The sequence below is a fragment of the Nomascus leucogenys genome, chromosome X (assembly GCF_006542625.1).
Source record: "Nomascus leucogenys isolate Asia chromosome X, Asia_NLE_v1, whole genome shotgun sequence".
Taxonomy (NCBI): Eukaryota; Metazoa; Chordata; class Mammalia; order Primates; family Hylobatidae; genus Nomascus; species Nomascus leucogenys.
The window spans coordinates 105,405,267-105,547,147 of record NC_044406.1 but is presented as its reverse complement, the minus strand read 5'-3'; the positions used below and the strand labels follow the sequence as shown (position 1 = coordinate 105,547,147).

The window sequence follows — 141,881 nt, the reverse complement described above, 5'->3', positions numbered from 1 at the left end:
GTGTTCATTGTTTTTCTGAAATTCCAACTTTACTGTGTCTCCTGTACTTTATCCAGCAACCCTACCTGATGTGGGTGTTCAAACTCTCTTCTTTTTTGAGGTATTCCTCCATTGTGAGCCTGGAAAACAAGGCTGAGGCCTCTTACTGTGGAAACTAAGGGAAACATATATTCCCTTTCCACAAGCCCTGAGTGGTCAGGGAGTCCATAGGGGATCCAGGCTCTTACTGAAGACTTTGGATCTTGAGAGGTTTATACAAAAAGTGGCCATTTTGAATTCATTCATAGAAACTGCATCTAGCAGACCAGAATGTCAGATCAGTGGAGTCCAGATGTAGCAGTGTTTTGTGGTGGTGGTGTGTAGAGGTGGTGAAGGTGCTTGTTGCCAGTAGTGACATACCAACCAAGCTGGTCCTATGGCAAATCTTTACTGGGGTCCTCCCGTGATTCCTGACCATTTCTTTATCCTGGTTTACCTGCCTTTCTGTTGATTCTGTGAAATGCCCAATAATTTGCTAAATTCAGCCAGAGTCAGTTTCTGTCTTTTGCAACCAAGAGCCCTGACATTTATAAATACAGGCCCAGATAGGCTGGAGAAAATTTGAAATCATGATATTTCCAAACTCCTTTTGTATTCCTGAAATTGGAATTTTAAAAATTCTCCTCACCAAATGACTGTTCAAGGGAAAGGGATTTGGCATTTTCCAAAATAAGCGCTAGATGGTGCTATGAGGTAATATGTTCTTGATTGTGTCGTTGCCCAGATAATAAGGATTAAGATGAGTTTGTGTCCTTTGTAGGGACATGGATGAAACTGGAAAACATCATTCTCAGTAAACTATCGCAAGGACAAAAAACCAAACACCGCATGTTCTCTCTCATAGGTGGGAATTGAACAATGAGAACTCATGGACACAGGAAGGGGAACATCACACTCCGGGGACTGTTGTGGGGTGGGGGGAGGGACAGCATTAGGAGATACACCTAATGCTAAATGACGAGTTAATGGGTGCAGGAAATAAACATGGCACATGGATACATATGTAACAAACCTGCACATTGTGCACATGTACCCTAAAACCCTAAAGTATAATAAAAAATAAAAATAAAAAATAAAAAAATAAAAAAATTAAAAAAAAAAAAAAAAAAGATCACCAATAATACCATCACCAAGGATACTGTCAACAAGAATAGCTAAAATTAATTGAGTGCCTCATATATGCCAGAAACTGTTCTACATGTCTGATAGAGTTGTAAACCAAAAATAAAATTCTAACCCCCCAGCCAACTGATGGACCCTCCCCTTGGCTAAGTGAATTCCAAAGTTAACTTGAAAAACTAGTTCAGGCCATGATGGGAAGTGGATGTCAGACATGCTTCATTATAACCTTCTCCCTTTTGGAATTCAGGCACAGCTGACCAGCATTAATATCAACACAGAGACATTAAGACTGATAGAGGCCGGGCGCAGTGGCTCACGCCTATAATCCCAGCACTTTGGGAGGCCAAGGCAGGTGGGTCACCTGAGGTCAGGAGTTCAAGACCAGCCTGACCAACATGGTGAAATCCCATCTCTACTAAATACAAAAAATTAGTTGGGTATGGTGGAGCATGCCTGTAATCCCAGCTACTTGGGAGGCTGAGGCAGGAGAATCACTTGAACCCGGGAGGCGGAGGTTTCAGTGAGCCAAGATTGTGCCACTGCACTTCAGCCTGGGAGACAAGAGCGTAACTCTGTCCAAAAGAAAAAAAAAAAAAAGACTGATAGAACAGACTCTTTAAGTTTGATAAGAAACATTTACACTCTATTCTCTCTGAAGCCTGCTATCTGGAGGCTCCATCCACATGACAAAACCCTGGTCTCCACAATCCCTTATGGTAACCTAGACATTCCTTTCTATTGACTCCAGGTCTTTAGATAATAACTCTTTCAACCAATTGGCAATCAGAAAATCTTTGAATCCATCTATGACTTAGAAGCAACCCCCTCACCTCTGCCCCTGTTTCCAGATGTCCCCACTTTTCCAGATAGAACCAATGTACATCTTACATGTATTAATTGATATGTCTCCTTAAAATGTATAAAACCAAGCTGTAGCCCAACCACCTTGGGCACATGTTCTCAGGATCTCCTGGGGCTTGTGTCATGGGCCATTGGCCACTCATATTTGGCTCAGAATACATCTCTTCAAATATTTTACAGTTTGACTCTTCATTGGCAGAGTGAACTCATTTCTTACAACCAATAAAGCAAGTAATTTTGTTAACACATTTTACAGAAGAAGAAATCAAGGCACATTCAGTTTAGCTAACTTATCCAAGATCAGAAAATCATTTACTGATGAAGATAAGATTTGAACCAAAGAAGCCTGGCTCCAGAGGCTGTACTCTGAACCAAAATGCTCTACTACCTGTCATAATTATGTAATATAGCCAACATTTACTGATGGTCAACTGTGAGCCAGGCATTTTGTACAATGGAGTCATTATTGTCATTTTCCGTGTAAGGGAACTGAGGCTCCAAAAGGCTAAGTAATTCATGTTTCCATAGACACAGAGACAAAGCTGAGAGCATTTGTAAATGTAATTCCATGATGTTAGTAATGAAACAAAAATAAATACATAGATAAAATACTAATGTTTGTCATTTTAGAGAGTAATTCCACTTTGGGCAGAGGGAAGAATATACTTTTAAAATGATTGATTTACATTCCAATTGTTCTGTGATAAAATAAAAAAAATACGATTGGCATGGTAAATGATTCCTTTTCATTTCAGCTCTTCAGTGTGGACAAAATATTTTCCCTCTTTTGATTTTTCCCTTTAGGAGCCAAAGACGGTACGAAAGCCAAAGGTAGAATTAGAGCCTGGCTTATTTGGGCTTTTGCATTTCTCATTATGAGGATGAGTGTGTTTCATGATCAAAGTAGATGAATTAGGCAGCACCAAAACATGTAACTTAGGTAGGCTCTGGGGAGGAACCAGCCCTCCTAACAAAATGATTGTAATATTTGTCTGGAAATGTGAACTAACTTAAATAGCTAAGAAAAGTTTGAGGCAGAAGAGTAATGCTATCAAAATGTATTATAAAACTGCAACATTTAAAACAGTGATAGTGATGCAAGAAGAGACAGATCAATGGGTCAGAATAGACAGCCTACAAACAAAATAAGGCAAAAATATGTGTGTATATGTACAAGTGTATGCATACATATATATGAATATATAAGGTAAAGGAAATATCACAGTTCAATGGGAAAGGGAAGGATTATTCAGTAAGTGGTACAGGGATGATTTGCAATCTGGGAAAAAACAATCACATCATTTACTGAAATAAGTTACCATTTATTTCTCCCAACTGAAACCTCCTTTGCGAAAAATATATCAGTAAGAAAATTATGGCAACGTGGTGGGGGACTGGAGATCTGATCTGGCCAACCTCCCTTTTGCCTTTAGCCTTCAAGCTGCTTTTAATTAATCCCAGGCTTAAGCCAAGCTAACTTTTTGGAGGCATTTAGTTTATAGCTTAAATGATAATAGTCTTTCACCATAACTCAACCGCCTTTGTAAAGCTAAGGAGAGACCACCAGGCTAAGAGGATAAGAGGAGCCTGAATTCTGCTAAGGTGCAGACATAAACAATTACCCACCATTATTCCCGGGGTCACAAGATATGCGACTTTCCCAATTACTGCTGCAGATGACATCCCTATTGCAGAACTTAAGATTGGCCTTTTGAAATGCCTTTTCAGGTTCGTTGCATGTCTGACACCGATGGTTCCACCTGGACCTGTCAACCACTCCTGTGGCCCTACCCAGAAGCAACTCAGAGCAAGAAGACAGCTTCCATTCCCTATGATTTAATCTCTGATCCAACCAAACTGCACTCCCCAACCCTAGCCCCCTGCCCACCAAATTATCTTTGAAAAACCCCTAACCTCCAACACTTCCGCCTCTGGTCAATTAAACTCTTTCTTTACTGTAATGTCTTGAATTTATTTTGTTTTTGCACTGGGCAGGAAGAAGCCTTAGGTCAGTTACATAACTGCAACTTTGTATCTTTTGACAAACATCTCCCCATTCTCAACCCCCACCGCCACCCCCAGCCTCTGGTAACCACCATTCTATTCTTGCCTCTTATGAGTTAGATTGTTTTAGATTCCACACATAAGTGAGAACATGTGGTATTTGTCTTTCTGTGCCTGGCAGCAAAGATGTTTTAAAAATCATGACCCTCAACATTATAAAGCTCTTTCATGTACTGGTGAGGAGGAAAAATTGCTCTGGCCTTTCTGGGTGGCAGTTTGGCAAGATGAAAGAACCTTAAGAAATTTTGGGTCTTTTGTCCTAAAAATGTCATGTCTAGCAATTTTTATTAAGGAAATAGTGGTAGTACAGATAAAGATTTTGGTACAAAGATATTATTCATGTCAGCCTTGTGAATAACTAGAGGAGAACCATTAAGAGAATAGTTACATTATGGGACAACCATATGATAGAATGTCACGCAGCCATCAGAAATGATGTTTACAAATATTTTTTTAATGACACAGGAAACCATAGATAATAAATTAGATAATCAAGATAAACAAATTTCAAACACTCATCAGACCTATAAACAGGTAACAGATTTATTCAGTGATTAAAAACCTCCATAGCACCCATACTCCCTTCCTACACCTTTTATAAATAAGAGTCATTTTGTGATGAAACAAACTATAGAAAGTTTGAGGTTCAGGTTCTGGACCATCACAACCCTGGAGATAAGTAAGGCTTGTCTTCCCCTTCCCCTTTATATGCTTTTGATTATCTCGGGGCACTATTTTCTCTTTCCAGTGGCCTCCTGCTATCGCTTTCCCCTCTGGCAAATTTTTTTCTAAGGCAATGAGCAAGTAAACTAATTCATACGCAATTATGCTTGGCTGATAATATATACTTTTTCCCAGGAATATTTGCATGCTAATAGAGGCCAAGGCCTAAGCTAATAGAATTGAATCCCTGATAGCCTGGCATTCAAAGCCATTCACTACAACCCCCTACCAGTCTTCTCACTACTCCCCTATGTAAACTACGCTACAGAAACAGTCTCTTGCTCTTCCAGACCAAGGGATCTACTTATTGCACCTTGTTCGCTGCATCTTCCACCACCAAGTGCTGGAGTTTCCCAGGATTTCCTTCCATTTAGAAGCTTTCTTGCCTACCAACTCAACTCTTACTCATCCTTCAGGCCCACCTACATCCCACATCACTCCTGAATTCTTCTTTCATTTATTCTTTAACTCAGTTTCATTTATTTTTTAATTCTTTAATTGAGCACCTACCATCTTCCTGGCACTGTTCTAGGTACAGGAGACATGGTGGTGGTTAAAACATACATGGACCCTGGCGTCATGAAACTTAGTTTATTGGGAAACATCAACATCAAATAAGTAATCAAAAACATGTAATAATTGTACATTGTGATAAATGCAGTGAAGGAAAAAACAGGGTGCAGTGAGAGAATAATGAGGTCAGGAGAAAACAGCTTCCTTGAGTAGCCCAACTGCCCCTGACCTCTCCCTAGGTTAATCCCCTAAAGACTTACTGTGTTCAGATACCGACTCAAATATGTATTTGCCATCCTCTATGCACAAAGCTCTGTGCAATAATAATACTGGGCACCACTGATGGAGCAGTTGCTATATGTCAGACACTGTGCTGTGCACTTCATATATTTCATCTCATTTAGTCCTTAAAATGACTCTTTGAGAGGAGTATTATTATTATCTCCATTTTACAGTTGAGATGACTGAGTCACAGAGTGGTTCAGGCACTTTCCCAAGGGTCATTCATTTAGTTAGTGACAAAGCTTGGACTTAAACCTAGGTTGTCCGGATCCCGAGTTCACTCACTTAACTGCAATACTCTACTGTACGCTGTAAGATGTGTACATGTGGTATATGTGTGTGTTGGAGAGGATACATAGTTGAAGAGAGTAGCCTAATTGCTGGTTTGCCATGCATGCACTGCCCATATCATGCCACACCCGAATGCTTTCCTTGGTGCCCAAGGAAAGGGAAAGAAATCCACTTTTCTGGAAGTCGGGGGATGGGGTGCGTGGGCAGTGGGGTTCACAAGATGGATCTTGGCTGAATTCGTATTTGTTTGACAGAGAAGGGAAAGAGATTGAGAGGCTTTGAGAACAGCCTGTCCAAAGGCACAGAGATGGAAAGAACATGGTACGTTTGAAGAATGAGCAATCTGCTGTGACCATGCTTGGGGCTAGGGCTAGGGCAGTGGAGGCGGGAGGCCGGGGGGTGCAGAGTTAGATTCTTCCTTCCATTTTTGGAAATAGATGTCCTCTTCCCCCAGGGAAGGTGTCCATTTTTTTTCATGTTGAAGGCAAAGCCGGGCATTTGAGGAAGGTACAGAGACAGAAGGTCACATACCACCCCTCTGCTTCCCAGAGAGTGAAAGATGGTAATCGTAGGAAACACGATAAAACTGTTAAAGGCACACAACATAAATTGTGAGATAAGTCATGGCTGTGTTTTTTAGGGGACAGTCTAAAAACTGAAAATTCGTCCTTAAGCTAGAAAATTAAAACTTTCCACTAGCAAGCAATCTGTGCTCTCCCTTGGCTCCTGCAAATCCTTTCAATGACTTTATCCTGGGTAACTGACATGATTTTTGTTAATGGAACTATTCCAGATTTTAGGGAATGTACTGTCCCATGCCTCTACTTTCTGGTATCCCCCTTAGTTTCCACAAATGCACTGAGCACAGACTGGTGCCTCAATTTCCTCAACTGCAGAAAAAGCGCAGTAATAGTCCCTATCTCAGAGTTGTTGGGAGGATTAAATGAGATATTGGAAGGAAATAAAGTTCTTAGCACAGAGCCTGGCCCATAGTAGGCATACCCCATCAGTGTTAATATAATTACTGAGATATGTTGGTTGAGTGTGGGTTTTTTTGTTTTTTTGGTTTGGTTTGCAAATAGTAAGCTGGAAAAAGAGGCATTTGATGAGGGACAAAGGAATCTCTTTGTTCTTAATAGTCCTAAACGCAGACAACTTCTAAGGTCAACCTCATTGGGGTTATTGTAATCATTATGAACTTAAGAAAGGTTCTTAATCAGTCACTAAAACAATTCCCATCTCCACTGGCTTTCTTCTTTATCAAGGGCTAGCACAAAATCCAAGAGATCACCCGCCTGTTTCTCCATGGAAATCAGCCCATATAAACTTCAAACTGAACAGGCCATACCTTCTTGCTTCCTGCCTCTTTTTTCTTGGCCTTGGGAAGTATCCCACTGATTCTCAATCCTGGTCTCAGCATTAACCTCCTCCTATCTCTGCTCTTCTAAGTTGATACACTTCATTACCTATGGTTACATAAACTATAAGATGGCCAAACTGGAAAGAACCTTTGATAAAAATTAGTCACACTCCTTTCCCTCATTTTAGAAAGGAGAATGCACTAGAAATGGGGGATGGCTGATTTAGCCAAGGTCACACATTGAGTTTGTGGCAGAGCCCTGTTTAGGGCCTGGAGGCTTTGCAAATACAGCACTGCATTAGTTCTCTAGGTTCATGAGGCAGACAGCCCTCAGTGTTGACAGCAGTGTCAAAATGATTTACCAGACACGTCTCATGGGTATAAATTAATATCAATTCATGAGAGTGTCCAAGCACGACTGTGAACTATTATCCCACTATGACTACCCCACAGAAGTGTCTCAGGACTCCCAGCCTGACCCAGAAGCAGAGCTAGCCTTAGACAGGAGTGAAGCCTGATTTTGGTGTGTGCTCATCACACCTTTCTCTTTCCCTGGAGTAATTTGGCACCCACTCTGGAGAGCAATTACACAGCCAGGAGGAGAAGAGAGCTGTTTTGTTCTTCTATGGTGCCTTGTGCATGGTAAGCACTAGATAAACAATTGTTGAACTGAATTTCATTTAGCTCTGAGGGGACGTATTCACCACAGTGTACATGAAGATGTGTGCTGGATTGCACATTGAGGACACCCTTGATAGCTCATTCAAAATGGGGAGGTGAATTAAATGTCTGCCAGATGTTAAGGAAAGACATGCTCATGCCTAGACTCTCAGGAAAATAAGGGGAACACAGTTCATCCTTATGTCAATGCTCCTCAGAAGTACTGCCAAGGTCAGTGAAAAACCTTAGTTTCTCTGAAATGTGTGTACCAACCACTTTCATGGAGTTTGTTGGGCTTTTGGTTTTGTTTTGGTAGATTTAGTTGGAACCTTCTTTTCTTCACCCTATAGCCTTATCATCAGAGAAAATAGCCCTCCATCCACATTCCTTTACCCCATCTCAGGCTTTCTTAGTTTGAGCAAAAGAGGATTTAGAAAACTTAAAAGCTATTGCTAAATATCAGTATAGTAATATCAACTCTCAAGAGCAATTTGACAGTGAAAATGCAGCTACCCCCAGTGTGTATACATATTTAAGGGCTTTGTATGAGACATGGATACAGAAATCTACCTGATTTTTTATATAACAGCTTTATTGAGCTATAATTCACATATCATAAAATTCACTCCTTTAAAGTGCATAATTTATTTGTTTTTTTGTATATTCACAGAGTTGGCCAACCACCACCATCACTATCCAATTTCAGAATGTTTTCATCACCCCAAAAGAAGAGCCTGTACCTATTAGTTGTTACTCTTCATTTCCTCCTCTCCTAGACCCTGGCAACCACTAATCTGCTTTCCATCTCTATGAATTTGCCTATTCTGGAAAATATGTAGTCTTTTTTTATCTGAATGTCATGCTCCAGTAATGAGCTCTCTATGTTGTCCTCTGAGCAGTTTTGTCTACATCATCATCTAGGCAACAAGCACAAGAGAAGAGGCCACCAGGGCAGGGGAGTTAGGAATGTACCCAGAATAATGAGCACTTGAAAAGTTGGTATCACAAAGGTTATCACTCTGTCACCCAGTCTAGGCTTCAGTGACCAGGCAGATCTGAGTTGATGCAATCATGGGACAGACCTCAGGGTTAGTGCAGTGCGGGGTAGCTGAGGCCTTCGAATCTATCTCCACAGCCTGTCAGGGTGCAGCCCCAGGTCTGTTCCTTGCCCATTTCAGACTACTGGGCAAACAGGTTGCTCAGAACCTTCGTTAGCAGGAAGTATAAAGGAATACAGCCGGAAGATATGCTTGATGGTAAAAGCATCACGTTTCTTGTCCTGGTCACCATGGCAATCTAGACAGTCCCTGATCTCAAGTCAACATGGTCACATTCTGCTTCTCCCTCTCTCCTTTAAGGCAGATTTCTTCTGTTGAGAATGCTTGAGGGATAAGGAAATTGGGGAGGTGGCCAATCTGAGGATCCCCCTAAGATATGAAACCTTTCCAGTTGCATTCCTCCTATTTGCAGGGATCAGTCTCAAGCTACCTGCTCCAGCAGAGTGTTGTGTTTCATTTAGTTGCCTTGCTGTCCCCAGGACACATACTGCCCTTTCTTTCCCCTCCCAACTGAGCTCCCCTCTCTTGTTCTTTCTCTTAAAGGCAGTGTCATAGATCCAGTTCCTCTGGCTGGAAACTCTTTGGTCACCTTTAACTCATCCATTTCCTTCATACCCAACAAAGCATCAGTTTTGAGAATCTATCACCTTGATGATAGTCCTTACTGGACTCCCTGCCTCTATTTCTGCTTCTTAACATATCAGCCTCCACACCACTCCCAGATGAATCCTGTCAGACATTACTTTTGGCATGTCATGATCATGCTCAGAAGCTGTTAAAGATACCCCATCCCATTCCTGCCTTAGCAGTCAACTGGGAAGCTCAACCCCATGGATTCAGCATCAGCTACCATGCATCAGCAGAGCTTCCATCTGGTCCTTCTCCCTGCCTCTGTCTTGCTCATGTGCCTTAGAGCTCATAGACTTCATTGTCAATACCCCTCCTCCCCTCGCCCACACACAAATGGACACAAATGCACATGCATGCATGGTGTCCTAATGGCCCCAAATTTCATGTAGTTTCTCCAGCAAAAAGCACAATCAACCCACTTATTGAGTACCCTTTTTATGCCAGGTGCTGCATCTTCATCATCTCCTCCAATCCATGGTAGTAAATGATACTCTTATATATTACAGAGGAAAAAGCTGGGGCTCAGAGAGCTTAAGAGAATTGATTAAGCACCAGAGCTGGCATTGGAGCCAAGATTTACTCTGACTCCAAAAACATTTAACCACCAGGTTAAAAGACCAACAGTATCAAAGCCAAACTTCTTCCTGGCATTTAAAGTTTTCAAAAAACCAGTCCCATGAATCACCAATGCACTCCATCTGCTCCTGTCATTTGTTTCAGATGGGTAGTCTTGTCTCCCCAACTCACAAAGAAGTTCCTTAGGGCAGTGATAAAGGCTTTACTCGTCCTGGGGTCCCTCACAGAGATTAGAGAAGGATGCAAAGCATTAGTTCTAGTGGGATGGAATAAAAATGCTTAAAATGCAGTCCATGAGATGGTAAGCCTTGCAGAGCAGGCTGTGACCTGTTCTGTGACCTATTATTACAAGTGAAGCACAAACACTTCTATGTTTGCAGAAACAAACTAGAAATGCTGCCCCCAAATCCCAATCCAAACTTTGAGAGGAGGTAATAAAACAGAAAAATACAGAGACTATCAATGGAAGGATATAGAAGGAACTAATAATAGTGCTTGCCTCTGGTAAGGGAACTTGGGTGGGAAAAGACATAGGAAGGAGATTTTTCCCTGAATGTCTTTTGTACTTTTTGAGTTTTGAAATGTAGAAATACCCTAATAATTTAAAAAGTAAAAAAATAAAAATAAAAAATTTTAAAAGGAAAATTGCATAGCTGAATGAGATATAGGATGGTATGGTTTTCACTTTTGTCCTGAAATGGCTTTATTTACTGTACTACTCTATAAAACAGATCCCATTGCATTTTATCTGGCTCTAGGATCTGAGGTCAGTACCCTAAGATGCAAGAAATATGTTTCAAGCATTTCAGGGCATCACAATATTTAACTGCTCCCCTCAACTTGACCACAGTCTTTGTTTATCCTTTAGAGTCACCAGAGCACAGACGTCTGCATGTGGTGGAAATAGATGGGAAGGAAGCTGACACCGTATTCAATAAATCTGCAGGAAGATGGATTCCTCTGTTACCTTCAGAAGTACCTCCCACCCTCGGGAGCTGGAGTTACTTGCATACAACTATTTGGGAGTCTGGGCCTGAGCGGTAGCCTCATGTCTAGGACGACAGTGCTGAATGATTTGGACATGGCAATGGGAAGAAATAAGTACAAATCAAGTTGACTTAGCCACAGTCCTTGGGATCTCCCAGAAAAAACGCTTACCAGACTGACAGATGAGATAGAGGAGGATGGCCAAGTCAATTTTTTTTTTGCCTAATAAAATAATCAAAATAATTTTGTTGGTTGAGAGAGCCTGAGATTGAGCAGTTTAAAAGTACAAAGTAAGTAACATCATAAAATGATGCAAGATGCGTTTTGATCTTGGGCTGTACTATATAAATAATTTTTATTTACTTTTTGGGATAAATAAAAATTAACAGGGATTCAGACACCCCACCAATGCTTCCAAGCCCAATATTCATGTAAGTTTTTAAAGTTCCCTTGGTGCTGCAACAAAGTTCAAGTGTGTGGCACCCTTTTCACCCTTTACTCCTTATATCTCACTTTGCATAAATCTGCAGTCACCCAAGATACCCTAGTCATCACACTCTGCCTGTAGACATAATGATATCCAGAAAAATCAACCCCCACAAACAGCCCAAATGGCTAGGGACTGGAAGCACAAATCAATGAGATCAAATGTGGGCTAAAGGACATGAAACTAAGAGAATCATTCTTTGGTGATTAAGTTCTAGGTTAATAGGTAGTGCTACAGCCTTACTATCTGGCTATTGTCTTTTGCCTTTGAATATAACAATAAGAAGTAATCTTGGTCATTCAAGAAGATAGAGGGGATGCTTTGTGAGTTAGAGAGAAAGGAGGCTTTCTTCCATCTGAAGGGGAAGAGGGACAGATAGGTTGCCACTTCTTCTAATCCAGAGGTTCTTAAAGTGGGCCCCAAGGACTGCTCCTCAAGAGGTTACAAACACTCCTAAAACTGCGGGCATAACTGTGGGTCCATCCCAAGGGCATTGTTTTCTAGGAAGAAAGTCCAAAACTATTTTATCAAATTTCCCAAAGGCTCTGGGATCCATTGATCATTAAGAACTACTCTCTTTGACTACTTTTTCTTCTGCACCTAACCCCACCCACACAGTCCCCTTGGAAGTCCCTACCTGTGTTCCAGCCATAATTTGGGAGGAAGGAAGAGAGAGGAAGAGTGGGAAGATATAGCCAAGAGAATATAGAATTCTCCACACAACCCCCTACCCAATTTCTTACGCCTTCACTCCCACCCCACTGCTCAGAGGGAAAACTGTGACTGGAGGTGCATGTTTGGGGGTGTACAAGGCCCATGTGTAGGTGCTGGTGGTAGGAGAGGGCAGTATGCTCCTTGGTGCTGGAGCAAATACATGTGAGTAGGGAATGGTGGCTCTTACTGACACTGCCCCAGAGAAGAAAGAAAGGAAGATGCCATCTTTCGGATGGATTATCTTCTGGTCTGCCCAACCCACAGGAACTGTGCTCAAATGAGCATGGGCATGGGGCTGGGCAGGACCAACCCTGGGCAATCCCCTGGACCACATCAGTCAAGGAATATCAAGGTTTCCTTTACTCTCATGTGTCCTATGGGAGTTGCCAGCATTCTGAGGTCTTTCATGCCAGGCTCCTACAGGCTCACAGAGCCAGGGGCTGGCTCAAGGCAAAGCTGTGATAGAGACAAATGTAATAGAAACTCCAATGTAGTGCTTCCCTTGCTTGTGCCCCACCTCCCATCAAAACTCTCTTGCAGGCTGGGCGTGGTGGCTCACGCCTGTAATCCCAGCACTTTGGGAGGCCAAGGAGGGTGGATCACCTGAGGTCAGGAGTTCAAGACCAGCCTGGCCAACATGGTGAAACCCCATCTCTACAAAAATACAAAAATTAGCCGGGTATGATGGTGTGCGCCTGTAATCCCAGCTACTTGGGAGACTGAGGCAGGAGAATCCCTTGAACCTGGGAGGCGGAGGTTGCAGGGAGCTGATATTGCACCACTGCGCTCCAGCCTGGGGGACAGAGCGAGACTTTGTCTCAAAAACAAAAAACAAACAACAACAATAACAAAAAAAACTCTCTTGCAGGCCAACCTATCTAAATATCCTGCTGTGTGGATGGGAAAGACTTAATCAGAGAAATGTATCTAATCTCAGGGGCCTCCTGCTGGAGAAGAAGCTGTAGGCTGGTGAACATCATCAAATTTTGCACCTGTGTGTAAGAGAAACTTCAAGTCAGGGAGACCTTTTGTACTGGCACCCCTTAAATCAGATTTTCACCATCCCCCATTCAATCCCCGGAGCAGCAGGTATCAAGTGAGGGCTGCCCTTTATTTCCCTAAATCTGGGTAAAAATGTAGATGACTAAGACAAAGTCAGCAAGGGTTTTTATAGATGAACTCAACATCATCAACCAAGTAAGATCTAATTGGCATTGAAACGACACTACTCACTACAGCAAAATATACATTCTTTTCAAGTGCACATGGGACATTCACCAAGATAAGTCATAGCCTGAGTCATCGTTGTAGGCTGTTCTGTGCTGTTCTAACAGAATATCTGAGACTGGGTAATTTATAAAGAACAGAAGTTTATTTCTCAGAGTTCTGGATACTAGGAAGTCCAAGATCAAGGCACTGGCAGGTTTGGTGTCTGGCAAGGACCTGATTCCGCAATAGTGCCTTGAATGCTGCACCCTCTGGAGGGGAGGAATGCTATTACTTACACAGCAGAAGAACAAAGAGGAAGGAGGCAAGAGGAGGCCAAACCTTCCCTTTCATAAGGGCATTAATTCTGTCATGAGAGGAGAGCCCTTGTGATCTCATTACCTCTTAAAAGTTTTACCTTTTAATATTGTTACAATGGCAATTAAATTTCAACATGAATTTTGGAAGGGACAAACATCCAAACCATAGCAGTGATAAACTAAGTCTCAGCAAATGTAAAAGAGTTAAGAACCAGGTGTGATGACACATGCATGCCTATAGTCCCAGCTACTTGTCCCAGCTACTTGGGAGGCTGAGGCAGGAGAATCACTTGAACCCAGGAGGCAGAGGTTGCAGCGAGCCGAGATCGTGCCAATGCACTACAGCCTGGGCAACAGAGCAAGACTCTGTTTCAGCAACAACAACATAAAAATAAAATAAAAATAAAAAAATTTAAATAAATTTTTTTTAAAGAATTGAAATTACAAAATATGTTCTTTGACTGCAATGGAATCAAGCTAGAAATCAATAACAGAGAGATAAAAAGAAAATCTCCAAATACTTGGAAAGTAAACCACATAATTCTAAGTAACCCATGGGTCAAAGAGAAAGATTCAAGGAAAATTAGAAGATATTTTGAATGAAGATGAAAATACAGCATATCAATTTTGTGGGTTGTGGTTAATGCAAAGCTGAGATGGAAATATATAGTGTTGGGGTGCAGAAAAAATCCCGCAAAGCATAGCTCTTTGGCATGCTGAGTGCTTTGAAAATTGAAAGGCCTCAGAAATAAGCCTCATAGCCAAGGTCTCTCTCTAAACAACCCCCGCTCGCCACCCCCCACTTCTTGTTTCTCTGATCCGTTTCCCCCACGCACAGGGAAGGACTCTCTCTCTCTCTGGAATTTCCTTATCTGCCTAAGAAAGATTTTTTTCCAAAAGAAATGCAATTGTCTTAAGACCTCCACCCTAGGGATCTCATGAAATAACTAGGAAAGATCAGCCACAGGAGAAGAGAAGAGACTGGGAGTCATCACCATGCCCAGACAAGCCTTCATGGATTCTTCTAAGGACAGCTCCCAGAGATTACCTGGGAGACTTTATTTGCATAATAAGACAACTTTGGTTCCTGTGCAGTTCTGCCCCTCATCTTCCCAAGGAGAATCATTTACAAACCGTTGTCTGAGCATTGGGCCTATTTGTTCATCCATTTCCCATTCCCCTATGAAGACAGCATTTAAGCCTCAACCATCTGGTCCCTCTTTGAGTTCATGTTTTGTATGACTTCCATGCACACATGTGCACGTAATAAATTTGTTATGCTTTTCTCTTGTTAGCATGTTTTTTGTTATGGGGTGTTGGCAATGACCTTTTATAAATGGGGAGAAAAGGAATCACCCCCTTTCTGCCCCTACAATGGCATTAAAGGCTTATATAAGAAGAAAGATCTCAAATCAATAATCTAAGTTTCTACCTGAAAAACCTACAGAGTAAAATAAACCCAAAGCAAACCAAAAGAAGGAAATAATAAGGAGCAGACATCAATGAAATCGAAAATAGAAAAACAACAGAAAAAACAATGAAACCAAAAACAGGTTCTTCGAAAAGATCAATGAAAATAACAAATCTCTAGCAACACTGACAAAGAAAAAAAGAAAGACACAAATGATCAGTACCAAGAATGAAACAGAGGATGCCAACACAGGCACTGAAGACCTTAAAGGAATAATAAGGACGTGCTTCCAACAACTGTACACATAAATTTGACAATTAAGATGAAATGGGGGTGCCTGGCGTGGTGGCTGTCGCCTGTAATCCCAACACTTTGGGAGGCCGACGCAGGTGGATCATTTGAGGCCAGGAGTTCGAGACCAGTCTGGCCAACATGGTGAAACCCTGTCTCTACTAAAAATACAAAAACTAGCCGGGCGTGGTGGTGCACATCTGCAATCCCAGCTACTCCAGAGGCGGAGGCACGAGGATTGCTTGAACCCAGGAGGTGGAGTTTGCAGTGAGCCAAGATCACGCTGCTGCACTCCAGCCTGGGCAACAGAGACAGACTGTCTCAAAACAAAACAAAACAAAACACAAAAAAAAAGATGAAATGGATCAATTCCTTGAAAACCACAAACTGCTAAAGCTACCCAAGATGAATTAGATAGCCTGAATAGCTCTATAATTATTAAAGAAATTGGATTAGTTATTTAAGACATTCCACAAAGAAAAGCCCAAGCCCAGATGGCTTCATTGGTAAATTTTAACAAATATTTAAATAGAAAATAACAGCAGTTCCACATAATTTCTTTCAGAAAATAGAACTCACCTTATGAGGCCAGCATTACCCTGATACCAAAAACAGACAAAGCTAGTCCAAAAATCAATCAATCAAGCAGTCAATCAGTTGGTCAATTAATCAAACTACAGACCAATATCTCTAATGAATATAGACTCAGAAATCCTCAACAATATATTATCAGATGGGATTCAGCAACTTATAAAAAGAATAATGCACTATCACCAAGTGGAGTTTATCCAGTAATGTTTCTAGGAGTTCTTCAAGACCTGCAACTCTTCAGGATAAAGAATGTCCTTCTGACCTTGGCATACAAGGCTTTTTTTGAACAAGCCCCTGCCTATCACTCTGCTCCATCTCTCATTGCTCCTGTTCAAGCTAGGGCAGTACCCAACAACTTGGAGTTACCACTGCCCTCCACACACAGACAATGCTATCCCATCCATCTGTTCTAAACCCCTCTCTGGCCCTATCCCAGACCAGCTCAGCCCAGTGCAGTCTTTGCCTTGCTCATTCTCATTCTTCTTTCCTAACTTGGCTTAAATGTCACCTCCTCCAGGTCCCCTTCCCTGACTTTCCAGGCTAGGCCAGGCCTCCTTCTTGGGGATCCCACAGTCTCCTAGGGCTTTTCTCTCTCTCAGATCCCTGGCCAAACTGTATTGGGATTGTCTGCCTTACCTATCTCTTTAACCTATCTCTTTAACCCAGGGCCAGCACAGAGTAGGTTTCTAGCACTGAGCACTTAAACAGTCGGGAGGCAAGGGGTCCCTCCTATAATTGTAGAAAGGAAAAGTGGTTAAACAAGGGGAACCACTGGAGTACCCTCAAAGGCAAAGGGGCCAGTGACAGACAGACACCTGGAAATCCTCCTTTATTCCAGGAGGCTGATTAGGGGGTTATCTGAGCGTCATCTCTCCAACTGTGCCCTGGTTGTATGCTGCCCTTGCATCTGTGTGGAGGCAGCAATAAGCCTAGGGTCAAGACTCCAGATGACTCTCTGTTATCTATTTTAAATAAATGTGTGTGTGTGTGTATGTGTGTGTGTGTGTGTGGGTGGGTGGGGCGTGGGTTGTATTAGTCCTTTCTCATGCTGCTAATAAAGACATACCTGAGACTGGGTAATTTATAAAGGAAAAAGAATTTAATGGACTCACAGTTCCACATGGCTGGGGAGGCCTCACAATAATGTTGGAAGGCGAATGAGGAGCAAAGTCATGTGTTACATAGTGGTAGGCAAGAGAGAGCTTGTGCAAGGGAATTCCCATTTATAAAACCACCACATCTTGTGAGACTTATTCACTAGCACGAGAACAGTATAGGGGAAACCACGCCCATGATTCAATTATCTCCACCTGGCCCCGCCCTTGACATGTAAGGATAATTACAATTGATTCAAGGTGCGATTTGGGTGGGGATACAGACAAACCATATGGGGGATTGCTGTTTTGGGGGCGGTCAAAAGAGATTAGAAGTGCAAGCCACTCAGCAAAAATGGGGGATTCTAACAGTGATTCTCAACTGGGTTATTTTGCCCCCGAGGGACATTTGGCAAAATCTGGGGGCTATTTTAATTATTGTGACTAGGAGAGGGTTGTGCTACTAGTATCTAATGGGTAGAGGGCTAGGGATGCTGCTAAACATCCTATAATGAATATTAATGTTGTGGGGACAGCCCTTTAGATAAATGAAAACCTGGCACTGAAAAAATGATGAAAAAGAAGAACATTAAGTTAACTGTAATTGACTCAGGGTTATGGGAATATGGATGTATATATACACAAACATATATGTAAATGTGTGTGTATATATGAATATAATATAGTACAGTAAAATATATATCTTATGTTCTGTGATTTTGGGAGGGTTTAAGGAAACTAGGCTTTGCTGTAGATTGGATGCTATCAGGAAGCAGGGTCAATTCTATGACCAGGTATTTGAACAAATCTTATCTAGAGAGAGGGCAAGCTAGTGAGGCTAAAGCTATAATTGGCAGAAAAGCAATCCTCCACAACAAAGAATTATCTGCCCCAAAATAATAATGCCGAAGTTGAGAAATCATGGATTAGGGAGGAGTGAAGAATGTGGCCCCAAAATGCCCTGAATGGTGAAGAGATGTGTGCAATGGTCTGAATGTGACCCCCAAAATTTATGCATTGAAACTTAATCCCCAATGTGATAATATTATGAGGTGGGGTCTTTGGGAGGTGAATGGGATTAGGGACCTTATAAAAGATGTTGAAGGGTCTGGGTGAGTGTGGTGACTCACACCTCTAATTCTAGTGCTTTGGGAGTGTGAGGCAGGAGGATCACTTGAGGCCAGAAATTCAAGACCAGCCTGGGCAACATAGTGAGACACCATTTCTACAAAAAATAAAATAAAACAAATTAGCCATACATGGTGCCTCATGCCTATAGTTCCAGCTACTTGGGAGGGCTGAGTTGTGAGGATTGCTTGAGCCCAGGATGCAGTGAGCTATGATCACGCCACACTCCAGCCTGGGTGACAAGGTGAGACCCCATCTTTAAAAATAAAAAAAAAAAGGTTTAAGGGAGAGCCCTAGCTGCCTTTTGCCCCTTTTACCCTTCTGCCATGTGAGGACACGGTGTTTGCCTTTTCCACATTGTGAGGACACCATGGGAAGATGCCCTTACCAGACACCACGCTGGTGTCATGATCTTGGACTTACCAGCCTCCAGAACTGTGAGAAAATACATTTCTGTTCTTTATAAATTACCAGGTCTGAAGTATTTTGTTATAGCAGCACAAATAGACTGAGACAAGATGGCAAATTACTTTGCTGAAATGGCCGGAATAACTGTATTCACTCAATGTGACTTTGCTCCATGAATTAACTGGAGACCCCTGATGGTATGTGATGGGTAGTTGGCCTTGCTGTTTCAAAATAATTTAGTAGGTAAAGGCCCCCTGCAATAGGGGGTCTGATTTAATAAGAAGTCTGATTTATAGACTTTTTGTTTTCAAGTAAAAAGGTAACCTCAACTAACACCTAACAGGATGTAACTAAGTAGAGGTTCCCTTAACCTTTGTTAATGAATAAAGTAATTAGCACATAATTAGCATGCAAATTGATTCTACTTTTAAACTAGCTGAACTGTCTCACAGTCACTTTTATTCAGATGATTAATTTTCATAGCTTGCTGCTCATTTTTTATAGTGGGGCAAAGGTAAACCTCAGCTGCCTGTTACAGTACTCATCAAGTATTGTGAGTTATGGCTCTTTCAATTAATGAGACTTCACTCTTTTTTTTTTTTCAACTTTTATTTTAGATTCAAGGGGTACATGTGCAGGTTTGTTACAAAGGTATATTGTAAGATGTTAAGGTTTGGAGTACAATTGAACCTGTCATCCAGATAGTGAGCATAGTACCCAATATGTAGTTTTTCAACCCTTACCCACCTCCCTTCCCTGCTCCTTTTATTCCCCAGTGTCTGTTGTTCCCATCTTTATATCCATGTGTACCCAATGCTTACCTCCCACTTGTAAGTGAGAATATGTGGTATTTGGTTTTCTATTTCTGTGTTGGTTTCCTTAGGATAATGGTCTTCAGCTCCATCCATGTTGCTGCAAAGGACAGGATTTCATTATTTTTATGGCTGCACAGTATTCCATAGTGTATATGTACCACATTTTCTTTATCCAATCCACCATTGATGGGAACCTGGGTTGATCCCTTGTCTTTGCTAATGACTTCATTCTGTTTTTCAGAAGTCAAACCAGGGCTCCATTTTAATGCTAAATTAAGAGTTTAAAGCTAAGACCAAATCATGTAGAAAAAAAAATATGCATGTGTGAAATACATCTATCTATTCACCTGTCTATCTCTCTATCTAATCTATCTATCTGTCTATCAAGCACACATACTCTATACTCTCCAGCAGCAAGGAATAATACACACTATGGGAAACCATGGCTATCTCAAGAGGAGAGTGTTAGAAAGCACTTATAGGACTTGGGCTTGTGTTCTGTGATTTTGGGAGGATTTAAGGAAGCTGGGGTTGGCTCTAGATTGGATGCTATCAGGAAGCGGGGCCAATTCTGTGACTAGGTATTCTTATTTAGAGAGTATCCAGAGAGAGGGAAAGCTAGTGAGGCTAAAGCTGCAATTGGCAAAGCAGCAGCAAAGAAGCAGCAATCACTCTTATTAGCCAGGAGAGGGGGACATTTGATTCTTTATGTGGCTTGGACAATGTTCATGTTTAGTCTTTGTTAAGACATAATTATGGTGTGGTCTGGTTTTTGCCTTGGTTGATCATTGTCACAGAGTGGCCTTGTCTGATGTTGCTGTTCTGTGAGATTGTTCATGCTCAATAGGAGATCACCATGGTCCAGCTGTAAGTGCAAGGACAGCTACCACCAACACCAAGACCTAGCTGATGGTACCAGGGCAGCTCCTGGATGCCAGGGAACGCCTCTCTTTCTTTATGTACATATTACTGTACTATATTATATTAATGTGTGTACACACACACATATATATGCATATACATAGATATATATATCCATATTCCCATAACCCAGAGTCAACTACAATTAACTTAATGTTCTTCTTTCTTGTCCTTTTCTCAGTGCCAGGTTTCATTTATTGGTTTTCTTCGCATCCAGACTTTAAGCCTGTTGTTTGGCTACCTTAGGAGACACCAGTTTTCTCTTCCGAAACATTCACAAAGGTAGTATATTCAATTTCACTCCTTCCCCAACATCATTCTTCAGTTCTCCCCTCATTCTATTATGGTCTTTCTCCCTTCTAACTTACTCATCTCTCTTTATCTCCACATCCATCAGAAGCTTCTATCCTACTTGGGATTCACTTGGAATTCACTGTGAGGCCACCATGGCCTCTCCTGGAAAGGTTTGCATGTTGACAGCTTAGAGGACCTAGTGGGTCCCTACCCCACATGGGAGAAAAGAGGGCTATGCTAAAGGAAGGCTGCAAGTTCAGGTATAGCAAATGAGAAGACGGGTAGGCACTCTGAAATTACACTGTGCAGATTTTAGGCCTCCTCGGTTTTTGGGTGGGGTGGGGGGTGCCCAACTTGATGGAACAGAAGATTTGAATCCAAACACGTGACCACATTGGGGTTCTGATCATCCTCTGGCTCTTTATCTGATCTTCATCTTACTGCCTGTCACCAGGGAAATGGGAGCCTAACAGCCATGTGTGAGCAAGTGCTGGCTGACTCCTAAGGAAGGAGAGGGTCTCCGGAGAAGAGGCCTTTGGACATTTCTTCGGGAAGGCCTTTCCTGACTCCTCCATCAGATGAAGTCCTCCCTATTATGGTCTCCTTCAAAGTGGACATCTGGGACAAGACTAGACCTGGGTTCTTAACCTGGCTCTGCCAAACTTTTTGACCTATCTGAAGCTGTTTCTACATCTTTTAAAAGGTGCTAACAGTACTACCTTCTTTGTAAGATTTGTTGTGAAAATTAGAGAAAATGCATGCATAGTTTCTGGCACATGGTGGGTACCTGAAACATGGTAGCTCATGTCATCTTTCTTTTCCTCCTCCTCCTCATCATCATGGGCCTGCTTGCTCTGTACTACTGGACTGAGCTCTCAGCAATGAATAAGAAGGGTGAAGGATGCACCCTGACGTGATAAGTTGTCCACACAGGCCCTGGCAGACTTATACAGGAAAGAGAAGACTTCCCCCTCTTCTTACCCATATTCCCTGTTCCCTTCTTCTGTCACCTGAGAGATGTAGTCTCCCCCTATGAAAATCTACTCTTTGGTAAGATTAGAATTGTAAAGAGAGTCTGGCCTTAAGCTAAAGGACAGAAAATCTATGGGGAAACTATTCTATAGTTATATGTATTATTCCTATATATTACTTTATACCTAAAACTATTCTATATATCTAAAAATTGTCTATTTTTTTAAAGATGAGTTTTGGTCAGGAAGGAATTATTAAAGAAGTAACATGTCCCTAGTAGGACACAGTTATTTCCACTGACATGCCATTAAGGGGGCTCCCAATGCTGAAGTTTCCCTGACGTTTACTCCTCAGACTTTCAGTTAAAGAGTTAATAACCTGTGAACACATTAATAAATGCAGGCTGGTCTTTCAAAGACTTTTAAGGTATTCCTTCTGTAACGTCAACTTCTAATTTGCCTAAGTACTCTTAGTTTTTTCTTTAAAATGTCCTCATGGTTTCCCTTACCCTCTCCGTTCTTTTCCCACCCCCTCTATTTAACACAATATAAGTCTCCCGGACTCATGAATGTCACCCTAGGCACAGGTTCCCTTATTTCCCTGTCCACAGGGCTGAATTGGAGGCTTCCTGAAAACAGGGGGCAGTACCTGGTTTTAATAGTAGCTTCATTTTATTGAATGCTTTCTTTTATTTTCCTCTTTTTTTTTTTTTCTTCGAGACGGGGTCTCACTCTGTCACCCAGGCTGGAGTGCAGTGGCGTGATCACATTCACTTAATTCCCTTCACCTGGTAGGAATACCACTTATCTGATAACCACTAATCTGTTCTCCATCTCTATAATTTTATCACTTCAAGAGTGTTATATAAATGGAATCATATAGTATGCAACCTTTGGAGGTCAGCTTTTTTTTTTTTTTTCTTTTTTTACGGAGTCTTACTCTGTTGCCCAGTCGCCCAGGCTGGAGTGCAGTGGCATGATCTCGGCTCACTATAACCTCTATCTCCCAGGTTCAAGCGATTCTCCTGCCTCAGCCTCCCGAGTAGCTGGGACTACTATGCATGTCACCATGCCCAGCTAATTTTTTGTATTTTTAGTAGAGATGGGGTTTCACTGTGTTAGCCAGGGTGGTCTTGGTCTCCTGACCTCATGATCCACCTGCCTCGGCCTCCCAAAGTGCTGGGATTACAGTTATGAGCCACTGCGCCCAGCCTGGAGGTCAGCTTTTTTCACTCAGCATAATGCCCGTGACATCCATCCAAGTCTTTACCAAGCCCTTGGTTTTGAAGATTTTCTCCTATGTGTCCTCAGCCCCAATCTAGAGAATGGGAATGAAGCCTCCCTTCACTGAAGCTCCATAGGCAATCCATCACAATGTCCTGTTGATTCCGTTTCCTAAATACGTCTGGACTCTGTCCATTGCTCTCCATTTTTACCACGCCACACGAATCAAAGCTCCTGTCATCATCTCCCAGCTGGATGACCGTGGCAGCCTTCCAGCTGTCTCTGCACTTTGACTATGGCTGTCTCCCCTCCCCCCAGTGCAAACTTGATTTGGCCTCTTGCCCAAAGCCCTTCACTGGCTCCCCAAATTTCTTATGATGAAATCCAAATCCTTATCAAGGCATGTGAAGCTCTGCCTGTCTGGCCCCTCCTTGCCTATTTCCCAGAACTCATCTCAAGCCTCTCTTCCTACCTCACTGAGCCTCGACCTGTGTGTTCTTTCAAAGTACCACACTATCTGGCTTCTGGGATTCCACATTCCTCCACATGTCTGTAAGACAACACTTCCTCCTCTCCTACCTCCTCACCTGGCCTAATCCCGCTTATCCCTCAGGCCTCAGCTGCAGAAGTCACCTCCTCAGGTACACCTTCCCTGATTCCTCCGTCGAATGAGGTTCTCCCTATTATAGTCTCTTTTAAAGCACTTAGCACAATTGTTATTAATTATTCTTGCAATTAATTAATCTCTGTCTCTCCCATGGACTAGGCTGTAAGCTCCCAGAGAGGCCATGGCTATCTAGTTCACCCCTGAATCTCCAGACTCCAGAGAAGTGTCAGCTCTTTGTGGATGTTTAGTAGATTCTTCTTGAACACATGAATGAAGGAAAGTAAAGCTGACTGGTTCTAAGTTACTGTGCCTTTAAGACAGGGAGGAACTTTTTGGAGCTATAGGGAGTAAGCCAGTACTAAATGACACACTGACCAAACAGCTGGATGTTCAAGAGCCTCATTCCAGCGCCCTTTCTCCTTCCCTACTCAAACCTCCCTGTATGCTGGTGAGAGGCCTTGTAAGGGGGAAGGTTTTTACGAGGTGCTAGGGACCCATTTTTGAGCCTTGTATGTCTGCAAAATGTTGGCAGGTTCTTCAGGATGCTGTTTGATTTCAGGTTTGGCAGCGCTCACTGGAAAGCATCTGTGGATCTTTAAGGGGTAACTCTTAAAGTGTGACTTCATGGTAATGAGAGGTCTCTTTTAACACCCTTTCTAAAGGAGCTCCACCTCCTTCCCACTCCCTTCCTTTGTCTTTTCCCCCATTAGGCTGTAAGCTCCAGAAGGGCACCGCTGTATCTCCAGTGCCCAGCACATAATAAGCACTCCATGAGTACTTATTCAGAGAAGGAATGGTTAATGTGAATGAATGCATGAACAAATGAATGGTTAGGCCAGTTGCTGAAGGTCCCACAAGATGACTGGAAGCCAAAACTGACTGGCCTGAGCATATGCTCTTGTCTTCATACCTCTTGCCTCATGTTTCCTCTGGGAGTTCTGTCCCTTCATTCTAAATTGAGGGCAATAGGAGGGCAGAAACAGTGGTCCCTGGGACACAGCACAGGGCCAGAAACAGGGCAGGCACTCAGTAAGGGATTGCTGAATGGCTTGCTGACTGAAAGGCTGGAAGCTCAGGAGCCCTCACTGCAACCTCAAACCCCGCTCCTCTGCCATTCATCTCGTCCTGACCTCAGCGCTCCTCTCTGCTTTCCAAGTTGGCAACCTACAAATGGATGAACTAATCCAAGCAAATGGCTTCTGACACTTCCCTTCCCAAGCAGCATTTGCATTTTCACATTTCCTTTTCAGTTTCATCCTGGAGCTTCGGTGGAGGCAGCAGTGGAGAGATAGGACCCCTGGGAAAAGCATCCAGACCCTGGCCAGGGCACAGGGAGGGGAGCTGTTACCTTTCCTTAGCCTGCCTTCCAGGGAGGCCCTGACTTGGTTCTCTTTAGACCCTGGGGAGCCTCTTGGGACATTCTGGGCCTTGAGGGACAGATGAGAAGTGAGCTTCCCTGCCTACCCCACCCCCAGCTGTCATCACCGAGGAGAAGTTGGAAGAAGTGCCTGGGAAGGTTCTAGAGAGCCATCTGTGAGAGGCACCGCCTGCTCGGGAGAGGCCCAAACCCCAGACTGATTTCTCTGCCTTTAAATAGGTCACTGAAAGCTCAGAGCTTGGAAAGAGGGAAGCCGTCTCAGGCAGCATCCCAACACTGCCAGGCCTGCAGCAACAGCAGCTTCTTTAGATGGGAGGTTGTGTGGAGAGGCCTGGGAAGCCTAGCCACAATTCTCAGGGACAATTTTACTTCCTCTTTTCCTAATTGAATGCCCTTTATTTACTTCTCCTGCCTGATTGCCCTGTCCAGAACTTCCAACACTAAGTTGAATAGGAGTGGTGAGAGAGGGCATCCCTGTCTTGTGCCAGTTTTCAAAGGGAATGCTTCCAGTTTTTGCCCATTCAGTATGATATTGGCTGTGGGTTTGTCATAGATAGCTCTTATTATTTTGAGATACGTCCCACCAATACCTAATTTATTGAGAGTTTTTAGCATGAAGGGTTGTTGAATTTTGTCAAAGGCCTTTTCTGCATCTATTGAGATAATCATGTGGTTTTTGTCATTCGTTCTGTTTATATGGTGGATTACATTTATTGATTTGCATATGTTGAACCAGCCTTGCATCCCAGGGATGAAGCCCACTTGACCATGGTGGATAAGCTTTTTGATGTGCTGCTGGATTCGTTTTGCCAGTGTTTTATTGAGGATTTTTGCATCAATGTTCATCAAGGATATTGGTCTAAAATTCTCTTTTTTGGTTGTGTCTCTGCCAGGCTTTGGTATCAGAATGATGCTGGCCTCATAAAATGAGTTAGGGAGGTTTCCCTCTTTTTCTATTAATTGGAATAGTTTCAGAAGGAATGGTACCAGCTCCTCTTTGTACCTCTGGCAGAATTTGGCTGTGAATTCATCTGGTCCTGGACTTTCTTTGGTTGGTAAGCTATTGATTATTGCCTCAATTTCAGAGCCTGTTATTGGTCTATTCAGAGATTCAACTTCTTCCTGGTTTAGTCTTGGGAGGATGTATGTGTCAAGGAATTTATCCATTTCTTCTAGATTTTCTAGTTTGTTTGCATAGAGGTGTTTATAGTATTCTCTGATGGTAGTTTGTATTTCTGTGGGATCGGTGGTGATATCCCCTTTATCATTTTTTATTGCATCTATTTGATTCTTCTCTCTTTTCTTCTTTATTAGTCTTGCTAGCGGTCTATCAATTTTGTTGATCTTTTCAAAAAACCAGCTCCTGGATTCATTAATTTTTTGAAGGGTTTTTTGTGTCTCTATTTCCTTCAGTTCTGCTCTGATCTTAGCTATTTCTTGCCTTCTGCTAGCTTTTGAATGTGCTTGCTCTTGCTTTTCTAGTTCTTTTAATTGTGATGTTAGGGTGTCAATTTCAGATCTTTCCTGCTTTCTCTTGTGGGCATTTAGTGCCATAAATTTCCCTCTAAACACTGCCTTGAATGTGTCCCAGAGATTCTGGTATGTTGTGTCTTTGTTCTTGTTGGTTTCAAAGAACATCTTTATTTCTGCCTTCATTTCATTATGTACCCAGTAGTCATTCAGGAGCAGGTTGTTCAGTTTCCATGTAGTTGAGTGGTTTTGAGTTAGTTTCTTAATCCTGAGTTCTAGTTTGATTGCACTGTGGTCTGAGAGACAGTTTGTTATAATTTCTGATCTTTTACATTTGCTGAGGAGTGCTTTACTGCCAACTATGTGGTCAGTTTTGGAGTAGGTGTGGTGTGGTGCTGAAAAGAATGTATATTCTGTTGATTTGGGGTGGAGAGTTCTGTAGATGTCTATTAGGTCTGCTTGGTGCAGAGCTGAGTTCAATTCCTGGGTATCCTTGTGAACTTTCTGTCTCGTTGATCTGTCTAATGTTGACAGTGGGATGTTAAAGCCTCCCATTATTATTGTGTGGAAGTCTAAGTCTCTTTGTAGGTCACTGAGGACTTGCTTTATGAATCTGGGTGTTCCTGTATTGGGTGCATATATATTTAGGATAGTTAGCTCTTCTTGTTGAATTGATCCCTTTACCATTATGTAATGGCCTTCTTTGTCTCTTTTGATCTTTGTTGGTTTAAAGTCTATTTTATCAGAGACTAGGATTGCAACCCCTGCCTTTTTTTGTTTTCCATTTGCTTGGTAGATCTTCCTCCATCCTTTTATTTTGAGCCTATGTGTGTCTATGCATGTGAGATGGGTTTCCTGAATACAGCACACTGATGGGTCCTGACTCCTTATCCAGTTTGCCAGTATGTGTCTTTTAATTGGAGCATTTAGCCCATTTACATTTAAAGTTAATATTGTTATGTGTGAATCGGATCCTGTCATTATGATGTTAGTTGCTTATTTTGCTCGTTAGTTGATGCAGTTTCTTCCTAGCCTCGATGGTCTTTACAATTTGGCATGTTTTTGCAGGGGCTGGTACCGGTTGTTCCTTTCCATGTTTAGTGCTTCCTTCAGGAGCTCTTTTAGGGCAGGCCTGGTGGTGACAAAATCTCTCAGCATTTGCTTGGCTGTAAAGTATTTTGTTTCTCCTTCACTTATGAAGCTTAGTTTGGCTGGATATGAGATTCTGGGTTGAAAATTCTTTTCTTTAAGAATGTTGAATATCGGTCCCCACTCTCCTCTGGCTTGTAGAGTTTCTGCCGACAGATCAGCTGTTAGTCTGATGGGCTTCCCTTTGTGGGTAACCCGACCTTTCTCTCTGGCTGCCCTTAACATTTTTTCCTTCATTTCAACTTTGGTGAATCTGACAATTATGTGTCTTGGAGTTGCTCTTCTCGAGGAGTATCTTTGTGGCATTCTCTGTATTTCCTGAATCTGAATGTTGGCCTGTCTTGCTAGATTGGGGAAGTTCTCCTGGATAATATCCTGCAGAGTGTTTTCCAACTTGGTTCCATTCTCCCTGTCACTTTCAGGTACACCAATCAGACGTAGATTTGGTCTTTTCACATAGTCTCATATTTCTTGGAGGCTTTGTTCATTTCTTTTTATTCTTTTTTTCTCTAAACTTCTCTTCTCGCTTCATTTCATTCATTTCGTCTTCCATCACTGATACCCTTTCTTCCAGTTGATCACATCGGCTACTGAGGCTTCTGCATTCTTCACGTAGCTCTTGTGCCTTGGTTTTCAGCTCCATTAGGTCCTTTAAGGACTTCACTGCATTGGTTATTCTAGGTATCCATTCGTCTAATTTTTTTTCAAAGCTTTTAACTTCTTTGCGATGGGTTTGAATTTCCTCCCGTAGCTCAGAGTAGTTTGATCATCTGAAGCCTTCTTCTCTCAACTCGTCAAAGGCATTCTCCGTCCAGCTTTGTTCTGTCGCTGGTGAGGAGCTGCGTTCCTTTGGAGGAGGAGAGGCGCTCTGATTTTTAGAGTTTCCAGTTTTTCTGCTCTGTTTTTTTCCCATCTTTGTGGTTTTATGTACCTTTGGTCTTTGATGATGGTGACGTACAGATGGGTTTTTGGTATGGATGTCCTTTCTGTTTATTAGTTTTCTTTCTACCAGACAGGACCCTCAGCCGCAGGTCTGTTGGAGTTTGCTAGAGTCCACTCCAGACCCTGTTTGCCTGGGTATCTGCAGTGGTGGCTGCAGAACAGTGGATATTGGTGAACCGCAGATGCTGTTTCCTGATCGTTCCTCTGGAAGTTTTGTCTCAGAGGAGTACCAGGCCGTGTGAGGTGTCAGTCCGCCCCTACTGGGGGTTGCCTCCCAGTTAGGCTACTCGGGGGTCAGGGACCCACTTGAGGAGGCAGTCTGCCCGATCTCAGATCTTAAGCTGCGTGCTGGGAGAACCACTACTCTCTTCAAAGCTGTCAGAGAGGGACATTTAAGTCTGCAGAGGTTACTGCTGTCTTTTTGTTTGACTGTGCCCTGCCCCCAGAGGTGGAGCCTACAGAGGCAGGCAGGCCTCCTTGAGCTGTGGTGGGCTCCACCCAGTTCGAGCTTCCTGGCTGCTTTGTTTACCTAATCAAACAACTAACTCGGCAATGGTGGGTGCCCCTCCCCCAGCCTCGCTGCCCCCTTGCAGTTTGATGTTGGACTGCTGTGCTAGCAATGAGCGAGACTCCATGGGCATAGGACCCTCTGAGCCAGGTGCAGGATATAATCTCCTGGTGTGCCTTTTTTTTAAGCCCGTTGGAAAAGTGCAGTATTAGGGGGGAGTGACCCAATTTTCCAGGTGCCATCTGTCACTGCTTTCTTTGACTAGGAAAGGGAATTCCCTGATCTCTTGCACTTCCCGGGTGAGGCGATGCCTTGCCCTGCTTTGGCTTGTGCACGGTGTGCTGCACCCACTGTCCTGCACCTACTGTCTGGCACTCCCCAGTGAGATGAACCCAGTACCTCAGTTGGAAATGCAGAAATCACCTGTCTTCTGGGTCACTCAGGCTGGAACTGTAGACCGGAGGTGTTCCTATTTGGCCATCTTGGCTCCTCCCAAAGTTGCACTTTTAAGCAAACAAAGACTTGGCAGCAAAAAGCAACCAATCAGAGGCTAAAGTGAAGTTACAAAGTTGCACTTCTATGCAAACAAAGACTTGGCCGCAAAAAGCAAACAGAGGTACTTTCAATTTCCCGTCTGCCGGTGGGGGTTTGCAAAGGGAGTAGCCTCTGGTCCTTTTTTACTTACATATGGAAAGTTAGGGCTTTCCTTTCAATTTTGTTATAGGAATTCAGGGTGAAACGGCCTTAGGTTCCCTGCCTCCAGACCTTATTTTCTTGTCTCATTCTGAGCTATTATGAATAAAGCTGCTATGAACATTAGTGTGCAGGTTTGTATGTGAACATAAGTTTTCATTTTTCTGGGAGAGATGTCCAAGAAGTGTAATTGCTGGATCATATAGTAGTTGTATGATTTAGGAAGAATGTTGAACTTTGTAAAGAAATGGCCTACGTTGAGCTACCCAGAGCACCTTGGGGAGGATGAGGGCCCTCGAGGCTCATGGCTTACAACAAGATGGCTACATCCTTGAGCCAGGAGAGGAGGAGACCCAGCAGCAGAGGCGGAGACTCTGGCGCAGCTCTCTCCTCCCACTCAGCCTGAGACGGGGGCAGTCAGGCAGTCCAGGGGGATTGGAGGGGGGTTTGCTGCCCGAGAGTGGGAATTCACCAAACATGGAGACTGTTTAGTCACCAGGAGCACAAAGTTACTATAGTGGAACTGTATAACGCACGGAAAACTATCATTCTTTTCAAATTTTCTGTGAGTGAAGTTGTGCATAACTCCCGTACAATAGGAAGTAATGTAAAGGAGATAGTGATTAATAATACACGTTTCTTACTGTGGAATATTGGTGGTCAAGAGTCTCTTCTTTCTTTCTGGAATGTTTACTCTACTAACATGGAGTTTCTAATAGTTGTGTGGATGGTACAGACAGGATTTCTGTAACTAGAGAAGAACTCTATAAAATGTTAGCACATGAGGACTTAAGAAAAACTGGATTGCTGATTTTTGCTAATTAACAAGATGTTAAAGAATGCATGACTGTAGCGGAAATCTCCCAGTTTTTTGAAGCTAACTTCTATTAAAGGTAGGATTTGAATGGATGATGTCACCATTTAAGATCAAATGATTTTTGCTGACTTCTTCTCATAGACTTGGTATATACGAAGTGCTGACCTTTATGAAAGCTGCAAAAATTAATGGTTTAAATATATTTAATAATAAACCTATTTAAGCTTTTTCTATAAGAAGAAAAATTAAGACTACTTACTTGAAAGCAGATGAAGTCTCACCTTCCAGTTTGCTTTCTCATTAGTTCCCTCAAAAGTAAGTTATTAAAGCTGTGATTGACATTTTTCTCATAATGAATCCTCTCAGGACATTGTGTAGCCTGTGGTAAATACAAAGGGAGACGAAGACATTTTGAATTTTAAGAGCTTTATTATCAGTATAGCCTTCTTTAGTTGAATGTTGTTCTCTTCTTGTTCTATTAAGTCAAAATATGAATCAGCACAGATAGCATTTCCAATATTTTAAAATGTAATGCTACTTATGAAAAGTATTTTGCTCATTATCACTGGTCATTAGAGAAATGCAAATCAAAACTACAATGAGATACCATCTCACGCCAGATAGAATGGTTATCATTAAAACGTCAGGGAACAACAGAAGCTGGAGAGGATGTGGAGAAATAGGAACACTTTTACACTGTTGGTGGGAGTGTAAATTAGTTCAATCATTGTGGAAGACAGTATGGCGATTCCTCAAGGATCTAGAACTAGAAATACCATTTGACCAAGTCATCCCATTACTGGGTATATACCCAAAGGATTAAAAATCATGCTACTATAAAGACATATGCACACGTATGTTTATTGTGGCACTATTAACAATAGCAAAGACGTGAAACCAACTCAAATGTCCATCAGTGATAGACTGGATGAAGAAAACGTGGCACATATACACCATGGAATGCTATGCAGCCATAAAAAAGGATGAGTTCATGTCCTTTGTAGCGACATGGATGAAGCTGGAAACCATCATTCTCAGCAAACTAACACAGGAACAGAACACCAAACACCGCATGTTCTCACTCATAAGTGGGAGTTGAACATTGAGAACACATGGACACAGGGAGAGGAACATCACACACCAGGGCCTCTTGGGGGGTGGGGGGCTAGGGGAGGGATAGCCTTAGGAGAAATACCTAATGTAGGTGACGGGTTGATGGGTGCAGCAAACCACCATGGCACATGTATACCTATGTAACAAAACTGCACGTTCTGCACATGTACGCCAGAACTTAAAGTATAATAATTAAAAAAAAAAGAAAAATATTTTGCATACAATTGCATATGTATTGTGTATATACCTCAAATTCAAGTTAATGGCTTTGTTTTATGTTTTAAAGAAGAAAACAACATAAAAATGAATAATATCCTTATTTAAAACCATAATGGGACAAGTACTGGCATTGGTGTTATGTGACATTTTGTACTTTTCTGCTATGTTCGCAGATTGTACTAACCAACTCCCTAAATCATTGACCTGCTGTTAAAACAAAAAAAGAAAAAGGAAAAAGCTTAACATTGTGTACCTATTTTTTTTTTGTTGATCAATCTCTCACATAGAAACACGTAATTCAACTGAGTGAAGTATCTATCAAATTCTCAGCTCAGTATTAATGGGCAGAATTGCACAATGAGCAATTACTGGATTATTCCTTTTATTGGTGTTTATTGCATCTAAATTACTGAATAAATTAATTCCTTAATCAATCTTAAATTATGATTAAAATTATCAAGTGAATTCCTCTTAGCAGTTGAAAACTGTTGTATGAAACATGTTTGTCCAGAGAAGTAATAATCTATGAATATTATTAAATAGCTTAGATACAGTCTTCTTAAGTATTAAATTGTATGTCAAGCAGTTAATGTAGGTAAAGCAGTTAATGGTATGTCAAGCAGTTAATTGTACGTCAAGCAGTTGAGAGTAAAAGTAAGGCATATTTTCCAACAAATCAGTACTTTCTTAATTTGCAAATTTCTTATCTTGGAACTTGGAAAAGTTTGAGAGTTTTTGATTTTATAAGCTTTACTTGTATCTTCTTCCACTACATAAATGCATTGTTTGACAATTATAAAATACAAATATTTTCTAAATGCTTTTGATAATTTGATTTAAAAATTGATTGACACGATGTATTATTTGTATTAAAAAGTAACTTGACCCAAATACTTTTATATTTGCTTAGGGTATTTTTTTCATATCTAAAAGTTGAAGGTATTTTTGTCACAACTGTAAGCAAACTTACCCTAAATGTCTTAAAACCCATTCTGGGGTTCTCTATTTGCATATCAATCATGCCCTGAAAATCTGAAGGTTAATCCAAACTGGTTTTAAAATATTTAAAAAAAAACTTTTAATGCCAGTCTTTTAAATTTCATGAAATTTTGGTGAGGAATAATGATATATACTATAAGTACATACATTAACAAAACTTTGAAAGTTCCTTTCTATAAAATACAAAATACTCAATATCTAAATCCAAGTCAGGCAGGGGAGATCAGTGTTTAACATTGGATGTTTTGTGTTTCATGTTCATATTACAGCGTTCAAAATGCAAGCATAACATTTGATCAGGCATGGTGACTCACACCTGTAATCCCAGCACTTTGGGAGGCTGAGGCAGGAGGATTTCTTGAGGCCACAGGTTTGAAACCATCCTGGGCAACATAGCGAGACCCTATCTCTACAGATATATAGATGTTTATTATCTATGTATCTCTATGTATGTAGAGCTATGTATGTATCTCTATGTATGTAGAGATATGTATATATCTCTACAGATATATAGATGTTTATATATATATGCATGTTGCAAGTATAACATTTAATATTTGTCAGCATGCTTTTACAAAGTAAATCTGAAATTACTAAACTTTCTTCATATGGTCTCATACTTTTTCAAATCACTGTGAGGAACTACTTGTATATTAAAAATTCCCTTAAACTCTCCCCTCCCCTCCAAAAGCACAAATGGCCAAGCTGTTTTCCAGAATGGCTGTATCATTTGTCATCCCCACCAGCAATGTATGAATGATCCAGTTTCTCCAAATCCTCACCAGCATTTGTGTTGTCACTATTTTTTTTCATTTTAACCTTTCTGATAGTATCTCATTGTGGTTTTATTTTTTATTTCCCTAATGTCTAGCAATATTGAACTTGTTTTCATATACTAATTTGCCATCTGTATATGTGTATATGTTCGTGTCATTTGGTCATTTTCTAATTGGATTGTTTTTCTACTGTTAAGTTTGAGAATTCTTTATATATTCTAGATACTAGTCCTTTATTGGATATTTTCTCCTAGTCTTTTCATCCTCTTAACAGGGTCTTTCACAGAGAAAAAGGTTTTATTTTGATAAAGTCCAACTTACCAATTTTTCCTTTCATGGATTGTGCTTTTGGTGTCACATCTGAGAACTTTTGCCTACACCTGGATCCTGAAAATTTTCTTCTATGTTTTTTTCTAAAAGTGTTCTAGTATTACATGTTGTATTTAAATCCATCATCCATTTTGCGTTATTTTATATTTTTTGGCCTATTGATGCCCATTTGTTCCAACGCCATTTGTTGAAAAGGCCATCTTTTCTACATTGAAGATCTTTTGCGCCTTTGTCAACAATCAATTGGGCACATTTGTGTGGGTCCAGTTCTGGATTCTCTATTTTATTCATTAATCAATGTGTCCACCCCCCTGCTAATACCACATTGTATTGATTACTGTAGCTATGTAGCAAGTCCTGAAATCAGATAGAATGATTCCTCCCAGTTTGTTCTTTATCGAAATTGTTTTGTGTATTCTAGTTCCTCTGGCTCTTCATATACATTTTGAATAAGCTTGTTGGGATTCTGCATCAGGAGATTTTTGGTGCTGGCTGCCATTCATTCATCAGATATTACTGTGTACCAGTCATAATTCTGGGAAATCTTTTCCTTTTTGGTAAATAGCATCTAGCACAGGTTTGCTGATTGGGGTGATGTTTCAAGCCTCAGGGTCAGGGTTCTGAATAACTGTCTATTCTAGGAATTTTCAACCGGGCCTGTACCTCAGAATCACCTGGAAGAGGAGGGCACTTGTTGAAAATGCAGCTTCTTGGACCTCTCTGGGCTTTCTGTCTCTGTTTTATTTTATTTTATTTCATTTCATTATTTTATTTTATTTTATTTGTGTATGGAGACAGGGTCTCCCTTTGTTTCTCAAGCTGGTCTGGAACTCCTGGGCTCAAGGGATTCTCCTGCCTTGGCCTCCCATAATGCTAGGATTACAGGTGTGACCCCACATGTCTGGGCCCTGTCTCCACCTTTGAATCTTCTTCTTTTTCTTTCTCTTTTAAAAAGTATATAATGTACTTAATGTATATACAGTCTAGCATTCTTATTTGTACTTAGTGGGAGGAATGGGGAAAAGTAGTACATTTATTCCATCTTCCCAGAAGTAGAAGCCTTCACAGGAAGGCTTCGTCTGGGAAAGGAAGCAGGAGGGAGAGGAAGAGATCTGGAGTGTAGATTTTATAACCCTGCCTAGGTATGGCACCAGGTACCACCACTGGTCCAGGTTAAAGTTGCCCCACGTGGTCCTGGCTGCCTGAGGTAAGAGGTGTTGGGAGAGATGCATAAAGGGACAGGGGAGAGGCCCCAAAACATGACCCAGACCCTCGTTACTCAATTGGATCATGCAGAGATTCCAGGAGGCTTGGGCAGGCCCGATAGCAACCCTGGCCGGGATTTCTGAGTGAATAGGCCAGGCTCCCAGCAGCCTGTAGGTGGCACCTGGCATCAACAAATTCTGATGTGGGCCTTCCAAGGAGCCCAGTTGGCTGTGGCCACAGCTGGTTGATCCCAACTGTGAGCTCAGCTGATTCAATCAGTTCTTATTCTTGTAAGCCCACAGGGCTCCACGGTGAGACTGAGCTCCTACCTCAGAACGCAGTGACTACCCTGGACATGGCTGCTCAGAAAGTGGGAGATTCTCACAATGCTTTCTTGGGTAACTAGTGGGCAAGAAGCAACAGTTTTTTATTTTTATTTTTTATTATACTTTAAGTTCTAGGGTACATGTGCACAACGTGCAGGTTTGTTACATATGTATATGTGTGCTGTGTTGGTGTGCTGCACCCATTAACTCGTCATTTACATTAGGTATATCTCCTAATGCTATCCCTCCCCCCTCCCTCCACCCCACGACAGACCCCAGTGTGTGATGTTCCCCACCCTGTGTCCAAGTGTTCTCATTGTTCAATTCCCACCTATGAGTGAGAACATGCAGTGTTTGGTTTTTTGTCCTTGCGATAGTTTGCTCAGAATGATGGTTTCCAGCTTCATCCATGTCCCTACAAAGGACATGAACTCATCATTTTTTATGGCTGCATAGTATTCCATGGTGTATATGTGCCACATTTTCTTAATCCAGTCTATCATTGATGGACATTTGGGTTGGTTCCAAGTCTTTGCTATTGTGAATAGTGCCGCAATAAACATAAGTGTGCATGTGTCTTTATAGCAGCATGACTTATAATCCTTTGGGTATATACCCAGTAATGGGATGGCTGGGTGAAATGGTATTTCTAGCTCTAGATCCTTGAGGAATCGCCACACTGTCTTCCACAATGGTTGAACTAGTTTACACTCCCACCAACAGTGTAAAAGTGTTCCTATTTCTCTACATCCTCTCCAGCACCTGTTGTTTCCTGACTTTTTAATGATCACCATTTTAACTGATGTGAGATGGTATCTCATTGTGGTTTTGATGTGCATTTCTCTGATGGCCAGTGATGATGAGCATTCTTTCATGTGTCTGTTGGCTGCATAAATGTCTTCTTTTGAGAAGTGTCTGTTCATATCCTTTGCCCACTTTTTGATGGGGTTGTTTGATTTTTTCTTGTAAATTTGTTTAAGTTCTTTGTAGATTCTGGATATTGGCCCTTTGTCAGATGGGTAGATTGTAAAAATTTTCTCCCATTTTGTAGGTTGCCTGTTCACTCTGATGGTAGTTTCTTTTGCTGTGCAGAAGCTCTTTAGTTTAGTTAGATCCCATTTGTCAATTTTGGCTTTTGAGAAAGTTTTTTATCTCACTTCTTATGAAGGTTTGTTTGAGAAAAATTCTGGTTCTTTGAAAATGAACTCATCGAGCATCAGGAGATTTTTGGTGCTGGCTGCCATTCATTCATCAGATATTACTGTGTACCAGTCATAATTCTAGGAAATCTTTTCCTTTTCGGTAAATAGCACTTAGCACAGGTTTGCTGAGTGGGGTGATGTTTCAAGCCTCAGGGTCAGGGTTCTGAATGACTGTCTATTCTAGGAATTTTCAACTGGGCCTGTATCTCAGAATCACTTGGAGGAGGAGGGCAGTTGCTCAATATTTAGCTTCTTGGACCTCTCTCGGCTTTCTTTCTCTGTTTTTTATTTTTATTTTTCATTTATTTATTTTTTTTTAGACAGGGTCTCCCTCTGTCACTCTGTTGTCCAGGCTGGAGCCCTCCCTGGGCTCAAGCGATTCTCCCACCTCAGTCTACCAAGTAGAAGGGACTAGAAGCATGCACCACCATGCCCGGTTAATTTTGCTCATATTTTTTGGAGATGAGTTCTCACTTTGTTGCCCAGGCTGGTCTCAAACTCTTGGGATCAAGTGATTCTTCCGCCTCGGCCTCCCGAAGTGCTAAGATTACAGGAGTGAGTCACTGCACCTGGCCCTGTCTGTCCTTCTGCACTTGAATGGACCAAACACATTTTTATCACAGCAAGATCTCTGCACTTGCTTGTCCTTCTGATATAATGCCTTTTCCATGGCTGGCTCCTTCTATCCATTCAGGCCTCAGCAGAATGTCACCTCCTCAAAGAAGCCTGTCCTGATCACCCTATCTAAAACCATAACCCCACCCTAGTCTCTCCTTATCACCTCCATGTTTTATCTACTTCATAGCACTCATAGATGCCTGCTATTACCTTCTTTCTTTCTTGCCTGTTTTTTTTTTTTCACTTAATTGTAAGCTTCTTGTGGACAGGGACTCTTTCTTCTTCAGTGTTGGATCCCTGGTGCCTACCATGGTGCCTGACATATAACAGGTATTTTCTGGATATTAGTTGATGTTCCAGTTGAATGACTGAAGGTGAGCTTGAGACTCTTTTTGTTAAGCAAGCACTCCAGATGATTCTGGTCCCCACTCAAATTTGACAACAAATGACCAAGTGCCACAGATAGAGAAATAGATACTGGGCTGAATGTGATGTGCTCAAAATATTCCCCACTTCAATTTTTTTTTCCACTCTCTTGTGATATAACAAGAGATAGCTCATTTTCCTATAAGGGGTTGAGGCAAGCCAGGAGAAAATTGCTGGTTATTTGAAGTCACTGGTCAAGAAGGTTCTAGTTCATTGAGGTTCAGGTCCGGCTCCAAGGGAATTAAAATATTTTTGTATTTCAGTCTGAGAGTTTATTACAGCACATCTATGACTTTTCAATCCATTCCTGACTTACACTCATAACGAAAACCAGTGTGATCTCCCTGTGTGCACAGCAGTTAGCAGTAGAGATTTGGCAATCAGAGTGAACCCAATCTAAAATTGTTTTAAAAATTCATCACAGCAGGCTAGGTGCGGTGGCTCACTCCTGTAATCCCAGCATTTTGGGAGGCTGAGGGGAGTGGATTATTTGAGGTCAGGAGTTTAAGAGCAGCCTGGCTAACATGGTGAAACCCCATCTCTACTAAAAATACAAAAAATTGGCCGGGCGACAGTGGCACACACCTGTAATCCCAGGCTACTCGTTAGGCTGAGGCAGGAGAATCGCTTGAGCCTGGGAGGCAGAGGTTGTGGTGAGCTGAGATCTGCACTCCAGTCTGGGTGACAGAGTGAGACCCTGTCTCAAAAGAAAAAAAATTGTCACAGCAATCAGCAAAGAATATGATTTCCACATGCCTAAGGAAAAGTGGATTTGCTGCATTGCTTCACCAGCTCTGTGCCCTTCCTCATGACTGCCATATTTACAGCTGGATCCAGATTGCATGGAAAAACCAGCTGCTTTGCTAACACATGGGTTCCTGGTTTGGCCCCACAAGCGTAGCTATTGCCTTGGCATCTGGCACCAGGCTGGGGATGGAGAGGCAGTGATATAAGAAGAGATCCAGGCCGGGGGTGGTGGCTCACACCTGTAATCCCAGTTCTTAGGTAGGCCGAGGTGGGCGGATCACGAAGTCAGGAGATCGAGACCATCCTGGCTAACACGGTGAAACCCCGTCTCTACTAAAAATGCAAAAAATTAGCCAGGCGAGGTAGCGGGCGCCTGTAGTCCCAGCTACTCGGGAGGCTGAGGCAGGAGAACGGCTTGAACCCAGGAGATGGAGCTTGCAGTGAGCCGAGATCGTGCCACTGCACTCCAGCCTGGGCGACAGAGGGAGACTCCGTCTCAGAAAAAAAAAAAAAAAAAAAGAAAGGGGTGGGAATTGAACAATGAGAACACATGGACACAGGAAGGGGAACATGACACACCGGGGCCTGTTGTGGGGTGGAGGGAGGGGGAGGGATAGCATTAGGAGATATACCTAAGGCTAAATGACGAGTTAATGGGTGCAGCACACCAACATGGCACATGTATACATATGTAACAAACCTGCACGTTGTGCACATGTACCCTAAAACTTAAAGTATAAAAAAAAGAAAGAAGAGATCCAGAGGATCACAGGACTGCACGGTAAGTTGGTGACAGAGGGGCTTCTTGGAGAGTTGTTCAAAAGGTAGGGTCCTGCTCTGCTCCTGCAGTGGCCAGATGGCTGGGTGCTGAATATCCCTGCTGTAATGGCCTCTATAAGTGTGGCCCAGAGTGCATATGCCACCATTTCCCATCTGTGGTTTCTCACAACTGAGTCTTGTCATGAAAGGCAGCTGGAGCCTGCCTGGAAACCCTGGGTCCTGGGCAGAACAATGGGACCAAGAGAAAAATGGGGCCAGTGTCCTCCAGAAGGGCCATTGTTGGAGAGATATTAACTGGCTCTTTGGGCTCTGGGCCCCACACAATTTGTCATCTGTTGACCCTTGCTCACCAGGCCCCAAAAACCTGTGGCTCTTTGCAGATATAGTCTCCAGGGTCCCAGAGGAAAGTGGCTGTGATCAATGGCAGTGGAGTCTGTTTTGTGGGGGTAGTTGGACTTGTTCTGAGCATGCTGGTTACTCTCTCCTTATGGTTTTTGTTATATCCACTAAATAAAGATTCACTTTTATTTTTTATTTTAAAAATTTCATCCAAGAGACACTCAAGATTCGATTTAGGTAAAATCGGATGTTCTGTGTTGCTTATTTACCAGGAGTTGTGGAGGTTTCTTTTGGTCTTATTTGTTTGGTGCTACTCAGTTGGCATCCTTATTAAGTACCACTTACAGAATATCAAAATAAGAATCAGGGTATATTCTGAAAAGCAGATTACAGGGCTCCCCTCACAGTGTTGTAGACTGGCTGGACTTCGGAGAGCATCCTTTAGAGGGCTGGGCTGGTTAAAATGCCTTCATGGCCTTCTGCATAGAAAAACTGTTTAAAGAAATAACCAGAGTTATTGTAAACAAAACTAATTGAAACAAGAGAATAGAGAAGGAGTAGGTTTTGGGAAGGATGGCTACCACTTCTCCATTTGCTGCTAACATGGTGCTAAAGTAGGACTTCCATTTGGAGAATCTGAGAGAGGGAACAATTACCATTTGAATGGTGAAGCACTGATTCAGTGCACTCAATTAGGGGTAACATCATCACACTTGTGGGATTGGCAAATTGATGGCCAGCCCTGGGTGAAGATTAGAGGCGGGTATCACACTCTGTGGTCATTTCCTTCTGGCCTAGTGCACATCCAGATGAAATTTGGGGAAAATGCACATCAAGGACAGTCATAAAGGGAAAAAAGAAGGCATGGAGATATCACTAATGCAGGTTAAAGAAAAGAAAGAGGATGCGCAACCTACACCAGTGTGTGCGACTGGACAGAGCAGATTTCTAGGTCTTTTTAAGCCCAGCGGAGACTCCACTGTCTTCTTATCTCCTCCTCCCTTCAACTTCCTCCTCCCAACCTACTGCCCCCTGGATAGTTTTAGCAGCCTGGTCCTATGTAAGTCCACTAGAGAGGAAGGGGCCAGATGGATGCTATTGGCTATCACTCTGCTATATCTAAGGAATGGCTTGGCTTGTACTGCAGTGAGCCAAAGAAAACAAAACGAATAAGAATAACTAACGTTTACTGAGAGTTTGTGGTGTGCCCAGGCTTCATTCTGAGGTATTCACCCAGAAAATCTCATTTAAACCTCACATCAACCCTCTGAGACAGGGACCATTGTCATCCCCGTTTTATAAAGAAGTTGCAGTGGTAGAGGAACATATGCTATAAAAAAATGGAGGTGTGGTTAAGCCAACTCTGCAGATGGCTATAGGTTTATTTACCTCCCAAGCAAGAACCACAGTTTTGTTTTGTTTTTTGATTGGGGAGCTTATGGGAGGAAGGTCCCTTCAGCATTTCAGAACAAGAAGGGAGAGGAGGGAGCCTCTTTGCAGATGTTTGCACACAGGTAGGGATGTCACTCTTCACCCTCCACCCCCATATCCTCCTGCATAGAAAACCTGTTTGATTATTATGGGACCTTGTTAAGGAACCTCACAAATTGCTACCTTAAAGAACTTTGAAATCCACTCAGGAAACATCTTTTATATTCCAAGCTTTAAACAGCAGAGAATTAGGCCTGTTAATGGGATCTCTGCTATTTTTTTTTTTCTTCTGGAGAGGGTATTGGTAGCTCTCAGTTTCATGTCTCTTCATAAAGTGCTCTGACCTTGGAATGTAAATGATGATTATCATTATTGTGCTATTAGCAGAGTAATGTCTATTATTAGAGGGAAGTAGTCCTTGTACGTGTAGTCCTTCATATACAGCAACTGGTCTTCTCAATTCCCTAATGAGGCCTGCTTGGTGTGGTTCTGCCATCTTAGCAAGATCAAGAAGTTTTGATTAACTGTTATGACTTTAAAGAACAGCAAGCAGGAAATTAAATAGTTCTCTCTTGGCCTTTAGTACATGTCCACTGGCAGATTTAGGTGGATCAGATAAGGAGGTTAATTTTTTTAAAAGCAGTCTTATGAAGATGCTAAATAAAATTTATAGGAGCCCATTGATTTGGACTGAGCTCCTGCGCTAGACCCAACAGACCAAACCAAAACAGAGTCACTCATGCCAAGGTTGCATTTCACCAAGCTGAAACAAAGTTGTTTATCTGATCGTCTGAGAAATCAAAAGAGTGAGAGAGAATAGCCAAATACCACAAGCCAGTTTTAGCCAGCATGAAAAGTCCCCTCTGCTTTAACCTTTACAAGGAAAGTAACTTTGGAATTTGCTTTTTGTTCTCTGTTTCTGCTCTCCTCGGCCCTTTTCTGTCTATAAAACCAACCTCCTCTGCTCAGTTCATGTGAACACTTATTCTATTTTATAGAATGAGGTGCTGCTAGATTCTAGAATCACAATTAAAGCCAATTCATATCTTTAAACTGTATTTGTTGCAATTTTGTCTTTTGACAGAGATATAATTCACATTTCACATACCAAGTCAGTCACCCTAATTTTTTTATATAACTTTTGATTATGGACATTGCTAAGCATACACAAACAACAGTAGAGAGACCAGTGGAATGAATTCCCATGTACCCATCTCCCAGCATCGACAATGAGCAACTTATGGGCATTCTTGCTGGAGCTATCTTGCTGCTCCCCATGCCCGTCATCCCCTCATAGCTGGGTGTATTTGCAAACAAATCTCAGACAACAGATCATATCATCTATAATACTCCAGTATGCATCTCTAACATAGAAAGGATTTAAAAACAACATACCCACTGGACTCAGTCTGTGTTCACATTTCTAGGTCAGAGGTCTCTGTGATGTGGGGTCCTTGAGCTGCAGAGTGGCTCATGAAGGGGCCTCAGAAGATATATATATGTACTCCCTGAAAATATATGCAAAGGGTTATGTGTGTATTTTGTCAGGGGAGGCCACCGAAGGAGTGTGGGCCTCTGTGTGTATGTGCCTGTGTGGGAAAGAGGAGAGACCCAGAGCTTTCAACAAACTCCCAAAGAAGTATATGATCCCATAAGGGCTAAGAGTCCCTGTTCTACATGAAGGGGCTCGGCTGTCCTGGTCCTGCTAAAAGATTTTCAGTGACCATTCCCAGGTGGCAGATTTGCTGGGAAAATTGCTGAGCAACGTCAGGCCTGGCATGGAAGCTTTACCCATTCTTGCCTGTACTGTATGGCAAACGCAGGAGGCCATATAGTGTCACCAGGGCCCTAAAACTTCTGAATGTAGAAGAGCCCCTGGTGTGGTGTTAAACATGTGGATTCCCAGGCCCCACCTTTCAGGATTCTGAGTCAACAGATCTGGGGTGTGGCCTGGGAATCTGCTCATGTTTACCAAAATCCTGCTTTGAGAAACACAGGTGCAGTGATTAAGAGCATGGGCTTTAAGATTCAATAGATCTGAGTTTGAATCTGGGTTCTGCCTCAGATTAGCTGTGTGACCTTGGGCAAGTCATTAAACCTTTCTGTGAAGTGGACCTACTTATAGCACCTCTGCCCTAGGGCTGTTGTAAGAATTAGTTCAGGTAATGTAGGTAAAGCACTTCTACATACTGCCTTGCATGAAGAATAACGCTCCATTGGAAGGAAATTCTTTATTTATGTATTTATTTCTAGAGACGGGGTCTTGCTCTGCTGTCCAGGGCTGGAGTACAGTGATGCAATCATAGCTCACTGCAGCCTTTAACTCCTCAGCTCAAGCGATCCTCCTCCCTCAGCTTCCTGAGTAGCTGAGATTACAGGTGTGAGCCACCAAGCCTAGCTCAGTAGTTCTTATTCTTGTTAAAAATATCCCAGAGTGAAAGACGATGGAATGGCTCCCCTTCCTTCCCCCAGGATTATAAGGGTTTATTGTCCTTTTCATGGAATTGTAGAGATTCAAAAGGTTTCAGAAAGTCAGAAAGTTCATATGATTCATGGGCCCTTGGGCCTCCACTGATTTCAGCTAACAAGAATAAAGCCCAGAAAACTGTAGAGCTTAGTGCTTATCAAGCTACATAGGCCAGGGTGAAACTGGAATGTTTCTTTCCTTAGGTGCCTTCAGGGATTGGCGGTCAAGTTATATCAGTTTTTAGGAACATAGTGCATCAATCAGGAAACCCTTGATAACGAAGCGAGCCTGATTTGGCAAATATATTTCTTTAGCTACACTGCAAACTCCATGAGAGAATGTGGCCAAGTCAGGGCCAGTCCATCTCACATGTAGCAAAACAATTCAAAACCAATGCAGAAGTGTGAGTAGTGACACCTTCCTACACAGAGGAGGGCCTACCATCATGCCAATGACTTCTTCTAGCTTCAACATTTTGGTGGCCTTTGGGGACCCAAGGCTGGGAGGTACTGCAGTTTCTTCTTTAAGTACAGAAAGGCCCTGCTACACTTCAGACTCCCTGAGGGCAAGGTCCTGTTGTGGCCCAACAAGAAAAACTTAGTATCCATCCAGGACCTGGGGCTTTAACTCAGAATAATCTCCTCATGTCCTTGAGACCGATAGTTATGCCTCAGTTTCCTACCCCTACTCCCACTTCTGCCATCCCTAATGTAATTGGGCTTTCTCACTTTGCCCACACCCTTGTTTTTCAATCCTGCCTCCACTGTAGTGTCTACCTGGTGCCTGACATTTCAGGTCTTATCTCTTGTTTCTCGCTCTGCACTTGCCCTTGGAAATTAACAACCGAACATAACCTTCCCCACACTGACCCTCTGGCGTCCCAGGAAACATCTTGTACGTTTTTGGAGACTTGAGGTAATTGTCTTGCCTGAGTATATTCAACTCCTAGGCATCCTTCTCAGGGGAGCTTGCCTGGTCACCCCTCTACTCCCAGAGGGGTGACCAGAGAAGCTCTGGATGCACATGGGTGTTAATGGACTCTAGAGAGGACTTGCTGGCCAAGTCTCTGTGCATGGGATGACTAGTGACAAAAGTGAATGAGTGAGCTCCCTTTCTTCCTCTCACCAGGGTTCCTGCCTATCCAACTGTGCCCAAAGGCCCAGGGACAGGGCAATGGCTTTTTAGTATGAGAAAGAACATTTGGGGTCAGGCTGGGGCTGATCCTGTGTCTATTTTCTGATGGGTGACAAGCATGTAGGCCACTTTTCTTCCCAGAGGCAGGGCCAGTGGAGTCGGTGGGGACCTAGGCCTGAGGTCTAGGTAACTCTGGCCTTCTCAGCCAAGTAGAACCTTAACTGGTCAGAATCCTGGGGAAGGGGCTCAGTGGGAATTTCTGAGAAACTGAGGCTCAAACAGAAAGCCTGTTTTGTCACCCTCCTTGTCAGAAGAGTTACCACAATGTCTGAGGCTACCTTCCTGCCTTAATGAGCTCAGCCTAGTGACTGTAATGGACCTTTGTGAGGTGGTTCATCTTCTTGATTAAACTGTGGCCTCAAGCCGGGCACCGTGGCTCATGCCTGTAATTCCAGAACTTTGAGAGGCCAAGGTGGGAGGATCGCGTGAGCTTAGAAGTCAGAGACACGACTGGGAAACATGGCGAAATTCTGTGTCTACAAAAAAATACAAAAATTAGCCAGGCATGGTGGCACATGCCTGTAGTTCCAGCTACTCAGGAGGCTGAGGCATGAGAATCGCTTGAGCTCTGGGGAGTTTGAGGCTGCAGTGAGCCGCGATTGCGCCCCTGCACCTTACGGTTACAGCGAGACCTTGTCTCAAAAAAAAAAAAAAAAAAAAAGACTGTGATCTCAGTGTATGTCCAGGTATTCATGCATTGGTGTGTTCATTTGTTTGTTTTGGAATGTTTATTTTTCTTCCCAAAAGAGAGTTGAGAAAAATGTCCGAGGGGGTCTAAGTAAGTGACACTTTATCATCCTAAGAAATAGAATGTTCCAACGTGGAATAATTTTGATTAAGGATAACCTTGGCACTTAGAAAATCAGACAGAAAGCAGCATCTGAGGAAGGCTGCCACTACCAAGGCCAGCTTTTTCTTGGTGCCCTCAGACTAACTTTAAGTTGGGTTTCTTTATTCATTTTAATTTTCTCATGGGGAAGCAGCCCAGGGGTTAGTCAATGAAAAAACCTTTGTAGTTTGGGGCTATGGAGGACACAGATAACTAAGAAGGACACAGATATGTCCTTGTGGAGGACACAAGTATGAGGCCATGGAGGACACAGAGAACTAAGAAGAAAGAGCCTCTGCCATCAGCCCCTGGTAAGTCAGTTGAGGAGACACAACATAGATGTAGCATGAGATAGTTTAGTGCTTTTCAAGAGATGTCCCCCAGATCCTTATTCTGATTTCATAGGTTTAGGGTCTGGCACAGGAATCTATTTTGATCACATTCCCCAGGAGACTTGGGGTCTATGGCAAGTCACTTCTCTTTCTGAGCCTCAATGTCTCAGACTTGCCCAGGCAATGAACTTTACAGGAATTCGGAGGAGAAGGAATCCCTTCCTGGGCTCAGGTGAGAACGTTCTTTCTTCATGGAAAAGGTCCAAACTAGACCTTGAGGGATGGAGGGAGGATTTGAAGAGGGCAGAGGAATTATGTGACCAGAGGATCAAGACTATGATAGTGCCACTGCCCTGTTTCTCTTTGTGCTTTCTCCACTCTGGGGAGTGGAGATGGAACAGTTGGGCCTGGGGCAGAAAGTCATTCACATTGAGTACCAGCCAAGGCCAGAACTCAAGTCCCTTGAAATTTCTCAGATTCCATCCCTGCCAAAAGTCTGGGAGCTCTCATTAGACACTGACCTGTTGTTATTGGGAATAGAGACTTAGTGAGGCCATGAATTCATTCCACAAACCTTTCAAATGCCTTCTTTGGTCTCAGTCTTGTGTTGAGTGCTAAAGATAGAGATCAATAAAATATGGTCCCTGCCCAGGAGGGGCCTCAGTTTGAGCAGACAATTACAGTACGAGGAGCGTGTTCAAGGCCTTATATGGAACATTAACATGCAAAGGAGAGGCTGTAGTGAAGGGAGGACATACAAAGAGGAGGTGAGGTTTGAGTAAAATTTGAAAAGTGAGTAAGATTCACCAGGTCAAAGGAGGGGAAGGGGAGCACTTTTTGGATAGAGGTGGTATACAAGAGTAAAATAGCATGGCATACCAATAATGAATTAGGGCAGCTCATAGACCTATAATCTGTCCCTCCTCTTGTTGATGTAAACTGTCTGAGGCCCCCATGAGAAGAAAGAGTGTTGGAGACAATTTAGCTGGGGCCAGGGCTTGTGTCTCTCCAAGTATTTTCATTTCACTGCAAAGGCTCTGGGAAGACAGGGAGGTGTTTTGAAAGCAATAAATTGACCTGGGCAGATTTGACTTTTACAATGTTCCCTCTGGTGGTTTTGTAGATGGCAGGGGGATGGAATTAGCTGAGTAATAGCAAAGGAGATATTGAAAAGAATATTGTTCCAGTCCAAGGAGAGTTGATAAATTGGGGGCAGTGCAGTGGCGGAAGACAAGCCATAAGTGCATTAGAGAGCTATTTAGGAATTCAGATCCACACAGCTTGTGGATTAGTTGACAGTAGTGTGCTGAGACAGAAGGCAGTGCTGAGGATGACCTTCCATTTCTTAATTTGGCAAATTGGGTGGTAAGGAGAGGCTTAGGAGATTATGAATAAAGGAGAGAGAAGGAGCTCAACTTTGGACAAGTTGAGTTTGAAATGCCCATGGGACATCCAGGTGGAGATGTCCAATAGGCAGCTTGATAACAAGAGAGAGGCCCAGCTTTGAGGTGTTTCTGAGGAGGGATTTCTGGATTCTGTGTGAATTCCCTCCTTATGTGTCCTTTTGCACTCTTATTACACTTCTAAGAATAGAGTTTGCTGATATCCCCGAATCTATATTTTCCCCTCCCTAATTCTCCTATGTCTGCCATTTGTAACAGGTCACATATGTACCCTTGAATTTCCATGATTCCTAAAGACATTTCCTTAAATTGTGAGGACAAGTAAAAGAGGACCTTGGATGACCACTTCCTGACTCCTTGAAGTCAAGTGTGGATATTCCAAAGGCAACCGAGCATTTATTCAAGATTCTGGAAATCGCATCGACATTTTAGGAGTGGGGAGGAAGAAACAGTGGGCCAATCCTGTGGACATTCTGCCTTGAGATCGGCCCTCCTGGGATGGGTTCACATCACCATCATCAACATAAAAGAGTTAACATTCTTGGAGCATTTCTTATATGCCAGGCACTACGCTGCAGACTTTTCATGCATGATCTCACTGAAACTTGGTAACAGCCCTAAGGTAGGACTATTATTATCCCTGTTTTTATAGATGAGAAAACTAAGGCACATGGAGTGTGAGTGACTTGCTCAAGAACCCAGAGTTAGTACTCAGTAAAGCTGGGTTTTAAGCCTGCAGCTGACTGACTCTAGAATCCCTGTTCTCAACCATACTTGATGCCATTTAACCTCATTTTTATTGCTTTTCTTTCAAAAATTCTTCTAATTTTCTTTTATCTTCGGTAAGTAACCACCTGATTACTCAGCTAGTCAGTCGGAAGCCTGGATTGCATACTAGTTTTACAAAGAAAACTCCACTACATGTTGAAGATGGGGTGTGAGACAAAAGAACTAGAAAGCATGGTTCCTGTATCCAAAGACCTATCTAGCTTTTGCACCCATGAAATGACTTGAATGTGATTATGCAGTGTAGGGCCAGGTAGAATTTATAAGGTGGCAAGGCTTCCTGGAGGAGATGTTAGCTGTTTACCCACCTAGAAGGAAGAGAGACAGATGGGGTGAGGAATTGGAGGCACCAGAGAGAATATCTGGTTACTAGATTCTGGTCCAAACTTCTCATTTCCTAGATGAAGAAACATAGCAAAAGAAAAGTGGGGACCTGCCCGGGTTAGGGTCCCTGACATCCCAGTTAGTGGGACAGGAGAGGCTGAAGACCAGCATGAGCAAAGTCCTAGAGGTGCTGACTGAGAGGTCAAGCACAGAGAAGAATCAGGCCAGGCACAGTCACAAAGCCACCTTGTCCAAGGCACACTTCAGCGAAGTTTGGGAAGTTTTGTTTTGATTTCCACCTACTCTGTGGGCTTCCTTTGACTCTGGCAACAATGTGCAGCTTGCTCTTGCCATGTGCCTCTGCAGCCCAGGCTGACAGTGTACATTTCATTAGCCTGCCCATGTTGAAGTCATATCGTCAGTGGAACATGCTTCTGGCTTCTATTTACCCAACACAGAATATTTCCAATAAAGAACTAAAGCTGCTTTATTCCAACAACAACTTGCATATTTTCAAACAAAGGAACCATAGAGTCTTCATTTATAAACTTCTGGCTGCCCTGGTGTTGGGTCAGGAAATACCAGTTTTTTACATGGTGTCAAAAATTAATTGACTTTGCATTTCCTCCCACAAAAATGTGGCTCTCCAGACATAAGGACGTGGGGGTTGGAATCCCACCTCTCCTGGCTCCCAGACTACCTTGTCATAGAGTCCTCATAAATCAGGAGGCAATCCTTTCTGCTAGTCTGTATTAATCTCTGCAGATGAACAGAAGTGCCAGGTTCTGGAGGAAAAATGTCTTTCTGATTCCCATCTGGAATCTGTTGACAGTTCCTTCCTGGCTCCAGTTAGACGGGGCTTAGGGGATAGGTGGATAGCAGCAGGTATGTATTCTTTGACTCGACTCCAGAGTGGGTAACTGGGTGCTTCTTTCCCTCCTCCTCAGCCCTGAGGCTTTGCCCGTCACCCTGAGCTTTTTGCATTCCAGGTACCCAGGACATCACCATCCATCCCTGGCCTCTAGCCTTGTTAGCCCTTAGCGGGGAGCTCAAAGGAACTGCCATCCTCTGGCTGTAGCTACACTGATTCTGGATCATGCCTTATGCCTACTGGGTTAAGGGGGTGGTGAACAGGGCTGGATGGGCATCAGCAGAATATGCCTCTGATGCATGGAGCTGGTGCACTCGAGAGCTATAAAATTGGCAGGTAAGTTGGGATATGGAGGGAGGGAAATAGATACAGTTCCTATGAACCTGTCCCATTTAATCAGAATATAATCATTTCAAGAGAAGGGGCTTTGAGGAGCTTCAAGACCCAGAGAAACACCCCAATACTTTTATTAGGGATTTTTAAGATCAGACATCTCTGTACTTTGGAAACTTGACTGTCAGTTTCATTTTAAAAATTATTTCCTTTTGTTTGCCATTAATTCTTTAATTCATTCAACAAATATTTATTAAGCACTCTACTATGGCCAGGCACTGTGCTGGCCCTAGTGATGAACGAAACCACACATGGTCCCGGCCCCCATGTAACGTATAGACTAGTTGGTGGGTAAGACATTAAGTACATTATCAAGAAATGAATGTTAAAATACAATTGTGAAAAATTCTAGAAAGGAGAGGTAAATGCTATGAGAACACATAATAGGGATGTTCTGACTTTTCAGGAGATCAGGGAGGGTTTCCTCGAGGCAGTGAAGATTTTGCTGAGACCTGAGGGATGAGTAGACTTTAACTAGGCAAAGGGTGGAAGGAAGGGTATTTCTGGCAGAGGGAACTGTATGTGCAAAAGCTCCATGGAGGGCCTGCAAGAAGACCAATGTGGTAGAACAGAGGATCAAGGAAAAGCAGGGTGATAGCTGAGGCTGGCAAAGTCACCAGGCTTCCAAGGCCAGATCATGACAGACCTTTAAGGAGTCTGCTAAGAAGTTTGGTCTTAACCTTAAAAGATATGGGAAGTTCTTGATCAAGTTCCTTTTGAAAATATCATACTGTTTGAAGAGTAATTACTACTTAGGAAAGAAAAGAGTTGTTTTCCTTCTTTGAACATATGTGGTGTATTAACATATAAGTAAACCTCATTTCCTACTTTCTTGGATTCCAAAGGGAAAAGTCCTTCTGAAATTGAGCAGAAATCATTAGGCTGGAAAGAGCCTAACAAGATAATGAGAACTGTGGCATGCAGGAAAGGGTCTGGTACTGTTCCTCTAATAGCATTTTCCCAATTCTGATCTTCCTTTTATACCATGTCTCTATATCCTCTCCAGCCACTGTACTAATTTTAAAATTTAAACAAATTTAAGCCTGTGGTAAAATACATATAACATAATGTTTACCATCTTAACCATTTAAAAGTGTACAATTTATTGGCATTAACTACATTCACGTTGTTGGGCTACCATCATTGCCATCCATCTATGGAACTCATTTCATCTTACAAAACTGAAACTCTGTAACATTAAATGGTAACTCCACGTTCCCCCTGACCCCTACAACCCCTGGCAACCACCATTCTACTTGCTGTGTCTATGAATTTGAGCACTCTAGGTACCTCAAACAAGTGGATTCATACAATATTTGTCTTTTTGTGACTGGCTTATTTCACTTAGCATGCTTTCAACGTTCATTGATTTTGTAGTATGTGTCAGAATTTCCTTCCCAAGACTGAATAATATTCTATCATGTGTATATACCACATTTGTTTATCCGTTTATCCATTGATGAACATTTCAGTTGCTATTGTGAATAACGCTGTGAACATGGGTGCACAAATATCTCTTCAAGTCCCTGCTTTCCATTCTGTTTTTTGTTTTTGTTTTTGTTTTTTTTTTGAGACAGAGTCTCTCTGTCGCCCAGGCTGTAGTGCAGTGGCACGATCTCGGCTCACTGTAAGTTCTGCCTCCCAGGTTCATGCCATTCTCCTGCCTCAGCCTCCCAAGTAGCTGGGACTACAGGTGCCCACCACCATGCCCGGCTATTTTTTTTTTTAAAATTTTTAGTAGAGACAGGGTTTCACCATGTTAGCCAGGATGGTCTCAATCTCCTGACATTGTGATCTGCCCGCCTCGGCCTCCCAAAGTGGCTGGGACCACAGGCGTGAGCCACCACGCCTGGCCTCAATTCTTTAGAGTATATGCCCAGAATTAGAATTCTGAATTGTGAAGTAATTCTATATTTAATTTTTTGAGGAATCACTGTATTGCTCTTGATAGTGGTTGCACCATTTTACATTCCCACTAACAGTGTACAAGGGTTCCAATTTTTCCACATCCTCACCAATACTTAATATTTTCCATTTTTAAAACAGTATCCAGGGCTGGGCGCAGTGGCTCATGCCTGTAATCCCAGCACTTTGGGAGGCCGAGGCAGGCGGATCACGAGGTCAGGAGATCGAGACCATCCTGGCTAACACGGTGAAACCCCGTCTCTACTAAAAATACAAAAAATTAGCTGGGTGTGGTGGCGGGCGCCTGTAGTCCCAGCTACTCGGGAGGCTGAGGCAGGAGAATGGTGTGAACCTATGAGGCGGAGCTTGCAGTGAGCCGAGATAATGCCACTGCAGTCTGGCCTGGGCGAAAGAGCGAGACTCCGTCTCAAAAAAAAAAAAAGTATCCATCTTAATGGGTCTGAGTAATATCTCATTGTGGTTTTCATTTGCATTTCCCTGATGATTAGTGATTGTTATCTTTTCATTTTTATATTCTTTGGGGAAATGACTATTCAGGTTTTTTGCCCGTTTTTTAGTTGAGTTGTTTTGTTGTTGATGTTTTCTTCATATATTCTAATATGAATCCCTTATCTGATACATGGTTTGCAAATATTAATATTTTCTTGTATTCCTTGAGTGCCCTCAGTTTTATAGAATGACTTTTCTTAAGGCTGGGCACAGTGACTCAAGCCTCTAATCCCAGCACTTTGGGAAGTCAAGGTGGGTGGATTGCCTGAGCCTAGGAGTTCAAGACTAGCCTGGACAACATGATGAAACCCCGTCTCTACAAAAAATTAGCCTGATATGGTGGCATGTGTCTGTGATCCCAGCTACTTGAGGGGCTGAGGTGGAGGGATTGCTTGAGTCCAGGAGGTCAAGGATGCAGTGAGCTGTGATTGCACCACTGCACTCCAGCCTGGGCGATAGAGTGACAAAAAAAAAAAAAAAAAAAAGACTTTTCTTAGAATAAGAGTCCCAGTTTTGATCCTAGTTCTACAGTTGACTAAAATGGGGATAGCATACCCTGCCCTGCCCCAAAATAACAGTAACTAACATTTATCAAGCACCTACTAAGTGCCAGGCACTGTTAAGTGTTTACACATATTAGCTCACTTAATCTTCCCAACAATACCATGAAGTAGGTACTATTTTATTTTCATGTTTATTTTACAAATGGGGAAACTGGGTTACAGAGAGTACATAATTTGCCTAAGGCCATACAGGCAGCATGTGCCAGAACAGAGATGTTACCAAACAACCCAGCTTTAAAACCTGGCTTCTGTGAGGAGCCAGGTTAGGAGGAAGGCCTGTAGACTGTTACGTGCTGTGTATGAGAGAGGCAAGAGAGGGTTTTCATTTCTGAGCATACTCTGAAAAGAATGAGGGCTCATTGACATGGAAAAGCCACTTCTGGGGCACTCGAGGATCATGAGGACTCAGGGGGATTCCTTTGCGAGGGGCAGGGCCCTTGGGGTTGAACTTGGAGCCCAGCTCCAAAACGTGAAGAACCTTCACCTTCCTCATTTGGCCTCTATTTGCCAAGACTTCCATTGTAAATATATGTCCCCTAAGAATCGTTACTTGCAACTGTATAACACTTGAAAAAATTAAACATACCGTCACATACATTATTCCATCACATCTTCATAATGATCTAGTCATTCAGGAAGGGTGGAGGTTATTTTACTATTTTACAGATGGGGAAACTGAGACTCAGGAAGATTAAGTGGCTTTCCAAAAGCCCCGATGTGTGGCTAAATAGGAAGAAAACAAAGACTCTTGGACCTTTTCATTCATTCCTCAATAAATCTTTTTGCAAGCCCATCACAAGAACAGGTATTCTATTCCCTGGCCGTGGGCCAGAAGAGCAGGAAAAGCCAGGTATGATAACCTCTCAGTGACCTGGGCCAGAGCCTGATCCATACTTCCCACATGAAGGCTTTGAGGATTGTTAAGTTTTTCCTTCTTATCCTACTGCTTAGCAGTGAGCGCTTGGCTAAAACCATTGCTTTGAGGGACAGGGACCCAAACATTTAGGTACCTCTCTAGGTCAAGGCTGCCTCCCTCCAAGATGCAGCAACAGTTCTACAGAAGAGATCCAGAGGACATTATTCCCTCCACCTGACAGATGTGGTAATGAGGGTAAGTAACATGCCTGAAGTCATGCAGCTAATAAGTGCTGGAGTTTCTGGCTTCAACATTAATATTTTTTATCACTACACCAAGCTACCAAGTTGCCAAAAGGCGGTAGCAACTATGGGGACAGTACTTAACCATGAAAGTGCTCGATTTCAATGCGGTTGCAACAGTTCAAGTGTGCCAGTGCAGACATTGTGGGCAGCGCTGGCCAGCGGCAGGTAGCAGGCTGGAGCAAGTACCCAGCTATGTGGTAGGACATTGCAGAATAAATAAAGATCACCCAAACAAGAACAAAAGAGGGTATTTATCCAGAGCTTGCTATAGCAAAGGGGTCAGCCACCACGATTTGGGTTGGCAGAAACTCAAAGGCAGGCAGGGGGTGGCAAAGCTTTGTAGTGAGAAAAGGGAAGGCTAAACATATGCCCTGATTGGAGGCTGTTGGCAAAGGAAAGTTGGACCGGTTTAACTAGAAGCAAGGCATCCTATGTGATTGGTGTGTGGGACCTATTTCACTTTCTCTGGCTATTCCTGAGTTGGAAGTGGAAGGGACAGTGGCAAAGACAGTGAATCTGGGATGTGAGATTGACCATGTCCTGACTGCTCTGGAGTGATTGCTGAGAGACTGTGGTTTGGTTTCTTGGCTGGTGGCTGTAGAGGTTGTGGGTCAGAATCTTACTGTCATAGATGGTCCTGGCCATTGTCCAGTCAAACTGTCCTAACTGAGAAATCTACTGCTGTGGCTGAAATATTCATTATCAGCATTAGAAAAAAGTGAAAGGATTTCCTGAGGTCCTTGTGTCTTTCCCCACGGGTTGATGGTACTGTGTTTCTGGAGATTTTTCGCATTGGCTCCAACAGGGTTTTCATAATCTGACTGATTCTGATTGACCCATATATGCTTTTCATCATCATGCATCAGAAAGCAGTTTCCTGCATGTGGAAGCAGAGTCCAGATAAAACATTGTGTTTGGAGGGGACGGGTGGCACGGTGTCTGAGGTCCTGAGGCTATGTTCAGTCTACTGAGACTAAGCTGGGGGTCGGAGGAGGGCATTAAAGAGTGGGTGCCCCCAAAATTAAATGGGGTGGGGCTGCACATGGTGGTTCAAATTGTAACACTAGCAATTTGGGAAGCTTAGGCGTGAAGATTGCTTGAGGCCAGGAGCTCGAGACCAGCCTGGGCACCATCACAAGACCTTGTCTCTACAAAACATTTCAAAAAAGAAAATTAGCTGGATGTGGTGGCGTGCACCTGTAGTCCTAGCTACTCTGGAGGCTGAGGTGGGAGGATTGCTTCAACCTAGGAGGTTGGGGCTGCAGTGAGCTAAGGTCGCACCACTACACTGTAGCCTGGGAAACAGACCAAGACCTTGTTTCTAAAATAAATAAATAACTAGATAGATAGATAGATAGATAGATAGATAGATGAATAGATAAATCACACGTTCCCACTTATTTGTGGGATCTAAATATCAAAACGAAGTCAGGGACATAGAGAGTAGAAGGATGGTTACCAGATGTTGGGAAGAGTAGTGAGGAGCTGGGGGAGAGGTCGGGGTGGTTAATGAGTACCAAAAAAACAGAAAGAATGAATAAGACCTGGTATTTGATAGCACAACAGGGCAACTATAGTCAATAATAATTTAATTGACATTTTAAAATAACAAGAATATAATTGGATTGTTAGTAACACAAAGGATAAATGCTTGAGGGAATGGATACCCCATTCTCCATGATGTGATGGTATTGCCTGCCTGTATCAAAATACGTCATGTACCCTATGAATATATACACCTACTAAGTACCCCCAAGACTTAAAAATAAAATTAAAATTTTAAAAAATAAAAAATTAAATGTAAAATAACCATTTTAAAGACGTGTGAGAAAATGAAAATGCAAAATATCTCATTAAAAAGTTTTATTTTAATCACAAAAAAGTAAAAAGTAAGTAAAAAGTAAAATAAATAAATAAATAAATAAAAGTAGGAGTGAAGGAATGCCCAAGACACTTTTCAACTGGGACCCCCCATTCAGAACACCTTTGCAGCCAATCAGTTGTTTTCATTCCTCCATGCCACACCCTACCATGACTTTTTAAAATTAGTTGTTTCTATGATGACAAAAGTAGAATATATACTCATTGTGGGAAAAAAGATCTGGTTCAGAAGCACATTAATTTAAAAAGGAAAGATCCTGCCCACCCCGAATTCTCATTCCAGATGTAACCACTGTTGAAAGAAACCATATATCTCCCTATAGGCCCTATAGGAAGTCATTTAGGAGTGAATCCTCCTCCCCCATCTTGCCCAAAAGGTCAGAAAAAAAATATGCAAGAGATTTCAGATTTGGCAGAAGTTCTGCTCCCCCACTCCCCTGGGATATGGTTGCCATTTCATTTCTTTAGTTGGTTTGAAGTCCAGATTCAAGTTTCTGAATAAGACGCCTGCCTCCCTCCCATACCCCTTTATCAAAGCACCCATTAGCCTCAGTGCCCTGCTGGGCAGAAGCAGGGCCCAGAGCTTTGGGTGAACTGTCAGGTTTTGAGCCTCAGCAGTCTGTGGGCACATAGCTGCTATGTGTGCTCTTGGGCTCTGCTTTCACCTTGGATACCGGGAGGTTTGACATTCTTTTCATGAATTTTCAAGGAAATGTATCTCCCATCTGGATGGAAACTGGCTGTAAAGAACTCAGCTGTGCCCCATTGGTGAATGGTTAAGCACATTGTGATACATCCATACCATGGACACTCAATGACAAAATAAGAATGAAATATTGATACACAGAATGATGTGGATTAATCTCCAGAGAATTATGTTAAGTTAAAAAAAGCCAATCCCAAAAGTTTACATATTACATGATTCCATTATATAACATGTCGAATGAAAATGAAAAAAATAATAGAAATGAAGATAAGTGACTTCCAGGGGTTAAAGAAAAGGAAGGAGGGAAATAGGTGTGGCTATAAAAGGGCAACATGAGGGATCCCTGTAGTGATGGAACTTTCTGCATCTTGACTGTATTGATGTTAATATTCTGGTTTTAATATTTTACTAAGTTTTATATTAATGATATGTCACCATTGGGGGAAACTGGGTAAAGGGTATGTGGCATCTCTCTTACAACTTGTGATAACTTACAATTTACATGTGAACTAACTGCATGTGAACCTAACTCAAAATAAAAAGTTTAAAAAGAAAAGCCCTTTCTGTTCCTCTGTTTATCCCCTTTTCTTGGGTCCCTTGTGTAGGTGAACATTGAAGTATAAATGCTAAGTCATCTTGAGGATGACAGTAATTCAGCAGGGCAGTTCAATTCAGTAGCTGAGTAGGTGGCATGTAGGAGGTAGCCTGAAAATCTACACCTTTCTTTACCCCACCCCACTTCAACTCAAATAGCCTCTGCACTGTACTCAGCATGATACTCGAACCTCCTGCCATTAACACCACTTTTGGGGACCTTCTCCGCAGGCCTACGCTCTTTGTGTTTTGAGACAAGTAATGCATCAATTCGTTGGCTTGATTACTATTACCAGCTGTTGTCACCAGGCACACAGCAAGGCTCTGAGATGCTAAGAAAACAGGACAGAGACTTTGGGGCTGAGTATAAGAGAGAAGCCAGTGTATCTGTTCTCAAATTTTCCTTCCCAAGGATCATTCGAGAGCCCGCAGTTATCAAAGTATGAGGAACACCTTGGCCTATGAGGAAGAGATTGCTAAGATAGCAAAGAAATATATATATATATATATATATATAGTGATGATAACTTATATATATATAAGTGATAACTTATATATATAGTGATAACATATATATAGTGATAACTTATATATACAGTGATAACATATATAGTGATCACTTATATATACACATACACTTAACATATATATACATTTACATGCACACATATGTATATGTATGTACATACATATGTATATATACATATGTGTGTGTATATATATGTACATATAGGTACACACACACACACACACACACACACACACGGCTCTTTTGTTTCCTGGAAGGAAACCAAGAAGTAGGTAGGGACATGGTGGTGGTGAAGGGTAGAGATGAGTTTTCATGTTTCATCATTTTATACCTTATCTACCATTAGAATTTTCCAGCCATTTTTTTTCTGTCTTTTGGGGAAGTTCTTGGAGGCCAGCTACCCTGGCTACATGCCTCTGCTTGTCCCATTGACCAGTCACTCAGCTCAGGATGTCAGCAGCCCAGGAGGAAGAAATGAAAACTCCTTCTCCAGGATATTAAGGAAGGAAGGAAGGAAAGAAAATGACAGCAGGAGGCTGTTTGGGTAGGCCAGTGTGAATCACTGATTCCAGACCCAGGGGGTTGCTTTCCTCTCAGCTGCCTGGCCAAGGAAGCCAGAACAATTCTCTGCCTGGATAGGTGGTAAAAATGCCATTTACTATGCCAAGCAAGTGTCCCTCCTCCAATGGGGGTGGCATACCTGGCTGGGTCCTTGCTCCGTTGGCTGATAGTTGTGGGGAGGGGACGCGTGCAGGTTTTGGATAAGGCTGCCTGTGGGGGCAGTGCCTCACCCCTCCAAGCTCTGGGCTAAGTGAAGTGTGAGTGATAAATGTTTGTGTTTTCTCCCTGCTGGGGATTTTCAGGTTGGAGACTGTGACTTTGGCCATGGCTGGAGGTGAGTGAAAAAAAATTGGGTTCCTCCTCCTTCCTGAGCACTGTTCCATTATCAGGCTCCTGAGGACCAGAGAGCTGGAGGGAGTGGAGGGAATTATTTTAGAGTTTTGTGCAGCCAGGAGAAAGGAGATGAAGGCATCCAGCAAGAAACTGGCAAGGGCCTTCCACATCCTTGCACCTTCACTCATAGCATCGTTGACCCCATCTGAGTTCCAGTTTCCACTCCTGAAGGGGACAATCTGAAATACAGGCAAACAAGCGGGCAGGTGGATGGACAGGTGTGTTTAGAAACATTGCACAATGTCTAGTTACAAACTCCACTCATCTCTGCTCAGTCAGGCAGATCCCCTAGGACCATACCTAGAGCCAAGTTTGTGTTGTGTTATTGGATATGTAGCCCGAAAGTAATAAAACTGTACTGTAGACATTCTATACTATACAGACTTCCTCTAAATCTCCTCCACTACAAGAACGAGCCAGGAGTGTGGTGAGTCATGGCGACTTTTCTGGTTGTCCTCCCCCACTACTCCAACCCCAGCCAAGAGATGTCCAATGACTCTGAATACTGCCTGATGGGAGAGGAGGAGGAATGGGAAGAGGGGGAGGAAGAAGTAGTCAGGACTGATAACTGCCATTAGAAAATGCCTATATAAGCATCATTATGTAAGCATTCCTCCCTAGGAGGCATCCTCTCCTCCCCCTAACCCACCATAGTATCTTGTTGGCTCTCCTCCACCCTACTTTTTTTCCCATAATGTGAATTTATGTCAGACTTGGCCTATTTACAAATGTTGGGGGAGGGCTGGGGGAGGTCCCTGCCCTACCAAGTGTACTTTCCTCCAGTCTAGCTCCCTTAAGGACAACTCTGGATCTGGTGGTCCACTTGCCCCCAGCCTCCCTAGAGCGTTGTGAGGGCAGATATTCTGAAGGCACTCTGAGAAGCCTGGTGAAATGGCTCCATAGAAGCCATAACTCAGATCTCTAGCTCATCCTCCTGGGCTTCGTGAGATGTCACTCCATCTGAGATGCTCTAATCAGCAGGGTCACATGGATTTAAACACTAAACCGCTTTGTCTCTCTCATTTCTCACCCTTAAACCCACCCACATCTTCGCCAGCCTTTAGTGGGAGCTCATTCAGTGAGCCTCAGGAGGTGGGCTGAGGGGATTGGGAAAGAGAAAGCAGGGAGACATGAGCCAAAGGAAGGGGAGGAGAGACAGAGACTGAGAGCGACCTTCTGGAATGGTTTGCACCTGTTTGGAAGTAAGGACGTTTCACTATTCTCCATTTCTGGATCTACTGATTATAGAGATTTTTCTTTTCTTTTTTTTTTTTTTTTGCCAGACAGAGTCTTGCTCTGTCACCAGGCTGGAGTGCAGGGGTGCAATCTCTGCTCACTGCAACCTCCGCCTCCCAGGTTTAAGCGATTCTCATGCCTCAGCCTCCCAAGCACCTGGGACTACAGGTGCCAGCCACCATGCCTGGCTAATTTTTTGTACTTTTAGTAGAGAGCGGGTTTCACCATGTTGGCCAGTCTGGTCTCGAACTCCTGACCTCAAGTGATCCACCTGCCTCAGCCTCCCAAAGTGCTGGGGTTACAGGCATGAGATGCTGCACCCGGCCGATTATAGAGATTTTTTCAGAGCCGCATGTTTAAAAAGCCTGGTAGAGTTTTTGAATCAGCCCTGAAGGTTTCAGTTAAATTTATCCTGCATGTTTTAGACTCACTGGAATCATTCGTTAGAGCCAGGAAGATCAGATTCCCCCCAAAGCAATGGAGGCATTTATCTAGGAACTGGGGTTCGGGGGGATTCACTCATGGTGTTTGTACTTTATCTTTTGCTGGAAGCAAGTGGCTGAGCTATGCTGCACCTGGAAATCTACATTACTGGCCCGACATCTTAAGAATGTGCCCAACTTTCTTAGTAGAGGTTATACCCATCCGGAATGCCAAGTAATGGAATGTATGCCCTCTTGGGATTTACAAAGGATGAACACTTTCCAAAACCCAGAGCTTAAAAAAAAAAAAAACTATTCCCCAAATAGTTGTTTTTGTAGTCCTATCTTCTTATCCAGCCTTATCCAGCTCCCACCATGTTATTCTAACATTTTCTTCTACTGGTCTGTCCTAATGACTGGCTTTTGGGCATGTGGTCATTTTCAAGTCAATGCTATGACCACAGATCCCACAGAACAGTAACCACAAAGTCCCTCAACAAGGTATTTTATTCACTGCCTATGATTCACTCAGCACTGTACCATGGCAGATATAAGAAAAAAAATGGGCAGTTTGGGAGGCTGAGGCAGGTGGATCACTTGAGGCCAGGAGATCGAGACCAGCCTGGCCCACATGGTGAAACTCCCTCCCAACAAAAAATACAAAAATTAGCCGGGTGTGGTGGTGCACACCTGTAATCCCAGTTACTTGGGAGGCTGAGGCAGGTGGATCACTTGAGGCCAGGAGTTCGAGACCAGCCTGGCCAACATGGTCAAACTCCATCCCAACAAAAAATACAAAAATTAGCCGGGTGTGGTGGTGCATGCCTGTAATCCCAGTTACTTGGGAGGCTGAGGCACAAGAATCACTTGAACCCTGGAGGCAGAGGTTGCAGTGAGTGGAGATCACACCACTGCACTCCACCTGGGTGACAGAGTGAAACTCCATCTCAAAAAAAAAAAAAAAAAAAAAGAAAGAAAGAAAGAAAAGAAAATGTAAGAAATGTGTTTTTTTTCCTCTGGAGACTTCTAATCTAAGTTAAGGAGAAAAGTTATATGCATTTGAAACACCACGAGGACAACAAAAGACAGTGTATAATAAAATGTGGAATGGAATGGTATGATAATAGCAATTCCTATCAGTTATTGAGGCCTTCCTAAGGGACAGGCACCATGCTAAAGGCATCACACTTATTATCTCATTTTAATCCTCATAACAACCCTTTGAGATGGGTTCTATTAATATCTCCACTTTTGAGCCAAGGGAACTCAGGTTTACAAAGAGTAAATAATTTGCTGTAAGGCAGTTGGTAAAGGCAGGCAGAGCTAACATCTAATTCCCAACTTTTTATTTTGAAAACACTTCAGAATTACAGGTAAGTTGAAGAACACTGTAATGAAGACCCATATATGCCTCACCTACATTCACCAACTATTAACATTTTACTACATTTGCTTCATCATTCTCTCTCTCTCTCACTACACACACACACACAAACACACTCCTATGCATTCTTTCTGACCTAATTGAGCATAAATTGCAGACATCATTACACTTCCTTTCTAAATACTTCAGCATGTATCTCCTAAGAACAAAGACATTTTCCTACACAATCACAATGCAGTTACCCCACCTCAGAAACTTAACCAGAGTCAGAATTTGAACACGACTCTGACCCCAGAGCCTTGACCACAGGTGCTATGAGATTTCAGTAGAAGGAGCCATCAATGCAGTTTGGGGATTATAAGATGGATTTTCTGTGGACTCTCTACTTCTGATTATTTGAAGTAATGGAAGGAAGGAGTTAGGCAGAGAATCACAAAGCATGCATTATCCGAACACTAAAGCTCATGGTTTTCAGAGTGTGTTCTATTTGGGTGGGAAGGGAATGATACAGATTTGCCTTTCTAATTAGCTTCTTTTCTGGCCAATATTAAAAATTGGTCTTTCTTAACAGCCTGCTGACATTACAACCAGGGTAGGTATTCCAGAAGTTATTCTTTGATTAAAAACACAATTACAGGAAATGTACTAAGTGGGTAAGCAAAGCCACATATGAATAATGGAGAACTAAACACAAATTTGAGTTAGAAAGGAATTCTAGCTAGAAATTCTAGCCACAGGTCAGACTTTAGCATCTACAACATAAATCTAGTTCTTGCTCAGTTATGTTCCTTTTCTCCAAAGTTAACAAGAGAGGGTCGAATGTACTGCCCTGTCCAGAGACCCCAGCCTACCCACCCAGTGAAATTCCAGAAGCAGGGTGTTGCCTATTTCAGACTGAAAGGAAAAACAGGCCTCTGCTACCAGACTTGCCAAGACCCCCTGAAGGGACCCCAGCCTAAATTTCGTCTTTTTTCTTATTCTTATTTGGACAAACCCAATTTGGAAAGCCTGTCAGATTAGGCCCAGCTGGACAGCATTTAATGCCCCTCATGAATACATGCACAGGAGAAATCACAATCTTTTGAAACTCTTGATTCCTCAAAAGTCATTTTAAAAAGCCAAAAGCCTGCATCTGCATTTGTTTTGCGTGTCGCACTCCCACTAGGCACTTTTAAAAAATCAAAATATTTCAGATCTGTGCATCTCAGAGGCCAAGGTAGGGACACACACCTCTTTATGGGACTGAGATTGGGAAAGGTGCCCTACTGGGTCTTCCAGGCAGTCAACATTAGCTCACGCTTTTGCTCGCTGTCTCTCTGTCTCCAGTTCTTTTGGTTTTCTGTGGACACAATCCGATCTGCAACATCTCTGAATCCATGTAATGTAAGCCATGTTATAATTGGGGTTCCCCGTGTACACACAACCTTTGGTAGGGACTTTCACCTCAAGGGCAGAAGAGATTTCACGAATTTAAGGAAATTCTTGCTTTTTTGGTTCATGGCCCCAGACTGGCTTAGGGAGTAAATAGTTTTCCTTAGGACCAAACAAGAACAGCTTAGAACACCTCAAAAACAGTGTTCACATCTAGATGGGAATGCTTGCAGCCTTGCTATTTAAATTTTCTTTCTTCCCTGGCCTCTCTCTTCTCCCCTCTGCTCCCCTCTCCCTCCAGCCCACACCATCTAAAATGCCAGAAAGCGATTTATTTACATCGCCTTCGCAAAGCCTTTGAGTGCCCTTTACCGCTCGGATAAAAGCCTCTACTCTTTCCTTAGGGTTTCATCTCCAAATTACTTCTCACGCTCAGCTCTGCAGGAATACAGAGAGGCTAAGAAAGAGCATCTGGTATTTTGCTCTAAGGATGCTGTTGTGGCGGGAAGATGGAGACAGGGGAAAAAGGGGAGTTAACGGTTCCTAACCATGTAAGGAACAAGCCCAGCCCTTTTTGGACCGAGATCAGAAGACAGCGAGAGGCCTTAGAGAAGAAACTTTATCTGGCTGGTTATTGCTTCGGCCTGTGGGTCCGGGGCTGCGTGCGTGTGGGCGCTTGAAGTGCGGAGCTGCCCCCACGTGGCAGCCTCTAAGGGCATGCCCGCAGCGCGGACTCCCAAGCACCCCAGCAGGCAAGGCACGTAACCGGCCAGCGGCTCCCTCAGCAGCACCGTGGCTAGCTTTCATGCTTGCCTCAAGATTTCAGAGTAAGTGGCGGGCGCAGCCGACCTACTCCCCCTAGACACCACGGAGTGGAGGGTGGCAGAACGCCAGCCGGCCTTGCAGGGACTCCTACCCGCCCAAGTGGTGCGCTCGCCGCAAAGACGGGCGGCGAGGAATGACCCGGGGGTGGGCGGCGGGCAGTGAGACATCTCTGGGCTCCAACTTGCAGCATCATTCCCCTGTGCACCCCGCCGGTTGGGGGCGGTGCTCTCCTGGGAGAGCTCGCGCAGGTGTGCGTGTGCGTGGGAAAGCTCAGCAGTGGGAGAGCCCTCGACCCAGCTTCTGGGACTCGGCAGGTCGGGGGACACAGAGACAGGTCAACTCTACGTGGGGAAATGAGGGCCGGCTGGACGTCTCGAGGCTTCTCTGCCTTTCAGGCTTCCTCTCCTTCCTGCCCGGCACCCCTACCTGGCTCACCTGGGCCCCAGGGACCGAGGGGCCAGGACCGGAAGTCGAGCGTATTCCCAAGGCTGTTGCAGTTGTCTTTGGTTGACTTGCAAAGGCAAGAAGGAGGGAAGCACCAAGGGGGAGCTTGGCCCAGCTGCAGTGACTGACCTGGAAATACCTAGTTATTCCCAGGGCTTCCTGTCCTGCACACCGCGATTCCCTACCACTTGGTGCAGGGGTACTTTGTGGCACTCCTACAGCCTTGGCTTTGCGAGAGTTTGTAAGAAATGACTCAAGTCTGAGAAGGGAGATCTGCACAAGGGTGATGTTTATATAACAGACAGACCAGGGAGACAGACTGGACAAAGCTCTAGATTCTCTATGTGTCAAGAAACCCAGCCAACATCATCTCAAAGTAAAGCACCCCACAAACCTGGATTTTACAAGGCTCATTTCATTGATTAGTAACACCATTCAAATAACTGACAGCAATAATTCCATCAAATAATGTGGTTCAATTACATCGGAACATGACGTTTTGGCACTAGTAAGCAGCCAGCAAGCAGCTAGCATGACTGACAATAAATGATCTTGTAGGGAGATAAGGGAGATGGGGGACTGGGGCCAAGAAGTGGAAGAGAGACGAGAGGAAGGCCGAGAGAGGGGTGGAAAGAGAGAGGGAAACATGGATGAGTAGAGAAGAATCACCTTAAATTTTCTGAGTTGTCTTAATTTTCTAAATTTATTCCAAGCTGTACAATGTGCAGTCTCCCAGTTACTTGATGGGGTATTATATTCAAGCAGTATATTCTTATTATGTGTCCACAGTGTTGTTTTTGGATGTTGTGTGTGCATATGTTTACATATTGCAAGCAATTCCAAAAGGAAGAAGATATTAACCAAAATGGATTTAGTCATATGGTTAATTAGTGGGTATGTGAGTGTACATGATTATTGCCAATTTTCAATCGTGGAGTGAACACTCATCTTTTCCCTTAACTATTCCAACTTGGAGTCACAGCCAGAAACCCACCTCACTCATTGCAAGTCTCCAATCATTGAGCGTTGCATGGGTTCATCTGGCCCTGCAATTCTCTCCCTCCATGGAAACACACTGTATGGACAAGAACTGGCAGCCTCTAGCCTGCAGGCCCAAAGTGGAATTCCATGTGATTTCTAATGGTGCTGCACCTGGAATGCTAAAGTGAAGTGGTTCAGGTATGGAGGCATGGGTAGATTGGCTGCCCATTTCTGCTTCTTCCCCAAGATCAGTACCATAACATGCTCCCATTTTTCTGCTGGTGAGTGGGCCTGGACTCTTGAAATGCTGCTGATCCCCATAAAAAAGTGTCCTTGGCAACTATTTTAAACCCTGTCTCCAGGACTATCATCTTACTGTTGTGCCCTCAATCTATGGCCTTGAATGGATGCTGTGGATGTTACAAGGCTTTCTCTGTATAATTCATGGTAGCACCAGATGACAGAGACATTGTCAGTGAGTGCTTTGGGAGGGCCAAGGGAGATGATAACAGCGAGCACTTTACTCCCAGGTGAGCTTCCAAGCCCTTTCTCCCTGGGGCTCAGTGCTAGCTTATGTCAGATTTTCCTACTTGCAGATGAGCAAGGGCCCTTTCTTGGGGCCCCTTCACCCTAACGTCTGCTTTCTATGGATGGAATCTGGAGCAGCCTGAGGTCTTTGGGTTGGAAAAGGAAACTCAGTGGACCAAATGGCTTGCTCTTATGGCCTCAGGTGAAGAAGTCTCAGTTTGAGCTCATGTTTACTGAATCTGGGCTGAAGGTACAGGAGAAATGATAAGAGGGCATTTGAGATTAAGGAGCCAGGGCCTTTACAAATAAGTGGCGTAGAGTGTTTCACAGGACCTAAAAGGTAAAGGAAACTTGGTATACATTTAAAAACAGTGTGTACCTACACTGTAGCTAGCTTTGTGCCGAGCCCTCTGGGAGAAACTTTTCCTTTCCCCTCCTGGAGCCAAGCAAGCACAGTGTCTGGCACAAGTATTTGTTGAAGGAATCTTGTTGACTGAACGAAGATGCACTTAAGGAGCTTGCTTTCTTAGTGGGTGACCAGGCCAGTAAACAGCAGTTTGCAAGAGGTGGAGGATGGGGACATAAGCTCAGTAGGAGAGAATGTAAATGAGAGTAGGAGCACTTGGAAGCGAGCAGATGGAGGAACTGTGGGGTCCTCTTCTTTGAGCTTTTTCCTAGGCTCAAGGTGTTGTGGGAGAGGAAGACTGGGAGGGAAATGGTGCTGGCTCAAACACTCACTGCTCCCCCGTAAACCTTGGGCACTCTTGCACCCTCCATCCTCCTAGCACCCCCACCTCTCCCCAACACAAGGAGGTTTCCTAGGATCGCAGCTTGGCCAAATCAGCAGTGTTGCACTTTCTCAAGGAAGCCCAATAAGCCTTGAAATTCAAATTTGGGCAGAAACATAGGATTGGTTCAGTCTCCTCTCCCGCATACAATTGCAGTCTAGATTTTATGTATAAATATATATATTTCTCATCGTGGAGATGTTTGAAATGTCTGGCCAGTGGTGGAAATGGGTATGTTCAGAGCAGCCATCCATATTCTTGTGGGCCTTGACTCCATGCGAAGAGCCTCGTTGGCACTTTGCTCTAATCAAATGAGTCTCTAGTTTAAAAACCCAGTCTGCGTTTTTAAATTCCAAACTAGTTACTGTAGATATAGATCTTGCTCAAGATAACTAGTTATTAAGTTCTGTTGCTGTTTTCATAGAGATAGAAGGACAGCAGGTTACAGGAGAATTATCAAGAGATTGGTGAATACGCTTATTGGAAGAAGGGAGAAAATAGCAGTAGGCTTGAATTATGTGACACCATATTGCACAAATATAGGAGATGAAGGCAAAGCAAAAGAACTTTTTAAATCTGACAAGACCCTGTAATTGTGGGGTGGGTGACAATGTCTTCACTTTAAGGGTAAACAAAGTGGGCCCCAGAGGTTTTTAGCTATTCTCTTTGGGTCATACAGTCAGTGGCAATACAAAGATTAGACTCCTGAGTACCCTGACTCCCAGCATAGAGCTGTCTGGCTCAGATAGAGGAAAGATTGTCATCTGAGTAGTAGACCAAAAGCATACATTGTGGGATACTGTGGCCTCTCTCTGGGACTGCTGCAGAGATCAATTCAACCTAAGGCAAAATGGTGAGCTCAGGCAACTTTTTGTTGTTGTTTTTGAACAGGGTCTCTCACTCTGTCACCCAGGCGGGAGTGCAGTGGAACAATCATAGCTCCCTGCAGCCTTGAACTCCTGGGCTCAAGTGATCCTCCTGCCTCTGCCTCCCAAGTAGATGGGACTACAGGTGTCTACCACCATGCCTGGCTAATTAAAAAAAATTCTTTTTATAGAGACAAGGTCTTGCTATGTTGCCCAGACTGGTCTCAGACTCCTGGGCTCAAGTGATCCTCTCACTTTGGCCTGGGATTACAGGCATGAACCACCGTGCCTAGCCCAGGGCAACTTTGTTTTTAGCAACCCCAGTCTCTCCTGTTACAACCCATTTCCGATTTCAGTACCCCTTCCACCTCAGGTGTTCTGGGACTGAACTTTGCCCTTCTCTCCAAGCCTGTCTTCTCCAGGCCTCTGGCCTTCTAGGCTGTGGACTTCCTCTTGGCTAACACATTGCCATCTTGTGGCCCAGGGGCTAGCTCTTAGCCAACTGACCTGTGATGATAGGTTAGTAGACATTAATGATTAACTCTTGATAATGTGTATTTCAACAGGACCTGGATGCTTTTGTGTCACTCCAGTGATTGCTGGTAATCTTGGGGATCTGGCCAGGATAGTGGGCCCCTCACATCATGCTAGTCAGCTTCTCCTACTCCAAGAACAGGATTCAGGAAAGTGAGGCTGAGAGTTTCTGCAACAGGTACTTGACACCTGACCAGGGAATTGCTATTGTAAATTATGTGTCAGCCTGCTCCCCTTGGCTGCAAAACTTCCATAATGCCCCTGAAAGCAGTGTGGGCTGCAATTTGAGATTAGAAGCCACAAATATTGACTTGTAATGAGGTCCAGTTGCTGGTATTCTGGGGATCCATGCATTCTTTCTTGGCCCTGAGTAGCCCCCTGGAATCCAGATGCTAGAGGACAGCCAACCCTGAAGTGCCCTCTACCAACCTGGGCCCATCTCCCCATAGCGTCTGCAACCAGTTCTCCGGAACCCGAGACCTTGCGGCATACCTAGCTGCATGGAGAGAGCAATGATGAACATGAAATTTGGCTCTATGTGACCTTCCAGTTAGGGAAGGCAAATTTAGGCCATTTGAAAGCACCAGAAATGTGTAACTGCAGCTTAGCCTGCCAGATCAGACCCAACTTCCACTCCTCACTGTAATTAGAAGTGTTTAATGTGGTCATTAGAGATCCCTGTGGCACTTCACTTCCTTCTCTCCCTCCCTTCTTTCCTGTTTTTTTTTTCTTTCCCCTAGTTTTAGAAGAAAGATTGTTAACTCTAATTCCCTGGCAAGGGGCTCAGTCTGGGTGTCGCATTTTGCTAACTTGCATTCACTCAGTTGCACTTTTCATTCATGAGAGCGGTAGGAGAATTGATGGGTGCCAATGGAGTGGCAGGTATCAGTGTAGGGGTCAGAGGGAGGAGGTACTGTCCCAGGCCCCCAGCCTCACCCTCTGTAGGGAGTTAGGGGGAAACTGGCTCTTGGGCAATTTCTTGAATAAATTATTTGCCGTATTTACCAGTTTACCTGAAGTTTTCTCTTTCAGTTATTTACAACATAAAGTACTTAAGTCTTTGCAAAAATTCCTTTAGGAGAAAATGGTTTTAAAGCTTTTGGAGATGTCTCTAAAGAGATGTAGTTGACAGGTTTCATTTGGTCTTTAGCAGCATTCTAAGGGTTGTTCCATTTGTTGTAGGGAGGTTTGGTTTCCTTGGGGAATATATGAACAATCTGGAAAAGTATATTATTTCATCAGGAGCCAAAATTTCAGCATATTATATGGGAATGCTTACATTTGTTTCTTTAAAGAAATTTATGTATTTTCTTGATTGACAATGGAATATTTGTGTATATTTATGGTGTACAACCTGATGTTTTGATATATGTATACACTGTGGAATGATTAAATCAAGGTAACTAACATACCCATCACCTCATATACTTATTTTTTGTGCACTAGCTTCTTTTGAATCCTTTGAAAGTGCATTTTCAGTTGTGTCAACTTTAGCATTTTTAGAATTCTTTCATCAGTTTCTCATATAGCACAATTTTTTGTTGTGTGTTATTTCTGGAAATTAGTAACCAAAATGTAAAATGCGATGTGATTGCCCCTGTCATTTCCTAATTGGTTTTCTACTTTAGCATTCTTTTAGCTTTTTAAACCAATCTGCTTCTTATCCTTCCTTCACAATTTCATAGTTATGGTCAGTGGATAGCAAATTTGAGGAATGAATCCTACAATGTATTATAGTAATCCCTTCTTGGCATCTTTACTCTCCTTCTACTGCTTTAAACGGTTTTACTCTTTCATGAAATCTTCAATAGCCATTAAAACTGCCCATTCAATTCAAATTGCTCTAAACTTTATAATTCGCTGGAAGAAATTAGTTTTAGTGAATTGGCTTGCTTTCAGAAGGCCAAGTAAAGTTAGTGAAGGCTTGCCATTTGATTACTTCAAATGCATATACAGTACTTACCTTGACCCAGTACTTCTGGGTCAAGGTAATTACTTGTTCTCCTAACAGCTGGATGAGCTCACCTCACCTGCCACTCACCTCCTGCTGTGTGGCTTGGTTCCTAACACTACAGACCGGTAGTGGTCTGTGGCTTGGGGGTTGCAGGCCCCTGTTGTATGCTGTTACTTCAAATGCATGTATAGTACTTACCTTGACCCTCAACTGGAGGGTGGCAGGGGCATGTGGGGGATAATTTTGCTCCCCAGGGGACATTTGGCAATGCCTGGAGACATTTTTGGCTGTCAAAACCGGGGCCAAGGTATGCTACTGACATCTAGTGGTTAGAGGCCCAGGGATGCTGCTAAACATCCAAGGATGAGCAGGAAGAGCCACTCCCTACCTCCTACCAAAGAATTTTGCAGCCCCAAATGTCAATCATGCCAAGATTATGAAACTCTACCTTAAACTAATAACAGTTTCCTAAAGTAGAAGTCTGAGGAGGACCCACCTTAAAAGCGTTTAGATCAGCACTATCCACTCGAAGTTTCTGTGATAATGGAAATGACCTCTATCTGTGCTGTCCAATAAGATAGCCACTAGCCACGTGTGGCTACTGAGCCCTTGCAGGGTGGCTAGCATAACTGAAGAACTGAGTATTTAATTTTATTTTATTTCAAGTAATTTAAAATTAAACAACCACATATGGCTAGTGGCTTTCATATTGGATTCAGTGTTAGAGGCATCATGGTCTAGCGGAGCATAGTCCATGGTTCATGTCCACAGTCTACCACTTTCTAGCTTTATGGTCTTGAGTATGTCATCTAGGCCTTCTGAGCCTCAGTTTTCTCATCTGTAAAACAAGAAGTAACAATGGTACCTACTTTTCAGGATGGTGAGTACCAAATTAAATTATGCATGAGAAATAAAACATCTAGCAGTATCCAGCACAGTAAGAATTTGAGAGGTGTTAGCAATTATTGCTAGAGATTTGTGATAAGTATAGTAATTATCATCATGTACGTGGAGCTTGTGCAGGGCTTAAAAACAAGACCTCCCTGGAATATTATTTAAAGGCCATTTCAGAGGCAGAGCTCCAACTCTCAGCCCTCACAGGATTCCTCTAGTCACGTTCCCATGCCTCTTTGGCCACATCCGTAAAGTGGGAATAATAAAATGATAGTCATAGTAGTGCTTCTCCCCTAGCTGTCTACGCTACAGCATTGTTGGGATGTGCTCTGAAGAGTACAAAGCCCTCTGGAAGTATAAGGTTTGTGCCAAAAGTTTGCACATTACACAGCTGTGCTTTCATCCAGATTCAGTACAAAAGTCCTGCCTTGGTAAAACTGTCTTAAATTTGGAATGTAAGTGTCTGAATTGGGAAGGTTGTACTGGAGAGCAGCAGGAAACCGGGAGTTCCTCACGATGTTAGGCCCTGCTCTGTTGGTCACCTGACCAGTGTATGGCAGGACAGCCCAGGCACCATTTTAAGGATGCATTGAAGCTTGGCATTTGGGGCTGGGAAGCCAGAGCACTATATGGGCAAACCTGTCTCCCAGGCTCCTAATGAAGGAGCAAGGCATCTGGTCCAAGGGGAAAGAAGAGCAGCTTATAGTGTGCCATCAAAGGCCATACTGCCCAAGGGTTCAGCCACTTAGGCAGTGTCTGGACTGACAGATACATATGTACACATGTGGAAAATATTTTGGTACCATATAGTAGAAAGTGCATGGAGCTTTGGAGTCAAATATGGGTTTGAATCCTCACAATGCTACTTACTAGCCATGTGGCCATGGGTGAATGCCTTAACCTTTCTGAGCCTTAATTTTCTCATCTGTAAAATGGAGATGATTCCTACCTCATGGTGTTGTCACAAAGATTAAATCAGGTAACTGGCAGGCACACATAAGTTGCCCTCAGTAAATATGAGTTCCCTTGTCACCTTATGTTGACAAACAAAGAGTGACCATTAACCAATTAGGTAGTCATGATCCCATTTCTCTTCTTCCAGGATAGCCAAAGGAAATGAAAGTTTCTGCTGTTGGCATAGGAAAGCCATTTAGTCCTTTCTGGAGAAGAGGAAAGGGGAGGATTTTCCTTGCTGTGCCACTACAGTGTCCAAAAGAGCAGTCTGAACTGTTTAAGAACAGCCTCGGGTGAAATATAAAAAGCACAGGGCCTGGGTGCTCACAAATACAGTTAATGAGGAGCCTGAGCAGCCTCGCCTGGGCTTGATACTTGCCCCCAAAGAAGTCTCTCCATTCTGTGAACCCAGAGAGAGGCTTTCTGGGGACAGCCAGTTTCCCAGGAGTCTGGGGTTGAAACTCAAGCCATATCTGTGGCCTATTGATCCAATGGTGGCTAATGGGCCAAGGGCACAGGTTGGATCCAGTTGGCTTTGCCCTCACACACCCATGGGCCCCAGCCCCCGATACAGGTAACCATTGGACAAACCTGCTGGTTACTGGGGGGCTGATGGAGAGAGTACGGGTAACTGCAGAAAGTCTCATCCCCTACTTTCGGGAAACTGATGAAGAGCAGGGAACACAGGTTATTAACACCATGGGGAGGAAAGCCTTCTGGTGGAGAAGAGAGAGTAATACCAATAATAGTGAACATGTATTGAGTGCTTACTGTGTGTTATGCCTCATGCCAAGAGCTTTATATGAGTGATATAGTTTAGATACTTGTCCCCTCCAAGTCCCGTGTCGAAACCTGATCCCCATTGTTGGAGGTGAAGCCTAGTGGGAGGTGTGTGGGTCATGGGAATGGATCCCGCATGAATGGTTTGGTGCCCTACCAGTGGTAATGAGTGAGTTCTCACTCTATTGCTTCACATGAGATCTGATTGTTAAAAAGAGCCTGGCACCTCTTCCCTTCTCTTTCCCTTTTTTTTTTTTTTTTTGAGATGGAGTCTCACTTTGCTGCCCAGGCTGGAGTGCAGTGGCGTGATCTCGGCTCGCTGCAACCTCTGCCTCCTGGGTTCAAGTGATTCTCCTGCCTCAGCCTCCTGTGGTTGGGATTACAGGCATGCACCACCACGCCCAGTTAATTTTGTATTTTTAGTAGAGATGGGGTTTCACCATGTTGGCCAGGCTGGTCTTGAACTCCTGACCTCAGGTGATTCACCCACCTCGGCCTCCCAAGGTGCTGGGATTACAGGTGTGAGGCACCATGCCCACCTCCTTCCTTTCTTTCACCATGCAATCTCCACAAACCAGCTCCACTTGTGCCATGATTAGAAGCTTCCTGAGGCCCTCACCAGAAGCAGATGCTGGTAGTCTTGTATAGGCTGCAGAACGATAAGCCGAATCAAAGTCTTTTCTTTATAAATTACCCAGCCTCAGGTATTCCCTTATAGCAATTCAAAATGGACTAATACAGTGAGTTAGTTCACCAAGCTGTCTGTGAGAGCAGGGCCCTTCTCTTTATTGGGCACTGCTCTGGGCCCTTCTTAGCACATATCAGGAGCTCAATGAACAATTATTAAATGAATGAATCTTCACAGTTAGCCTATGATGAAAGTACTAAGCCCCACTTACCAGCTAAGGAAATTTAGGTTTTCAGCAGTTCAGTGTCTTGCCCAAGATCACACACCTAGTAATTGACAAGAGCTAGGATTCAAACCTAGATTTGTCCAGCTTCATAGCCTAACCCTTTCACAATTATGTTATGCTTCCTACTCAGAAGGTCAATGTGCCAGATTTTTCTTTCTGTGACAAAAGCACATCTGCTTAGAAACTACTGGATCAGAGAGTCAAGAGCACTACACAAAGACGATTTATGATGTTCATACTTCTTTCATTCCACCTACTCCCTTCATCTCCTAACTTCTGTCCCCAGACCCTTCTATTATCATGTTCATTTTATAAATCAGGAAACTGAGGCATGAAGGGATTACATGACTTACCTTAGGCCACACAGCTTGTCAAGATCTGCATTAGTCTGAGGTTCTGGTCCTCAAAAATTCCCCAGCCTGATAGGAAGAGGGAGAGTTTCATCTAATGAGGCCAAGGCCCCAGGGGAAAAAATTAACAATGGGCCCCATATTGTTAAATCAACTTGCTTGAACTTTTAAAAGTAGAAACAAAATATTTTACCTGTCTAATTTGAACATTTTGAACCATATTTCTTGCTACAAACACAAAAACTTAGAACAATATAATTCAGTTATCTACTATAACATATAAGGGTGATGTTCAAAATGAGAAATAGAAACAAGAGAACAGGAAAAGAAGAGATATGGACCTGGGAAAGTCCAGATATGAGTACAAAAAGAGCAACAGCACAGGAGGCAGTGTATTTCAGAAAAATATTGCTACAGAAGGTTGATAAAGTCATGTTGCATTTTTACATTAACAAGGTCTTTATTTCTTATTTCCTGGCCTGTGAACTTCATGAGCTAAGTACTAACTAGCCCATCCTGTGAACTAAGGATCATGATACTTCTTCCTTACTGCATTTAGATCTTCCCTTTCCATAAGCCCAACTGTCCTGGGAAAATGGAGAGGAAAGTAAGTCAAATGGAGAGTCTTCTGAGCCCACAGGAGAAAGGAAAGGGTCCTGGGAGCACAGGCGCGTCTGCCTCCTCAGATTTGCAACAGAACCCAGTAGATAGGGAAAGCTTCCTCTCTAGAGTTTGCCATCAAGCATATAAACAGAGGTTTCTGCATTAGTTCACTGTTCATTTGTGATAGTTGGAGGGGTATCCAGAAACCTGTTAAGGGAAAGAGGAGGGGAAAATCCCCACTAAACCTCCAAAACCTTTTTTTAAAATGGGGTCTTGCTGTGTTGTCCAAGCTGGCCTTGAACTCCTGGGCTCAAGTGATCCTCTTGCCTTAGCATCTCCAGTAGCAGGGACTACAGGCATGTGCCACCATGCCCAGCCATGCCCTATTTTTGAAGGACATAATTTTAACTTCACATGTGAAGAATGTTTGTTTCTTTTGTCCTTGTGGCCCCAGAAGCCAAACATCAATGATCTTGAGACTTATTTTATACAGAAACGGTTTATGTTTGCTTCTTCAGCGTTAGAGGAAGGAGGAAACTCTTTGGGATGAGGTAGTTCTCTTTAGACGTGGAGGAAATAATGAGTGGGGAATTTTTAGTTAAATCTGCAACCTGTGCCTTTTTTTTTTTTTTTTTTTTTTTTTAAGAAAGAGTCTTGCTGTGTCGCTCAGGCTGGAGTGCAATGGTGCAATCTCAGCTCACTGCAATCTCTGCCTCCTGAGTTCAAGCAATTCTCCTGCCTCAACCTCCTGAATAGCTGGGATTACAGGCACATGCCAACACGCCCAGCTAAGTTTTGTATTTTTAGTAGAGATGGGGTTTCACCATGTCGGCCAGGCTGATCTCGAACTCCTGACCTCAGTTAATCCACCCGCCTCGGCCTCCCAAGGTGCTGGGATTACAGGTGTGAGCCACCACACCCGGCCTGTGCATTTTTTAAATGGGAAATATAGCTTAGGTTTCTAAACAATCTGAAAGTAAGACAGTTTTCTGCAATATTGACAAGCTTCTGAAAGGCTTGCTGTGAAGGCTGGGCCACCATTGGCCAACTCAGGGAGGGCTTATAGTGAGCTTCTGCAAAATCTGGCTACTCTAGGATGAACTGGGAACTTTGAAAGATCATCTCAGGAAATAATAGAATCCAAGAATGCCTGGGCTAATAATAACCCTAGACTTCAAGTCTAGTTCAACTCCTTGTCCTTAGGGGAGTAAACGGAGGCTCCAAGAAAGGACTCCGTGTGCCCCAGGCCTCACAGCTAGTTAATCTCAGAGCTGGGGTTTGAACTGTCCAAAAATTGCTAGAGGCCTCATCGGAGGCTCACATCTTAGAGGTGTTTATTAGAAGAAACATACCTTCATCTGTGGTCATGATTCTCTCTAGATATTATTCAAATTGCGTTTTCTTCACCACGCTTGCGCTACCCTACCATCCATTTCTTTTTATTATTTATTATTTTTATAGATGTAGGAGGTACAAGTGCAGTTGTGTTACATGGATATATTGTGGGTAACTGCAGAACATCTCATCCCCTACTTTAGGGAAACTGATGAAGATCAGGGAACACAGGTCATTACCACCATGGGGAGGACAGCCTTCTCGTGCAGAAGGGACAGTAATACCAATAACAGTGAACATGTATCAAGTGCTTACTGTGTGTTATGCCTCTTGCCAAGAACTTCATATGAGTGATATAGTGTGGATACTTGGTGAAGTTTAGGCTTCTAGTGCACCCATCACCCGAATGGTATACATTGTACCCAATAGGTAATTTCTCACCATCCACTCCCCTCCCACCTTCCCACTTTCCTGAGGCTCCAGTGTCTATTAATCCACTCTCTAGCTGCCATCCATTTCTTATGGCTTCCCAATTCAGGTTTTCTGTTTCAGCCATGCCTTGTACCCAAGGTGATTTACAGCAGGATTTCCTTAAAGCTAGGTATTTGGAGCCCTCACTTCCCAGGAGTCACCTGGAAGGTTCTGGACTTGCAGGTTCCTGGGCCCCACTCCCACTGAAGAAGCAGCATCCCTGTGAGTGCCAAGGAATCAGTGATTGTTACACATGCTCTTGACTTACAGCCTTCCTCCTTGAACCCTGTGCTCACAGTTTGCCTTTATCTGTCATGGGAGTTTTGAAAACCTCACTATTTATTGAGCACTTTCTTTGTGCCAGGCACTGTGCTACTTTCTATGCATCTCATTTATTCCTCACATGCTGGGGTATGCTTTTCTCTCATGCTCAAGTGGACAACAGGGCAGTGTCCAGCTGGGTCAGGGGCCAGCCACCTGCCACCCCCCATTTAGGAGCTTCTCCTGGGCACTGGGAGGACAGATGCTACTCCAGTGTGGCTTTTTCTTTTTCCTAGGTCATTCTGACTAGAGATTCTTGTGCCTGAAGTTTAGAGAAGCCCAACAGATTTCTGCTTTCCTGGGGTTCACTGCCACTTTTCATTTCCTTCCAGGTAGTATACTCTAGGAGGAAGAGCTTGGGCACATCATTTACTCCTTCCTGGTCACTAGGGTTTGTGGATGTCACCTGCCCTCTCTGTCCTCATCCATAACTCATCTGTGCTGACTCTCAGTGCCTCAGTGCTCAAGCTGTCAGCAAACTTTTCTGCCCAGCACCTGGCGCATGTTAAGTTCTGCCTTCTCGGCCTGGCGTGGTGGCTCATGCCTGTAATCCTAGCAGTTTTGGAGGCCAAGGCAGATAGATCACCTGAGGTCAGGAGTTCGAGACCAGCCTGGCCAACATGGTGAAACCCCATCTGTACTAAAAATACAAAAATTAGCTGGGCATGGAGGTGGTCACCTGTAATCCCAGCTACTCGGGAAGCTGAGGCATGAGAATTGCTTGAACCGGGAGGCGGAGGTTGCAGTGAGCCGAGATTGCACCATTGCACTCCAGCCTAGGTGATAGAGCAAGACACCGTCTCCAAAAAAAAAAACAAAAAAACAAAAAAACAACCAAACCAAACCAAACTTCTGCCTTCTCTATTGAGCCTTTCATGGTGACTTCAGCCTGCATGGAGAGGTCCCTTTTTGTCCTTTCTGCTGTAGATGGAGCCACCCATAAGAGCATCTTCTGTCCCTTCTGTAGCTTGACGGCCTCCTATGTTGTTCCCCTTCAGTCTCACCTTTCCTTGTTCTTTGACCTCATTTACATCTAAATCTCAGCATACTAGCCTTGCTTTGCTGTTCCTTGCCATTCTCAGCTTTGCCACGTGTTTTGGACACCCTTTTCTGGCTTGATCTTACTCCTCTGCCTCATTTCTGGCATCTAGCCCCCTTTACCACACATGTAAGCAAAGTACACTCCAGCTTTCTGTTCCACAACTCTTGGGGCCTGCAGACTCCTTCTGTATGTAGCCAGTGCCCTAGAGCAGGGGTGGCCAATATTTTGGCTTCCCTGGGCCACATTGGAAGAAGAATTGTCTTGGGCCGCACATAAAATACACTAACTACAGCTGATGAGCTTAAAAAAATCGTAAAAAAAATCTCATAATGTTTTAAGAAAGTTGACAAATTTGTGTTGGGCCACATTCAAAGCCATCCTGGGCCACATGCGGCACAGGAGCCGTGGGTTGGACAAGCTTGCCCTAGAGTTTAACCCTGAGAATCCTTGTCCTAACACATGATAATTTTGCCTCATCTTATTTTACAAATGTGAGAACTGAGGTCCAAAGAGGGGCTATGACTCGGGCAAGGCTGCAAGGACAACTTTTTGGAACAGCAGATTTCAGGACACAGGCTTTGTGATTCCTAATGTAGTTCTATTCTCAATTGTTTCATGTGTATTCTTCCTCTTTGTCATCAGGGAATTGGTCATTTTCTGTAGCACTTATTGGCTCTGGAGTCAAATTGCCTAGATTCAAATCCTATCTTCAGAATTCGAACTTGTCATGTGCCCCTGGGCAGTTACTAGCCTTTCTGTTTCCTCATCTACAAAATGGGGGAGAAGTGAAGATAACTAGTACCTACCTCATAGGATTGCTGAGGATTAAATGAGATGATGTATTCAAAGCAGTTCAAACAGCATTTGCACATATTCATTGTCAAGTAAATGTTAACGATTTTATTTTGTCATTGTCTACATAGCACCTGAAACAGGTCTAAGCACATAGTAGCTGTGCATAAAGACCTTGGGGTTACTGATGAGACAGGCTCTGGGAAATAATGTTCTGACTTTGTTGTCTGGTTCAAGGTGAATGATTCTGATGGTGGATATTTTAGGCCAGGTAGAAAGAGAGGGTGATGCCATGGCTGGGGTAAAAGGAAAGATTTGGGGCTAGAGAACCTTCGGATAACTCTTCCCACAACTCCAGGTAGGGAGCTGCCTCTGCTGAGCTGCAGGGCTGTACATGGGATTAGGGTTAAAGAAATCTGAGGTCCTAAAGGCTCAGATGTCACGTTGACTGAGAATGTCCAGTGATCTCAGATTCTTGGAGGCATTATTTCTTTTCTAAAATTTTTTTAGAAATTTTCTAAAGTTTTAGAAATTTTTTTTTTTGTAGAGATGGGGTCTTGCCATGTTGTCCAGGCTGCTCTTGAACTCCTGGGCTCAAGTGATCCTCTGGTCTCGGCCTCCCAAAGTGCTGGGATTGCAGGCATGAGCCACTGCACCTGGCCATGGCATTTTTATTTCTGTGGATATGTGCCCTCTGGGGACAACGGCATCAGCATCACCCCTCCTTATGCCCATTCCCTTCCTGCTAAGATGAAATTCACTTAGAGACTTCTATATCCCTCCAGAACTGGGAGACCAAAAGGCTATTTCTCATAACCATGGGGTGATGCTGAGATTGCTTTCCCCAACCTCCACCCCGTGGGCCAAAAGGCTGCAAGATGAAACCAGAAAGTTACAATGTGCCTGCACAAAGGACACAGATAGTTCAGCTTGGGCTGGGGACACATTCCAGAGGACTGGTTGTTCTTTCTCCCTTATCTCCCCTACCTCCCCTGGCCAGAAAATGACTCCTGGTGTCTCCACTCCTTGACGGTTTTTGAATTCTAAGAGCAGGATATATCTATATCAAATCCCACAGAATCCAATGAGCTATGTAAAATTCACATCCTCCACTAGCAACCCCCTTTTCTTCTAATTTTTTTTTTTTTTTTTTTTTTTTAGATGGAATCTTGCTCTGTCACCAGGCTGGAGTGCAGTGGCGCAATCTCTGCTCATTGCAACCTCTGCCTCCCAGGTTCAAGCGATTCTCTGCCTCAGCCTCCCGAGTAGCTGGGACTACAGGCACCCACCACCATGCCCAGCTAATTTTTGTATTTTTAGTAGAGACGGGGTTTCACCATGTTGGCCAGGATGGTTTCAATCTCTTGACCTCAGGTGATCCACCCGCCTCGGCCTCCCAAAGTGCTGGGATTACAGGCGTGAGCCACCACACCCAGCCTTCTTCTACTTTTACTTTTTTTCCTCTTTGGAGATTTTTACCTCCTCCCTCAACTGGTGTATTATTGACCACTAGAAGCAGTAATAACAGCTACTGCAGTAACTCAACAATAAGATCAAAAGCCTTAGACACATTCTGCTGGGATGGGCTTGAGAACTGGCAGAGCATTTGGGGGCAGAGCTCTTGGCACCCAACACACACTCAAAGCTGTGAAGTCCATCGTTAGGGCCCCTCAATTCTGACTTTTCTCTTGAGTCTCCCAGTGTTCTCATGCTTTCCTGCCCCTCCTCCCCAGTGCTGGAACAGCACTTCAATCTGACCACCCAAGGGTCCGGATGCTGCAGACCTATCTCCTTTAAGATCCCTCATCACAATATACGTATCTAGTGGGTCATTTTTGGCAGGACTCTGTGCATTGTTAAAATGTCAACAAATATCTGCAAAGGTGTTAGGGGCTGCTAATGGCCTAGTGAACTATTCTATTTTCGGGTCATGTAATAGACCAGTAAGGAAAATTCTCTAAGGCAGCAGTGAGTGGCCATTTCAAATTGACCAGATTTTGCCAAGTGAGGAAGGAGAAGAGTGTAGTGGTCGAATCATGGGCTTTAAAATCCAGAACTGGGTTTGAGTCCTAACTCTATTACTCACAATGTGTATGACCTTGCACAGACTGCCTAATTTCTGCAAGACTCAGTTTCCTCATCTGGGAAATGGGTGTGAAAAGAATAAAAACAAAATAACAATGCCTACTACATAGGACTCTTGTGAGGACCCAATTAGATAATGCACATAAAATAATTTTTCACAGTGCCTGCCTGGCACAGACTGAGGACTCAGCAATTTCATTAGTTGGATGGATTAATTGCATAATATTAATTGCCCCTCACTGCACAAGAACAGAGCCTTTGATCACAGGATTTGTGAATTGTAAGACGGAATAGGACTCCCTGTCTGCTAGGCTTTTAGGCCACTAGAGAGATCTCAGAAAGGACCTTTTAGGCCAAGTTCTTTGCATGTTTGCTGGACGACAATCAGGGTGCTCAGAGGTATTTCTGAAATGGGCTTCCTCGTGATGGTAAGGTAGAGAGGGTGGATTCCATTATTCTCTGCCTCCTAGTGTGTAAGAAAGGCCTCAGCGACAATTGCGCTGCAGCAAGTATCTGAGGCAGGCATCCCCTAGAGCCTATTTGGGCATCTGTTTGATGATCCAGATGTTCAAATACCCACAGGTGAGGGTGTGGAATGTAGAGAGGTGACCTTCTCTCCCTGGTATGTCTTGCTACTGACATCCATGGATATTTGGAGGGTTGACTTTGCGGAATTTGCTGAAGATGTCATTTTAAGTAGTGTGCCATCGCAGTAGTGAAGATAGGAAATCAATCTAACTGTCCATCAATAGATGAATGGATAAAGGAAATGCAGTATATATACACAATGGAGTACTACTTGGCTATGTAAAAGAATTAAATCCTGTCATTCACAGCAATGTAAATGAGCCTGGAGGACGTTATGTTAAGTGAAATAAGGCAGGAACAGAAAGGCAAATAATACATGTTCTCGTTCATATGTGGAAGGTGAAAAAGTTGATCTCATGGCGGTAGAGAGTAGAATGATAGTTACCAGAGACTGGGAAGGGTGTATGGATGGCAGGGGTGAATGAAGAGAGGTTGGTTAATGCAAACATACAGTTAGATAGAAAGAATCAGTTCTAATGTTCCATAGCAGAGTAGAATGACTATAATTAATAATATATTGTATATTTCAAAATAGCCACAAAAGAGGTCTTGAAATGTTCCCAACACAAATGATAAATATTTGAGGTGATGAATATCTACTAAATACCCTGACTTGATGATTATACATTCTATGCATGTAACAAAATATGACATGTACCCCATAAATATGTACAAATATAATGTATCAATACAAAATTTCCAAATTAAAAAATATAATAATGTGCCACCAAAGCCATGCATCAGTTTCTGCTTTGGGTAGATACCCACCCAGGGCTCTCAGAGCCAGCATAAATGGCCATCAAGATTGTTCTCCTCCACCACTGCACTCCAGCCTGGCGACAGAGCAAGACACAGTATTAAAAAAAAAAAAAGAAAGAAAGAAAAGAAAAAGAAAAAAAGATTGTTCTCCTCCTCTACCCAGGTTCCCATGAGGGTGCTCACACCTGCTCCTAGGAGCACAGACAAAGTTCAAGGCTAGCTAGCTGGCCCTGGGCTTGCTGAGAACTGCTGCTGCTCTTGGCCCCTGCTGGGCAAATGCCAGTCATTCCGTCTATATCCCACAGCCCTGATTTGTGCATGGACGTAGTTGTATCCTGGGTGGAACTTGGTATCAAACCCCTACCCCACCAAATGAACTCTGCCAATCAGTGGGGTGACTTTCCACAATGGAATCATCCTGACTACTGGTGGACTCGTGGAGTAGGACCTCTGGGGCTCATTGTGTGATCTGAAGGGCAGCCATCTTCATTACGACGTGTCCAAGGGCTGCATTTCAGGAGCTGGCTGGACCTCTGATGCCCTCCTGCCAACCTCCTGCAAGAAAAGAGGAAGCTGTGGGGTGATCATAGCCTCCTTTCCCCTGGAGGATACTTTATTTTGCAATTAAGGGGTATAGGGGCCCTTCCTGATACTTTCATTTCAGGTGGTTCCTGGTTCCTTAATGAGTTGGCATACTGACATCAGACACTCCCTCTAGAAGAATCCAATCACCACCACTCTCTCCCCTTGCCATGCTTCAGAATGTTCAACTCCAGGGCTCTTTAGCCACTGCTTGGTGGATGCACATACTCTTGGTTGAGGGCACAAAGTACAGCAATAGTTTGAAAGGGTGGCTCATGCCTGTAATCCCAGCACTTTGGGAGGCAGAGGCAGGAGGATTGCTTGAGCCCAGTAGCTTGAGACAAGCCTGGGCAACATAGCAAGACCCCCCCAACAAGAAAAGTTTTTTAAAAAATTAGCTGGGTATGGTGGCACATGCCTGTAAGTCCTAGCTACTCAAGAGGCTCAGGCAGGAGGCTTGCTTGAGCTCAGGAGTTCAAGGTTACAGTGAACTATGATTATGCCATTCCACTCTAGCCTGGGCAACAGAGTGAAACCCTGTCTCAAATAAAATAGTTTGAAAGGGGTTAAAGACATTGTCCTGGGGGTAGGGAAAGCCATCTCAAACAAGCTGAGCCTTTAAGGGGATTTTGCATGTTCTAACATTTTGGCAGAGTCTAATCAGTCCAGCTGACAATTCACTTGAGAGAGTAGCAACTTAAGTTCTTCGTAATGAAGTGTTTGCAGTGGGCTGTGCTGGGGGAAGGGAGCATATAATCCCCTCGTGTGCTTCTATACCAGGTCTGTGTTGCAGCTTACATGGCTCCAAACCTACCGCAGTTTTGGCTTCATCTGCAATTAGAGCTAGAGCCTCTAGGACTCTATTAGTCTTCTATTGCTATGTTACAAATTACAAAAAAAATACTGTCTTATGACAACACAAATATACTATCTCCCAGTTTCTATGAGTCAAGAGTCCAGACTGGGCTTAGCTGAGTCCTCTGCTCGGGGTCTCACAAGGCTCAATCGCTGTCAGGGCTGAGGTCTCCTCTGAGGTACAGGGTTATCTTTTAAACTGAATGGTTGTTGGCAGAATTCAGTTTTTTGAGGCTATAGGGCTGAGGTTCCTGATTTCCTTTTGTTCCCCCTCTGAGGCAGGGTCTCACTCTGTCACCCAGGCTAGAGTGGAGCAATCATAGCTCACTGCAGCCTCGACCTCATGGGCTCAATCAATCCTCCCACCTCAGCCTTAACTGGGACTACAGGCTTGCACCACCATACCTGGCTACGTTTTGTGTTTTTAGTAGAGACGGGTCTTTCTGTGTTGCCCAGGCTGGTGTCAAACTCCTGAGCTCAAGTGATCCTTCGCCTCGGCCTCCCAAAGTGCTGGGATTATAGGTGTGAGCCACTGTGCCCTGCCTGAGGTCCCTGGTTTCTTGATGGCTGTTAGCTAAGGGGTTCTCTCAGCTACTAGAGGCCACATGTCATGTCCCGCCATGCCCTGCCATGTGGCCCTCGACAACATGGCAGTTGGTTACTCCAAGGCCAACAGGACAGCATCTGCTGCAGCTTTGACTCTCTCTGGCTTCTATTATCTGATCTCTAAACCCTCCTTTTATTTACTTATGTTCAAATGTGTGTTTTGTTTATTTTTTCAACTTTTATTTTAGGTTCGGGGGTACATGGGCAGGTTTGTTACATGGGTGAATTGCATGTTACTGAGGTTTTGGGTATGATTGATTCCATCACCGAGGAAGTGAGCATAGTACCCTATAGGTAGTTTTTCAACTCTACTCCCTCCCACCCTCTCCCCTCTAGTACTCTCTAGTGCCCAGTGTCTGTCGTTCCCATCTTTATGTCCATACGCACGCAATGTTTAGCTCCCACGTATAAGTGAGAGCATGTGGTGTTTGTAAACCCTCCTTTTTAGAGGCCCACCTGATTAGGTTAGGTCCACCCACACTGAAGGAGAGGGGATTTACAGGACATGCATACCAGGGAGTGGGAATCTTGTGGGTCATCTTAGAATTCTGTTTACCACAGACTCCATGAAATACATTTCATCCTATTACATTGTTTAAAGAAAACCAACAACATGAGGCCAGCTGCTTTCCATTAGCATTCTCCATTCCGGGAGGGCAACAGAGCTGTCAGGAAAAGTCTTCTGAATCCCTGAAGCCAAATCAGGCTGTGGTTAAAAAAAATCCAACAACCTTGGAAGAACGGCCTTTTCCCCTTTTTTTCCCCTCTTTTTCCCCCAGAGCCCTTGTTCAACCCTCAAATGAGTCAGTTTGAAAAGGAAAAGGCAGCTCTGGGGCCTAAGCATCTGGGGTTGGCCTAGAGAAGCAAACAAAGCACTTTAATAATGACTTGATAACGAGACTCGATACCTCTGCTCTGACAGGTTTCCTGATAACCATTATTACATGACTATGTTTGGTCCTTGGAAGTGGTTCTGAAAGCCTCTCATAATTTACTGTATAAAAACATATAGTTCCTCTTCCCTTATTCAGTTTGCCAGCTTTTTTGTGGGACTTCATGCAGAAGGGTCTCTTACTGAAAGTGTGTCTCAATGTGTCCCCATATGTTTAGAAAAGACCACTTTTCCCACTGACTTCTGTTTGCCACTGCAAGACCGTCTCCACCCCCTGCATTCATGCAACATAAAAACATATAGTGAGCACCTCCTGCATGCCTGGTATTGCGCTAGGTGCTGGTAATACTCAGATAATCAAAACATGGTCACTGTTCTCAAGGTGATATCAACTATGACAAGAGGTATGCGCAAAGGGCTGAGAGCATGGGGCATGGGTGGCCGATACCTTTGAGCTGGGTCTTGAAGCATATGTGTAATTTCAAGGATGTGGGAATTAGAGGGATGATGTTCCAAGCCAAGTGCACAACCTGTGCAGAACACAGAGAAAACAAAAGAACATGGTGATTCTGGGAGGTCAGAGCATGGGGCTGTGAGTCAGGGGTGGGCTGCTGGGAGACTGGACCTCCTCCAGCGGGCAGAGAACACCAGATTGCAGAGGGCCTTGAGTGTTAAGAACTTGGCTTTTATCTTGCAGGCAGCAGGAAGCTAGTGGACAAGTTTAAGCAGGGGAGGCTCATGGTTATATTTCAGAGAGAACACTGTGCCTTTTTTGAGATCGTGAGGTGACTGTAGCTTTTTCTAAATATCATAAATAAAAGTATAGCTCAGAGGAGGCAGCCCCAAGGTCACTACCAATGAATCGTGGTATGATTAAGGAACAAATTTATTTTAAATTTATATTAGCCATAATGAGGCATGTGAAAGAAATATACAGTGATGCCTCTAAAAGGAGATACTTGGGAAGGAATGCTTTGTTTAATAAGATCAGCTTGTGGGGGCAAAAGGACAGAAAAGGTGGTGGCTGGAAAGCAGGAAGAGGCTGCGTTTCTTTTACTGAAACCTCTTTCTCCATGAGGGTCCAGACCTAGCCCAGCTGAATGGGGCGCTGAATGGGGCTCCACACTCACGGTTCACGTGGCTAGGATATCTAGGAATGGGCTCTGTGTATCAAGGGAAAGAGGGGTCCAAGAGAGCTTGATTCTGTACAGGTGAATAACCCAGGGCTAGGAGGGAAGACAGGTCTTGCTAAACTGGAAAACAAGGGGGTTCTTCTGCTAGGACAAGTCTTCCTCTGCCCCCTAGAGCATGCCTCTGTGTCTGAAGAAATTTCTGACCACAAAGGTGGTTCTTTGATAGGAACCACTTTTTATTTTAATAATATATTTTACTGAACCCAATGTAACCACCATATTATGATTATTTCAACATATAATCACTATAAAAATAATATTAATGATATATTTTACATTATTTTTGTTCACACTAAGCTGCCACATCAGCCGCGTCAGCCCCCTGCTCCAAACCCCCCAGTGACTTGCCATCAAGCTCAGAGTAAAATCCACAAAGGTGGATTTTATTGAAATTTTCAATAAAAAATTGAAGAATTTTTTTCTTTTATTGAATTTATGCATTCATTCAACAAACGTTTATTGAGTGCCTGCTATTCCCCTGACACACCACATCTGATCCAACAGTAAATCTTTTGCCTCTTTCATTCTAGGCACCATTCTGGGTCCTGGGAGATTCAATGATGATCAAAATAGACAAGGCCCCTGACCTTATGGAATTTACATTCTAGTTGAGGAGATAGACAAGAAACTAGTAATTAACATAGAATATAATTTTAGGCAGCAGTGAGGGCTATGAAGATGTTAATAAAGAATAATTGGCCTGGCACAGCAGCTCATGCCAGTAATCCCAGCACTTTGGGGGGCCGAGGTGGGCGGATCACCTGAGGTCGGGAGTTCGAGACCAGCCTGACTAACATGGAGAAACCCAGTCTCTACTAAAAATACACAATTAGCAGGGCATGGTGGTTCATGTCTGTAATCCCAGCTACTCAGGAGGCTGAGGCAGGAGAGTTACTTGAACCCGGGGGGCGGAGGTTGCAGTGAGCCGAGATCGCGCCATTGCACTCCAGCCTGGGCAAAAAGAGTGAAACTCTGTCTCAAAAAATAAATAAAAAATGAAAAATAAATAAAAAAGAGAATAATGGGATGGAGAGAGAGTGGGAGCATTTTAACTAGGATGATCATGGACGTGCTGTCTGGGGGAAGTAACATTGGATGCTTGAATGCTGCAAGAAAGCCAGCCATGCAACTATCTGGGGAAAGAGTCCTCCAGGCTGAGAAAGCAGCAAATGCAAAGATCCTGAGATTGAAAGGGGGCATTACCAGGAGGGCCAGTGAGGCTAGGTGAAGGGATGAAGAAGGGGGGTAGCGGGTTTGGTGATCAGTGGAGCATGGGGGTGGGCTTGCATCACATAAGGCCCATGGGAAGGGGCTGGGATTTTACTCTCAGCTTGATGGCAAGCCACTGGGGGTTTGGAGAATGAGGCTGATGCAGCTGATGTGGCAGCTTACTGTGAACAAAAATAATGTAAAATATACCATTAATATCATTTTATAGTGACTATATGTTGAAATAATCATAATATGGTGGTTATATTGGGTTAAATACAATATATTATTAAAAGCAGTCTCACCTGTTTCTTTTTTCTTGTTAAAAATGTAGCTACTAGAAAATTGAAAATACGTGGCTTGCAATTCTGCTCAGGTTAACTTTTCTATTTAATGGTGAGGTTCTAGGAAGTGATTGTAGACAAAGAAGAGAGCCAAGGACAGAGCCCTGCAGTGCTACATTTCAAAATCAGGGAGAGGAGAGACATCCAGCAAAGGCGACCCAGAAGGAACAGCCAATAAGGTAGGAGGAAAATTAAGGGAGTGTGGCGTTCCGGAAGACAAGTGATAAAATTATTCAAAAAGAAGGGCGTGGCCAATCACGTCAGATGCTGCTGAAAGTTAAAGGAACTGGTGGATTCAGCAAGCGCAGTGTTGGTGGACTGGCTTGGAAGCAGTTCAGTTTGGAAGCCTGATTGGAGAGCTCATGAGAATAGAAAGTGAGGACACAAAGGCAGTAAGTATAGATAACTCTTTAAAGAGTTTTACTTTAAAGAGATGCAGAGGAATGGGATGGTAACAGCAAGAGAATTTGAACTCAAGGGGAGATTTGTGTTTTGCTGGAGTTGCTGGGTTGTTTAGGAGAGGAGACAGTTCCACATGTCCAGTTGGATTGGCTGATGGTGGCGTTGTCAACAGAGTGCCTGCTAAAAGCCTCAGGGCTTTTAGGATTTGGTTGGGGAAATAAGGCAAGTATGCTACAAAGAATTTCAGACAGGACAGTCTAAGCTCAAGGGTTAAATGCAATGATTCTATTAGTGCTCTAAAAGTTCAGATGCAGCCAAGATGCCGTCTTTCTTTGTTCTCCCTCATCTTTCATATTTTTCTCTTTCTATCTTCTACACTTGACAGCGGTAGGTCAATGACAATGTTAGCCTACCATGGCCCCACATTTTGGTTAATGGGCTTTTTTTTCCCACAGTCTTCTCTAAGATAGTTTATTACCCCAATGTCTAAAAAGGCTTCTAAAGTGGCAGGGGTGGGGGTGCTGCTGTGTTTATTAAGATGGCCAGGAACTTACCAGTGACACAAACTCCTCCTGTTCTCCCTCTGAATTTCCTAAGAGCTTTTGATTTTTTTTTTTTTTTTTTTGTGAGACAGGTTCTCACCCTGTCACCCTGGCTGGAGTGCAGTGGTGCAGTGGCATGATCTTGGCTCACTGTAGCCTCGACCTCCCAGGCTCAAGCGATCCTCTCACCTCAGCTTCCTGAGTAGCTGGGACTGCAGGCATGCACCACCACATTCAGCTAATTTGTTTTGTATTTTTTCTAGAGATGGGGTTTTGCCATGTTGCCCAGGCTGGTCTCAAAGCCCTGGGCTCAAGCAATCCACCCACCGTGGCCTTCCAAATTGTTGGGATTACAGGTGTGAGCCACTGTGTCCAGTCAGATGTTGAATTTTCCTTCCTCTTTGCTCTTGCCAGATCTCCAGATCTTGGAAAACTAGCAGAGACAGGAATGCCAAGGGTAAAGCCATTCATTCTAGGACAATGCATTGGTGTGTAAATCCACTGATGTGGGCTCTCCTGATGGTCTGCATATGATAAGAAAGGCGGTGTGGTTATGGAGTGGAGAGGGTGTGTGTGTGCATGTGTCCCCGTGTGTGTGTGTGTTGAGGGGGGTAATTATTGATCACTGTGAAGGCTTGGGACTCAGTCATCTTTAGGCAGAATTGTAATATTAACTCATAAAAGTTGAGTGACTTAAAATATCAATACCTTTCAGCCAGGAACATATCTGTCGTTGAACAAATTGGGTTTATTACTTGTGGCAGTGAGGGGGAATTGTGGGGGAACCACAGGGCATCTCAGTAAGTGGGTCTGAAGCAATCTTGACACCACAGCCCTGTCAGTTCTCATGGTGATTTGGAACCTTTTTCTCTCCAAGACTTCCGTCACTATGTGAACTCTTAAGTTCTCCTTAGCCTTAGAGCCTGTGGTCACCACCCCCGCCCCCTGGCCCCCCCACCTCTGGAGATGCATCAGGGGTTTACAGCTAGAAAGCAGGACAGGATGGGCCTGAAGCCCACCCATGAAACAGCAATGGCAGCATAGCTATGTCTGGGAACAGAGCAGATCTGGAGTGGCAAGGGGATTCTAGAATCTACTTAACCCCACTTTACAATAGTTCGTTCAGTTACATCAAGACCTCAAGGAGAGTTATCATAGGGGCAAAGTCTCTGCTTGCCTTTCTATGGCCTTCTGGCACAGATGAATATAGCACCCTGTCTCTGGGTTATGGTGCTCCTCAGATCTCCCTCCCACCCCCGCCCCTCTCCACACACAAACTTTCATCAAGAATGAAAGCATTGGGGCAGGCACAGTGGCTCATGCCTGTAATCCCAGCACTTTGGGAGGCCAAGGCAGGGGAATTACTTGAGTTCAAGACTAGCCTGGGCACATAGTGAGACCCCATCTCTCCAAAAATATATCTATATATATTAGCTGGGCATGGTGGAGCACGCCTGTAGTCCCAGCTGCTATGAAGGCTGAGGTGGGAGGATCTCTTCAGCCAAGGAGGTTGAGGCTGCAGTGAGCTATGACTGCACTACTGCACTACAGCCTGGGCAACAGAGCAAGGCTCTGTCTCTAAAAATAATGCCAGCATTGATTTCTAAAAGTTTGATTATCAACTGGCATGCTTCCTTAGAAGTGTGACATGGAGTGAGTCATGGGAGAATTATCCTTTTCATGATCACTTTGGTTGTTTCCCATTTTTAACTATTTGAAACAATGCTGTGATACACATTCTTTTATGTACATTGTTGTGTGCAAGTGTGACTGTTTATCTATAAGGTAATGTTTGAGAAGTGATGTTCCTGGATCAAAAGGTATGTGCATTTTAAATTTTGATAGGTATTGCCAAATTGTTCTTTAGAGAGTTAGAACTACTTACTCCAGAGTGCATGAGAGTCCCTATTTTTTCCCACCTTCGTCAGCAATGCAATATCATCCAAATTAAGGATTTTGACAGTCTGATAGATGACAATACTCATTTGATATGTTTATTTCTAGCTCTTTACTTATTAGTAGGACGGAGCCTCTTCATATGTGATTATTTGTATTTCTTTTTCTGCTAACTGCTTTGTAGTCTTTGTCCCTTTTAGACCAAGTTGTTTATCTTTTATTGATTTATATGAGCTTTTTATAAATAAAGAAATGTGGCCCCTGTATCTGTCATATTTGTTGCTAGTATTGTTTTCTAGTTTGTCATTCTTTTATTGACTTATTTTTTTTCATAAGTTTTACTTTTTTTTTTTTTTGAGACAGGGTCCTGCTCTGTCACTCAGGCTAGAGTGCAGTGGCGTGATCATGGCTGATGACAGCCTCAATCTCCTGGGTTCAAGTGATCCTCCTGCCTTTGCCTCCCAAAGTGCTGGGATTACAGGCATGAGCCACTGTACCCGGCCTGAAATTTTCATGTAGTCAGATGTTTCAGTCTTTTCTTTATGGCTCTGTGTATTTATCAAAACAACTTTGTCTCCCTAGGCATACCCTTGAATAGTAACAGGCATCCAAAGTTAATGGGCCCCAACCCACAAAACAATAGATCAGGGTTTTTTGCATTTGTCTTTTTTTGGTAACAGCTTTATTGAGCTATAATTCACATACTATACAAGTCACCTACTTAAAGTATACAATTCAATGGTTTTAAATACAGTCACAGATTTGTGCAACCATCACCACAATCAGTTTTAGAACATTTTCATCATCTCAGAAAGAAACCCTACCTGGGCACAGTGGCTCATGCCTGTAATCCCAGGACTTTGGGATGCCAAGGCAAGAGAATTGCTTGAGCTCAGGAGTTCTGGTTCAACATAGCAAGACCCCGTCCATACTAAAAATTCAAAAATTAGTTGGGTGTTGTGGCATGTGCCTGTAGTCCCAACTACTTGGGAGACTGAGGTGAAAGTTTTGCCTGAGCCTGGGAGGTTGAGGCTGCAGTAAGCTGTGATCGCACCACTGCACTCCAGCCTGAGTAACAGAGCCAGATCCTGTAAAAAAAAAAAACAAAAAAACCCAAAAAACAAAAAAACGAAACAAAACAAAACAAAAAGAAATCTTGTACTCTTTACCACCCCCCCCACCAAAACAAAACAAAACAAAACAAAGCAAAACAAAAAACATGCTCTAAGAGGATGTCTAAGCAAGACATTCTCTGTGTCTATGTATTTGCCTATTCTGGACATTTTATGTAAATGGAATCTTTTGGAATCATTGTCTTTTTTAAAGGAAGGATAATTCTCTGTAAAGGCAATTCCATTTGTATATGTTTTCTAGGCTATTTTAAGAATATAACTGAAGGATAAGGGGTAGGGTGAAAGGATTGCATTACGCCCTGAATATCAAATGATGGTCTTTTGCTTTTTTGCTTTGTATTTTATTTTAGTCATCCTACAATGGCTGAATCACTAAGTGAAATTTCTGACAGTCCGGATGTTCTGGAGGCCGGTGATGAGGGTAAGTAACCCAATAAAACTTTGATAACCAGAATTAGATTTGTTTACTGTGTTTATTTAGCTCCTAGAACAAAGAAGCAAGGCACGAGAAAACAAGTTCAGATCATTAGACTCAGTTACTTTTACTTTTCAGTTTTCTAATTTCTTCTTTGGCACCTCCAACTCTGATAGTCAAAGATTTGCCTGAGGTCCTGCAATCTTCTTTGAAAATGGTTACCAGGTTTTACTTACTAAGGCTTTTTCTGCTTCATCAGAAAAAACCGATCAGAACAGACCATGATCTGGCAAATTCAGCTGGGGTTTTGCTGTAGATAGTAATTCAGATCTAAGCAAGGGATTAATTTGTTGAGGAGTAAAAGGAGGTAGAAACAAAAGATGCCTTCACAGGCTTCTGTTAAATAGGATTAAATTTACAAAAATTCTCTTTGGCAAAACTTACTCGTGTGTCCATTGCCTAAATTGTGGCACAATCTACGAGTGATAGGTGATCATGCATGGAATAATTAGAAAGGGAGGCAAATGTCACTAAACAATGATAAGCTTTACACACACACACACACACACACAATAAAAAGGAAATCATAAGATGCAATGTGAGACATTGAGTGTAAAGACAGAATTGAATCGAACAGTTCTTTGGGTTGTTCTTCCATTCTTTTGCTGAGTTTTCTTTAGTGGTGTATGGTATAGAAAACTTTGCCTGGAAGAACAGGGGGAACCTCCTTGTGGCTTCCTGGGGGCCTGGCTTCACACATGATGTGGGGCAGGGGATGCTGAGAGCCTGATCACAGATTCTTAATGGCAGTGCTTGGGTCTTCTTCATCTTTGTGTTATCACTGTTTAGTATTGTGTCTCAGAAAGAGAGAGAGACAGAGAGAAAAAGAGAGAAAGAGATTAGGCACTCCAAAATATTTAATGAATGAATAAATGAATAAATGAGTGAAAGGCCTTCTCACCAAAGCAAACCCAACTACCAAACCAATTGACTTTTTGGGTATGAACTAAACAGATGCCTATAAAAGAAGGTGGCAGCACAGTACATCTTGATGAAGAGTGGTAGCAACGAAATGCCTTTTCTCTGTTCTCAAGTTTGTTTTTTGTTTGTTTGTTTTTTTGTAAGACCAAATATTTGAGTACAGTTTTAGAAGTTTTAGAACTAGTCAGGGCTGGCCAGAGAATAAGGTGGCTGTTGGGAGGTTAAAGGGAAGAAAGTTTAGTTAGAAATGTTTTCTTTCCAGCTGGGCGTGGTGGCTCACACCTGTAATCTCAGCACTTTGGGAAGCCGAGGTGGGTGGATCACTTGAGGTCAGGAGTTCAAGACCAGCCTGACCAACATGGTGAAACCCTGTTTCTACTAAAAATATTTTTAAAAATTACCCAGGTGTGGTTGCAGGCGTCTGTAGTTCCAGCTACTTGGGAGGCTGAGGCAAAAGAATCACTTGAAACTGGGAGCTGGAAGTTGCAGCGAGCCGAGATTGCGCCACTGTACTCCAACCTGGGCTACAGAGCAAGATTTCATCTCAAAAAAAAAAAAAAAAAAAAAAAGCCGGGCGCGGCGGCTTACGCCTGTAATCCCAGCACGTTGGGAGGCCGAGGCAGGCAGATCACGAGGTCAGGAGATTCAGACCATCCTGTCTAACACGGTGAAACCCCGTCTCTACTAAAAATAAAAATTAGCTGGGCGTGGTGGTGGGCGCCTGTAGTCCTAGCTTCTTGGGATGCTGAGGCAGGAGAATGGCGTGAACCCGGGAGGTGGAGGTTGCGGTGAGCCGAGATTGCGCCACTGCACTCCAGCCTGGGTGACAGCGCAAGACTCCATCTCAAAAAAATAAATAAATAAATAAAAATAAAAAAAATAAATTTCTTTCCAAGCAGCAATGCAAGAGAACAAAGTCATCATTATGTGATGTATTTTAAAAGCTCATTCAGTTCAATTCAGATGGGCTGCCTGTATGCATAGTGGATAAGCAAATATACAACTTAGAGGCAACCATTTCTCATTAGATTTAGCTGTGTTTTCTTCTCTGGAGAAAACACAGCCTTCAATGAGCTGTTTTCTGGCATGTGACACACTGCAGACTCTGACTGGATGAGTATGTTGAAAGCTACTTGCTGTTTGGGAATGCATAGTCTTTGGGCTTAGACAGGGAAATCAGTGGCTTTGTTATAGAAGTCCAGACAGCTGTCAGTTCTCAGCTGTCAGCTCACTGACTGCAACTGCTGTACCCTGTGATGGCCTGTTACCCAGTGTATAGGTGACCTATATAAACGTTGCTGGGTACAAATGTGAGTTTTTACCCATACCCGCTGTCTAGATCTCTCTACCCTTTGTGCTTTTCATAGGTTTTGAAAAACAGCCTGTGGAGGGCTCAGCTGCTGGTGATTTAAAGGTGCCCCCACCACACTTTAAAAAAGAAAGCTTCAAAGGCCAAATTTATAGACTTGAATGTATGGTAACCATCTCAGATTCCATTAGGGTTTCAAAAGCAACATAGCACATGGACAGTACCCAGCTTTGTATCTCATTCCCAGGGCTGAGACCAGGGCTTGTCTCCATTCATGGGATAGCAGGGGTGGGGAGTGTTGGGTGCAGTTAGGGGTAGGGTGGTCTCCTAATGGAAAGCAGGCTGAAGACATAGCCCCTTGCTACTGACACTGTATGTCTGGCAGTGGGTTGTCACAAAGGCCGTATCCAGCTTTCAAGCCACTGACCTAGAGCAACAGCAGCCAACCTACCATGTTTGGCAGTTACCATCTCTCCGTGTCTCCCCAGCTCCCTGCTAACAAAGCTATACCACCACCACACTCAGAGCCACACTACAGGATGGAATGGAAACATTCTTTTCCTTCTAGGGTCCATGGTTAAAAGAGACACCCATTGCTTTAGCTATTTTTGAATCTTTGCGGGAAAATAAGTTGTTTCTGCCCAGAAAAGAATGGAAAATTGGGGGGAAATTGGACTATATGCATACTTAACTTTCAGCACCTGTTACAGTTCCAAAGTCACTAGTCATTTTGTTAATTTAGGAACATAAAAATGTGTTAATGTACAATTTTGCTGTTCATACAATGATTATGTTTGTTGAATTCATTATTACGGCCTAAATAGTTTATTAGACATGTTTTTATCCGGTTATTCAGTGTTTATAGATTGTGTCACAAATGGAGCTATTAGCTGCTGACTCTCTTCTCCCTGTCTTTGCTGGATTATTAGAAGCAGGTTTGCAACTCAGATTCCCTAGCTTTGCTTTCCTCCCTTCCACTATGGGATTTTGAAGCAAGAGGGGCAACAATTGCTGTGTTTCTAAATCTTCTGAGCATAAAGTTGTTCCCCTTTCAGAAGGCCCGAATGAGATCCACCTGTCAAGAATCAATAAATTGTCTGGGCACAGTAGCTCATATCTGCAATCCCGGCATCTCGGGAGGCAGAGGTAGAAGGATCTCACTTTCTTGCCCAGGCGAGAGTACAGTGGCATTGTCATAGCTCACTGCAGCTTCAACCTCCTGGGCTCAGTCAAGCCCCCTGTTTCAGCCTCCTGAGTAGCTGGGAATACAGGCACTAACCACTACCCCCAGCTAATTTTCTTTTTCTTTTCTTTTTTTTTTTTGAGATGGAGTCTTGCTCTGTCACCTAGGCTGGAGTGTAATGGCTCGATCTGGGCTCACTGCAAGCTCCACCTCCTGGGTTTGCGCCATTCTCCTGCCTCAGCCTCCTGAGTAGCTAGGACTACAGGCACCTGCCACAGCGCCCGGCTAATTTTTTGTATTTTTAGTAGAGACAGGGTTTCACCGTGTTAGCCAGGATGGTCTCTACCTCCCGACCTTGTGATCCGCCCGCCTCAGCCTCCCAAAGTGCTAGGATTACAGGCATGAGCCACCACGCCCAGCCTCTTTTATTTTCAATACAGAGGAGGTCTGGCTATGTTGATCAGGCTGGTCTCGAACTCCTGAGCTCAAGCAATCCTCCTGCCTTGGCTTCCCAAAGTGCTGGGATTACAGATGTGAGCCACCATGCCCAGCCTTAAATATTTTCTTATTGTAGAAATTATTTTTTTCTGAAAACATTTTTAAAAGGGATCTTGGAGAAAATATACGTTTCCTATTTCATTTTCATTTTTTATTCTTTCTCTCTTTAGGTAGAATTGCCAAGTTTTCCCAACCATGCCCCTATATAGGCAAATTCTAGTAGATAAGAAATTGCCCAAGTCATCCAAAACAGAAATTACTTAAGCAGCAATTATCAAGCAAACAGTTCTATAATCTTTCGTTGCTCTTTTCCATGCTGGCTTCTGCCTCCAATTATGCATATTGTACAGTTCACTATTCAGTTATAGATATGGGGCTGCTTCTAATGAGATAGAATTGAATCCAGCCCTGATAAACAAGTAATTACTGAGTCCCTAACACTAGCTCACATTTATTGAGCACTTACTACATGCCAGATCATATGCTAACCTCTTTACCTATGTCATCTATAATTTGCATCAACTCCTTATAAGGGCCAGTGTTTTTTTTTTTATTATTATACTTTAAGTTTTAGGGTACACGTGCACAATATGCAGGTTTGTTACATATGTATACATGTGCCATGTTGGTGTGCTGCACCCATTAACTCATCATTTAGCATTAGGTGTATCTCCTAATGCTATCCCTCCCCCCTCCCCCACCTCCCCCCTCCCCCACCCCACAACAGTCCCCAGAGTGTGATGTTCCCCTTCCTGTGTCCACGTGTTCTCATTGTTCAATTCCCACCTATGAGTGAGAACATGCAGTGTTTGGTTTTTTGTCGTTGTGATAGTTTGCTGAGAATGATGGTTTCCAGTTTCATCCATGTCTCTACAAAGGACATGAACTCATCACTTTTTATGGCTGCATAGTATTCCATGGTGTATATGTGCCACAATTTCTTAATCCAGTCTATCGTTGTTGGACATTTGGGTTGGTTCCAACTCTTTGCTATTGTGAATAGCGCTGCAATAAACATATGTGTGCATGTGTCTTTATAGCAGCATGATTTATAATCCTTTGGGTATATACCCAGTAATGGGATGGCTGGGTCAATTGGTATTTCTAGTTCTAGATCCCTGAGGAATCGCCACACTGACTTCCACAATGGTTGAACTAGTTTACAGTCCCACCAACAGTGTAAAAGTGTTCCTATTTCTCCACATCCTCTCCCGCACCTGTTGTTTCCTGACTTTTTAATGATCGCCATTCTAACTGGTGTGAGATGGTATCTCATTGTGGTTTTGATTTGCATTTCTCTGATGGCCAGTGATGATGAGCATTTTTTCATGCTTTTTGGCTGCATAAATGTCTTCTTTTGAGAAGTGTCTGTTCATGTCCTTTGCCCACTTTTTGATTGGGTTGTTTGTTTTTTTCTTGTAAATTTGTTTGAGTTCATTGTAGATTCTGGATATTAGCCCTTTGTCAGATGAGTAGGTTGCGAAAATTTTCTCCCATTTTGTAGGTTGCCTGTTCACTCTGATGGTAGTTTCTTTTGCTGTGCAGAAGCTCTTTAGTTTAATTAGATCCCATTTGTCAATTTTGGCTTTTGTTGCCATTGCTTTTGGTGTTTTAGACATGAAGTCTATAAGGGCCAGTGTTTAAATTATAGCATGCTGAAGGATGACTCTGTTCAGTGGTCTCAAGTCAAAGAAGTGACAAGCTGTGTTGGTATTCTGCGCCCCCCAGTGGACATAGCTGTCACTGCATTCCTTTCACTGTGCTAGTTGCTAAGGGGGATGCTGAGGAGGGCTTGCCTACAGCCTTGATGCAGGGGCAGTAGCTAAGACATAGGGAGCTATAACTTTTTTCTTTCTTGCGGATACCCAGAACATGGTAAGTACTTGACCTTAATAAATATTTGTTGAATAGATGAATGAACGAATGAATGAGTGAGCAGGCTAAGAACATTCAGATGCAAAACTTTTGATGCTAACAGCCAAGTTTTAGGTGTTCAGAAGATAGAGAGAAGCATGAGTTTCACTGATTGGTGGGAAACTGGACTTAAGGCAGGCCTTGAAGTTTAGGAACCTTTACCCTGACAGGCTCAGGAGTAATCGGTGCACAAATAGGTCATAGCATTTCAGAGCTAAAGGAACTCTAGTTCAGCATTTCTCAAAGTGTTTTTTGCCAGACATTCTACTTACACACATTGGGAGATAATATTGTTGCCTGGTTTCTTGGAACTTCACCATATACATAACCATTTTGAAGTTTCAGAAAAGTTTTGTTGAAAAGCAGGCTACTGAACTTTGTCTAATCCAGAATTTTCCAGATTGACTGGACTATGGATCCCTTTCTCATACAACAAACCTTATGAGCATCCCTCTGAACACACTTTGGAAGATGCTGATCAGGTGCAATCCTTTAATTTTCCTGCTGAGTCCCAGAGAGGCTGAGTGACCTACTCCAGGTCACAGAGCTAATTGATAGTGAATTCAAGCCTGGGATTCCAGAATTTTCTGACTCTTGGATGGTGCTTTCCATTACACCATTAAGCCTTTCATGATGGCTGCTGCATTGGCAACTTCCTTGTCTAGACCCTTCATTACCAGCACAGAATTGCTGTGCTGATGAGACCTTCTGGAAACCAGACAGTTGAGACTTGGAATGAGACAACTTAGTTGGCACTTGTTGCTTGTGAAATCAATAAGAACTAATTCCTTGCCTCTGAAGAATGCAGCACGAGCCCTCTCCCCCTTCTCCCCTTTAGTTTCTTAATAAGCACAATAAAGACATAAGTGCTTATTAAGAAACTAAAGAGGCCCAGCGTGGTAGCTCATGCCTGTAATTGTAGCACTTTGGGAGGCCGAGGCGGGTGGATCACTTGAGCCCAAGAGTTCACGTTTGAGACTAGAACTCAACTCTAGTTTCTAGAGCGTCGTCTCTACAAAAAATCCAAAAATTAGCCAGGTGTGGTGGTGCGTTCCTATAGTCCCAGCTACTGGGGACGCTGAGGTGCGAGGATCGCTTGAGCCCAGGAGGTGGAAGTTGCAGTGGGCCGTGATCACGCCATCGCACTCCAGCCTGGGTGATAGAGTGAGGCTCTGTCTCAAAAAAAAAAAAAAAAAAAGTAAAGCCCAAACAGACAGCACCTTAAGGGCATTTAAACCTCACGCTCCTCACTGCTGCCCTGGTAATTATTATAGATAGAGCAAACTCTCATTTATCTGCATGTGCAAAGGGCAGCAGCCCTGTAGATAACCCAAACCAATTGGCAAGAATTGAAGAACACACACAATGATCATCACACACACACACACACAACTCCTTGAAAAACTCTTTGGTATCTGATTTTGACATGCCTTTTACACAGGCGGCTTCTTCGCCTGGGCAGCCCTTTCTTGTTTCTGATTCCTGGCCATCTACCTTGCTCATAAATTCCTTCCTCAAGGAAGTGTTCCTGGACTGCACTAACCAACCACACTCACTCTTTGGGTCTGCATCCTTTGAGCACGCAGGCTGGGAAGTATCAACTGCCACTTAGACTTGGATTTCTAAGGGTTCTGAAGTCTTTTTCACATGTGGGAGCTTGGCTCTCCTATTGGATTGCAATGACTCTAGCCACTGGGGTAGAGTCAGGGGAGTACTAAGTGCTTTCATTGGCTCAATCATTGCTTCACATGAATGAACTTCTTAGGACAAAGAAAGAGGTATATATGTTAATAGCTGAAATTGAGAGGCAAGTGAATTCCTAGTGAGTTTGGCCTGAATAGCGGCTGCCCAGAGATCACAAGCTGTGGCCTGGGCTTCTGCTTTTACCAGTAACTCAGATACTTTGTTACTGAGTTATTAAGGGGACGACTAATCAAATGAATGTTGAAGGGTGCTGTCAGCATTGGGGTTGAGTCCAAGCTCTGCAGGCCACCTGGGTGGGATCATGGTCCTCATTCCTCTCATGAAGGCCCTATTTCCTCTCCTGTCTTCCCTTCTACCATCACACTCTGCCTCATTTTCATTTTTCACTTCCAGGAAAGAAGAAATTCAAATTTAAAGGCCTTAAGAGCCTTTTTGGTAAGAAGAAGAAAACAGAAGCCGAAGATACCCAGGAAGAAGAAATGCTAGAACTGAGCTTGTCCAGCAGCAACATTAACATCTCTTCTCGGGAGCCTGTTCGGGAAAACCAACCAACTAAGGCCAGGTCAGCTCAGATGCGGTGGAGAGTGATGGGGACAGGGGAAGAGGCAGGCAGTTGGATCTAGGTCACCTTTCAGCAGCCAAATCACCAGGGACACCAACAGTCCCCACCTGTGGGGCCAGGCTTGCAGCCATTGCCAGTGCAGTCATGTCCGGGGGAGAGGGGTGGTGCTTTTCTCTGTGTGCATATGCATGTTTGTTGTCTGAGCTGCACAGCTCAGTGGGTTGGAGCATGGCAAATGCATACCCCACTTCCCAAGAGCACTGAATAAGAGGGTGCAGATATTCAGGGAAGCCCTGCCTGTCGCAACTAAAATAACTTGAGATGTGGGGCCTGCAGCCAATGAGGAGCTGAAGGCCTGTTTGATCTGGTAAGAAGGGCCTACGTCATTCAGGAGGCTTGGTCTGGTTTGCTTGCCCCGCTCTCAGACTACAGATCTAGCCAAGATCTCATGACAAGTGATGAAAGCCTCATATAGTAAAGCTATCTAGATGGGAGTGGGGTGGGTCATGAGCATGAAATCACTGTGTTGCTGTAAAAACACACATGCAAGCAAACAACCCAGATCCCTTTCTCCCTCCATCTCAGGAGACTAGGGGAAATGCTATAGTCACAGGGGGCATGGGGAAGAGTGTTTCCAGCTACCACTGCCACCGCTATTCAGATATTCATCTGCAGTGCCCAAATTTCCACATCCTATTGTGCTATCTGGACACCTAGGATCCCCAGCTGTCTCTGGATCAATCAGATCCCCCTCTATGAAGTTCTACTTAGGCCTGTTCTCCTGGCCTTAAATGCCAGACTTATCTGGACTCCCCACAGAGCTCACCGGTCCTGCTGCCCATTCCAACCAGGCAAAGCCTTGAGGGAATGAGGCAGTTAGCTGACATGTTATACTGTCCCCAGTACCTCCCCCAATACATTCTATAACATAATGGCCTGATAGTTATCATATATGGCTCCTTAAGAACAACCGTCATGAGTACATCCAGTGTGAGGAATTTCAGGTAGTCTTACTGGGAGTAGGGGAGACGGTTTTGAAAGAGGGGCTCATGTAGTACCTCACAAGTAATACTACTATAGCCCATTGCCTTGCAGTGTTCAGTAAGACTAAGACTAGCCCTGCTAAAACCCAGGGGGTGGTCGATGAGGGGCATTCGGGTTTATTATCTCTGCTAAAGTTCTACATTTCTCCCTCTTACTTGTTCCTTCCTTTCCAGAAGTGTGTGCGCACGTGAACCTGAGAGAGAGAGAGAGAGAGAGAGAGAGAGAAGGGGGGATTTTTTTGTGTGCAAGGAAATTCAAAGAATTTAACTTAGGGGGCCTGAAGATCACCCCTGATCTCAGTCTTTTGCTTAATGTGCTAGGGGAAGACACCCTGGAAAATGTCACTCCGGAGAAGGAAGATCAGCTTTTTTCATTCACTGAAGCAATCAATCATAACGAAACTTATGACCAGCCTTCCCCTGGCCTGTACCATAGGACCAGCATCTATTTCCAAGACTGTATTAAGCCGTATCTGATGGAATGGACAAATCCCGTTCCTTCATTTGATTTCTTAATCAGTGCTGTTGTAATAATATACTTCACTGCCCTTAATTAAGGCTGAGATTTTGTTTGGGAGTTTTTATTTTTATTTTTATTTTTGCCTCCAGGGAACAGATCAATGAGCACTAGATATGTTAAGTGGACAAGAGTTTTCATTTCTGACAAACTTGGCCACAACTGGTGCTAATTTAATCTTTTGATCAGGGAGGGCTTGGCACTATAGAGCCAATTCAACAGTTTCACTCTGGTTAATGCACAGCATGGAAATGAGAGACATTTCTAAGCCCACTCATAGACCAAGATTTCCTCTCAGTTTTTCTGTAAAAAGCAGAGGAGGCAAGGTAGTCACAGATGCTACACTGGTTCTGAACCTGATTTGAGCCAGTAGATCATAGAGCAGCAGTGAATGAAAGCGTGTTATGTGTGCATACTGAGCATATGCGTGTATATAGCGATGTCTGGAAACATTACTCTCTCAATGCTGGGTCAATCATATATATGCCCATTAAGTGTTTATCTAGAGAGTCACAGTAATTTTCTGCTATACTGCTGTTTTATAAAGCAGACTACGTTGCTTCCAACACCAGGGCCACCTGGATAGCAGAGTTTTATAGGGAAAAGGTAAGTAGGAGTTTAGTAAAAAGTAGCAGACATCTCTCTCCTCTCCTGTCTTGTTGGCTCACAAGCCATCTTAGAGCGGGTTCTGTTTTAATCCCCATAACATGAGATTGTCCTTATAGTGTGTCATTATCAAATATACCCATATGAAGGCCCCACAGGCTCATAATGACAGGGCGGGTGCTAGCCCCACAATGCCCAAGCTGCTACTCTAGTTACCATTTGAAGATTTTTTTTTAAGTGCCAACATATATGTATTGTTTCGTAATAAAGATAATAAGTACAAAAAAGGGCATTTAAACATTTTAAAGTTTATTTTATCTGTTTTTAAACATTGCTATCCCTTCCTAAAAGAAACCCTGTACCAATTAACAGTTTCCCCCCTAAATAACCACTAATCTACTTTCTGCCTCTATAAATTTGCTTATTCTGGATATTTCACGTAAGTAGAATCATACAAAGGTTGTTTCACTTAGCATGTTTTCACTTAGCATGTTTTCAAGAGTCAGTCATGTTGTAGCATGTATCAGCTTACTTGCTTATTTTCTTCTGTTCTTCCTTTATTTTTTCGTGTCTAGTCTCATCTTTTATATAAACATACACATTTTCTCTTACCTAACAGGAATAACTTTATCATTTAAAATTTTTATGTTTCTATATAACAGCTTTCTTGAAATATAATTCACATACTACAAAGTTCTACCTTTTAGCGTGTGCAGCTTCACTATTACCCAATTTTAGGATATTTCATCACCCTAAAAAGAAACCCTGCACCCAGTAGCAGTCATTCTCTATTCCCCTCTCCTCTTTCAAACCACTGATCTACTTTCTGCCTCTATGGATTTGCCTATTGTGAACATTTCACATGAATGGAATTATACAATATGTATGTGGCTATTTTTGACTGGCTTCCTTTCACTTAGTATGTTTTCAAGGGTCATTTATTTAAAATCATGCATCAAGAACTTGATTTCTTTTTTGATAGCAGTTTTATTGAGATATAATTAATATATTATACAATAAACCACTCAAATGGTAAAATTCAACATTTTTTGTAAATCCACAGAGTTGTACAATCATCATCATAATAAATTTTAGAACTTTTTCATCACCTCAAAAATAAACTCCTGTACCCATTGACTGGTCCTCCCTATTCAACCTTCCCCCAACGCCTGCCAGGCCCTAGAAATCATTAATCTCCTTTCTGTCTCTGTGGATTTACTTATTCTGGACATTTCACATGAGTGGAATATGGTCTTTTCTTACTGACTTCTTGTACTTATTATAATGTTTTCAAGATTCATTCATGTTGTAGCATGTATCAGAATTTCATCCTTTTTGCCACTGACTGTCCATTGCATGACTGTACCACATGACTGTCCATTGCATGACTATACCACATTTTATCCATTCATCAGTTAATGGATATTTGGGTTGTTTCCACCTTTTGGCTATTGTGAATAATACTGCTATGAACATTTGTGTATAAGTTTTGGGGCATATATATGTTTTTACTTCTCTGGGTATATACCTAGGAGTGGAATTGTTGGGTCAAATGGCCGTTATATATTTAACCTTTTGAGGCACTGATAGACGGTTTTCCAAAGTGGCTGGACCATTTTAACACCAGCAATGTATGGGGGCACAACCAGCAGTGTATGGGTGTTCCAATTTCTCCACAACTTTGCCAATGCTTGTTATTATCTGAATTGAATTTTTGATTCTAGCCATTCTAGTGGGTGTGAAATGGCATGTCATTATGGTTTTGATTTGTATTTCCGTGCCAACTGGTGATGTTGAGCATCTTTTCATGTACTTGTTGGCCATTTGTATATCTTTGGAAAATATATTTGTATATCTTTCTTGTTTGGAGAAATGTCTATTCACATCATTTTTTTATTTTCTAATTGGGTTATTTAAATTTTTATTATTGAATTCCTTAAGAATTCAATAAAAAGAATTCCTATTAGTAAGAAAGAGTTCTTTATATGTTTCAGGTCCAAGACTTATCAGATATATAATTTGCAAATATATTCTTCCATTATGTAGATCATCTTTTCATTTTCTTGCTAGTAACCTTTGATGCATGAACATTTTTAATTTTGATGAAATCCGTTTGTCTTAGTCCGTTCTCACTGCTATAAAGAACTACCTGAGACTGGGTAATTTATAAAGAAAAGAGGTTTAATTGACTCACAGTCCAATCATGGCAGAGGATAAAGGGGAAGCAAGGCACGTCTTACACGGTGGCAGTAGAGACAGGGTGCAAGCAGGGAACTGCCACACACTTTTCAGCCATCAGCTCTCATGAGAACTCACTCACTATCACGAGAACAGCATGGGGGAAACTGCCCCCATGATCCAATCACCTTCCACCAAGTCCCTCCCTCGACATGTGGGGATTACAATTTGACATGAAATTTGGGTGGGGACACAGAGCGAAACCATATCACTATTTATCTATTTATTTTTTCTTTTGTTACTTGAGCTTTTGGTGTCATATCTAAAAATCCATTGCCAAATCCAAAATCACAAAGATTTACTCCTATGTTTTTTCTAAGAATTTTATAGTTTTAGCTCTCATATTTAGGCCTTTAATCCATTTTGAGTTAATTTTTAAAATTACACTTTAAGTTCTGGGATACATGTGCACAACGTGCAGGTTTGTTACATAGGTACACATGTGCCATGGTGGTTTGCTGGGCACATCAATCCATCATCTACATTAAGTATTTCTCGTAATGCTATCCCTTCCCTAGCCCCCCACCCGCCAACAGGCCCCAGTGTGTGATATACCCCTCCCTGTGTCCATGTGTTCTCATTGTTCAGCTCCCACTTATGAGTGATAACATGCAGTGTTTGGTTTTCTATTCCTGTGTTAGTTTGCTTAGAATGATGGTTTCCAGCTTCATCCATGTCCCTGCAAAGGACATGAGCTCATCCTTTTTTATGGCTGCATAGTATTCCATGGTGTATATGTGCCACATTTCTTTATCCAGTCTATCACTGATAGGCACTTGGGTTGGTTCCAAGTCTTTGCTATTGTGAATGGTGCTGCAATAAACATACATGTGCATGTGTCTTTATAGTATTTTTATATATGGTGTGAGATAAAGGTCCAACTTAATTCTTTTGCATGTGGATACCCAGTTGCTCCAGCATCATATGTTGAAGAGACTATTCTTTTTTCGTTGAATAGTCTTGGCACCCTTGCTGAAAATCAACCATAGATGTATAGGTTCATTTCTGAACTCTCAACTCTATTTCATTGATCTATATGTCTATCTTTATGCTAGTGCTACACTGTCTTGATTACTGTAGTTTTATAGTAAGCTTTGAAATTGAAGTATAAGTTATCCAACTTTGTTCTTCTTGTTCAAGATTATTTTGGTTATTTGTGGTAACTTGCATTTCACTATGAATTTTAAGATCAATTTTCTGGAAAAAAAAAAGCCAGCATGAAATTCAATAGGGATTGCATTGAATCTGTAGATCATTTTGTGAAGTACTGCCGTCTTAACAAGTTTAAGTCTTCCAATGAATGAACATGGGATTTCCTTTCATTTATTCAGGACTTTGGCATTTTTCTCATCAGTGTCTTATAGTTTTCAGATTATGAGTTTTGCACATCTTTTGTTAAATTTACTTTTAAGTTTTTATTCTTTTGTTGCTATTGTAAATGGAAGTGTTTTCTTAATTTCATTTTCAGATTGTTCATTGCAAGTGTATAGAAATACACTTGCATCCTTCAACTTTGATGAATTCATATATTAGTTCTAGTCATTTTTAGTGTATTTATTAAGAGTTTTATATACAAAATTATGTCATCTATGAATAGAGATAATTTCACTTCTTCCTTTCCATTCTGGATGGCATTAATTTCATTTTCTTACCTAACTTCCCTGTCTATAATCTCCCATACACTGTTGAATAGAAATGATAAAAGCAGTCATCCTTGTTTTGTTCCTGATCTTAGGGGGAATACATCCAGCCTTCACCATGATATTAGCCGTGGTTTGTCACAGATATCTTCTATCAAGATTGAGTGCATTTATCATGGAAGGGTGTTGAATTTTACAAATGTTTTTTCTGCATCTATTGAAATGGTCATATAGTTTTTGTTTTTATTCTATTGATACAGTGTTTGGCATTCACTGATTTTCATACATTAAGCCAATCATTCTTTGTAAATCCTACTTTGCCATGGTATATAATTCTTTTTATAAGCTGTTGGATTCAGTTCGTGAGTGTTTTATTGAGGATTTTTGCATCTATATTTATAAGAGATATTGGTCTGTAGTTTGCTCTTCCTGTGATGTCTTTGGTTGAAATTTTTTAAAGGTAAAATATATTACCACACTCCAAAAAGGAGTCTTTCATGTCTTTAGCCTTTCATTTGTTTTTATCTTTCCTCTGATTTTTCTTAACACGTAATTATCATCAACTTGGCACCATTCCCAATCAGAAGGCATTTTCATCTGGATTTAGCAAGCTTGGGGAAGGGAGGGGCAGGTGGTACATAGGATGACTTTGAAAATAGGATAGATATATTATAGAGCTCTTGTGTGAAAGAGGAAAGTATCTGATGAATTAAAGCCTCCTGTATCTGTGAAGATCTTTGATATTTTTTTAAATCAAAACAAAAACACGAGAGAAATTTGGATGTGAAAGATCTTTTATAATTCTCCCTGTAATAATAGCAAAACTCATGGCCTTTCCTCCCATTCCCCGGAATTGCCACTATTGAATTATATACTTTAAATGGGCAAGATGTATGGCGTGTAAACCATATCTCAGTAAGACTGTTATGTAAAAAGGATATATGCTCATAATGTAAAAATTAAAATTATACAGAAGGACATGAAGTAGAAAATGAAAATTTCATTCCTGTCCCTAGTGTGCCATTCCTCAGACGGAACCACCTCTAACAATCTGTGGATATCCTTCTAGACTTTTTTCTTTGAATATGAACTATATATGTGTGTATATATTAAATGGGACCATACTATTATCTTTTTCACTTACTATCTCATGAGCCACTTTCTATGTCAGCACATATGCATCCCTGCTCTCCTTCTGAGGTATCTATGGTAGGCCATATTGTGAATATACATTTGTCTTCAGTTCCCATGGCCCTTGAGTTGCTTTTACAAGACCTTTCCTTTCTGTCCAGGGCCAAGAGCAGCATGAGGAGCAAAGCCCTATCCCATGATAGCATCTTCATGTTGGGTCCTGAGCCTGAAAGATCAGCAAGTAAAATGTTTCCTTCTATGGATCCCCAGAGAGGCAGACCTCAGCAGGTAATAGTGGACTCGAGCATCAGTGTCTAATTGGACTACTTCTCTTCTGTTCCCTACTCTAACCCTGCCAAAATTAAAAGGAGTGGGAACTTGGTTCTGCTTCTCAGCTGATCCTACCCCCACAGGGCTGTTGTAAGCCTTGAGCGACAGAATGTATAAATATATAATGTGCCTATTACCTGGCACACAGTGTTGATTAGTATTGCCATATTCACTTCTTTTTTTTTTTTTTGAGACAGGTCTCACTCTGTCATCTAGGCTGGAGTGCAGTGGCATGATCATGGCTCACTGCAGCCTCAACTTCCCAGGCTCAGGTGATCCTCGCACCTCAGCTTCTCGAGTAGCTGGGACTACAGGCCTATAATGCTTGGATGATTTTTTGGTACTTTTTGTGGAGACAGGGTTTCACCATGTTGCCCAGGCTGGTCTCAAACTCCTGGGCCCAAGCAACCCTCCTGCCTTGGCCTCTCAAAGTGCTGGGATTACATGCGTGAGCCACCGTGCCTGGCCTATGTTCACTTCTCTTAACTTACCATAGGAATAATTATTTTGGCAGCGACATTCCACTGTTTATGTGCTGGCATACCAATCCTCAAGTTTTTTTCTCTCTCTCTTACACAGAGATCCTATATTTCCAGAACTCTGCCTAAACCTAGGAGTAATGTGCCTGGAGTTGTGTCTGGAGCCATGTCAGGAGCTGTGCTTCAAAATGTGCCTACAAGTGCAGTCTGGGTTGCTGGCCCCAAGATCACTGAGGTAACAAAGTGGAATTGTTCAGAGCATGGGCAGCTGAGTCAGAAAGACAGATCTATGCTTGAATTCCTACTCTGCTACTTACTGGCTGTGTGACTCCTGGGCTAGTTGATTAACTTCTCTGAGCCTTCTTTTCCTCATCTATAGTGGGTATAATATTAACATCTACCTCAAAGGGTTGCTTGTAAGGATTGAATGAAGACTCAGAGAAGTTAAAGATATTGCTCAAGCCCACCCTGGTAGTAAATTGTAGACTTGGAAATCTGACCCAGGTGTATTAAACTCAAACCCCATGATCTTTCCATTACCCCAAGATGCTCAACTTCTTTATACCTGCCTGGACAGAAAGAAGGGTACACCTTAGCGCCTACGTAATGTAGCATGTATGTAGCATCTTGCCTCCAGATAATCCTAAACTTATGGTAGGGATCCATTGCTCAGTCAGACTATAGCTCTGATCCAGAAATTCTTCAGGGGGAGCTGAAGATATTGTAAAGGAGACAACCCTTAACAGCTGCCTTCCCCATCTCAGCCTGTGGGTGGAATTATGCCCAAAGGTCCCCGTGTAAGTGGGAAGAGAACAAGGCGGAGACCCTTCTCCACTGAAGAGATGATTATTTTCCATTTGGCAAAAGGTAAGTGGGGCTTATTTCTGACATGTCTGCTAAGACCCCACATCTCTCACTCTGGTTTCCTTTCTTCTGGATCCATTAGCTATAGAGGAGAAAACACTGAGCTAGACACTGATGGTGTTGACCCTAAAGTTGTTAAGCAGCCCCTAGGGTCAGAAGACTATTTCCCTCTTGTACTACAGCAGAAAAAGTCACTTCCATGAACTATTCAATCTTCAGTTTTAAACATCAACACTAGCTTTCACTCACCTCCATAGTTACACTCCCTGCAGCCTCACGACCATGACCAAGTGGCACAGGGTTCTCACATTCAGAAAGAGGAAACTGGTTTCTTGGACTCCTCCTTCTTTCCCCTCCTCTCTTAGTCCCAGCAACAGAGAGACTCATATAGCAGAGATACTCCATTTTTTAAAAAAATTATTTTTTGTGAAAATTAAAGGAAAATATTCTAGGGGCATTACTTCTCATGAGGAAGTGGTTGGGGAAGGCCACAATAGCCTAAAGACAAGCTTTCTTAAATGTTTGGCTTGGGCCTACACCTCACACTTTTGGCCTGATCCCTTAGTTGATACCCTGGGAAACAAGGCTGAAGACAGCATAGGGTATTAATAGGACCTAAGTCATCAACAACCAACCTGACCTTTGAATGGGAAATTTCCCTTAAGTACCAAAATGACAACCCCAACGGAAGGATGGTTGATAGCATTAAGTCAAGGGTCCTGACACCCAGTGCTACATAAAAGCTGGGGCAAGCATGGAATTGGCCAGTGAGGTCAATTCTCTTGAAGGGGCAGGATTCTAATGGATTAAGTGACATTCAGAACAACGAGGAGATTGTGAAAGAACAAATCCAGGTATACGGTTATGTCAGAAATACTGACACTGAGCCAATTTTATTTCCTGCCAGATTTTCACCTGATGTCCTATCTGAAGTGTTAGGAATGTAGATGCCTACATTACTCTCCGAGACATTTTCTGTTCCCTTTATTTGAGCACAAATAGTTAAAAAGATACAACGGCAGATTATCAGTATCTTGCTGTTGTTGAATCAAATTGAATTTAGTCATTTAAGAAACTGAGACTTCAAAACAGTTTTTCTTACTGCTCAGGGCTTGACTGTCCCTCAGCCCTTCTTAAGGAAGCAGGCACACCATCTGTTCTGGTTGTTGCCTTTAAACGTCTTGAACTTGGGCTTCAGTGTGGGCTCTCCCTTTTCTGGCCCTTATAATTAGGAGACATGAGTTCACAGTGATCAAGAACAAGGGCTATCAAGCTGGACAGACCTTTCAAATGCTTGCTCTGCCACTGGGAGAATTAGGGCAGGTTACATCATCTCTCAAACTTTGTTTTCCCCATCCGTAAAATGGAGCCCACAATAGCAAATGCTTCAAAGAATTGTTGTGAGGCTTCAGTGAGATGTATCTATGGAGAGCACTCCCTGCTTAGCACATTGTAAGCCCTTAGTAAAAGTTAGTTGTCATTATTGTAATTATTATTATTAAAGCTGGGCTTGGAGTTGGTTGGTATGGCCTCTCCCCAAGAGCTTCCAATGGGGCTTGGTAGTAATAAGGAAGCACTGGAGTACCTGGCCAGGAGCACCCCAGGAGCATAACCTTGGTAAGCTTCACTGTGGTTCCTTCTTTGGCTACAGTGTCTGAAGGCTATCTGCCCCAAGCTGAGCAGAGTCTACAACAGAAGCAAGTATGTCAGCTTCATGACAGCAAGAATTTGTTTTGTTTATTGTTGTAGGCCCATTTCCTGGAATGGGGTGTAATGCATTGTAGATGCTTAGCCAGTATTTGTTAAAGACAAAAAGCAGGGATTCTGACCCACATCAAGAGGACCATGGCAGGGACCAGTGCCTCAAAGTCAAGTGTGCCATTTTCTTCAAAATGGAATCAACTACATTGTCTGCTGAATCCCAAGGAAAGCCCAAATGATCAATTTTTGTCCCTTTAGGAAACCATTCCGTAGATCTTCTTTAAAATCTATAGATTATAAAATTCTGTAGATTTTCTTTAAAATCCCAGAAAATCATTCTTGACAGGATTAAGATAAGCAACTAACACGGTCAAGATTCAATCCAAATAATTCCTGGAATAATAGGAGCAAAGAGTGTAGTTTGGATGCCAATTCCAGGTCATAACTCGAAGACTCGCCTCTACGAGAACTGGACTTCCAAAGTCAAATTCAGTCATTAAAACAAAGATCAGAACTAAATGAGATTTGTATTTAACATCAGTAAGGAGATAACATCAGGATTCTGATTTTGCACGAACAAGCAATTTGAAGTTTCTGTCTTTGGGGATTGGCAAAAGTGTGCAGCATCCCGGAGGGGAAATCAAGGCTAGTAGTCTTTGGTTTGAGTAGGTACTGGAAATGAAGATGGGGAGGTAGGAAATTCTTCCCTGGGCTTATTTTTTTCACTTTGGATTCTTAGTCCTTCAACCAACTTTGGATTCCTTTCTCTTATTAAAGAATAAGAGAAAACCACTAATTTGGGGAAGAGAGCACAGGTTTTAACTTGTTCCTTCTATTCTCCCTCTTGATAGAACCCACCATCGCGCCGACGCCGACTCAGCATCATCCCACCTGTTATCCAACCTGACATAATTTCTAAGAACTTGGTAGAAATCTCTCTTGATGATGAGTCACCTAAGAATCCACAAAAGAAGGCTTTACCACATGAGAGTTTGACAGCGACTCAGGTGAGTGTACATTAAGGGGCAGGTTGAGGGGCCTCACAGATCAGAGGCATAACTTCTTCTTGTATCATCTATTCTCCCGCTGGAGCTCAACACTAGGGGGATGATTGGGGAAGGAGCTGACATTCTTGGCTTTTGATTTGCATGGTGGTTTTCCATCCAATTCTACAAACCAAATAATCACCATTTTAATGTATAAGCAAGGGAAGATAGTATTTTCGAAAAAATAATAGTTTACAGGTGTTTTGAGTTATTTCATGAAGATAAAAATACAGACTTTTACTGAAACATAGACTCTACACTTAGAAATCCAAAAAATATCAGAGATTAGGGCATATAGTATTATTTGATAAACACATATCCATGTGAAAAATCAGTTGACACATGAGAGGGCGATGTGTCTATTTCATATGTCTAGGTTTGTCAATCAGATGATATCAATCAGCGTATAGTAGTGTGTGCCCATATCAACACTTCCATTCTCAAACTAATGTGTGTTTAATTGAATTGGTTGTTGGTGAACTTGAAAGGGCTCTGAGAGCGAAGTAGAGTTAAGAATGATTAACCTTTGGAAATAAAAAGTAAACAAAAACCTAATTTATAAGGAAGAGAATTGGCCAGTCAGAACAAAACTCTATTTTGATGTTAAAAGATCCTATGAAGTGAAGCAGCCCTCAGTTAGATAATGTCAACAAAGAAACAAATTAGGTTAAAACCAAAGTTAAAGCACAGACTGGTAGTAGGTGGATGGATGCTTATCGTTTTATGGATCTGGGCTATGACTACAAGTATTTTCTGCAGAATGCCACTAAATCAGATGAATTGGGATGTATAATCTGAACTAGTGGAAGGATTGGATTAGATAACATTTTTTATTGTAGTAAAATACAGACCACATAAAATTTACCATTTTAACCATTTTAAAATATACAATTCAGTGACAGTACATACAATCACAATGTTATGCAATCATCACCACTATCAAGGTCCAGAGCCTGTTTGGTTCTCCAAAATGGAAGCCCAGTTCCTATTAAGCAGTCATTCACCATTCGTATCTCCCATCAGCCCCTGACAACAACTATTCTGCTTTCTATCTCTGTACTTGCCTACTCTGGATATTTCATGTAAATGGAATCATACAATATGTGGCTTTTGTGCTGGCTTCTTTCACTTAGCGTAATGTGTTTGAGGTTCATCCATGTCGTGACATTTATCAGTATTTCATTTCTATTTATGACTAAATAATACTTCATTATGTGGATGTACCACATTTTGTTTAGCCATTCATCCATTGATAGACACTTGTGTCCTATCTACCTTTCGGTTATTGTGTATAGTGCTATTATGAACATTCTTGTACAAATTTTTGTTTGAACACCTGTTTTCAATTCTTTTGGGTATATACCTAGGAGTGGAATTGCTGGGTCATATGGTAATTCTATGTTTAAGTTTTTGAGGAACTACCAAACTGTTTTCCCCAACAGCAGTACTACTTTACATTACATCCCCACTAGCGATGTATGAGGGTTCCAATCTCTCCACATCCTAGCTAACACTTGTTAGGTTCCTGTTTTAAAAAAATTATAGTCATGCTAGTGGGTGTGAAATAGTATCTCATTGTGGTTCTAATTTGCATTTCTCTAGTAAATAATGATGTTAAATATCTTTTCATGTGCTTGTTAGCCATTTGTGTACCTTCTTTGGAGAAATATCTATTCTCCTTTGCCCATTTATTAATTGGGCTATTTATCTTTTTGTTGTTGAGTTTGTAAACCAGAAAAGTACCTAAGACAGGTCAGAAACGATTTGGAAATTTTATTTTGCCATAGTTAAGGATGTGCACCTGGGAGGCAGGTCTATGCCTTTCTCCAAAGATGATTTTGAGGGCTTCAATGTTTAAAGGGGGAAAAGGCAGATATTGGGGAAAGATGAACACATTTTTAAAAGATGTGGGGAGATAAGAGACAAATGGTTGCATTTTTTTGAGTCTTTGATCAGCCTTTCACTGAATACACAATTTACATGTGAGAGGGGGTAGAGGAATAGTCACTTATGCCTTCATCTTCCTCAGTGAATCTGCATTTTTACATCAGAAGAAGCAATCAAATATGCATTTGTCTCAGATGAGCAGAGGGATGAGTTTGAGTTTTGTCCTTTGTCCCACACCTGTGAAGATAAGCTATCAATATACATTGTCAGGGTAAAATTCTTAAAGCTTAAAGTTTGGGCTGCTTAAATTCCCTGGCCTCAGTCACATTGCAGGATAAATGCTGCTATTTAACATTTGGCGGTTAAGTTATTCCACTGAATTGGCTAATAAAGAGTTAATTTAGAGTGCTACAAGTTTGCCTCTTTTTATAATATCTCATGTTTACCTGGACGGCTTACACCATAATTCCCCAGCATTGTATACAAATAAGTCTCTGAAGCCCAGAGCCATCTTTTTTTTTTTTTTAAAGCAATCTTCTGCTGCGTGTGCCTGTGGTCCCAGATACTCAGGAGGCTGAGACAGGAGGATCACTTGAGGTTAGGAACTCCAGGCTTTAGTGCACTATGATCATGCCTGGGTGTGGCCACCGTACTTCCATCTGGGCAATGTAGTGAGACTGTCTCTAAAATAAAATAAAATTTTAGTTTTAAAATCCGCTAATACATCAAAGGAGAACATAATGCTCCCTCCCATGATTGTATACAAATTTACAACTTTCAAAGTGATTTTCCTTATATGGTTACATTTGATTCTCTCAATAACTCTGTAAAGCCGATAGGAAAGATTCTCATTATAGATGAAAAAAAATTGAGGTTCAGAAAGGTGAAGTGACTTGGCCAAGGCCACAGAGCCAATCAAAGATAGAGCTGGGGCTTGATCCCAGGACTCCTGACCAAATCCATAGCACTTTTCACTGAACTATGTGGCTTCTAGCAGTCCTCTTTGTATAACCAATGCCCAGCAATAGCAATGACAGCTAACATTTATCAAGACTTTCTTATGTAACAGGCACTGTGTTAAACACTTTCCTTGTATAATTTTATTTAATCTTTACAACAACAAACCAAAGTATGTATTATGATTATTCCCATTTTACAGACATGAAAACTGAGGCTCAAAAGGGCTAGGGAACTTGCTCAAGGTCAGACAGCCAATAAGTGGTATAGCTAGGATGTCATATTCAGGCCTATTTGGTTTCAAAGTCCATGTTCTTATTCTCTATACTAGTTAAGAAATTGAAGAGATTGTGACAGAAGGGGGGCTGCAGGGAATATCAGAAATTCCATCTCCAAGAACTTTCAAGTTGGCAAAAATATTGACCACAACAGCTTTTAAGTAACATAGATTTTGAATGAAGCAGCAGCTGTGCAGGAACTCTCAGGAATGGGCACAGAAGCCACTTTGCCAAACCCAGGGAATTAAAATCCCTACAGCCATTATTGGGTCTCACACTCTGTGCTAGTACCTCTTGGTGCAGAAGTCTCCCACCAAGAACCACATTTCCCACCAAGAGTCGCTTCTTGTTGTGGAGATAGACACATGCTTTTAGCTTTTGACTCACATAGAACCCAACTCTCCAACATCCCAGTGTCAGTTTCAGAATGTATTTTTTTCTCAGAATGACAGCTTTATGGGCCAAATGCTTGATGAAATTTGGGCCTAGACAGCCACCTGGTAATCCCGTTATTTAAGACATTACAATCAGAGCTTTCCTTTGTTCCAAGAAGACAGTCAACCTTCTCTCTATCCCTGCTCAAAAGGGGAAACCCTAGCATCATACAACAGAAAAAGAAATCATTAAAAAGGACTACCAAAACATGCATTATTGACTAAACTCCTTTGCACTAGGTCTAGAAACTTGACAGAAGGGAAAAAAGAAGTGAAAATGTGTTATTATTTTCCAAAGAGCAGCCCTTATCTCAGCTAATAGCAAAAGAGTGTCCAGCTCTCTACTAACCAGTGCTGAAGAATCCTTTCCCCTGGCCCAAGGTCCAACCCAGGTTCCTTCTCTAAGAAGATTCTGGATTAGTAGGTACCAGGCCAGGCACATCTCCCAGATGTTGAGGCACAAGGAGCCCATTTAATTCCAGATATTAATCTGAAGATGTCTGTGCTAAACTCTCTCTAAAACACAAGAGAAGAAATGAAAACACATCTCAGCCATACTTAATAATATGCATAATAGACCAAATGTTCTCCCTTATAAGTGGGAGCTAAATAATGTGTACATGATGGACATAGAATGTGGAAAATAAACATTGGAGATTTGGAAGGGTGGGAGCGAGGGAGGAGGGTGAGGAATGACAAATTACTCAATGGGTACAACGTATATTATTTGGGTGATGGTTACAGTAAAAATAAAAGCTCAGACTTCACCTCTATGCGATATATCCAATATATCCATGTAACAAACTACGCTTCTACCCCTTAAATTTATACAAACGAAAAAATAATATGCAGACTGGGTTCAGACAGGGTATGTTGGCTGTCAGAGTGCGTGGAAGGAGAAGTAGGGTTGGAGGGGAGTGAGGATGGAAAAGTAGAGAAAGATGTCCCACTTTCTCCACTCGTTTTTCTTTCAGAAGTCTGCCAGGAAGGGATTCTATTTGCTTTTCTCGGGTAACTCATAAAATCCTGTGGTTGGCTTCTGTGGTAACTTTTTTTTTTTTTTTAAAGACAGTCTTGCTCTGTTGCCCAGGCTGGAGTGCAGTGGCACAATTTCGGCTCACTGCAACCTCCACATCCTGGGTTCAAGCAATTCTCCTGCCTCAGTCCCCCGAGTAGCTGGGACTACAGGTGTGCACCACCATGCCCGGCTATTTTTTGTGTGTGTGTATTTTTAGTAGAGACGGGATTTCACCATGTTAACCATGATGGTCTCGATCTCCTGACCTTGCCATCTGCCCGCCTCGGCCTCCCGATGTGCTAGGATTACAGGCGTGAGCCATCACGCCCGGCCTGTGGTAACTTTTCTAGGTTGCTGCTAACCAATAGGACTGAGGGAAAGAGGACCTAAGAAGGCCTAAGAAGGAGCCACACTTCCCAAAAGGAGTCCATATATTTCCAACTCCTCTTCTAAGGCAACTGATGGGATTATTCCTGAACTTGTTGTACTCATATTTGAAAATGGGAGCCGTTCTCTTCATGCTAGAGGACTAGGCAGTGGTTCTCAACTTTGGCTCCTGGAAGATTCATTTGGAAACCCTGTTAAAGCTATTCTAAAGCCTTTCCCCTGATAATCTTACTCATTAGGTCTTGATATGTCCCCAAAATGTGCTTTTTCAACACTCGTTCCAGGTGATTTTGGTGCTGGGGGATTCCAGACCATACATTGAGAAATACTGTGTAGAGTTCCAGAGAGTGTATAAATAGTTTATTGAATTCACTGGTGAGTTAAGGGAAGTCATAACATATACATATAATCTGTACCCACATAACATACTCTAAACCTAACAAAAGAGATCCTCTTAAGACGGTTTTAAATCACATGTCTGAGCTTGAGCTCCATAGTCAGATGAGGAGAATGCTTGATGGTTTTGCTCTTTAATTTTTAGCCCCGGTTTGAGAATGGATGTGGGTCTGTGTTTAGACTGATGTCTATAGATTCCTTAGTGAGAGTCAAGCTAACACAGGGAGATCAGTGGCTGTTATTAAGTTTGATGGACTCTTGGCTTAGGCTGTGATTGGAAACAGATAAACTCTGTCCTGCACATACCCAATCTAGAAATTGCCAGATTTTTGCTGAGCCTGATTTTTCTGTTACACTATAGAATGAGTTTCACTAAAGTAAACTGAGTATCTTTAGTGTTTATACCACAAGGTTTGGGATGCCAACTGAATTGAAAGGTCTTTATATTTATTAAATATATACTTACTTGCCATGTGGGCATCATAAGTTGGCTTTCATGCAAAGCAAGTTGTACAGTGTTCTTTTAAGGTTTCCAGATTCATAGACCTCCTTGTTTTTCTCCTTCTACCTTTGGCTGGAGCTAGTGAGGCCTCAGAAAGAATAACTAAAATAATACAGGGAACAGAGGAGCTTGCTCTGATGACATCTCAGAAAGGCAACTTCTGGTGGAAGCCTTTAACGTAATCAAGTCACCAGTTCAAAAAACATGTTTTGAGCAACTACTATGTAGTGCTTGTGCAACTACTACAAGCACAGTTGGAGGTACTGTATCCCCAATACAGTAGTACACAGAACAGATAAAAACCCTTCTTCATGGAGTTTATATTGTAATGGGGGACATGGACAATAAGCAAGCTAAATAAGGAAAACATATAGTTTTATCTCAGATAGTGAGAAAAGTGACAGGGAGAAAAACAATGTAAGGAAGGGGATATGAAGTGGCTCAAACATTTTAAATAGATTGGCCAAGGAAGACATCGCTGAAAAGGTGCTTTTTTTTTTTTTTTTTTTGATGGGGTCTCTTGCTTTGTCGCCCAGGCTGGAATGCAGTGGGGTGATCTCAGCTCACTGAAACCTCCGCCTCCCAGGTTGAAGTGATTCTCCTGCCTCAGCCTCCCGAGTAGCTGGGATTGCAGGCACCTGCCACCACACCTGGCTAAGTTTTGTATTTTTTGTAGAGACGGAGTTTCACCATGTTGGCCAAGCTGGTCTCAAACTCCTGACCTCAGTTGATCTGCGTACCTCAGCCTCCCAAAGTGCTGAGATTACAGGCGTGAGCCCACCACACCCAGCCATGAAAAGGTGGCTTTTGAATCAAAACCTGAAAGAAGTAGGGGAGCTAGCCACATGGACATGGGGGAAGAGCATGCCTAGCAGAGGGAACAGCAGGCACAATGGCCCTAAGGGGAGAGCATGCCTGAAGTGCTTGAAGAACAGCGGACCAGCAATGTGTCTGGAGCAGGAAATGGCTGGTAATGTGGTGAGGGATAAAAGGAAGACAGATCATGTGAGGTTAGCGGGAGCATAGATGTTATCCTCCAGCCCCAAAAGACCAGAACTATGACACCACTCTGAAGTATGAAAGACGTTCAGAACAATAAAAGAAGAGCTTTTACTCTATACACTGATATCAAATTTATATTTCCAGTAGATAACATAATCTAACTAGACGATATCAGGAAGAGGCAGTATATAAATTCATAGATGAAAGTTGCACAAAGAAGTAAAGGAAATTTTGGGATCAATCCTACTTTTGTGTGATTGATCCCACAAAAGGCAACTGTACTATTTCTCTGTCTTCTCCCTGAATCCAAAGCAGAATGGTCTGAAGGATTTGTCATCAGCCTGACCCATTAGCACTGTGTTAAGTCCCCATGCACTGGAATGACAGTGACATCTTCATAACCAAGATAGTAGCTAAGGTTATCACTGCATCAACATACAATGGTGGTGGGAACCATGAAGGCATGTGAAAGATGCAAGTACCAAGGGGATCCCTGGCACTGTGCAAAACTAGCCTGAAGAGAAATTAGTGGGTAAACACAATTGGAGATTCTGTCTACTTGCTAAATTATAATATATCGTTTGCTACTAGTATCTAGCAGAGACAGTTTACCAGCTGATCTTCAAAGGGCCTTCTGCTAACAGAAATTGAAATCTTCTTAGGAATGGAAAGAGCTCTGGGGAGGCTCTTTGAGGTATGGAAAATGCTATGTCCAGAAGCCCAGAGGAGACTATTTTGAAGGTCCTACAGAGGAATTCAACTAGGTGTCCCAGAACCAAATAGTATGGAGATATGGAGGCCAGCCATAATGAGGACAGGGTTACAGGCTCCATCACTATCCCACTGGAGGTTGGAGCATTCAGTTCCTGAGGGTCCTCCCATCAGTCTTGCACCCATGAACTGTCAATATAAATAAAAGGTAGTGTGCTGTCTATGAAAATGCACCTTGCAGACAGGCCCTCTTCCAACCTGATTTTCCTCCCTCCAAACCCTCCAATATAGAAATCCCAGAGCTCTGCTGGGTTTCACTGATACCAATTGTGCCTCTCACCCCAGCCAGATGTCCTGTTGATAAGAAGGGGATCTAGGACAAGAGAACATGCAATCTCTCTGACTTTGCAAACTCAATTAAGTGGTTGTGTTCCCATCCTGAGGACAATGGGGTGCCCCTGAAAGCTTTCTAAACAGAGGAGTAACCCAAACTTCTTCCTGGTTCTTGTTTTCATCTGCAAGGAAACCAGTAAAATTATGGAGCTTACCTCTAATGAAAAAGCTTATTGACAGGAAATGTAGGAAAAGGGGACAATAGTTCGTGAAGGATTTCTTCTTTGGGAATTCTTCAGCCGGAAGAATGTCCAACTTTTGAGACCAGTAACAGCATACGGGTTGACTCGTCTATTTTCTCCCACCTTCTCCAGAGCTTCTCTGAGTTATCATCTGGACCTGATTGCTCACAGTCCTTGACTGCATTTGCCACGCTTGCCTCTATCAGCAGCACCCAGCTGCCCATTGGTTTCAGCACCCCAGCCACCAGCGAGGGCTGTTTGGATTCTTCAGCTGCTCGCCACAAGATGACTTTAAATCCCCGCAAACAAAAGAAGAACCTTCAAGTGACTGTAAGTCCTTCAAGAGACAGGGCACTAAACTCCTGTATAAGAAAAGATGAGTTCCAACCTTTGCAAACTACTACTAGGGAAATAGTATGGTGTAGGAGACTCATGCCGTAAGTAAGCTTGGCAAGGTCAAGGGTGCTGTCCTGAGCTTGACACCCCCAGAGGGGTGAGCAAGCTTGCATCTATTGGGTATGGTTTCCTATCCATGTGGAACTTATATTAGAAGGGACTAAAAGGAAGCAGAAACAGTGAATGATTTAAACCCCCATAAACTGCTTATTGGGTTAACATCTGGGAGTTCACTCAGCCCTATTTGTAGAGAATATTCAACCCTAGCCCAGATCAAGATTCTTTCTTAATCAGATGAGACTCATGAGTCACAAATTGCAGCACTATTCCACTTATTTGGAGGTCAAGCTTTCAGCAACCCTAAACATCCAGAACTTAGTTGTTAACCCATCCAAAGATCTCCAAATAGATGCCACGTGACTTTCTAGGAAGCAGACCTACTGTGTTAAAAACCTGGCCACAGATTAGACTCAGACCTGACAGCAAAGAGAAGTGACAGCTGATAGCAGAGAGAACGACAGAAACAATCTGGGGCCATTTAATATAGGGGCTCAAGAACCTTGCCCACCTCAATATGTCCTTCAGGGCCACACTATATCATAGTACAATGTAATAGATCATTTCATTATTTGTCCAAGTCATCTAGAAAAAGTAGATTATTTTCTGTGATCCCCGTTTAAAAAGATAGAGAAATAATGCTTTTGGAAAAGGCTTTTAGTAAAAGTTAAGGATTAGGGCCGGGTGCAATGGTTCATGCCTGTAATCCCAACAGTTTGGGAGGCTGAGGTGGGCAGATCACCTGAGGTCGGGAGTGCGAGACCAGCCTGACCAACATGGAGAAACCCCGTCTCTACTAAAAATACAAAATTAGCCAGGTGTGGTAGCGCATGCCTGTAATCCCAGCTACTCGGGAGGCTGAGGCAGGAGAATCGCTTGAACCCGGGAGGTGGAGGTTGTGGTGAGCCAAGATCGGGCCATTGCACTATAGCCTGGACAAGAGCAAAACTCCGTTTAAAAAAATAAAGTTAAGGATTAAAAAATGTTAGTGTTTAGTGTTTAAAAGGATGTGTCAGTTGTCTATAAAACTCACTTTGATCAAAAACTGAATTCGCCAGTGATTCTGGGCTGAAAGGAAGAGACTGTAAATCAGAGGTGAAAAGACTAAAAGATTGTATAGTACAAACATTTTACAGGGAAGGGCATTAAAGCACAAATAATTTCAGATACCTACCCAAAGTCAAACACCCAGGTGGTAGCAGAGCTAGGGCCAGAATCCAGTCTTCTGACTTCCAGCTCAGTACTTTTTTCATCCCACCATCTTGCCTCTAGCTTAGGCATCTCAATTTCACTTTAGGTTGTAGACAAAATACAAGTTGAAAGAACAGGCGGAGGAGCAGGGGGGCAGAGGGAAGCCCTCTGGTAGCCCTGAGAGTACTTTCTTAGTTTGGTGTCAAACAAGGGATGACCAATTACTAGATGCCAAACCCTATACATGCATTATCCCCTGAATACCTCACCACAAACCTGGGAGATGGGGAAGGTTGGCTGAGGGAAGCAGTATGACCCTTCTAACTTTCTTCTTTCTGTATAGCCTAGTTGAGAAAAAGCCTGGGCATTACCCTCTGAGAAAGCCAGAGCATACACTTCTTCCCTGTGACTCTCTCCCTGACATGTGGATGAATACAAAAAAGATCCAGGATCATTTATGACACAGGGACTACTACCACTTTCTCCCTGCTCTGTAATTTCTTAGATCTACAAGTCCCACAGGAGGTTTCTCCTGGTCTCTTATTTATCGATGTAGACACAGTGATTCAGAGAATAACTTGCCCAAGGTCATGCAGCAAGTAAATGATGAAGGGATTTTGAATCCAGGCCAATCTGACCACATTTACTCAAAAATAAATTATTATGAGCTGTGTCTGTTTACACAGGCACTTTGAGTGGGAGTGTAAAGGGTTGTATGTTTGTTTTTACATGCATGCCATAAAGGCTTACACTTAGCAAATTCCGGACACTGTTCAGTGCAGTGCTATGCTGACATTTTCAGAGCTGTATTGTAATTATCAGAAAACCTTATTTATACTAAACCAACTTCACCCCTTCCAGTGTAAGGGCTGAACCTTTCAGCTTTTTCTCCTTTCCCTCCCAACAAAACCCCAATTCTTTTTCTTCTTTTGATCTGGAAAGAGATAATTCATGCTTTCATTACATTCCCTGAAAAGAAGCCAAAAAGGATTTGAATTTGGCTCACAGGTCTGGTGAAGCCAATTGGAGAATCCCAATATGGCTGAGGGCGTGATTGTTGTCAGGCCCAACGACCCCATTTTCGGATTCGTGGCCTTCCAGTGTGGTTCAGTCATTTCCAGGGTATTTTAGAGAGATCCCTGCAGTGTGTCACTCAGACATTAGAAACTCCAAACCTGGATGAACCACTTCCAGTAGGTAAAATGATCCCCAAGGATCTCTTGGTGGAAACAATTCCATTAAGAAATCCCTGGAAATATCTCCATTGAAATAACGTCCATCTTTAAAGGTACTGTTACGTGCCCAGCATCAAGAACTTTTTTCCTGATGCTTTTTCTTTGGCAACCATGCAGGAGTGGTTGGAAAGCACTTCGGTAGGATTCAAGCTCTTTCTTTTCCTGTTTCAGGTGGAACCAAAGCAGGAGGAGCCAAACCTTCCATTGGTTTCTGAGGAAGAAAAGAGTATAACCAAACCAAAAGAAACCAACCAAAAGAAGCTGGGAATGGACAGTGCAGGTTAGCATATCTTCACCCTCACCCAGAAACATGTATGACAGACTTCATTGCACAGTGCTATGTTGATAGGAACTATACCCAAGAACTACCCAAGACTGCTGCCCTTGGTCTTCAGAGAGCTTTCAATTTTACATGCAGAAAATGTGGTCCAGGCTTCTCCATCTAAACTGCCAAAGTAATACAATTGCCACTTGTGTGGGGTTCAGGTAAAGGATCATACCTGGATTCTTATTTCATGTAAATGAATTTCCAACAAGAGAGGTGTTTTGTTTGTGAATTTCTTTCATCCTCTCTGAGGCTAACGTACATGCTGAGTTCCTCAGTGAGCCCAGATATGAGGACAGCCACTGATTTCCCCTTCAGCATTCTTCCTCAGCAACAGAACCAGAAAGGAAGAACAGAATTGGCCAAAAAATCATTTTTTAAAAGTTGCCTTTCTCTTCCCGTAGAGAGAAAATGTCTGTGTTAATAATGATACTATTGCCCACATCCATGGACAAAGAGGGTTTATGCAGCTGCAGACAGATGTCCTTGGCAGCCAACACCTATCAAATCCCCAAACAACAAATATCACCAGAGTGAAAATCTCTCTGTGTGTTTATGTGTGTGCATATGTGGATGTTGGCTCCAACTGATGGCAAGCTGATTTCAAGCGATATTTGATAAAAAATTCCAGTTCCTCAAATTAAGTTGAACAGTTATGTTACGTTTTTGCCACAAAGGATTTCACATGTGGGTCCAAAGACAGGATATTCCTAAACACGTTTTCCCATGAAAACTAAGAAAACCACAAAACCCTCCAGAAAAAAAAGAAAAAGGAAGATTAAATGAGTACTCTTTTGTCTTTTTGAGCTTTATTTTTATTTATTTATTTATTTATTTGTTTATTTTTTTTTTTTTTAAGACGGAGTCTCACTCTGCCACCCAGGCTGGAGTGCAGTGGCGTGATCTCGGCTCACTGCAACCTCCACCTCCCTGGTTCAAGCAATTCTCCTGCCTCGGCCTCCCTAGTAGCTGGGACTACAGGCGCCCACCACCACGCCTGGCTAATTTTTTGTATTTTTAGTAGAGAGGGGGTTTCACCGTGTTAGCCAGGATGATCTCGATCTCCTGACCTCGTGATCTGCCCGCCTCGGCCTCCCAAAGTGCTGGGATTGCAGGCGTGAGCCACTGCACCCAGCCTTTGAGCTTTATTTTTTAATAGTTGTCTCTTTTACACACAGAGGATAGAACTGAGTCAGTATCCATGGGGGCAGATACTTTAGTTGATTTTCCATATCATGGAAGTGGTTTGGAGCACAGTCAGCTATTCTCAGAGCCGTGTGCTGGGTATGAAACTACTAGATGGAGCTAGGGATGCAGCAGATAATGAGGGAAAAAAGGCAGCGAGGGGCCCTTCCATCTGGGGATCAAAGTGAGTTCCTTAGAACTAGAAGAAAGGAGAGGAGTAAAATGTACAACTGCTACCTTGTGCTTGACCTGAAGCCTGTGGACCAATGCAATTGTTAAGGCATTCCAAGAATTTCTTTGCATGTATATTACATATGATTGGTTTAAAAAATGTTTTTATTTCAATAGCTTTAGGGGTACAAGTGGTTTTTGGTTACACGGATGAATTGTATAGTGGTGAAGTCTAAGATTTTAGTGCACTTGTCACTAGAGTAATGTACATTGTACCCATTATGTAGTTTTTCGTTCCTCACCCCCTCCTACCCTTCCCACTTTCTGAGTCTTCAGTGTCCAATATACCACTCTGTATGCCTTTGCATACCCATAGCTTAGCTCCCATTTATAAGGGAGAACATGTGGTATTTGGTTTTCGATTCCTGGGTTACTTCACTTAGAATATTGGCCTCCAATTTCATCCAGGTTGCTACAAAAGACATTATTTCATTCTTTGTTATGCCTGAGTAGTATCACATTTTCTTTAGTTGATTTTCCATGTCATGGAAGTGGTATGGAGCACAGTCAGCTATTCTCAGAGCCGTATGCTGGGTATGAAACCACTAGATGGAGCTACGGATGCAGCAGATAGTGAGGGAAGAAAGGCAGCGAGGGGCTCTTCCATCTGGGGATCAAAGTGAATTCCTTAGAAAAGTACCAGAAGAAAGGAGAGGAGTAAAATGTACAACTACTAGCATGTGCTTGACATTTTCTTTATCTACTCATAGGTTGATGGGCACTTAGGTTGACTCCATAATCTTGCAATTGTGAATAGTGCTTCAATAAACATATGTGTGCAGGTGTCTTTTTGATATAATGACTTCTTTTCCTTTGGGTAGATACTCAGTAGCGGGATTGCTGGATTGAATCATAGATCTATTTTTAGTTCTTTGGGAAATTTCCATACTGTTTTCCGTAGAGGTTGCACTAATTTACATTCCCACCAGCAGTGTATAAGTATGCTCTTTTTATCACATTCATCCCAACATATATTATTTTTTGACTTTTTAATAATGGCCATTCTGGCTGAGGTAAGACGATATCGCGTTGTGTTTCAATTTGCATTTCCCTCGTGATTAGTGATATTGAGCATTTTTCATATGCTTGTTATCCATTTGTATATCTTCTTTTGAGAATTGTTTATTCATGTCCTTTGCCCACTTTTTAATGGATTATTATAGTTTATTGTCACCTGGCTTCAGCTCTGGGTGCTTTCAGTTTTGAAGACTCTGTATGAGTTCCTTGGTTGCAGAGTATCTTTGTGTGATGGTTTTCTCAGATGCTGGTTGTAGTAGTGATGTGCTGGGGGTGTGCGCAGGTTCACTGTCTCCTATGGGGAGTTTTCCATCTGGTTCACAGTGTAGGCTGCTGCCCATCACTTCTTTCAAAGGGTCTGTGGTTTCTTTCACTCTTTCTGTTAAGTTCCTGTGTTGCTTCTTGGAAAAAGCTCAAAGCATGAATATCTACATACAATTTGTCTTTCCAAGTGGGAGAGACATGCTAACAATGCCTCCAATCTGCATCTTGGAAATAAAAACAACTAAGATTGTTTTAATGTAAGAGGGTAGAAAAAAAGAAGAAAAGGGGTCCATAATCTTGCCTCCCAGATAACTCCTATTGACCTCTTCTTAAAAAAAAAAGCAACATGGCCGAGCACGGTGGCTCATGCCTGTAATCCCAGCACTTTGGGAGGCCGACGCAGGTGGATCACAAACTCAGGAGATCGAGACCAGCCTGACCAACATGGGGAAACCCTGTCTCTACTAAAAATACAAAAGTTATCCAGACATGGTGGCAAGTGTCTGTAATCCCAGCTACTCAGGAGGCTGAGGCAGGAGAATTGCTTGAACCCAGGAGTCAGAGGTTGCAGTGAGCTGAGATCGTGCCACTGCAGCCTGGTATAAGGTATGAATTCAAAGTGTGAAATTTGTCTTTGGGTAGAGTGTAAAATAGAAGCATAATTAATTTTTAATTTCACTCCAGCCTGGGCGACAGAACGAGATTCTGACTCAAAAAAAAAAAAAAAGCAATACATGTACATGATATGAAATTTCAGGTAGTTCAGATAAATATTATATAGAAAATAGAAATGCTAATTAGAAAGTAAAAAATTCAATTCCTCCTTCCCCAGTCAGTTTCCCCAAAGGTAGTCATTGTTACAGGTTCAAAATTTGCCTTCTGAGTGTCTCACACTGAATGGTGGGCCAGACTATTGGTAAAAAAGTGATAAACCAACCCTGGAGTCAGTTTCTAGAATTAGGATTTTTCTTTGGCTTAAAAATGTCCAACTGCAGAAACCTAATAGTGACCAAGTTGCCCTCTGTCTTCCAAATAGCTGCTTCCTCATACTAGGAAATTCAGTAGCAAATAGGTACCATTGGGCCAGGGCACAGTATTCTTATTTTAGGAAGTCAAAGTCACATATATTTCTCCTTTCCTTATTTCTGTTTGGTGCAGATTCCTCAAGCCAGGAACAGAACAGCAAAACTGAGATGTATGATAAGAAGACAACAGACCAGGCTCCAAGCACTGATGCTTCTGGGAGTCAGGGCTATCCAATGTTAGCAGCATATGGAAGAAGATGGAGAAGAAAAGGAGCAAGTGTTTCAGGATTGAGTGAGTGTGAATTCAAAGGAAGAAGCCTTAAACAATCCAGTGAAGGGCATGGCCTGGGCGATAGAGCTGGGTCTTCACCTACCAATAAGACTACCAGGAATGTCCCTTTCTCACACTTGTCCTTGGAGAAGGACAACATGGAGCAGCCTACAACTTCACAACCAGAAACCACTACCCCTCAGGGGTTGCTTTCAGATAAAGATGACATGGGAAGGAGAAATGCTGGCATAGATTTCGGATCCAGAAAAGCATCAGCAGCACAGTCTATACCTGAAAACATGGACAATTCCATGGTTAGTGATCCACAACCATACCATGAAGATGCGGCTTCTGGAGCTGAGAAGACAGAAGCCAGAGCTTCTCTCTCACTGATGGTGGAAAGCCTTTCTACAACCCAAGAGGAGGCCGTTCTCTCAGTAGCAGCAGAGGCTCAGGTGTTTATGAATCCTTCTCATATCCAGTTAGAAGATAAAGAAGCTTTCAGCTTTGATTCACAAAAGGCCCAATCCAAAACGGAGTCAGCCCAGGATGTTCAAACTATCTGCAAAGAAAAGCCTTCTGGAAATGTTCACCAGGCCTTTACAGCAAGTGTTTTGGGTGTGACAAGTACTACAGCCAAAGGAGATGTTTATGCCAGAAGCCTTTTTCAGTCCTCAAGGAAGCCTGATGCTGAAGAAGTCTCCTCAGATTCAGAGAATATTCCTGAGGAGGGGGATGGTTCTGAAGAACTGGCTCATGGTCACTCTTCCCAGTCCTTGGGGAAGTTTGAAGATGAACAAGAAGTCTTCTCAGAATCAGAAAGTTTTGTTGAGGACTTGAGCAGCTCTGAGGAGGAGCTGGATCTCAGATGCCCCTCCCAGGCTTTAGAGGAGCCTGAAGATGAAGCAGTTTTCACAGAATCAAGCAGTTGTGTTGAAAAGCACAACACTTCTGAGGATTGCAGCAGCTCAGAGGAAGACCTGCCTCTCAGACACCCTGCTCAGGCCTTGGGAAAGACTAAAAACCAACAAGAAGTCTCCTCTGCTTCAAATAATACTCCTGAAGAGCAGAATGATTTTATGCAGCAGCTGCCTTCCAGATGCCCTTCTCAGCCCATTATGAATCCTACTGTTCAGCAACAAGTCCCCACCAGTTCAGTGGGCACTTCTGTAAAACAGAGCGATTCCGTGGAGCCGATCCCTCCAAGACACCCTTTCCAGCCATGGATGAACCCTAAAGTGGAGCAAGAAGTTTCCTCATCTCCAAAGAGCATGGCTGTAGAAGAGAGCATTTCTATGAAGCCTCTGCCTCCTAAACTTCTTTGCCAGCCCTTGATGAATCCTAAAGTTCAACAAAACATGTTCTCAGGTTCAGAGGACATTGCTGTTGAGAGAGTCATTTCTGTGGAGCCACTGCTCCCCAGGTATTCTCCTCAGTCCTTGACAGATCCTCAAATCCGGCAAATCTCAGAAAGCACAGCTGTTGAGGAAGGCACTTATGTGGAGCCGCTGCCTCCCAGATGCCTTTCCCAGCCCTCGGAGAGGCCTAAGTTCCTGGACTCAATGAGTACTTCTGCAGAATGGAGCAGTCCTGTGGCACCAACACCTTCCAAATACACTTCCCAGCCATGGGTGACCCCTAAATTTGAGGAACTGTATCAACTCTCTGCACATCCAGAAAGCACTACTGTTGAAGAGGACATTTCTAAGGAGCAGCTGCTTCCCAGACATCTTTCCCGGTTTACTGTGGGAAATAAAGTGCAGCAACTGTCCTCAAATTTCGAGAGGGCTGCTGCTGAGGCAGGCATTTCTGGGAGCCCATTGCCTCCCCAGTGTGCTGCCCAGTTCTTAAAGAGGTCTAAAGTTCAGGAAATGACCTCATGTCTAGAGAAAATGGCTGTTGAAGACTTTTCTAAGAAATCACGAATTCCCAGGCGTCCGACCCAGTCATTCGTGAAATTTATGGCACAGCAAATCTTTTCAGAGAGCTCTGCTCTTAAGAGGGGCAGTGATGTGACACCTCTGCCTCCTAATCTTCCTTCCAAATCTTTATCGAAGCCTAATCCCATCAAGCACCAAGTTTTCTCAGATTCAGGGAGTGCTAATCCTAAGGGAGGCATTTCTTCAAAGATGCTACCTATGAAGCACCCTTTACAATCCTTGGGGAGGCCTGAAGACCCACAGAAAGTTTTCTCATATTCAGAGAGAGCTCCTGGGAAGTGCAGCAGTTTTAAAGAGCAGCTGTCTCCCAGGCAGATTTCCCACGCCTTGAGGAAACCTGAGTATGAGCAAAAAGTCTCCTCTGTTTCTGCCAGCTCTCCTAAAGAGTGGAGGAATTCTAAAAAGCAGCTGCCTCCCAAACATTCTTCCCAAGCCTCAGATAGGTCTAAATTCCAGCCACAGATGTCATCAAAGGGCCCAGTGAATGTACCTGTAAAGCAGAGCAGCGGTGAGAAGCACCTGCCTTCAAGTAGCCCTTTCCAGCAACAGGTTCATTCAAGTTCTGTGAATGCTGCTGCTAGGCGATCTGTTTTTGAGAGCAATTCTGACAACTGGTTCCTAAGAAGAGATGAAGCTTTTGCAAACAAAACCAAGAAATTCAGCCAAGGTTCCAAAAACACCATAAAGAGCATTCCAGCCCCTGCTACCAAACCTGGGAAGTTCACCATTGCCCCTGCCAAGCCAACATCCACTTCTGGGGGCATTTACTCTAAGAAAGAAGATCCTGAGAGTGGTGATGGTAATAATAACCAGCATGCAAACCTATCCAACCAGGATGATGTTGAAAAGCTTTTTGGAGTTCGACTGAAAAGAGCCCCTTCCTCACAGAAGTATAAGAGTGAGAAACAAGATAACTTCACCCAGCTTGCTTCAGTGCCCTCGGGCCCAATTTCATCCTCTGTAGGCAGGGGGCATAAAATCAGAAGCACTTCCCAGGGGCTCCTGGATGCTGCAGGGAACCTCAACAAAATATCTAACATTGCAGATAAGCAACAGAGCAGGCCCAAATCTGAAAGCATGGCCAAGAAGCAACCTGCTTGCAAGACCCCAGGTAAGGCTTTTATCTCTCCAGATGGCAAGTAGATATCAAGTGGAAAGAAGAACTGGAAAGCAAAGCCTTGAATGGGCATTAAAGTCTATTCTAGCCTTTTACTGAATTGTGGCTTTGATAGGGCCAGTTTATGGGTTTGGGAGCAAAATAGTGCCCCATTCTAGATTTAATAGATTTGGAGGGGGTTAATTTTGAGCCTTCTCTTTCCCAATGGGATCCCCCTCTGGACATCCATCTACATTCCATAGTAGACACATGACCATTTCCCCATTCCCTCCTCACCCTCTGCACACCTTACATTCGGGTGGAATTTTATGCTTTTCTCAAAATACTTTTACATGTATTAAGCCCCTCCCTAACACCATGTGGATTTTTAAAGCCAACTCATTAGTAGAGCATTATGTTCAGTCTCTCAGCCTGAAATCTGAATTTGCCATAAATGTCTCTTCGCTCATCTGAAATATCTAAGAATTTAGAGCTAGGCGATCTTTTGGGCACAAATGTCTCCCAAAACCTTTGGATCTTCACACTCCATCCTTGGGAAAATCTTTTATATTCCTGTAACCACACTTATGTAACCACACACTTGTGTGAGGGACTATGAAGTAACAAATACTCTAAGATTTTTCTAAGAGTTAGAGGAATGGCATCAATGGCCTGAGCCTCTGGCATCCTTGGGATTTTCCCAGCCCACCTGGCAAGCGTTGTCCTACCCTGATTTGCAGATGGTACAAGGGATGGACAAGGGAAGGGTCCAGTAAAGGGACAGTATGCCCACTTCTAAGTACAGCTTCTTTACTACTCAAGGAACTCCTGCCTTGCCAAGCTATGGGAGGGCCCAAAAAAGGGGGGCCTTCTCTGGTTGATATCTGTTTATTTTCCTTTGGCAATTAACAAGGGTCCCATCTGGGATATTATTGTGGGTAAGCCCCAGCCAGGCTCAAGACCCTGCCTGCCTTGCTTCAGTTCTAACTCCTTTCATTTCTTTCTCAGGAAAGCCTGCTGGTCAACAGTCAGATTATGCTGTCTCAGAGCCAGTTTGGATAACTATGGCAAAGCAGAAGCAGAGGAGTTTCAAGGACCACATTCCTATGAAAGAGCTGAAAACTAAGAGCAGAGCTGGAGCCGATGCTGAGACTAAGGAGCCTAAATATGGGGTAGGACCTGGGGTAGCCAAGAAAACACTCCAAAAATGTTGCTGGGATCACTGATTAGGCTTCTATTGGGAACTTTGCCAACATGCAGCTCCCCCTCTCTTTGGGAGCATTAATCAAGGCAGGAGGACTCTTCAGGGAAAAAGACTTGCTTTGCATTTATACAAAAGTGCCCTGCTTTTATGCTCTTAAAGGGTTTGTGCAGGCCAGGTGCGGTGGCTCATGTTTATAATCCCAGCACTCTGGGAGGCCAAGGCAGGTGGATTGCTTGAGCTCAGGAGTTCAAGACCAGCTTAGGCAACATGCTGAAACTCCATCTTTACTAAAAATACAAAAACATAGCTGGGTGTGGTGGCATGCGCTGACATCCCAGCTACTCGGGAGGCTGAGGTGGGAGGATCACTTGAGCCCAGGCATGGAGGCTGTAGTGAGTCAAGATCATACCACTACACTCTAGCCTGGGTGACAGAGTGAGACCCTGTCTCAAAAGTGTGTTGGGGGGAGGGTGTTGTGCAAAGTCATGAACATAGAGAGAATCTACAAAACAAATCCTGCCCTCAATATTCTAAAGCAAGGCTCCACGAAATTGGTTGAGAAATAAGGAGTAAGTCATTTTATTTTATTTTTAATTTTTTATTTCCATAGGTTTGGGGGGAACAGGTGGTATTTGTTTACATGAGTAAGTTATCTGGTGGTAATTTGTGAGATTTTGGTGCACTGTAACCCAATTCATAGTATTTCATCCCTCACCCCCTTCCCACCCTTTCCCTCAGAGTCCCCAAAGTCAATTTTATCATTCTTATGCCTTTGCATCCTCATAGCTTAAAAAAATACCTAAAGGTAATCACTGGGGTAAGAGTTGAGTGACTATCTTTACAGATATTTTATACCTATCAATATGTATAGATATATGTTTATAAATGGAATCAAACTATAAATACTGGTTTTTTCATTTAATTTTTTATTTCTGAGCACCTTTCCATATCAGCACACAAGTTCCCTTTCTGTGTTTGATGTCTGGATTTCTACATATTGATTTGGTTTGGTGTGGCACCTGCCTGTAAGTTATAAAATGTGATGTGGTAAACTAGGCTAACTACCACATATGGATAAGAGATGATGGGATGATGCCTTTCTCCCCCCTTATCAAACCTGCAGAAAACGGACTCAAGGAAACATACCAAATTCATATATCAAGAGATATGTCTAAGCTCCTATACTTTAAAGTGCTTACTAAATTTGTTGAAGGACTGTCGAGGACCTGCTTAACTCTTTGCTTTAAAGGTCTTTTCTTTTTCATCATTAGTATTTACATGGGGGCAGGATCATAGAGGGGTAAAGCCACCTTTATTAAAGCTTTTTTTTTTTTTTTTTTTTTTTTGAGACAGGTTCCCACTCTGTGGTCCTGGCTGGAGTGCAGTGGTACAATCACAGCTCATTGTAGTGTCAACCTCCCAGGCTCAGACGATCCTTCCCTTTCATCCCCGCCATAGTAGCTGCTACTATAGACACTATAGGTGTGCGCCACCATGCCCAGCTAATTTTTTAAATTTTTTGTAGAGATGGGTCTCGCTATGTTGCCCAGGCTGGTCTTGAACCCCTGGGCTCAAGTGATCCTCCTGCCTGAGCCTCACAAAGTGTTGGGATTATAGGCCACTGCTCTCAGCCTGGTTAAAGCTTTTGTCAGGAGGGATACATTAGTGTATATAAACTCACTAATTTAGACCAATCATGAAGAGGTTAATTTGAAAAGAATAAACTGCAGAATTTTGGAAAGACCTACAGTTACATTACTTTCTAATGTGAGAAATGCTTCAAGTCATATGTCAGCTAGTTTTGAAAAGTAGAAATCTTATGGAACTCACTTCAGTGAATTGATCAGATTTGTTTGCAACTACCATGTTCTGTTAGCTTGCTGTTAAGTGCTGGTAAAGTGCTAAGGAAAAGGTTGTTCTCAAGTTAAATAATTATCTTGTTAACCTGCTTTCACTATTTGTAAAATTAGACAGCTCTTTCTTTCTGGTCTGAAAGGTGGTAAACTTGAGCCAGCTTAGGTTTTGTGAACCTAAATTTTAAGCCAAAAGGCTCAATGCTATTTCTCTCCTTATCTATCTCTATATCTCTAATCCTTCTTTCTGGATACTGTTAAACTCATAGTACCCAGGACAGGGCTTGCACTCTACAGTCCTCTGAATAAGCAATCTGCCATTTTAATGTCAGAACTTACAAGCTTTCTGTTTTCATTTTTGTATTAAAGGGAGCTGACTCTGCAAATGAAAACCAACCTAAAAAGATGTTCACTTCCAGTGTCCGTAAACAGGACAAGAGAGCACAGACGAAGCCACCTAAGCCTACAAAATCGGGTAAAAGCATACATTCGGACCTCTCAAAAAACAGCCGCGGCAGAATGTTGTGAAACTTTTGCAATTTCAAGCTCAGATAATACTTGTCTCTTACCTTAAGTCAGCTTAATGATTTCTCGCGTGGCTTTTTAATTAGATACAGATATTAGCTTATTTTAGGAAAATCTAATTATTTTGACTAATACAAGTCCAGTGTGTAACTTTCAGAGGGTCTTCTAGTCTTTTGCCTCATCAAAGAAGCTGTCTAGGCACAAAACTGTGGTCACTCACTGAAACATTCTTCTGGCTGGGTATGCAAAAGGAAAGTACCAAGTCACTTTCCAGTTCATAGCAAAGCGGTATTTTCTCACTTTCTACATCTCCAATGAAACTGTTGAAAATAATTCACTCTAAAGGCCCAATGGTATTCAATTGTTTTTAATTATTTAGAAGGCTTGTTTAAGCTTCTCTGTATTCTGAGCAGGGATGTGTAAGTGGTGAGGAAATATTGACAGCTGAGAGGAATACTCTGCTGGGATATAATAGAATGTGATCTCACCAGAAAAAGTTGTGTGCTAGAGAGAATTTTTTCAGCAGGAGCAGGGGAGTGGAGGATGGATTTATACTGAACCATCTTTGTCCTCTCCCTTAATCCCACTCATGAAGAAATTAGACCAGGAATTCAGGAACCCATTTTCTGGCCATGAAATAGCAGCAGTTGACTTGCTCACAGCTTTTAATGGCCTCATGGGCACTATACTCCTATCAAGTGAATCACAACTGTCACTGTGCATCAGAATCACCTGGTGAGCTTTTTTAAAAATTACAGATGGTCCTGGCTCCATCCTTAGAGATTCTAATTCATTTGCTTCAGGAAATGGCATGGGCATTGGTGTTTTTAAAAGAGCCCTAGGTGATTCTAATGTGTAGCCAGGATTGAGAACCACTGGTTGAGCCTAAGTCACTAAGTCAATTGACCATAAGCAGGATGAGGGAGGGAGTGGAATTAGGAATACGGAGGTAGTCTCCTTGGCTGGGGTAGTTGGGTTGGTACAATATTATTTATCATCAACTTTTACTGGGTGCATCTATTAAGTCATCAATCAATTCATTTCACATGAAATCATGGATTGGCAAACACAAATGACATTACCTTATTTGAAATTTTAGAAACTAAGTAGATACAATATGTTTCCCTCTGGTCTCAGTTCAAAGATGTAAGACAATCCAGTAATAACCACCTGAAGATTGGCAGTTATAGCCATAAGTATTACCTCCCAGGCCTTCCCATGCCCAGGGCCCTGTGGCCATAGCCATGTTGATTTTACCCCTTTGACATACCACCCATGGCATCACACAGATCCTAACTTTTAGAAGTCTGGCACCAAAGGGAGAAGGGTTTAGAAAGCACTAGAGCAGGGGGATCAGAGGAAACCTGAAAGGAGGAAACATTTTATGGCATTCCATAAACAACATACCCCAATATCTCTGGGGTTCCTTATTGCTTGTGTGTTATTTGCTGTGGTTCCAGTTGGATTTGAAGCTCAGAAGATACTGCAAGTGCCTGCCATGGAAAAAGAAACCAAACGATCTTCAACTCTCCCAGCCAAGTTCCAGAAGCCCGTTGAGCCAGTTGAGCCTGTCTGGTTCTCCCTGGCCAGGAACAAAGCCAAAGCATGGAGCCACATGGCAGAAATCATGCAATAAAGAGCTCTTGTGTGGAGCATCAGCACTTATTTTATTTATTTACTTTTTTTTTGAGACGGAATCTCTCTCTGTTACCCAGACTGGAGTGCAGTGGCGCGATCTCCGCTCACTGCAAGCTCCGCCTCCCGGGTTCACGCCACTCTCCAGCCTCAGTCTCCCGAGTAGCTGGGACTACAGGCGCCCGCCATCACGCCCGGCTAATTTTGTTTTCGTATTTTTAGTAGAGACGGGGTTTCACCATGTTGGCCAGGATGGTCTTGATCTCCTGACCTTGTGATCCGCCCGCCTCGGCCTCCCAAAGTGCTGGGATTACAGGCGTGAGCCACCGCGCCCGGCCAAGCATCAGCATTTTAAATGATAATTGCTAATAGCTGTATTAATTCTACGTAGTGATCTTTTTACTGTGACCACTTTTATTAAGCAAAATAAGTATTAAGCAAACTAAGAATTTATTAAGCAAACTAAGAATTTATTAAGCAAACTAAGAATTTATTAAGCAAAATAGCCTTAGAAATGCGAATTAAAACATAATTATTTGAATGAAATAAATGTCATGAATGCTTAACCTTCCACGTAGTCACTGCCAGCACCCAGAAACCCAGCATTTCCTCTATTAAAACTATGGAAAACATTTGCACTGCGTTAAAATTGCAAAATCTTTAACTTTGGACAATGTGCTTTAGAAGGGAGAAAGCAAAAACATTTTGTTGGAGCAATTAGAAAATTGTCATTTCCCTCAACCAAATAAGGTAATTCTAATGGAAACATTCAGATAATTTGACCCAAAGATTGGCCTTTAGGTTTTATGAGCCTAGATGGATGCTGCAATTATTTGGTTGTTGCTCTAAGCTTTGCAAGGCATCCTAAAGGAGGTGGTGGAAGTGAAAATTCTGGGTCTCCAAGAAAATTTCTGCACAGCCAACTCTCCAATCAGCCTATCACCCCTTGAAACATCTTCCCTGTGTCCCTGGGGGCCCCTGATGCTTTCTCCTTGGGTGATAGTAACACGCAGAGCACTTACACAAAGCTCCCTCTTTGGACATGCCCCATGTCGACCTGTCACAGGCCTGGCTGCAGCGAGCACCTCCCTACGATGCAGAATGCTTCTTGGGAATTATCTTACTCCTCTGGAGGGTTAGTCCATCAGTGTTTTGCTTCTTGTCCCAATACTACTGTGACCCTCTCTGATCGCACAGAAATCACTGCCTATCATGTATATCCTGTTAAGCACTGAAGACCCTATTGAAATTAGAGTTCTGCAGATGCCAAAAGCTGTACTTTCCATCAGGCAGATGGCAAGCTTACTGCCTTGATGCACATCTGGAGCCACTGGAGCTCCTTCCTCTCTGGTTCCAGCCTTAAGGTGGAGAACTCCATGGAGCTTCTTGTCCTTTCCCCTCAGCTGTCTTTGCTTTACAAGGTTTTAGCCCAAAGCAAGATTGCAATCCCAAAGCCACAGAGAAATGAACTTTCTGCTACCTGGAAGCTTTAAGTGAGTACATCAGCTTTTCCCCACCCTAATTCCTAGAGGCACACACCTCAAAAGTTACTAGGCTGGAGAGACCCTACATTCCAGTGACCCACTCATCCCCCAGCCACGGAGAAGAGGGAAGACCAAAAAGGGAGAGTGAGAAAGAGGATGAGAGGGATGGTCAGCTATGAGGGGAGGGGGCAAGTAACCCAGCAAATGTTGATGCCTCCCTTCCCATCTTGCCACACGGTCTTTTTCTTTTGTAGCACAGCCTCCATTAATAACTCCCTGGCTGAGGATGAAGATGTAGGCACCTTTACCCCCAGAGCCAGTTCCTTAATTGGCTGGCTTTCTGAGATGCAGACCACCCTAGAATCTCATCTAGGTTCACTAGAAGTTAGTTAAATCTTCCTTTCTATGTCTTTCCCTTCATTCCATCCCCCAAACCCACCAAACACTAAGGGAGAGCTCCCTTTGGATGTCTGGGCAGTAAACCTAGCTCATTTTTCTAGGAGACCCAGAAGTGACTTCTGAGTAGTTATCACTGTGTCTGCCTCTGTTACACTGTGCTGCTTTGCTTAAACAGAAGTGCAGGCCTGGACATCTGACTGTGCCTTTATATTCTGAGTGGGGTGCTGCCCCATGCAAAAAAATCCAGAGAGGTAGTGAGGTGTCAGAGCTAAACACTTGGTGCTGGGTTTTGCTGATGCTGGTATAATGTGACACAGTACAATTACATGCTAAATTTTGCGTTTTCTCTATATAACATCTATTTTTCCTGATACTGTGCCTTTGCCATTTTGATAATGCTATTTTGATTGAGTGAATTTTATTTCCTTTGTATTCCCATAGTGAACAATATATTAAGGTAGATGCCCTGTATCTGGGTACTACTGGTAGATTCGCTGTTACACCTCCCTTCCCTTTTTCACAGTGAACCCGTATTCAGTTATTCTCACTCTGAGAACCCTCCAATAACAATTTCTTTTCCACAGTTAACAATGCAGCTGTTACACCTCCCTTCCTTTTTTTCACAGTGAACCTGTATTCAGCTATTCTCACTCTGAGAACTCTCCAATAACAATTTCTTTTTCACAGTTAACAACAAAGCTCTGTTTTTAAATGAAGAGATTAAGTTCTTTTTAAATGCCTAAAGGCATATTCTGACAACTTTTCTACTTCTTTAGCTTTTTTGATTTATGATATATGCAAAGCAAATAAATTCAATAAAGCCTATTCTGTAGTCCATCTCTGTCTGTGACATGGGGCGGGAAATCAAATAGGATATTGACAACTCAGAGCTGAAGGTTGTCAGAGAAGTAAAAATTTTTTTTTTTTTGAGACGGAGTCTTGCACTGTCGCCCAGGCTGGAGTGCAGTGGCTCGATGTTGGCTTACTGCAAGCTCCATCTCCCAGGTTCACGCCTTCTCCTGCCTCAGCCTTCCGAGTAGCTGGGACTACAGGCGCCCGCCACCACGCCTGGCTAATCTTTTTTGTAGTTTTAGTAGAGACGGGGTTTCACTGTGTTAGCCAGGGTGGTCTCGATCTCCTAGACCTCGTGATCTGCTCGTCTCGGCCTCCCAAAGTGCTGGGATTACAGGCGTGAGCCACTGAGCCCGGCCGAAGTAAAATGTTCTTAAGAGGTGGTGCTGAGAATAACGGGCGTCCACGCAGGTGTGCCTGACCAAGCTGATGGCTCTCAGGTGCGCATTGATATTTGGTATGGAGGAGAAGGGCCATTGAAGAGGTTTTGCGTTTGGACACCTGGAGAATAAAGAGGGGGTGTGGTTGGGGGGGCGAGCAGAAGAGACGAGGTGATTGGTGGTTGCACTGTAGCCTGGGTCAGGGACGAAGTCCAAGTCCTATGGCAAGATGGGTTACTGCAACAAGCACTTTTCAGAAGCAAGGGGCCCTACTGTGCTCAGGTAACAAAGGGGCATGGAGGGAGGAAGGGAAAGGGGTTATAGGCCAGATAATGAGCCTGGCTCACCTGTAACATTTTCGGGGTTTAGAACAAGAGTTCAACTTGGGATCCACATACCATATGTCTAAATATTTGAAATGTTTAAATAAACGGATACAGCATGTTTTATTTAATGGTTTATCTCCTTCCATGACAAATGTACCTTCACAATGACCTCGAAGGCCAGGTTGGGTTCTAGAATTCTCAGACTCCTCTAAGTCCTGCCCAATGGTGTGGGAAGAACTGCTCCCCTTCCCCCTCCCGCTTTAGAAATATTTCAGACCTACACAAAATTGTAGAAAATATTACTATAAACATCCATATATCTACTATTCAGCTTAAGAAATGTAAAATTACAAATATAGTTGATGCCTGCTGTGGAGACTTCTCTACTAGAATGCCCCTCCCTTTCTTTCCCTGAGAGGTAACCACCATCACAAATGTGCTTCTTTCAAATGCACGCCTTTCTGTATGCTACACTTGTATGCATCTCTTACAAGCACATCTTTTAGTCTCTCTATATGTACCCATAATCAATTTATGGTGATCATTTGTATGTTTTCTTAGAAGTCATATGCATGGTATCATGTTTGTATCCTTTTGGACCCGACTTTTTCCTTTATGCATTTTTCCTCTCTAGGCCTCAGCCCCTGTGAATTCTAGTCTTCTCCCCAGCCTATCCCTTGCTGTCCCTTTCAGTTTACCTGAAACAGCCCCGAGCCAGTGAGTTAACCCTGGCTCGACAGGAGGTGCTCAGCTTCTTCCTCTGTTGCTTGAAACCAGTGGTTCTCAAACCTTAGTGTTCATCAGAAGCCCCTGGGGGGTGTGTTAAAACACAGATTGCTGACCCCACCCCAGATTTTCAGATTCCGTAGGTCTTGGGTGGAGTCTGAGAATTCCCAGGTAATGCTGATGATGCTGTTTGGGGACCAAACTTTGAGAACCACTGCTCCAAATCAAAGTCTGGGCCCAAGCTCAGCAATACCATGTGGCCTCCAGGCAACCTGGGCCATCCATGAAGTTTTCTTCAAAACCATGCTCTAGAGCAGTATTGTCCAATAGACATGTAATGTGACCTACATGGGTAATTCTAAATGTTCTAGTAGCCACATTTGAAAATAAAAAGAAACCAACAAAAACTTTAATATTTCATTTTAATTCAAGTATTATCATCTCAACATGTAATCAGTATGAAAATCATTAGTAAGATATGCAATATTATTTTCACACTTACAGCACATATTAAACAGACTAGCCATATTACAAGTTCTCAGCAGCCACAACATTACTAGTGACTAAGGTAGTAGACAGTACAGCTCTAAAGACTTGAGCCCCATCTCTCTCTTTTCAAAAATGGTTTTAAACTTGACATTTTAAATGACTTTTGGCTGCAGTAAAAGAATTTAAAACAGTCTTACTAAATGGAAAGTAATACCTTTCAATGAAGGTATGGTGGGCCAAAACAAAGAGGTAAAAGAGAGATTTGAGTCAGAATTATTTATTGAAAAATCTCTCCATGTTTCAACTTATTCATTTAAAACAAACTTTTATTTCTAACTTGAACAAACACTGTCAAATACATTTGTGAAGGATAAAAGTTAGATGTCACTAGATATCACTTTTAAGGTAATGAACTTTGGAATGATATGTGTTAAAATTCTCACAGGCATCTGAATAAAATAAAATAAAAACAATGAACAACAGTCTTCTTTCTTCATCTTCTTTCTATTCTTCCCAACTACAGAATGAAATGAGAAAAAAATAAACAATGGTACATTAACCAGCACCAGTGACTTTCTAAATAGGAGAAAATGGCCAGCTCTGTGTATATCTGCAACATTTGTGTGCTATATCTTAAACAAGTAGAGAAGAACACCTTTTCCTTTTGTAACTTGCAAGCTTAGATATCAGGGTGCTTGTGGAACTGATGGTTCCAGTCAAATGATCACACCAACCTTGTCTCCCTAGCACCAGAAAAGCTTGTTGTTGTTGCTTTTACATGAGAGGCAATTCTGGGATTTAAATAAATATCTCAAGCTTTAACAGCCTGTGCTAGTTCCACAAATGATACTCCCTTACTCTCCCAGACCCTTGGTTTCCATATCTACCATATGGGAAAGAAGCTGTTATGAAATAATACAGCTGGGAAAATGCAAAAAAAAAGAAAAAATGTTAACCATTTAAATATACTCAAAGACAGATATGCCTTATGACTTAAATTACACACATTCTTTTCGTTGTCACATAAAATACAAAGATATATAGCTAAACAAATATTTAGGTATTAGTCATTAAATGTGGTCCTACTTGAAATTCTTAGCTTTTTGCTATTTGTAAGCAGTCACTTTGTAAAAGGCATTGAGTTGTCTCCTAGTTACTATGGGAGCCTGCATTTCTGTGGCTAAGTAATGAAGTCCCAACTAATGTGTGGCCCAAGAAAGTTAGATGCTGCGTCTGGCAACTGTTTTCTACACAAATATTGGTCTTAGGTAGTAGGTCTGATACATTTGCCACTTGTTAGTAGTCTTGCAGCTAGAGGACAAAAGACCTCAACACGAACAAATGAGTAGCCATGAAGTCTATTTCAGAACACACTGCAGTTCATATTACTAGGTACATGAATATTCTAGTAACATTTTAAGTAAGTTAAATTGAATTTTTAAACTAAAACTTTTTCTTAATTAATTTACTGGGAATTTTTTTTTAAATAAAACTGTCAGTAACAGGTAAATGCCAGGAATAGTTGAGTGATTCTCAAAGCTATACACTGATACCTGGATTTTCTCAGCTTCTCCTCTGCTGTATCTAGGGTCCCTTTGGAGTTCTTCGCCTTGTTTTCTGCATCCTTCTCTTTCTCTTCTTTCTCTTCCTCGCCTGCAGCATCTTGGGCCTCTTCATCCCACTTTTCATGCTGATATTTAGTGACTTCTTTAGTGAAGAATAATACAGATGTTGGGACCAGACATTCACAGAAAATATAGCCCAATTTATAACTAGCAACGCACTCAGTACTCCACCCTCAGGAGAAGCAGGAGGTTAGACTTAACTAAGAAAGGAATAGCTGGGCACCTTCCTACTGGTTTTCACAACAGTGCCATGGCCCTCACGTTGCTGCTGCCTGATCATTTCCACAGTGACACTATTTCCCTTTTTTCCAGTAAATCTCCCACCCAAAGCTGCTGATTATTTCTAGTTCTTTGGAGAAGAGATCAGAATCATGGTGTCTGATCTCATTCTAAGTGTTTTGGTCAGAACTTTGTTGGGAAAATATTTGTTGCCTCAAAAGACAAATTC

General features: G+C 42.8%; 2 protein-coding genes across 2 annotated transcripts in view; one reads left to right on the top strand and one right to left on the bottom strand.

The window, feature by feature from the left end:
- Positions 1–64,110: 64,110 nt before the first annotated feature.
- Positions 64,111–135,153, top strand: KIAA1210 (KIAA1210 ortholog). The gene is given in 15 exon segments (XM_030807296.1): positions 64,111–64,158; positions 64,160–64,400; positions 67,931–68,051; positions 91,745–91,815; positions 99,792–99,960; positions 107,297–107,423; positions 108,045–108,179; positions 111,361–111,516; positions 119,835–120,032; positions 122,411–122,539; positions 122,753–122,861; positions 126,762–129,950; positions 130,944–131,107; positions 133,362–133,467; positions 134,978–135,153. Coding segments are annotated over 15 exon segments (5,139 nt in total).
- Positions 135,154–141,055: 5,902 nt separating this feature from the next.
- The window catches only part of LOC100595382 (cancer/testis antigen 47A-like), a 2,312-nt gene continuing 1,486 nt past the window's right edge, over positions 141,056–141,881 (bottom strand). Inside the window, exons 4-5 of the mRNA XM_030806518.1 lie at positions 141,362–141,515; positions 141,056–141,119 (exon numbers count right to left, since the gene is read on the bottom strand). Of these exons, the coding sequence (XP_030662378.1) occupies positions 141,056–141,119; positions 141,362–141,515 (218 nt within the window). The remainder of the gene's footprint in view (positions 141,120–141,361; positions 141,516–141,881) is intronic.